At 39.5% G+C, this 144179-nt stretch overlaps 2 protein-coding genes across 6 annotated transcripts in view; both read right to left on the bottom strand.

Moving 5' to 3' along the window:
* Positions 1-9572: 9572 nt before the first annotated feature.
* BICC1 (BicC family RNA binding protein 1) lies at positions 9573-112100 on the bottom strand. Of its 4 annotated transcripts, none has more exons than XM_064662408.1 (21): positions 111740-112100; positions 78355-78401; positions 63164-63233; positions 36995-37074; positions 35670-35828; positions 34672-34725; positions 33542-33736; positions 32478-32729; positions 29605-29736; positions 28282-28468; positions 26742-26900; positions 26154-26350; positions 25723-25864; positions 24850-25006; positions 23280-23445; positions 21920-21959; positions 21094-21248; positions 18674-18827; positions 15956-16116; positions 13944-14043; positions 9573-12472 (listed from the first exon to the last, which is right to left on the bottom strand). In XM_064662408.1, the coding sequence occupies exons 1-21, from the start codon at positions 111939-111941 to the stop codon at positions 12342-12344; spliced, it is 2940 nt and encodes a 979-aa protein (XP_064518478.1). In that variant the 5' UTR covers positions 111942-112100; the 3' UTR covers positions 9573-12341. The 4 variants fall into 4 exon arrangements, with proteins under 4 accessions (XP_064518478.1, XP_064518479.1, XP_064518480.1 ...); XM_064662409.1 differs by lacking the exon at positions 111740-112100 and adding an exon at positions 110937-111034; XM_064662410.1 differs by lacking the exon at positions 78355-78401 and having other exon boundaries at positions 111740-111862.
* Positions 112101-136190: 24090 nt separating this feature from the next.
* LOC135417853 (protein NDNF-like) overlaps positions 136191-144179 on the bottom strand; it is an 8081-nt gene continuing 92 nt past the window's right edge. The window contains exons 1-5 of one of the 2 annotated variants that reach the window (XM_064662431.1): positions 143786-144179; positions 143507-143624; positions 141527-141722; positions 139502-139635; positions 136191-138492 (exon numbers count right to left, since the gene is read on the bottom strand). The exon at positions 143786-144179 is cut by the window's right edge and continues 92 nt beyond it. In XM_064662431.1, the coding sequence (XP_064518501.1) occupies positions 137141-138492; positions 139502-139635; positions 141527-141714 (1674 nt within the window). In that variant the 5' untranslated portion in view covers positions 141715-141722; positions 143507-143624; positions 143786-144179 and the 3' untranslated portion in view covers positions 136191-137140. The remainder of the gene's footprint in view (positions 138493-139501; positions 139636-141526; positions 141723-143506; positions 143625-143785) is intronic. The other variant, XM_064662430.1, reaches the window with a different exon arrangement.

A 144179-nucleotide genomic window follows, 5' to 3' on the forward strand; every position in this document is an offset into this window, starting at 1 on the left:
AGCCTTTACTAGTTATAAGGCCTGTAAGCATGTGATGTTTTTATGTAGTCTTGTAAAAGTACATTTTAAATTCTTTAATGTGTGTAGCTATATTGACCTAATGAAGTTCATAATTTCAGCCAGAACGATGCTGTTTTGGGAGGCTCTTACCGGAACAGTTTCCAGACTCTTATGAAATACAGCTGCTTCATGACTCCTGACGAGCCCAGACAGAGCCCCTGACCACCTCAAAGCTTGGGGGCAGATATAAAAGTTCACAATTCACAAGTCACTGTCCTCAGACAAAGCTTCAGCGAGATCTAAGGTGTTGTGCTAACCCACCAAGTGCAATTTCAACATAGCTCAGCTTTACACGCAAAGGAGGAAATATCTTTCACTTTAATGATTAATCAGTGGCACTCTCAGGGAGGTTTCTTTTATTGCTTCTGACCTGAATGTGAGCTGCAACTCTCCTGGTGCTCCTCTTTGCCACCAGGAACTCTTTACCCTGCCATATACCAGTCTAACAGCAGAGTGGGTGTGCACTTCTCATTGCACCACACCAGAGCAACTGTGAAGTCCCTACATTTTAAAGCCCCGAAAATGAACAACCTCATCAACACAAGCCTAAAAAGTTAAGATCTACACATACTAATGTGACCACTGGAACTGCAGTTTCAAGTATCAGTTCTACAGAGATCACCTATAAAGAGGTGGTTAAGTTTTATCATTTTGGATAGGTTGAATGAAAATAGGCTGTAAGAAAACATAATGGGGTCGATAATGCGTGATGTAAAATAAGAACTAACCTAGAAGCTTTCATAAAATTCATTTACTATCAGCTTTGAAAAATCAAAGTTGTAACAGAAAAAAAGTGGCTTCATTTTCTAGCACACTCAGACATTATATTATACACTTCTGATAGCAAGTGCAGGTGACAGCAATTATCTGAATGATGTTCTCAGATACTTAAGTTTGCTTTGTCCCAGAAACAACAGAAAGGTTTTGAAGTTTCCAAATGTTTTACAGCATTTTACAAAATGCAGAAATACCCACCTCTGCATGTGTATGTGTGTGCGTGTGTGCTCAGGTTGGTGGAAAGCCACAATTCAGATATTTTGACTTGGAAAAAGCCATAAAACGTCTAAAGCAAGGAAAACCTCAAAACATCATTAGGAGTTTTGCTACATATTTGTGGTGCCTCTCTTGGCATTTGTCTCTCTTCCCCCCGCCCTGCCAACCCCGGCTCACCCGGCACAGCCCGGCTTTCGAAGCACTGAACGCTGGAAAAGCAGCGCCCTCACGACTTGCCAATCTCTCCATCTGCTGTCACAGCAGGGGTGTTGGGAAAGCTCTGCTTGTATGTCACACTGCATGTTGCTGGAAATTTCTGCCATCTGCTATTGCCTTTCCCTCCCGTGCCTCACAAAAATATCAGTGACTCTAAACAGAAAGCAATTCCTTGATCAGATGTTTTAAAGGGTTGTCAATTTGAATCATGACTCTTTTGATTACCCTTGTATTCACACAAACATAACAAATCAGCACAGATGGAGGGATAAAGATGCAAGGTTAGATTTATACAGCCAGTGAATAACTAAATATGTTGAACAGCCTACCCCAAATGTATTTCCTACAAAAACATTTTTTTGAACTATGATTTGGATGACTTTTGACCTGTGTGAATAACACATGATTCTCTCCCAAAGCCAAGCCCTAAATTCATCACACAACTTATCACGCTGGAATGCAATATAAAACCACACAGGATCATACACAAAAGCACAGTCTCTGCCCGGGCAGCACCCAGAGCTGGAGACTGAGCAGGCAGCAGTGCAGAGGACCCTCATCAGGGTGCTCTTTGATTTAATGTGTATTTACACCCACACCTGACAAACCAAGCCCTGAATGAGGCCAGATACGCAATTCAAAATATGCCAGGCTACAGAAAGCATTTGAAAACAAGGACAATCAAACTAAAATGTGCTCTACAGTCCTTCTGTGGTCGAAACACAGGGAAATACTCAGCTCTGAGGCCAAACACTAAGGGCTTTTAGGATGACCCAGCACACAGACAACGTATCACTGCCAGGGACAGCAGCCCCAAACCTCTGATATGAAGCATCTTATCACGTATACAACAGACAGCAAAGACAGCCACACTGCCTGGTGACACACAACTTTACAATCAGCTTGTTTCTCCTACACAGTTTCACGAGAGGACTTACCTTTGTGTGTGCTCATCCTGCACGGCTCATCCTGCCCTGCCTCATCCTTCTGCTCCGCAGGGCCAGCGCTCTCCTTGTGGGGTGAGTCAGGCAGGAGCTCATGGCAATGGAAGCAGCTGCTCCACACCCTGCTCACAACCTCAAACCACTGGGCTGAGGAGCCCCATCCTGCCCAGGGAAGGAAATACTTTGGGGGAAGCTCGTCACCACCAATGGTCCCCACCTGGACCCAGCAGCAGCTTGTCACCGCCTGGAGAGCTCTCCAGTAGCCCGTCCATGTGCACCAAGGCCGTGACTCCCACACGGCAGCTGGGACACCCTTACCTGAGCGTGTCAAACCGGCCGCAGCTCCCTGGCCTGCAGGCGCCGAGCCGAGGGACAGAGATGGCCCCAGGTGCTGTCCCTCTTCGGCTGGAGGTGACACCGTGACCGGGGCAGTGTCTCCGGTGCCTGAGCTGCCCCGGGGCCGCTCCCGAACGCCCCTCAGATGGCCCAAAGCAGGATTCAGGGCAGCACCAGGTCCCTGGGGCAGCAGCGGCGCTGAGGGGTCTCTGTGAGGGGACCCGGGGCTGCCTCACGTGGGGCACGGCTGGTTCCAGCAGGTTCCGGCTGGTTCCAGCAGGTTCCGGCTGGTTCCGGCCGCCCCCCTGAGCCCCTCAGGTGATGCCCTGGCGGGAAAACCCTGCCTGGACACCAGGAGTGAAGAGAAAGGAGGAGTGGCTGAGGGGGCAGAAAGAGGTGACAACGGGGTTAATTTGCCTTTTTTTCTCATCACCCAAACCTATTTTAATTGCCAATTAATTAAATGGATTTTTGCCGAGCGCAGTCCGTTTCTCCTGTGCCGTACGGCGATGGCCCTGTCCATCGCCACCCACCAGCTCTGTCACCCGATGTCCCCCTGCCCTGCTGAGGTGGGGCGCTGACATCTGGCCACAGCTGGCCCATGGCAGCTTGGCCACTTCGTACCGATCACAGCCATAAACCCTGTGCAGTGTCCTGGGAGACACCCAGCCTGGGACTGGGACACGGACACGTAACGTGGGAGCCCTGAAATGGGGGAGTAGTGAGAGGGAAGGTGAACCAGCCCATGGGAAGGGTTACAGGGATCCCCAAACCTCCAGTAAAAGATGTGTGGAGCCTAATCTAGCTAATCCGCAGCGACAGAAATCAAACCAGGACTTGATCACAACCTGAGATGCTTAGTAAGACACTTGGTGAGATACTTGGGGAAATCTGAGGTATGATGCCATTTAATTTATATGGTGAATATTAAGAAATGGCTTGAGACCAATTCTGACTTTATCTACATTTAAAGTAAGGTTAGACTTTTTGCCTAGAAGGGAAACTACCCATTCAGCGCCCTGCTGAAAATTGGCAAATCACTGAATATGGAGAGTGAGGATTTCTGTTGTCATTAATTGAAAACTTTCCAACACTTTCTTAATATTGGTACGAACCCATATTTATAAAAAAGAGGCTCAGTACTTAATAGATATTGAAAACACTGATGGAACGTTATGTCTCTTTTCATAACAGTGACTTGGTGATATTTCTTAAAAAGTGCACTGCACAGCTTGTTTTCTCCCCTAATCATTACCACCTCAGCTAATAAGAAATAGCAAAGCAAAGGTTTGCAATATTTTCTGTTCCTTAAAGACCTGTTGCAGCAACTCTTTCTGAAGTCAAATATGGAGACTTTCATCCACAGTTTTCCTAATGGTTGTTCATGTTATTCTTTGACCATCCAACTCCTCACCTTTGACCATCCAGCTCTTCACTTTGTTTGTAACATGGCAATATTATACCTCCAAATAATAAAAAATCATGCTGGTTCAGTTCTTCATTAGGATGTTACATAATCAAAGTTGTGAATGCTGCAAAAGGAAAATAAACCATTAGGAAAGCATTTGCCACTATTGGGTTCAGTTATGGGTCCCTGTGGAGTAAAATTCACTTTTATGCAGACTTGGGTAGCTGCCAGGAGATAAACCCTAACATTTTTTTGGACAGATTTGGGACAGTCCACTTCATTTACCAGGAACTGAAAGAAGTCTACTTGCACAAAAGCAGCATAGCAAGAGACAGCTTTTATGGGAAAAGGAAGACTTGAAAATTTATGCTATTTTGGAGTTCTGTGTTTTCATGCTTGAGCATGAAACGTGAGTATAATTGGTTCCCTTGAGTACACAAATTGAGAGCCTGTTCACCTTGGAGCACAGGCTTCTCATTTTTAAGTAGGTGAACATGTAGCAACTAAACATTTCATACAACATACTACTAGGTCTAGAAGCCTGGAGAACTTGTTTTCAAAAGATCACAGCATGCACAGAGGAAGGAAGTATTGCTCTACCAGGGATTTCTTTTCTGTGCTTAAACATAGAACAATTTCACTAGATTCAAGCAAAAGGAAAAGTTGATCCGGTGAAGAGTTAGAGGACAAGTAAGAGAGCTTTCCAAGTCTTTTTGATATTTCTGCACACCTCCCATGTTGAATAGCACGTGAAAACACACTAGAATGTTTATCAGAAAGTGATTTACCTTCAGGAACCATAAAAACTTGATTTGTCTTCTGCCAAATTTTGTGAGCTTGGAAAATCTCAATTAGATAAAAAAATGCTTTAAGATGAAACACTGACTTATTTCATTTTGGGAAGGGAGGTGGAAGGGACAAAGTCTCTGTGATTCTTTGTCATAACATTTTGGGGTTTTATGTATACACACAAATTCTGAAAGGTCTATAAAATGTCACTTAAACCCAAAACAGACCAAGGATACAAAATATGCCATTTCTAATATAGCTTTGAACAGACAGTGCATCTTCATGTAGTATTTGATTTAATGCCTATTTTATCACAGATGATATAATCACAAAAACCTGAACACTTGAAAGCAATTTGACAAACAGAACCAGATGTAAAACATCTTGAAGTTAACAAATTCATCACAAAGATTAAGGAGGACTTGAAAATAGTGGGTTTCAGAAGTTTCCAGCAGACCAGCACATCTGTTCAGTCCAGAAATGCTCTCATACTTCCTGATGCGTTTACACAGTGAGAAGACACACTAGGAACTAGATGAGAAGCAATTTTGTTCCTGGCGTTTCATTACCTTGTTTCTGCAGCAGCTCCAGGGCACAGAATAACCACACATTAACATGCAACCAAAGTACATGGATGCAGTGACCTCAGCAGAAATATGACAGGCAGTTGGGAAGCAAGGAAGAAATGTGCTGTTGTGCTCCAATAACTAATGGTAAAGAATCCCTCTGTCTATGACTCATTATGTATTTATTACAGGTTATGGGAAGTGCCCTGTAGAATCACTTTGCATAATCATTTTTAAACTGTAATGAGAACACCATGCAAAAGGATGTTCCTTTCTATGAATGTTTAAAAAAAATGAACCAAAGAAGCAAATGAACATTTCCTTTACTTGATCTTCATGAACAACCACCCATCTGAAGAAATTATACCCTCATCTACACTGGCTTTGTAATAACAGTGTAATTGTGCTTACAAATTTAATTCCTCACACTCTCCAAGGATGACCATTAGCATCTGTGCCCTCATTGCCATAGTTTTTAAGTCCAACACAAAAAGCAAAGAAAACACTAGCCTGCCTGAAAATTTAAAATGCTTCAAACTTCCCAAAAGTACTTGTTTGAAACTTGACTGCTTGTCAGAAGTGAGCAGAAACTGGAGCCAAGCATGGGAGAGCCAAGATCTAGGAGAGGTGAGCAGACACCACCAGCAGCCAGGAAAGGCAGCAGTGCCAGAAGTGTTATTTCCAGTCTTCAGTCATGACTTTTAAATCCCTTCAAAAAAAATCCTTCAAAGCTCTCATCCACTCTAGTGGTTCTGGATACTGTCCATATTAATCACTCCTAGGAAAAGAAGAAAATATTGTGCTTGTGCAAGCAAAAAGCTCATGGAACTGCATGTAAAATTTAAAAGTTAGCCCCTTCTAGCATTTGGAGTCCAAAAGGATAATGGAAAGAAAGCACTGAGTCAACACTGGAGCATCTGCAACCACTTTCAGTGAAGATGGAAGATAAGCAGTGCTCAGGAGGAGCTTTCTTAAGTGACACATGCCTTCAGCATTCCAGCTTGCTGGCTATTGTCACCATTTGGTGCAAGGAAAAACACTGCTGGCACAAAGATAGTTTTAATATAGCTGCACAAAAATATCCCTTGCCCCCCAGGGATTAGTTAGCTAGTTGTCTCCTATCCAGTTTTCAAGCAAGATTCAAATCTGTCAACATTGAGTCTCACCAAATTAGCTTTGTTTGTACTGATTTCTAGGTGCAGGGCTACATAAGGACATCTTGTAGTATCAGAAGAATCAGCATCTTAAAGTACTGAGCTGTCACTGCTAAACATCCAGTGCCCATTCAAGCTATTTCAGAGTAAGGATCTTTCTGGTACCATGCAATAGCAACTTCTCACTGAGGTGAGCTTTGGCATGAAAACACAGGCTTACTCTTGAGAAACCAAACCACTGCTCTGCTGCGTGGTGGGAAAACTCCTGCTGAAAGAAAAGGTTGTGAATATTTTGTTGTATCTGAACTTCAGATCCATTTTAAAGCAAAAGAAAATTATCCTTGGCTTCCATCTTCCTTTTCCCTTAGTACATTCATGTCTAACATATAGTAAGATTCACTGTCTCCTGGAGGTTTCTTATGTTCTCTTCCTCAAAAAAACCTCACATCTTCACTTCTATATTGTATATACACAGCATGAGGTTGCATTTTCCATGGCTGGCTTTAGTTTTGGGAATTATAAGCTAGTGCCATGTGCATTTCAGGCCTCTTCAACTCTTCTGTCCTTCATGGGTGACAAACTGTGATTTTTATCACAGCAATAAAGTGTACCAAGATCCATATCAACCCATGGTCCTAGAGTTATTAAATTTGTGACAACATTATTTCTTACAACATTTACCACAGATTGTTAGAAGTGACAAATTTTTACTTCATTATATAATTGTTTGGGTTTTTTTTCCTCATATTATGCTTTGCTTTTTCCATCTGTTAGTTTCCATGAAGTTGCAACACAGTTTTGGCACAAACTTGGTAATTTCCATCACAATGTATTCATCTTTCTTCATATTTTCATCAACATCTGGAATCGTTCTGCATTTCTCAGTAGAGAAAATATTCCCCAAATCTTACTCCTTAGAAGAATGGGGAAACTTGACACTAAATGATGCTTTGACTAATGCAAAACCATTTCTACATCTCCATAACCAAGTATCTTCATTTCCCAACATAATTTACATTTATTCTGATTCAGTTCAGTGTCAAAAGGATTTCACAGCATACTTCTTGTAGTTATAGCTCCAGGTATTCTAAAGGGTACTGGGAATAACAAAAGAATATACTGCAAATATACTTAAAGGTAATTCCAAGAATTTCAGAGAATATTTTCTGGACAATTTAAAAAAAAAACCAAAACAAACCAAAACCAATCCCAAACTTAAAAGTTTGTGACTTATTTTTCTTTCAAGGCTGAAAACTTGCTTTTTGGTTTTGCTCATGTTCATTTTGCTATTAAACCTTACTACAATAAGTAGTTTGCTAACATTTGCTAACATTACTGCAATTTCTTCAGAGGAAAAAAAGTCATCTCAACTAACCATTAGCTCCTCCTAATAGCCACGTCAATATTCAAAATTGGTAAATAGGTCTGTTCTACTACTTTATTTTTATTTATAAAGTTTGCTTTGTTGATTCATGAAAGCATGTAAAACATTAACATTCTAAACACTATAAAAAATTACATCTGTACATCTGTAGCAAAGGAAACAAAAGATAAAACTCAAGTTTTCCTTAATACAATATATCATCTGCAAAAAGCCTCTTATAATTATCTGGATTCTTGTAATTTCTGCTCCAGATAGTGTCTTAATCCAAAAGAAAAAGAAAGGAATTTTATAACAAATCCACAAGTTTATTGTGTGCTCTTCAGGTTACAAGATATTCCTCACTCACAACTACCCCTAATTCAAAATGAGACCTCTTATCTTCAGCCATTCTAAAACACCTTCCCTTAGCTTCTTGCATGTCCTGACAGCTCTCCACTTTCAGAGAAGCTGTAAAAATATTGCAGCCATATATACACCAATCCTGTATATTGAAAATTTTTCTACAAGTTCTCTAGTTTTTGCATCTTCTCGAATCCTAGAAAAACTTCGCAGCAACTCCAAATAAAAGCCAAACCTTCCTTTTGCTCAAATGCCTGTGACACAAAGGAAGCCTGTTTTTCAAGGATAAAAGGTAACATCAGCAGTGTCCAGACTTGTCTGCAATCAAATTCTTCTAAGCTTACTTCACAGTACAAGCACAAATTTCTGAATGCCCCTGCCTATCACCTTTCCTGACCAGCTTACAACAGTACTCATAACCCTTTTGTAACTGTGTTTTCCAGGCTTGCAAAAAAATAAGTCTCCTCCAGCAAGTGTTTGATTGGATTGGGGTCAAACAGTAAAGAGAGATGCCTCAGTTTTAATCTTTACATAGTTTGGAGACTCCATTTGCAAGCCCCCCTGCCTCTCTACATTTCCACTGAGTTTATGCCAGTGCCTGGTAAATCTGCACTCAGCCCCACATCCTTCAGAGTTGGCCTCTGTGGAAGAGTTTGTTTTTCTGTTTCCTTCCCAGACTTGTTCCCACACCTGCAATTCTCAGTAGCTGTTCAGAATAACTCACAGATTTTTGCAAGGTCAGTGAGCTGGGAACGCTGCCACCGAAGTGGAGAGGGGTGTGTTTAAAACAGTTAACTAAGAAACCACGGGAGGCTGGAATGACAAAATGCCTGGATGCACTCAGTGAGGTGAGCAATCCTGAACCTGCACCACTGCCTGTGGAGCAAAGAGACAAGACTGATGATGTACCTTGTGTACACATGAACTCAGTGGGAAAGCTGTGCCTCTCACTAGAGGCTGACTGCTCATATCCCAGCATGCCAAAGAAAGAATTCCCTTTTTATTTTTCCCTGCTTCCGTACTGGAAGTGACACTACCATGAAAGAACATGTAGAACTGCCCTGCTAACCTGACCAAAACATAGTCATTCAAATGGGAAGACCAAAGAAAGAATAGAACTTACGTAAGCCAAACCAATAAAGCCTGATATGAATTGAACCTGAGGTAATTTAACTCCTCTATATTAATTATTAATGACAGGTATTTCAACAAAGCACTCATTTAAAAGCCAGACACTGTATATGACAAAAAGAACTGTAATACACGAAGCATTAGCATGTGAAAGAAACATGTTGCAATTATGTCAAATACTGCTTTTTATATTTTATTAACAAGCAAGCATCCCTGGAACTGGGTCTATATAAAAAATACTTCACAAACCAATCAGAATACAAGGGTGTTATATAAATTTATTTTATGCAACACTGATTAGTTTTGAAAATTCCCATTTTTAATGTCTTAATTTCAACTTTTATTTTAAAAAAAAATCACTAAAAGGACACAACCCACAAAAATACAATCTGTATCTGCTCTATATTTACAGATAACTGGTCACTATTAAGGCACAGATTTAAAACTAACATTTTATGTAGCAAGTCAAATATTTGTGCATAATATAACACAATACGGTACACTGTACGGTTATATTCCCTTTGTGGAATCAAAATAAGTGAGAAATTTTTTTACTTCCAGTGTGTTCTTTTTTTTGTGTGTGTGTGTGAAGCCCTACTGAAAAATATTGTTGTTCAAGGGAAATTCTTCACTTTGGTGTAGATGACATAAGCACTGCTCAGCAAAAGACCACATCAACTTAATACTGTAATAAAATGAGTTTCTGAGTATAGTACCATCTGGATACATAGCAAGTACTTACAAAAGACTAGAGTGTAAAAGCTTTCTGATGCTTTTAAGTTTAGGCAAAATAAGCAAGAAGGGGTTGCAGAAAATTCTGTACCAAGTGCAGCTGAATATTTATTTAATTAAAAATATTTTATAAAATAACATGGCTGAATACAATTTGATTTGCAAACACTGGTCTTGCGAGTGCAAGCATAGAAATGACAGCTTATCTGTAAGCACACAAGTAGCCCCTGTGAATGGAACTACCTACATGCTTAGAAGTAAGCACAAGTGTAAATAGTTTTAGAATGAGAAGTCGTGGCTTCTGAGAGGGTTTCCATGAAGTTGCTCTTGCCCATGTGACACACAAGTACCTCTCAGATATGTGGATATTGACTCTTGGCATTGAGCACAGTGACTGGTGTGAGCAACTGTGTACCAGACACAGCTTTATCCAGTCAGATCTGTAGTACCACTGTAAAACCAGGCAAAGATGCTACTGGACCTAGAGGGGAAGTCACCCAGTTATACACCATTAAGTAGATATGGTTGAAACGATTACTGAGCAGCAATTTCTAGCTAACCACAAGAAGACTTTATATTATTGCTTGATCATCTATGCCCTCAAGTAACAAGTCTCTTTAAATTCCCTTTGTGTGTGCAAATTTCTCGTTATGTCATTTTGCATTCTCACCTTAAAAGAAAGAATTATCCATGGAAAGTGTCAGAACTCTTTCTCACCCATTTTTGCATAAAACCCAACTACTGTAAATGTTATTCTAATGCCTTCTGTTAAGAGCACTTGACAGTGGTTTATGTCCATCTCAAAAGGCTTGTACACTGAACATAAATAGTACATTACAGTAGAGGTAATTCACAATATTTCTCATGGGAATGCTTTTCAATTAATGCTTGGAAACTACGTATTGCATTGCAAAAAGAGGCACTTTATGAATTCCTTCATTATATCTGAACCCTTCATAAACCCATAACACAACATCTGTCAAGACAGAGGAATAACATTGCCAAATCATTCGGACTTTCACAGTATAAGAATGCAAAAGTTAGCTCTAGCCACTTATAACATGGACTCTTTCCGTTGAACATAACTTGTTTCAGAAATAGTTCATCTCCGGAGTTTGAAACACTTCTGCAGCTGACAATTACAAATCTGGATCGAACAAAACAGATGCTATTACACCTACTTTATGTAGGTCACTTAATTGCTGCATGCATAGTCATGTAAGTAATATGTGTCATTTATTAAATGGCAACAGTGCTGTCTTGTCAAATTAGATTAGTTGTCTGTTGAATCAAACTGACAGCCTGGAGCTCTAGTTTGATGAATGCCTTTCATTCTCTACCATAAATCTGCAGTAGATCAGTTTAATCTGTTACGTATTGTAGGTGTATAGAATCTAAAAATAAAAGTCTGATATAAATAAGTGTCCTTTAGTGGCAGGGTACTAAAAATAGCCCTTTGCTTTGAGACAACCATTAAAAACACTTTTAGCATAACAGGCAGCAGTTAAATATGTTGACTGCAAAGGGTTAATATTGCAAGGTCCATTTTGGTCTTTCATTGCATCTGTTACAGTGAGTATTATTGCAGGCAGCATTACACTGCTTCATAAGAGCATAATAGGACTGGTCCACTACCAAGTGACTTGATTTTGGAACAATCTCTTCAGATAACTACCCGGGAGACAGAGAGAGGAAAAAAAAAAATCTGCATAAGAACCGGATTCTAGTACCATTATAGTGAGATGTGACTTAATGCAGGAACACCTGAACAAATTTGATTAGTGCCAATATAAAAATTGATATGGAAATGAAAGAGAGAAATAAATTTCCACAGGACAAGAAATCAGAACATGTAAAGTGCAGAAAGACCTCAATAATTATTTTAAGCAGTACCAGAAAAATCCATCTTGATAAAACCAAATCTATGCTCTCTGGCATCCCAGCTCTTCATTCTTCCTTCATTCAACAAAGTAAAAAATTCAGTGCATACATTATAGTTATAGGTAATAAAATACTAAACAAAGAACCCTATATTATTATTATTGCAAATTCTGTCCAATCTACATGAGTAAAACGTAACCCACATTTGGTGTTTCGAAAGAGAACAGACAAAATGTGTTTTCTCTGTTGATTTTTTTGTTTTTTTTTGGCACAGTACTGTGCAGACAAACACGCTTTGGTCCTTGACGCCCAAACTCCCAAAGTGCAGAGGGTGGTGTGCAGTGAAGGCTGTCCACAGGATTGCCATGTCCATCTTTACAGCTGACTTTTTAGAGCCACAACGTCCTGCTACCAGCGGCCGCTGACACTGGCAATGTCCGAGTGATACTGGCGCGGCAGTCTCCCACTGGCTCCACCTTCCAGGAACGAGGCACGGATGTTTGACGGATCAAAGAGCTTTCTTCGGTTTTTATTCAGTTCTGTAAAGGTCAAACATGCGCAGAAATCTCTCATCAGAAATTAAATTTTAATATTTTGAGCCGAATGCAACGCAAAGCTTCTGTTTAAACAAGCAAAGTATTTTAGATGGAACACTATGAACTGAAGGTATCTGTGAGGTACTTATTCAGTTCAACAGTTCAACAGGATAATCAGTGTCAGGTTAAGGCTCAGAGGCTGCCTAGGACACAGGCATCTATTTGGTGCAATTCTTATTTGGCACCGGTACAGTGTGAAGTAGATAATTTTTTGCAATATTGATTTAGAACCAGTTGACAGAGCTGAAACACTTTAAAAACTTTGTTAGAATACTCAAAGACTGCAATCTTCCCAGAAGTATCTGCTGCAGCACAACCGTGCCATGTAAACTGAGATGACAGAAAAGCTTATCTTGATCATTTCTTAATGCACAATTCTTTAAAGACAAAACTGAAGCAATATTTTAATTAGGACTTTCAGAAAAAAACCAGATGATCACCTCTCATTCCAACATGCACACTAATCTTGTATTAGCAAAAGCTCATCCAAAATACTTTTTTCCCCACTTTTCTATTCTTGTAACCAAACTTCATGACAGATAGAAATCACTGAAATATTACACAGATATTCACGACTGCTACTAAGTACATTGCATTTTTGCCCTTTTTACTGCACCATTTTAAATTAATAAAACATTCACTAATGGCATCAGTAGAAGAGATGAAATTGGGAGGAAAATAATGTAGTGTTACAATGAAGCATCTGAAAGAAACTCTTCCTCTGATACAGATTCATTGCCTAGTCAAGGAGGATAGCACTCCTATGTAATAAGAAACCTCATGCTATTTATCACAATTAGAAAAATCTAGTTAAGCTTTATATACTACAGCATATTTTAAGAAATTATATTTGGCCTTCTTTCTGCATGTAGGATCAAGACAACCTATTAATTAAAATGGGTTAGAAAAATTCCAAGTAAGAGTTACATGTTTCTCTCAAACCCATGCATTTGTGGCATAAAAAACTGCCAAAAAGCCAAAGCCAAAAACTCAAAGCCCCTCAAAAGCAGGCAGTTTTTCCCAGCAGGATGATTGCCCTGCTAATCAATAAAGTGGAGGACAGGGAGCTAAAAGTTGTGACTGGTAGGTAGTGCCATTCAGACCCTGTAGTGCTTGTAATCCCAGAGCTTCTTGGACCCACGATTTTGGAGCATCCAAAAAACTTCACAATCTGCAGTGAAACAAACTTTCACCAAGCTCCAACTGTACAGGACTGTTGCAACTGAGCTGCTATTTGGTAACAGCAAAGCCTGGTTTTAAGCACCTCAGGTGAGGGGCAAGCTGTTATGACCTCTGTGGACTAGTGTCTTAGTCCTTCCAAGCTCCTTTGCCAACTATAAGCACACGACTCGAGTGAGAAGAATACAAACAAACAATGCTTAAAATCAACCAAATGATACTTTGTGTTATTTACCTGAGATTGCAAGCAGCATTTTTCTTCTGGCACCAAAAGTGGTAATTCCTAACTCTTTCAGATCTTGATCAGTAAGAGTAAGGAATGTCTGCAGATCAATCTAGAGTAAAAAGAAATGGGAAAATTAGGCAAAACAAGTTTTTACACAAAAGTATTAATTAATAAATGTGGTTCAGAATAGCTTAATTTTTTTTTCCCTACTGCTTTGTACAGGTACTCTATTCCTACTCAGCCAACCTATTCCTCACATGGAAACAGCAATTATGGCTTTTCAATGGCTTCTTCACACAGCTGCTCAATTTGCTACATTTCTGACAGAGAAGGAGAAACTGAAAAGTAAGCAGTTTTAGAAAAATCACAGAAGATCAATTAGTCTTATTTATTTGCAAATCTTGAGATTTTGAGTATTTACCAAAACCACTACAACATGCTTGGGAACAGTGTATATGCCAGGTATCTATGTCTGTAGATACAGTAGGTGCTTCAGATTATACCAGGTTAGCACAGGAGGATTGCTCAACTCCTGGTGACACATTTGAGTTCAAGCATCGAGCATTCAACAGTGTGTGCAACAATGGATGTTTGTGGTATTTCTTCTCCCAATGCAATTCACAGAAACAGTGGAAAATTGTTTAGTTTTCACCCTGGTCAAACTACTTGGCTCGTCTCGCACCTCATCAGCAGCTCTTGAGATAAGAAAAATCACAACAAAAAACCAGCTGTGAAGCAAAAACCACCCTTAGTATCAGAAACCAATCCAGCTCTCTCTCCTTTTTAGGAGAGTGGCTAAAATAACAGGAAAGGATTAAGAGACTGGATAATATGGGTATTATGGAACATTCAGAGGAACATACAGAGGAGATAAACCTGAAGGCTGTACATAGAATTGAGGTACAGCTGGATTTACTAATTCAGAGTGGGGATTGACCCCACATGACTTAAGCAGCATGATTAGAGAGAGACAATGAATGAAGGCACGAAATGCAGCAGATGCAGCTGTCCCCAGGCTGAGCCAGCAGCACTGCACTTCAGGGCACTCAGAGTGCACGTACAGGAGTGACTTAGGGCACAGGAGTACAAGTTTGCCTCCTGTCTACCCTTCTAACAGTGCAGTACACACTTGAATGCATCCTTGGTGTGTGCAGACATGATGTGTGCTGCTGAAGACATAAAGTGGACATATGGGTCCATAATACATGAAGGTGCCAAATCCAGCTGTGGTCCTTCCCCTGTACCACATGGGATACTGACAAAACCCACACGGACACCTCCACCCTAGTACACCCAATTCCAGCAGTGTGGCACATACAACTTCCCATTTACAGCTACAGTGCTTTTGGGACAAGCTCAGGAGCTCCATGCCTGTAAGTCTTGCAGCTGGGCCCCACTGTACTTTTGTGACACAGTCAAATCTGGCAGCAGAATATACTACCTGCAAATAACCAAGTGGACTCTACCTGTACAGCACTCTACGGATAAGGAATACTTGGAATAAAAGATTAGCTGGTGTGGAGGTGGAAATCTCACACAGTTGACTGACCATATCTCCCTGTTGGGAATGGATCAAAGGAAGTCAACTGGCACACAGGGGAAGAGGCAGGAGATGGATATATATGACCCCAGCATCGGCTGAGACAAGATGTTACTAACAAATGTTACTAACTAAAAAAGATTGGATTTCCACAACCTACACATAAAACAGACTGAAACCTATGACATTCTAGTCAGCATCCTAGTTTACAAGTAGGAGCCAAGGTTTAAACTTCCTTGAATGACAAGAATCCAATCCTACTTTGATTCTTTGTTAAGTATAAATCAAAGGTGCAGGACAACATAGTACTCATGTCCAGGCTCGCTATCTGGAACCTGCAAGGTGTATGGAACACTTGGAAAGAACAGCCCATGAAAATCTTGCCACAAAGTGAGAGTTCCCAGTGGCTTTGGTCAAGAGATAGAACTGCTGCTGGAACAAATCCAACTAACACAAAGATGTCTTTCAAAGGAACACTGACCTCTTGCTGTTGGAATACGTCCGTGTATTTGCCCAAGCCAAGCTTACTGAAGAGCTCAGGCAGGTCAGATCCCTTAAACAAACTGTTCAGGTTACAGCCATTGCTTCCTGTCAGCGAGGAAATGCAGTCCATGTAATTGCTGCTACTGAGATAGTGCTCAGCTGAAAGGGAAGAAGTGCATTTTTTAGACACTTCACAGAAGGGCACACTTTTCTATCAGCTAGATCATTAAAATTACAAAATACTTAAATCTTTATTTTTCAGAAAAGAAAAGAAAGCTTCTCAGTGGTCTAAGAGAACGAACACCATAAAGCAATTTTTTTTGTTCATTAAGTTCCAATGTTTGTTTTCTGTAGAAAGACATTTGGGTAAACATTTTAAACGATAAAATCACATTATGGGAACTGGATCACATTATGTATCACATGGATACAAGCCAGAAAGTCATGGAAAGAGCTGCAAGACCCCACGGCTTTTCCTCCTCTTAAGCCCTCTCCTCCTTTCCCCAATGACTATTTTGGAAAACATCATTGCACACAAATGCAACCAACACTTTTTGGTCTGGATGGGGAAAAAACCACACTGGAGCTATTCTTGATAAAAGGAATATGATGTGGCCATTATTTTACTACAATACAGACAAAAATATGAATGCCATAGTTTATAAAATACTAAAACTGGAAATCCACTCCCTACACAACTTTAAATTACATTCCCAAAAGATAATAGCTTTGAAAAGTTTCCACAATGAGTTTCTTAAAAAAACCCAGAAACCTGGTTTGGCAGTGAATCCCTTTCCTGCATGTGTGCATACTGATAGTATAGAATCACATAGTTCCTAATTATTTTTCCTCATGCTGTGTAAGAACAGGATAGCTCCCATGCTATCAAGCATATGTGTAAGTGGAGCCACTGGGATTGCTCCCTCCCTCCCTACTGACACGGGAAGAATAACAGTGAAAGCATAAGCAGCTTGTGGCAGGTAAAGGGTATTTTCCCAGGTAAGCAAAATCAAGATTTCCCCAGAGACTTCTGCTATGGCCTTCACTACAGAATGGCAATTGGATGTGAAAATCGCCATTTTTCACCACCAGCTGTGCTAAATTTCTTATTTTTCTGGGCACAAACTAGTTAGAAGCATTTGGGATTGGATTTATGGAGCTTGGAGAATTTCTGTCTAACTCAGCTCCATTTTGGAAAAGAATTTTAAAATACAGTAGACTGTTCGATGTTGAAAATGTGAGTGTTAGCTTTGACAAGTGAAGCAATAACTAAATTGAGTTTTTAGACTTTAAAAGGTGATGCCTTGATTTCTTCACTATCAGAGAAAAGTAACACTGAAAATACCCAAACAGAAATTCACGATCCTCCTTCTTACTGCAGTCAGGAAGCATTATCTTAAAAATAAAGAAGAAATTCAACACAACTGTGCAATTGTGTCGATGAAGTCATACATTTTAGTCCTCCAGCACCTATACATTAAGGTAACTACACTTGTCCAGCCAACTCATAGATGTTTCTTTTATCCTTCCTCTACACCTTCCATTCTCTGGGAAAGCTGCAGCTGCTGTAGAACAATTTCCTCCACTTCCGGTGTATTTTCTGTATTTGAAGATATCCTTTCCTAGAATTTCCAAATTTTATTATCTGTGTACTTGGAATTTAATCTGGGATTTAGGTTTTTAAAAGAAAAATGCAACAAAAGAGAGTAAAATCAGCCACAGTACTTATTTCCTCATAATGCAGATCAGTAGTATGGACTAGTATTTTCTACCTCCACTTGTCTTTCTTTCAAAAAAGCATCTATTAAGTTACTTAAAAAATGAAATGAAGTTTCCAAGTGTTGAACTAAAATACAATATTTTAATTTGTAAATTTCAAATATTGTTTAAAAAGTAATTACCAGAGGTACAGCCTGTATCCATGGAAACCAGTGCTTAAATTCACGTGCTCAGCCATGCCCAAAACACAGACAGGCTTCTTTTCACAGAATGGCCTGGGTTGGAAGGGGCCTTAAAGCTCATCTCATTCCAATGCCTCTGCCATGGGCAGGGACACCTTCCACTAGACCAGGTTGCTCCAAGCCCTGTCCAACCTGGTCTTGGACACTTCCAGGGATGGGGCAGCCACAGCTTCTCTGGGCAACCTGTGCCAGGGCCTCCCCACCCTCACAGCAATGGATTTTTTTCATAATATCCAATCTAAATCTACTCTTTCAGTTTGAAGTCATTCCCCCTTGTCCTGTCACTACATGCTCTTGTAAATTTGATTCCCATGAAGAGAATCATGCTTTAAAATTCAATATTAGCACAGATTATGACTCCTTCAGTGAGCAAGTAGCCCAATAAAGACCTGGCTGTTGTTGCATTGGTAACATAGCAGAACAATGGCAGTCTAGAAATAAGCTTTTATAAAGATCTGGTTTCAGAACACCTTGAAAAACCGTTTCCATGACAGCAAAGAGCTTTCCAGCAAGAATGTCTGGCATTTATAAAATTTCCTTAAGTTTGCCTTTTGAACCATTATTCGTATATCATGTTACACTACCTTGCATATGCTTTGACATTGCAAATTGTAAAAAAAAAAAACCAAACCCAAAGCTGTCAGGTGTCAGTAATTTAAATCCCTAGTGATGTCAGGATACATTTATATTAAAATAAATATTAATTGATATCATTATGATTTTTTTTAAAATCAGGTATTAAAGAGTTTATTAACCTGATTTGTTTTGTTTCCGTTTAGGGCTGCCAATTGAGGAGACAAAATCATGAGCAGTGGGTCCCAGCCCATTACGGTCTCTCCAGTTATCAGATTCACTGCCACTTCCCAGGTGCTCCCGACTGCTGGACCGGGACAGAGACATCGATGAACCCTGCAAATCACAGAAGGAAAATTTGGGCAGAAAACAGAGGTTTCATTGTGACTCAGATGTTTTCTTTGAAACAGCTCAGTTCTAAAAAAAAATAAAAAAATGCTTGCAAACATTCTTTTGGCAGTTGATCAATAGTCAAATAATTGCAAACTGGACACGAAAACAGCAGGTGTGCTTAAAACATACACAGTTTACAGTTTTGAAGCAGGAGTTATTTAAAGACCATGATTCAAAATAAATTGCTCGGTATTTCCAAGTTTGTTTCCAAAACATTCCATGGTATCAAATTCCCACACAAATTCTAGACAAAGCAGTCTATTGACTACATCCCTTCACAGGGAAGAGTACATAACAGAACATTTATCTGAAGATAAGTGCCTAAAGTACACAATACTACAAGAATTCTGCAATGGCCTGTGAATTTGCAGTTTTGTTTGTAGGAAGTTTTTTGTTTGTTTTTGTTTGTTTGTTTTTAATAGATTTCATATTCCTGTAAAATACTACTCATGATCTCTCATCGCTGTGGGTGAGAATGTTCCAAAATAAGGTAACAGTATTCGGTGGGGACATACACAAAAGAGACTGACATTGATACTACACACTTACATGAGCCAAAAAATTGTGGAAATGAACAATTTCATTCTATACACTTACACCAAATTGCAATTGAAAAATATCACTTAGGACACAGCAATCTTTTATACTATTCAGTAAAATTGACAGCACTGAAGAAACAAGGCAAAAGCTCCTTATCATTGGTAAAAATTAGGAAGGTGTGAGCTAGAGTTAGTATGGCTACAGAAAAGAAGGAAGGTAAGGATTGACTTCAATTCTTACAGAAGAGCAAGAAGAGACAGGGCCTCTACCTTACATGAGATCATAATGATGTCTAAGAGTTGTCAAGTTAAAAAAAGATGTCATCCAATGTTTCTGGAAAACTGAATGCACAGTAAAATACCACAGCAAAGATGAAATATGTTTGGTGAGCTTATTTTACAAATTAACTTCCCAGGCATTAGACCGTGATACCAAAACTTCATCTTCTCAAAGGCTTCAGCACATGACTCTCAAAGGTGCACATGCATTGGAAGTGTGGTGGCACAGTCTCCAATACAAATGGTGTTGAAAACTGCTAAGCAGAGGAGGATACTACAAGGAATCCAAGATTTTCAGCTCCCCAGATGTTTCCACAATAGCTCATCCCAAACAATGGTAACTGGAGTCCTGACATGGTATCGCTTCACTGCAGAGAGCTGCCGTGGTCTGTGGTCTGCTCATGGGCAGATTCCAAGTGACTGAGACACAGTGTTCTTGGTTGGAATGACAGACCCACTTAGAGACTTTAGACATCATGGTCTGTGGAAAAAACCCACCACAGTTCAACCAAAAAATAAAATAAATAACCAGAAATTCTGGCTGTACCTTTTCTCTCCCCTAGCTCCTACTGCATTATGTGTATCCAAGCAGAATGACTCAAAAAGTTGCCATGTCAGCTGGAGAACACCACAGCACATTATCATGGCTGAATATTTCTTTTGCATCAAAAGCTAGGTATACTCGAGAGAAAAGCTGCATAAACATACCATTTACATGTTATATAAGTAGGACTGAAAAAGGTGTGTAATATGGAAGTTGGGAAAGATTCCAGCAAGGAAACACACTAAAAATCAACTTCAGAATGCCTTTGGAAAGAAAAGAACAAATTCCCTGCAAGATTCCCATGCTGGGACTCTGAAGAGGCTTGCTGGACTCTGGCTGCCTTCTGCCTGGGAACTTTCTGGGTCCACTGAACAGTGTAAATCGAGAAAGCTGTTATAGTTCTACAGCTCTGTCAACGTAAGATGAGCTGCAGACATTTCTTGTTCTGATGTTCTGCTCCACCATGCAGTGATTCACATTATATAGTTTATCTGCTATGTATACACTGTTTTCATTAGGTTACCAAATTTCTGCTGCTTGTCTGCAACAACTGAGATATTTGGCCCCATAAGTTAAGTTTCTTTAAACAAATATATTTTAAGCAGACTTCTATGCTCTGTGACTTCTATAAGATCTACAAAACAGATATAACTGTGTGTGTTGGGCTGAATGTATTCCATATGCCTTAATATTTATGTAAGAAGCATTTTTCACCATAAAATATATTCAGAACATTAAAAATCTTATCTGCAAGACCTCTTTTTACAGAAGTTATAGACATTTCTCAAGAGAAATAACTGTATCACTTACTAAAAGTAAACTTCCCTTACAATATACTTTTTTATACCTCATATGTAGTTGTCATGGATGGCTTGTACGATACATGATTTGCTCTTCTTAGTTCCTTGATAGTTTCTGCAGGCATGGATTTAGAGAACCCCAAACCACTCCATGTATTTGTTGGAGTTCTCACTTCTGTTACAACTGGCTTCTTTAACATAGCTGAAAAAATACAGAGACAAATCAGTAAATCTCAGCCTTCGTTGAGGTACTGGGAGGATAATCCTGCAGTCATGAATGGTAACAACTGCAGCTCAAACAGTAAACTCCAAACACCTCCACTTGCTACACAGCTTGAATCCTGCCCTTCCTTAAGGCAATTTACTCTGTCAGAAGATAGTTAAGCCCCACAGGGCTGCATGGAGGCCAAAAGAATCATATCTGTTTCAAAAAGAGGAGCTTCTGGTTTTCTTTTGGTGTGTTTTTTTTTTTTTTTTTTTTTAACAAGGTCAAAGATATAGTTAAGTCCCTTATCAATTTTGTAACTTAATTAATCCCTGAAGTAAGCAGCCATTTAGCCAATATGACAAACATCTCAAAGTTTAATTTGCATCCAAATAAAGTCAAGTATTACGGTTATGAGCACCCTGAAGACAATATGGATCATTTGCATATGGATATACTTACATATTCCATCTGCAAGCTGTTCTGTTCATATTGTATTTTATGCTATGTTGGTATTAAAAATCTTTTGGAACATAGAACTAATAGACAAGTGTTTTGCTACCAGTTTCAGATTTGATTAAAAATCAATTCACAAAACTGAAACTTCAGAAAAATCATTTCATCCATGTACTAACAAACTTTTCAGAAGTCACTGTTTGTGCACGTACCTTTGGTTGCTAGCAGTTTCTTCTGTTCATAGTCAAATGCCTAAAAATTAAACATGCAGAAGATAGCTTAATTGCCATTCTAGCTAAATGTCACTCCAGTACTCCTCTCTTTGTGAAAACAAAGGTTTTTAGAGTGGCCAGTGAATATATCTAGGAGAAACCTGAAGTACTGCACAATAATTTGATGAAAGTCCAATTAGAGCCTTAGTTACTTAAAGTGTTCACAGAAACAAAGATTTTAAATAACTATCCAATATCCATTTGAGTGAGGGTCTAGCAATATTTACAAACTGCTTAGGCAGACTTTTTCTTTAATTTGTTTTTAATAAGACATTTTTTCAAGCATAGTTTCTCTTCCTTAACCATCTGTACTCAGCATTTAAAACATTACCCAACAGTACCAAAAAGATAAAATATATCTTAGCAAATCTAGGCATCATGGTTATTTTTAATAATCTTTCAAGTTTAGTTCTCCTCCACACACACATCTTGTGAAAGGGAAAGAACTTAAGTGTTGAGAGAATTTTAAAAAACCTTGTATCTGTACTACCTATGACAATGGAAGATGTGAAGTTTAAATACCCCGTATCAAACAAGCTACAATTGATTGAATTACAAGTTGGCAAGCCTAAACACATAAAACTACAGTATTAGCCTGAAGTGTTACATTCTCTACTAAAAATATTTAGGGGAATAACTAAGGAAAAGAGCTGCAAAACACTAACCTTCATCTTGTTCCACTACTCCTCACAGTCTGGTTATGCCCACACTGATAGATCTATACTGAAAACTACCCCGTTACTTCTGCCTTACAAAGTAGCCAAAGGGGGCTCCCTCCCTCCTTGGAGAGATTTGCAATAACATTTATAGTAGTAGGCTGTAGTTTAGCAGATAGGAACAGTACAAGAGAAAAGAAAAAGGAGTATATGTACAGATTCACATTTCTATTAGCAAAACCATTGTAATTAAGCTCCATATATAAAACCTGAAGCTATAAAAAAAATTGTGTTGACACTGCTTATGGAAAGTTGTAAAACGTCTCCTGCAGATGTAATTCTCTCAAAGCAACAATATAAGATTTCTAAAAGGCAAATGATGCTTATGTAGACTAATATAGTCACCCAATTTTTCTGTACCTAAATTTTTCTTATTCAACAGAAGCACAAGAGCTTTTCTGTTTCCAAGAATTTTCGCTGACAGCCCACTCTTTGCTCAAAGGAGTTAATGACTTGGCTGTGAATGCTTTTACTGAAATGCTAATGACAATTCAGTCTCCAGTCGCCTGTGCATTCCGTGGTAACTTCACTCAGCGATTATCAAGGTTTTAAGCTGGAATTGGCTGTGCTCAGGGAGAACGTACCTGCATATTGACATAGGAGGGCTGCGGGGCCAGACGTGCTCGCTCAGAGTTCTGCTGGGCGGCCGCTGCTCGCTCTGCTGCCCGTTCACTGCCAGGAGCCTTCTTATCAGCCACGGGGCCCTCGGAGGCACTTAACTCCGCGTCTGAGAGCAGCCTCTCTGCAGTGCTGCGGGGGCAAAGGCACTGTTAACTCACTGATCTTTTTACAAGCAGTGAACATGCAATGCAGTTTTGGTAATCGAGCTTTACCCTGAGAAGTGTGGCAGTAAAATTCAAGACATGTCAGTATACAAACATCTTTTAGCAATATTTCCAAAAGTTTCAGCTCTCCTGTACCTATTTGTTGGTGAAAGCAAGCATGTATTGCTCCTTCCTATATTACCAATTCTGAGCTGTCTGGTATCTGGAATTATTGAATGCCTTGCTCAGGCCAGCAGTTCTAACAGGTAGTTATAGGGTAGTTCTAATACATAGATCCTACCTATGTTACCTGTTAGATCCTAACAGGTAGTTGTTGGATAGAGATTGCATAACAAGGGACTAAGAAACTTAACATAGGTCCGACTTGCTTTTAAAGTTTCAATACCTGCAGTCCTACATGCCTTTAAGAATTGCAGTCCTACATGCCTGCCTTACCTCCTAATGCAATCTACTTTTTTTTCTTAAAAAAATCAGCCACATTTCAGGCTACTCTAGAACAGTGATGTCTTACTCAAAGCAAAGTGATCATGTCGTAGAAGCTGTAAACTACTACCCCGAAAATATGCCCTAGGGACACTGTGAGCATTGTGTCCTCGACAAAAAGAACAAGGCATACAAACAACTGACTGACATACAAACAAGTGAATCTGGTTAGCAGGAATTCTTGGATTTCTAAACTAAGAGAGCAGAGTTAATGAAATACGTATCATAGCTTTAACAGTGTAAATAAATGAAGCAAAAGAAAATATGCGTCTCAAAAGAGTGGTGATAAACAGTTCCCAAAGAAATTGTGAAAACACAAGTACATGAGACAAAAACATTGCATGAAGAACAAAACCTGTGTTGCCAAGACATATTATGACTCAAAAGAGCCTTTCCCACTGCTGTCTCATTAAAAAAAAAAACAAACAACAACCCAAGCAAACACTGAAACAAGTGTTTGAGAACATGCTCTTATGCCCTGAATACTGCTTTTCTAAGAAGCAAACAGCCTCAGGTACACACAAAAGGAAAAAGTTGTCAGTTAGGAGCTATTCTCAAAGCACTCAATAAAAAAGGAAAGTGCAAAAAAATATATCCTTTAGAAACAGGTAATGCAAGTTCCTCTGACAAAAGTCCCTATTCTTTTGTGAGAGAAGAAAGACATTTATTCTTTTTTAACAAAAAATACTTACGATGTACAAAAAGTTTGCAGTTATCAGACAAACTGGGGGCTATAATAACTTCTGATGTGATTAAAAATCCAAGCCAAATTAAATCAGTTCTTTGAGTATCTTACAAGTGAACCACTCCTTCCATGTATAAAAACATATTAAGTAATTTTGTATTGCGAAAGTCCCATTAATCTGTATTTATACACTCAACTTACTGTAAGTGAGAGTTTTTGGTGCCTTGCAGTAACTCAACCGTTTGCCTCTTGGCACAGGCCTGCTTCGAAGAGCTCATCATCTGCTTCAGATCGCTGGTATTTGCTGAATGGGAAGGACTTCTTGGCATGCCCACTTCTACAAAAGCATCATTGCAACCTACAAGATCAATAAAAAGAATAGTTAAACAACAACAACCTTTTATGCTCTAGTGAACTTACTGAAGGAATGACAACTATGGGACAAAATCTGCTCTTCCTCCTCACAGAACTGTTCTGGTCTTCTTGGTTAAGGTTAAGAAGTCAGGTATGTAAGTTCAAATGCACAGAAAAGGTGTTAGCATTCACATATATAGTAGACACACTAAGCATTCTCTTTTTTAAGATACTTATTTTAAGTAAAATTGATTAGTATTAAATGTGAAGACTGACAATTAGAAGTGACTAAGCATTCCGAACAAATCTGTGTGTTCTACACAATTTTCTGCAATAATGTTCTCAAAGGCATTAATTGTTTCCCTTTGTTAAAAAGCAAAAATAAAACATCATTTCAAACCACGAGAGATTGTTTTAAGCAAGGGAGTTAAGCTGCTGCAAAAAGAAAACTAAAATCCTTGTGGGTTATTTCCCTCTGTTCTTAGGGAATGTGTGAAATGTAACAACTGCATTAGGTTATTTAAGGTGTATCAACAGCACATCTCACTTACTACTTCTATTTACTTTCTTGGACAACGAATCTGGGAGATCCAGGATTGTTTTCCTGTAATGTGGTTGCAAAACCAATGCACAGGGAATACCTTTATGCTTTTGTTTCATAAACTGCACACAGACTGTGCAAACACTGCCAGATAAAGGAATGCAACATCAAAATCTTACCTTCTTCACTGTTTGACTTGGCAGCTCCTTGTTCTGAGGCACCATGAGTACTTGTTTGTCTCACCGGGTCACTGTGGTTCGCGCTCAACACGTTTTCCCCCAGCGATGTGGCAGACAGTGCAGCATACTTGATATTTGAGGCCTGAAACGATTGTCAAAAACCCCTAAAGTCACTTGTATGCTTAAGGAAATACTGAAGCAATTTCCCTTTTCTATCTGTGCAGGAGAAAAAGAAACCCATCGCCGGTACAGGAGAACAATACGTCTGAATGTTCTATTTGTCAGTCTTTTCAGTCATATTTGAAAACGCTGCTGTTATATTTATAAACTGAAAAGCTTTAAGAACTACTAACATGGATAGCTTTCTCTTTCAGCTTTCCTTAGCAGAGGTCTATTACAAAGAGATCTGGTTCTCCAGAGACACCACCTACCTTCACATGACCATTTAAAGAAGGGGAGCCTTTTTTACTCTCCGATTGCATGCCGTTAACGTGGACTTCGACAGGAGTCAAGCCTGGTGGTGGAGATGGAGTGTTTTGACTATAATTAGGCACTCCAGACAACAGAATACTAGTTAAGGTTGCTTGGGCAGTAGATGGTATCATTAGGTGTGGAATAGCAGAAAAACCTGGAACGAAATTTGGTTATGTTCTGATTAAGTTTCTCATTTAATTTTCTCAGGCATTATACTACTTTATACAAATGTTTATGTAGCTGTGATACATTACTAAAAGGTTTCCATTAGAATTACATGCAAAAAAAAATTGCTTTATCTACCCAATACTGGATAGGTTAACTTAGTTGTTTTTTATAAAACAGATGAAAACATCGCATGGGACTGCACGCCATAAGTTTATATTAAGTTATAACTTTAATTTTGCATATTTATTCATCCATCCATGTTAAGATAAATGTAGGAATTAAGGTTCCAAAGAATGAAATATTCTGGACTCATCAATTGTCACTCTGATGACTTAGTGTTGCACAGATCATGTAATTCACATTAAACTTGCACCAACCTGTGGTGTTTGTGTTAGCAAGAGATGTTGCCCATAACGTGGGACTAGGAGTGCCTGAACTTGGACTCTGCAAGGGGCTCACAGAGCTGTTAAGGGCATTCAAAAGAGAGTTTGGAGCAGTTGAGGTGTTGACTGACAGGGCTGTTGGACCTAAAAGGCCTGAAAAAAATTATGCAAGTGAATATTTTGATAAGACCTGCAGAAAATGATTTTTCAGAAGTACCAACTGAAAACAAACAAACACCCACTAAATTGCACCAGCACATGTTTCACAAACTAATTTTAACAATAACCCTGCTGTTCATTTGGTGCACAGAGCACACTAAGAATGCCTGTTCTTGAACTTGGAATCATATATCCAAGAAGAATTGCAGCATCTTCTATGTCCTTTTACTGGACCCTAACTCCTGTCATAACAGTCTGCACCAGCTGCTTCTCAGCCCCACCATCCCTTTGTATCCTCTCTACTGCTTCTGATGGTTTGCTTCAAAGCAGCATCACACAAGAAAGCAACTGTACTACACCACCTTACTTTCATTTCAGACAATAACCCTTTCCTCAGAAGCTCCTATGAATGAATCACCACTTCTGCACTAAGGACTATTCGATTCCTTTTTGCATCTTCAATGCTGACTGCAAACCACCCCCCAAATGCATTGCTTACTGCCAAAGCATTCCCTCAAACCAGCTCTTCATGTTAGAAGATTTATAAATTCAGCAATATACACTAAAAAGGTAAAAACCCCATGACAGGAACAGTCACAAAAGCAGCAGTAACACCCACTGTCAAAGGGCACAAACACTTGTCCCTGTGTGACCCCAGGGCAGCCGTGACATGGAACCACACAGCACTCCTGGGTGGCAGGTCACAAGGGAGCACAGTGGTGACACGAGAACTCAGTTTCACGAACCAGTGTCAAGGTTTGTCACAAAATTCTTCTGGGACTGCTTGGCTTTCTGATACAAAGCTTGAAAATAAAACAGTAATTCCAGCCTGGACTATGATCTGCTTCTATAAAATTACATTAAGACAGGAAGCTTACACATTTCTGTCCTGAATTACATACCAATAAGCAAGGTCTAAACTAGAAGCTCGTGTATCCCTCCATTACAGTGAAATACAGCCAGAACTGAAGTGTGCTGTTAGCTGTGTTAAATTCCATGTACTGGTGACAGGCTTCAGCACCTACACAAATTCAGGGCAGCTTGAGACATCACATTGCCAAAGACATGGTAAAAGCCACATCCTACCTCACCTGTATTTCCCTCCCTTTCACTTTCAGCTGAGTGGTTTGAGTACTTCTAGAGATTTTTTTTTCCTGCAGGGATGAGTCACACACCTGATTACGAAAGCCTTGGAGGAAGTTTTATAACAACAATCCCTTGAAAGGTCAGATGCTGTTGGAATTCTCTAATGCCTTAACACGACTTCTTATGCAAAACACACATCTGGTCCCTTTTTCTAGTACAAATGAATTAAGTTTCAAACAAATAGATATCTATTAAAAACATAAAAATATAAATATAAAAAAATGCATACCGAGCCCAGTGAGTCCAAGTCCTGCTGAGGACAAAATATCCAAACCAGGACAAGACAGACCAACAGGGCATGAGACAGTAGAGGGACTTGATGCTATGGTGACTCCACTACTTTCAAGTCCCAAGAGACATTTCCGTGCCTCGTACATATTTAAGGCATTTCGTTCAACGCTTTTTACAATCACAGACTGTAGGGGAGGAAAACAACAACGAAAAACAACAGAAAAGGAAAATAAGTGAGTAATGCAGTTTCATAAGGTGGATCTGCAACACAGGTAACTCTTAATACTTCTCCATGGCCATCAATAACAGCCCTGTGAGACAGCATGAGCTAACATTACCAGCTACTCAAATCCAGTGGCCTTGACAGTGAGTTTAGGGATTTCATGTGCACTTGCAATGAGAATGATGGAAGACCTCCCTGTCTTAAGAAAATTAATTATTACTGTACCTTGGTGCTATTTAGCACACCAAATGTTAAGTGCCCCAAGACCTAGATAAGTGAATCAATAATTAAAATCTTATCTTCTCTTTTACCTGCGGTCTATACCTTGAAGTGGACAAGAAAAGTTGTTCATATTAAATTCAGCTATTCAATTCTTAGCTGTCTGAGAATAAAGTAATAGATACCTGGAAAATTATATTGCAAAAAAACCCCATTGTTTCTTGTACATGCTCTACAGGGTGTTTCTTTGTATTGATTTTATATATCCCTACACAGGGAAGCTTACCTACTGACACAGTGGAATGATCACTTGGTATTTCAAGGTTTTGCCTGCTATGGCATTATATACAACCACACAGACAACTGCAGAGTCCTTTACCCATAGACACTGGAATATTTTACAATGAACACCTCTTTTTTAGAAGTATTTTGTATTTCTGCTTTTCGTGACTCTTTCCAATATCTTGCATGTAACAGCAACATTTCTTCTAGTCACAATATTATTTTTATTTTTGTTTAGTTCTGATTGCTAAAGAACACTGTGACTGTGTAGGGAAGCTGCAATTTTAGACGAATTTCTTTACAAAACAGTCAAGAGAAGTTCTAGTCAGATACAATTTGTCTCCTCATAATTCATTTCCTTTATCAGTATATTCCATGCAAAAGCTAACTTCTGTATTACCAAACATTTAATGAAAGTCAAATTACCATAAAGTAGAGCTGCTGGATCACTTAAACTGGTATTTCAAGCACAAAATATATATGCCTTTTACAAGTTTATGATCCATTAAGTTAGAGAGGAAGAGCACACATGTCAACTTATCAGCTCTATAAAGTTGCCACGACAGCCTAAAAGGGATATATTAGCTTTGCACAAACCTTGCTTGGTTGCTTTGGCTTAGGTTTAATGCTTATGAAGACGTCTAACTGCTCCATTAGCTGTGTTATAAACTGGGGCTCTACTTCAATTTCTTCCTTCATATCAAACATGAGCACAAGAGGAAGGCAACCCTGAAAAGAAAGGCACAAAAAATTACCAACACTTATAACTGACCCTTTTCCCATGCAAATGTTAGCAATAAACTGAAATATAGTCATTGTAACGTTTACACATCATGATACCAGAAGTTCAGGGGGAAAAAAAAGCAAGTATGAAATTTTAAGGAGAGCCGTTTCCTTGTATGCAAGAACACAGGTGTATTTTTCTGCCCTGGGAGTCTGAACAGTTTGTTACTTTAAGGGTGAACTGGTTTGTTAAATATTTGGCATTCCAATCAGCACATATGCACCCTGATTAGTTATTTATACAGACTTAGAGGTGTCCAGGGAATTCAAATTCAGAAACCACTACTACTTATTAAATTAGAAAAAAGTCCTGTCAGGAATTGATAGGAGGCCTCACACTGAAATGTCTCATTCTAAAAAGCTTCTCTGTAAATCACCAATGCCTAAGTCTTAGCTTTTACCTTTCTCTTCCCCTGTCCCAGATCAGCTGGATAAATATTTTCTAGTGATGTGGATGACATCTGTAACACACTTCCAGTACTAAAACCTTATGGAGTTAAAAAAAAAAAAAAATCCCTAAAAAAGGCCCAGACCAATGAAACAACGAAAAACTGAATTGTCACAGGATATCTAGAAATTATCAGATTGCTACTTCTCATAAAATCACAAAAACAGAGGGTAAAAAGTCAGTAAAAAGCAAATCCTACTTCTGGTGAATTTAGGTTCACAATAAATAGTATCACATGTGTCAGGGAAAAATCCACAGTAAGATGCAGTCAAGGAAATGGTCTTAATGAATCAGTTTCCTGCTTTGGCTTCAGAATGAAAAGCAGCAAATTGGTGTATTTAGTCTGCAGATCACTTGTTCAATATAATTTAATATTAAATAGCATTTCTCTATAGCTGCCCAATACTACCAAAACCTCAATTAAAGCAATTTTGACTTCAGGAAAATTAAAGCAAGGCATCCTAAATATTTTGACCACAGGAAGACTGACAAGCACAGCTTAACACCACAATATGAACTTGTCTGAAAAGAATAATTATAGATATAGTCTATCTAAAAACACTAAAGTCAATAATCAAGGATTTAACAGTAACAGAACTGCTGGGAGCATTTCATACTTGGGTTTTCAAAATATTATTGTAAAAAAAGTTGCAGAAAATAATACCAGAAGATCTCGCCAAAAGCCTGCTGAAGGAAAATGCAACTCAAGGCTAACAAGAAAAACACAAACCCCAAAACTTACAGGTTGAAAAGTCAGGTTTTATAAGCATATTAAAAGGCTCTTTTTTCCCCCTACCACTTGATTATTGTATGTTTAGAGCATATGCATGAAGATGATGGGAAGAAAAGAAACAAATGTTCTTTGACAGGAACTGGATTAAAAAAAACTAAGTTGTCAATGCTGTCTGTATTTAAATAAGGTACAGTCCTCATTATTATACGAAAAACTAACAGAAAGCAAGTCTCAATATTTTTTGATGACAAAAACACAGCTGAAACCAAAGCCTTTGGGGTGAGAGGAAGAAAGAGAACAAGAACATTTTAAACAAGAGTTGTTTTATCTACAAAACTGGAAACAGTTTCAGGACATGTGAGGTCTGTGAGTTCAAAGGGAGACCAAGTTTCCTGGTCTGTACAGTTCTTAAAGGGTGATGCAGTGGATGTGATGAGGGATATTAAGTTGTACTGATGTGTTTGGAATGAAATAAAACTTCAGTATTAAAAAAAAAAAAAAGCCCTCACATAATTCCAAGTTTTTAGAGAAAATATGTACTTTGATATTCATGTGATAGTTTGGTTGCATTTCCTTCTACTTCATGAACCATCAGAAAAGCACTACATAAACCTCACCAAAGAAATACGTAGAATAAGGTTATCTCTTGGCATTTACAGACAATAATATTCTAGAACACAATAATCTGAATATAACTGCATTAAACAGAAAGGCAACATATTTTTATTTTCTAATATAGAGCAAGGCACAGTGCATTGTAACACACATGGGGACTCCTGGAATTAAAAGGTACCATGGTTTAATCTCTTACCAGCTTTGCATTGGATTTGAGTCCAGGGCTCCCATGTTTTGTCCATAAATATTCACATATATAAAAAAATGTACATAAATTAGCACTAAAAAATGCCTAAAGGCTCCTGTGAGGTTTAAAGACCAATATAACAAAAATCTCTACAAATAATATTCATCACCAGAGCTATTTTTATAAAAGGCCTCATAGAACTGTGGCTATAATACTATAAAAAAATGTAAGTCTGCAGAATGAGTAATTATTTCCTATGGTTTCCCAATTGCATTGAAAACTTGCCTACGTGGGAACTAAGAAATTCCAGACATTTCCTCTCAAAAGAAACCTACTTACCTGACAAACACAGAAAAGGCAGGTTGGCAAAACAAAACACAACCCATCATCCAACACCAACAGAACACTCAAAAAATCTGCCTCTACTCAGAAGCATATCGTTATCATAAATTTAAATTGCTTATGATGCATTTATATTACCAAGGTCATTTTTCAAATCATGTTACCAGAGATTACAAATATTTTAGATAACTGCAAACACTGACAAAAATAGAGCACTCAACTGAATCAGCTTTTTGCAGTGTGAGTAGCAATCCTCCCTCTCTAAGGCTAACTTACAACTTGAGCCATAAACACGTGCCAAATGAGCATATTTTCTATAATCTGGCAGCTTTTTTGTGCAAGTCTCGCTGAAAAGTATTTACCATGAGATATTGCCTGGCAAGACAGACAGCCTCAATTGTGCCCTGGAGGTAGACAGTGGATTTCTTCTGTGGGTTACTGGGGTCAGGGAAGTGGATCTGAGCACCAGTCCTCTGCATGATATGTTTGATGTTGCTGCCATTCCGACCCATCATAAAGAGATGATGCTGTGCTGCAATGTCCAGCTGTGTGCTCACAGGGATTGCAGAGGCCAGGCTCCCAGCCAGGTGTTCCAAGAGCATGGCTGTTCCTTCCTGAGGTGGGGGGAAATGAAGGAAACTGGTGAAATAATGCTCACAGGCTCAGAGTGCTTCCTTACTTGTCATGCACTTGTCAGGCAAGGTAAACAAAATACTGTTCGTTTTAAAACCACGATTGATTTGTTAAGGGTAATAAATGGACTAAACTCTACCCACTAACTCCCATTTGATGACCAAGTGCAGCATTTCACTGCTTCTGAAAAAGGCAGTAAGACAATGTCGCATGGTTTGGTCTCAACAGACCTGTGGCCACACATGGCAATAAGAAAGTTGACAGAGATTTATTTGGGTAAGATTACATGCAAAATTTGTCTTTCAGTTTTGGCCTAAGATGTTCCTACTGGCTTGAGGAACACCCATCTGGGACCATATCAATCTCTCACACTGCCAGTTCTTCACAAGAACACTCTATTTTATTAAGATAAACAGGCTCATGGCAGTTCCTTTCCTTGACTGTCAAATTCACATCTCCCAGTGCTGGTTTCGCAAGATCAGTTTTATTGACTGTTCAGGCAACTTTCAAGGTTATATATTTGAGTGTATGTTGAGAAGAGCTGAGCATGAAGAATTTAAGATGGGAGGTGTGTTCCCTGGTTTTTGTTTGGGGTTTCTTCAAATTAAAAGATGAGTAAGATCAGTACAGATTCCAGCATTGCTGGAAACCTGAACAGCGTGCAAGAGATGAAAGCCAGACTAAAAGCTTATCATAAACAACGCTAAATCCTAAACTTAAAACTACTTTCTGTGCATTTTTAAACCAATACACTTCTTAGGTATCTACATTATGAACTAAGAAGACACATTACCTTCACAGCACTAGTGTTATTTTGTGACCCTCTGACAATGACTGTAGCACCATACATTCGAGAGCGTTGTTTAAAGGAAACTGAAATATTATATGTCTGACATATATGCTGAATTGTCGGAGAATTAGGATCTGGGATGGGTTGAAGAATTCCAGCAATAGGCAATTCAAACATGAGTACCAATGGAAGCAGCTCCTACAACAACATTGAAGACCAAATATTGAAAACCAAAATCATACTCATTAAAACTATATCAACTTTATTCCTCAATCATGTGTTGGTCAGTGATGATTAAACTGCCATAATATATCCCCTGCCTGGAGTTCATTGATAAAAATATATCATCAGTTGCAAAATGGCACCAATTTTTCCAGGGACACTAGAGTGGGGTTTTCTTGCATAGCCTTTGTTGGTTTTTGTTTGTTTGGGTTTTTTAATTCAAAATAGCAGAAGCATTTGCAATTACATAACAACAAGAAAGCCAAGCAGATTCCCTTACTTATCTATGCAGATCTACAAACAGGTCAATATTTGTAAAACTTGCTAGAGAAGTCTCCTTTCTGTCATGGATTAACATGATTTTTAAGACCAAGGTTGTGTAAGAGACAAATCTCACTAAACAACTGCAAGGGACTGTTCATAATTTATTCAACTTATAATTATCCATGCCAAAACACACAAAACTAGAAGGAAAGGATAGAAAATTGCCATGAGTGGAAAATGGCTGAATTCCACCAAATTATTTACATAAATTACACATGAAAATGGTTAAAATTTAAGAGGCAGCAATTGCCTTTCCTAAGTCATAGTTTGACATTGGATGCTCAAGCTTCTACAGGCCATCTGTGGTGGGTAAGTTAAGATGTAATTTTCAACACAGTGTGTAATAATTTACATCTTGTTTATCCTGTAGACTTTGTGTTCAAGACCCACCTGCTAGTTAAAAATCTCGCCAGAAGGTGATCACTTTTAGAACACCCTTTGCATATTACTCACATGGATACTCACATTTGTTCCTACGTTTCTGCTGTCATAAGACAGAGCCAGACAACCCTAGGGTCCTCAAATCTATACTTTTTTTCCCTTTCAGGTGTTTTTCAAGGGAACACTATTCTAAAATAGACTATTACCCGAATTCTAACTCTTGCAGACTCCACTCCAGCTGGCTGTCCAGCAATAGACACCTGGAAGAGCAAGGAGAGAGAAAACATTGCGTCACATTTTCAACTGAGGCTTTGGAAAAGTTATTCAGTTATCAGTATTCCCCTTACAAAAAGAAATCTAAAAATAAATAAAAAAAATAATCACTTATTTCAAACCTGGTGACACCAGTGTTCTCTAAACACTAGCTGAAAACTATAACCAGGTTTTTAAAAAAATGATCTATGCATGTTATAGCATCTTACATTACATAGGTTTAAGCAACTAGGAAAAAAAATGGATACATCAAACAATACAGTGGTTTGGGTCAAGTAGTGGAATTACTACTGTATACGTGTGCTCAGTGCTAATTTTCAACAACAGGAGGTTTTCTTGAATGTTTTGAAATGACTGTATTTTGCTCAGGATGCACAAGAGGGAATTTTAAGTACAGTGATGAGGGACTTGAAAGTAAACATTTCAGCAATATTTGCACTAGAAATGATGTACAATTCAGGTTCAATGACTTAATCTAATGAAGTTGAACTCTTACAATAGGACATTCACTTTTGGTAGCTCGCCAGAAAATTTAGTTTTCAACCAAGTTACACCATAAGCAAAAAGTACCAAAAAATTAATCAATATGCTGAATAAGTCAGGTGTTGAATGAGAAAAAAAAAAACCAGATCTTTTCATACTGCTTCTCTACCATTCACACCAAGTTGTTGACTTCTGTAAGCACAAAGTAATTTCCGCTTAGAAAAATTAAAGTGATTCATGAGCCATTGCAAATTGTTTCAATCTGTTTCTAAAGATTTGCTCACTTAGGAAGCCCTGTGCTTTCCACAGAGTGTAAATACCAAAAATCTATTTCCCTGAACAGGAATTCACTATCCCCAAAAAACCCAAATTGACGAAAGAAGATTAGAAATGTTTCATACTCTCAGGAAATACAATACAAATGAGCTCAGTATTAAACAATACTTACTTGGTTGCTTTTCTCTGCTTGGTTGTTCCTATTTGAGTCTGGAAAATGGATATGACATCCTGTTTCCTCCATCACCTTTTTAATATTATTGCCACCTTTACCTATCACATGAGAATGTTCTGTATGTGAAACATCCATCTTCAAGGTTACCCGATTGCTCTGGAAATCAAGCACCCACGATTAGACCTGTTCACAGCAGAACCTGAGTTTTTAAGAGCAATGTAACTTACAATTTTGAATCTCATTCTTGATTTCCAAAGTACTTTTGCCATGCCTTAGCTTCTACTCAGGGACATTTTTCATGTGGATCATAGTCGGATGCTAAACTTGCCACATTTTCTTCCCAGTGAGGAAAGAACATGGAAATAAATACCCCAAAAAATGCATCTTCAAAAAATGTCTAAGGATTTTAAAATGCACCCAAGTTTTTATCAACTGTGACTTAAATGTCCTTTTGCAGTCCATTCTAATTTCTCTTAATTCTGTGTCCTTTCAGTTGCAGTCACACACCCCTGTCTGATCTGACAGGATCACATGATGAAGACTCTGCAAATCAAAGCCATGGGACAAAGCAAGTGTTTTTCCTTCCTGTAACAAACAAATTTTCCTGGTACAGGAATTTTTGAAATACACAAACACTGCCTACAGCTGTTCTTAAAAGCTATATTATTAAAAGTCCATAATAATATTAATAGTTGTTCAAAAAATAGTGCTTGTCACTGGAGTGTTCCTTTTGTTAATGTGTTCAGAGGATCAGAAAGTCACCATACAACTACACAGGAGCCATACCTAATGCCCCAAAAGACTTGCTACTGCAAGAAAATAAGATCTGATGATCATAAAGAGACCCCTGGCCAAGATCTAGATGTTTTAGATATTTTGGTCCTAATGTTTCAGAGTGTAAGAATACAGTAACCATTAGAAATAAAACTGCATGAACGCACCTAAAATTGAATTTCAAACAGAAACAAAATTCTAGGTTCTCTGAAGTGGTTGCATAACCTACTGTTTGCAGTGAAGCCGTATTTCAGATTGTACAGTAAAAAAACCCAATCCAGTGAACAAACCATGTATGCTTTTAGCCATATGGCTGGCAATATTATTTCTATATACTTCAGATATGGAAAAGCTGCTTTAAGCAAGTAGTTTCTTGCAGAATGTTTAAATATGTGGGTATACACCAATATCAACATCTGTAGGACATATATTGGAGACTTTGCTTCAAAGTGCCCTTAAATATGTTCCCTTTTCAATGTGCCTATTAAAGAGATCAATGTCACCACAAAATTAGGGGTTAAGGTGTCATTCTAAATAAGTTTTCTTACTTTTGTGTCCAAGACAGACATGATTTTCTCTTTTGCTTCTTTAACGTTTTCCTTTTTTCCAGAAACTTTGATATGGGGATCTATAAAAGAAATAAAAACTTTTAAGAAAAATACAGTAAAATCTATCAAAAAATTTCCTCCCTGCCTAAATAAATCTGAACCCATTATTTACGGTTCAGTGATAAAACTGCACCACCAACATTTGGGATTCAGCTAAAAAACAAGTGTCTTGTTCCATCCCTTCAGCCCCACAATTAGGATTACCAGATGAATTTATTAAACATGATAACCAAATGAAAATTAATAGAAATCAAATGCCAAATGTACATCACAGTATCATAAATATTGTCTGCAGTACAACTATATAGCTAAGCCATTGTGTCTTCTCAAACAAATAGCAACAGCTTTTTTGGCAGCCTTTCTCAAGCTTAACACAGATAATGTCTAAGGAAAGCCCCACCAAATTCAAACCCTCCCATCACTTCATTATATTTAATTAGTCTCTAGAACTATCCTTTGCAGTTTTAACCTGGCACTAGAAGGTGCCTCCACCCGAAGTTTTCTGATTGCAGTTATCAAATCAAATTTAAATGACAATTTAATAAATGAAATCTCTGAAGTGTCAAGTACATAAATTAAGATTTGTTACTAAGCTATATTCCCAGGAGGAACTCCAGCTGATGGCAAGTTTTGGCCAGGGAGATCTAAAATATTGATTCTGTAACCCACTTGGTTTACATGGTGATTTTCAGACCACTGCCCTTAAACAGCAGGTTTTGGGCTGAGCTATCAGGAACAGTTCTGCATCCTGGAATATACCTGGTTGGAAAGTACAGACCTGACTTTGAAACTAAATCAAGTATCAATTATGTAAAAAAGTGTGAAAATTCCACATAAGCCAGTTTAGCAGCACCATCTGGTGTCCAGAAGCATAAAGTGCCACAATGTACAATTACTGTCAAAACATGAAATGAAGGTTCAATCAAAAAAAAACAAACAAAAATTGCTCAACTACCACCCACCTTTCTAATTATTAGAAACAAGGACATAAAATTGCAGGTGATGCCTCTTTCCCCTGTTCTTGAGTCCTCTGTCCTTTTGCAATCTAACAGGAGGTTTTCTCCTGAGATGCAATGGACTATTCTCAGAAAAAAATAATTCTCAACCCTCTTCTGACTCATGAATTAATCTAATGTATTATGCAGGCAGACACATGCATCTTAGGGAATTTGAAAGTAAATACATACTCAATGGCAGGAGAAAACATAGCTGTAGTACAACAACTCTGCTCTTCCCATCATCTCAATAATTGAAATCACTTCCCTACTGAAGAAATGCCAAATAATACAGCTCTAGATTGTAAACCTGTTCTATTGAATTGAAAGTTGAAACTGTTTAAGCTTTGCCTGGATACTCTTTACATTCCAACAATAAAAAAAAAGCCTCTAGTCTTCACCACTGGGAAGTTCTGAGCACATTCAGCCAGGGATGGAGAAACACTGAAGGAACACAGGATTCACTGCCAAGTTTCGTGAAAGTCAGGAAAAATGCAGCATTTTGAGTTCTGAGAAACATATTTTATTTTTAAAAATGGAAAAACTGTAGTCACAAAAACATGGTGCGCACACAGAAACTACAGAAGCTTCAAAAATCTGCTGCTTCAGCCTTTTCAAACAGTGGAGCAAAGTAAAACAAAAACCCAACAAAATAGTCCTAAAGGCAAATTTTCTTTTCTTTTTTTTTTTTTAAGTTGACAGTAAGCCATGTGGTTCTAATGTGTTTAAGCTGTGAATGATATTTGAAGTGGATGTCACAGTCAGAAATTCCCAGAAGCAGATCCTGGCACACTGTGTGTGCTCCAAGTGCTCTTTAGATGCAACTAGGAAAAAGAAAAGACCAGACCACCACCCCCTTGGAACTGATTTTCACATACTTGCAACCATTATATTTTAATGCACATTTGGTTATAAATATGAAAAATATCTGAAATCAAGCCTGGCATCCTATTAGTACCAAAGAACATTACAACCATTCCGTAATACTATCTGTTTAGCCATGGGTGAAAATACATTTTAAAATATCTATTTTTTATTTTCCACCTCAGTTGGACACCTCTTTTCTGTTGATACTGACAACTTCAGAAAAAAATAATCCCGTATTTCTACACTTATTCTTTGTTCCTTTCAGATGAAAAAAAGCTCAATTACTCCCTTTAAAAATAAAACCAAAGAACCACCCACAAGGCAAAAAAGCATCCACTGATGCCAGTGACAATTCTAAAATATGCTACCAGATCTTTCAAAATTGGTCTTAAGTACCCTCTCCTTACATGACTTCTCAATGACACAGTGGTTGGTAATGGATATGAAGTAGCTCAGTTTTAAGTTAAAGAAATTCTTCCTTTGAGACTTGTTCATTCTTTCCTTCAGGGAAATACAATTTAGATACAACTTCATCATTGGATTTTGCCTGAGAAGAGTTACTTGTAACTAAAAGATTTTTCAAGCCTTTGAACTGGCTTTGCAGGAGTTGAAAGTACATTGAAAATATGTATGATCTGCAGGAAAACCCACAGGTACCCAAATAGCACTAAATCAACAAACAGATCAGTTCAGGAATTGATTAAAAATTTAGAGAGACAATTAGATCATATAACCTGATTTTCTGAGTATTAAAGAAACTAAATTTCTTAATATACCTGTGGAATCAATTAGCTTGTTTGGTTTGCAGTTGCTCTGAAAAATGTGGAAAACTCTAATGGTTTATCAGTTTCAGCCTCCTGGATTTGTGCCTGATCTCTGACATTTAGGTTCACTGGTTCCCATTCTACCCTTCCCCCCCCCCCCCCCAAGATCAAAGAACCCAGTTTTCAAGAGTGTCTTCCAACGAAGGTCCATCTATGCCAATCAGATCACCTATCATTATGCAACTCTTTTAATAAACACAACCCTAAACACTTTCTTTTGACTAAGAATTATGAAAAATAAGCTAGAGAAGCTGCCTATTTTTTTTTTTTTCAGGCCAAGTTTTTTATTTTCAAAGAAAAGGACTTTGTCTTTCTGTTTGTAAACACTACAGCACAGGCAGATTTACCAAGAGATAAGCAAAAGGAAAGGTTCTCCCAAACTTCTTGCAGTGCAGCCCAGTGCAGATCACGCTGCATTTGACCTCAAATGTCTTACAGAAAACCAGTCCCTAATGGAACCTGCATTCACCTTCCATTTCAGCTTTCTACTTCATCTGAACCCTTCTAGGGAAAAGTTCGAAACCAGAGAGTATCTGAAGATTGTTGTCAGGATTTCTAAGTAGGAATGAAATGACCGTGTAAGGTCTTTGTGCATCAATACAAAGGAATAGTTAAAACAGTTGACTTTAGCTTTCCAAATGTTTTCTGAAGCTGTTGCCACCAGTAAGGAGCTAAATAGATTAAGAAGGGTTCTAGACAATTTATTATTACTTGTCACCACAAACTTGAGGTGTTTAGTACTTCCATTTGACAAGTGACATCTGTCTGCTACTGTATTTACAGTAGGCAGGTCTGAACATAAAAAATATTTCCCTGCCACCTATTTCCCAGATACAACTGTCAATTCCATGGATTAAGTTGCATTTAATTTAGAAAAAAAAATGCTACCTCATCTTAGTACTAAGACAAAAATGTTTGTCGGATAAAGCTCTACATTTAGTATTTGAAATACCTACAGGGCGTGACAGCAGCAACACACTGTCCAAGTCCCAAAAATTATAAATGGCACTCTCAAAAGCCTGAAGAGGATTGTCAGGTGTAAAAGTATAACAGGTATGATGCTTGTCTAGTACTGACAGTACAGATAAACATAAACTCACCCTCCAGTCAGTATCTACACTGATCCAAGTGGCCACAGCACTTGCACACAGCCCCAGCTGGGATGAAATCACCCACTGAACAAGGACAACCAATTCCCACGGAACTGGCTCTTGCTGTGACTGGGGCCACAAGAATGCCACTTGTGTCTAGGTGACATTCTCCATCCCTGAGGAACACAGGGTTTGATACCTATTTTTACTGGGGGGGGAAAAAAAAATCCACCCCCTTTTTTTAAGCTTCTGAATAAACTGGAAGTATGCTTTATATAAGCCTAGAGATAGAGCAAAAAATCGGTGCCTACCTGGACTAAAGAAATGAGACGCCAAAGTTCTGCAAAATATTTGTAAACACAGAACTCTGGGCTCTAATGCTTTAAATACAAGTATAGTATCAGACACTGGAAGAGATTTTGGCTCCTAAGAAACAACATTATTACTGTCTTGCAAAGTCTTAAAAATTGTATAGTAATTTATCTTCTCAATTTCAAAGGGCAATATATTTTTCCTTAAAAAAGGAAAAGAAAACATTAACTTTAAGAAATTCCCCCGCCCCTTCTCCAGAATAAAGAAATATTTACATAGAATAGAAAGCTAAAGTTACACAACAGAAAATGATGGAAATTCTTCTCAACAGCCTTCATTTTGCCAGACTCCTGCCTTCAAGTGGTCTTTTATTGCTCCTATCCTCAAATTCCTCACTCCACACTTTGGCAGGGTTTCCCCTCTTCAGTCTCTTTGTCCAAGGCTATACCAGCAAGCCTCCAGCTTTCTTGCTACTATTGTGTGCAAAGCTCCAGTAAACAAAATAAAAACCCCTCCAAGCAAAAACATGTTTGTACCAGTGCAAATGCATCTACACTAACTTTTGCCAGGCGAGAAGGATTTCAAATAATTAAGCCATTTAACTGTGTAGGGCCCTCCTGCAATTCAGACATTACATTTAATGTCTGGAGGAGCTCTTCAGACCACAGCTATGCATCCAGCTTGTTTACAGGATGAACAGCCTTTACTTAAGTCACAAATACCACCACTCTAAAAATAGCCAGACAACTGGGCAACACCAGGGCAGATGACAATCATTCTTAATAAGTGGCTGATTAGGATCTGAATAGCCCAAGAGTATTACTGAACTTGAGCCATTCAAACAAAAACAAAGAGACCCAGCATTTTTAACGGACAAGTTAGGAAAATATCGACCCCAAAACTACCAGCAAAAACACATTAAGCTATATGAGAAGTTAAAATAAAAAGAGAAAGTAGAGTGAACGCATGGAAGATGGTAGTTTCTCATCTGAAAGGGCAAGTACATTAATCACCCTACAACAAGAAGATGAAACATAGGCCTATAAAACAAGTGAGTTAAGCAAAAAGGTCAAGGTCAAGTAAGGCTTCCTGTTAATATGGGGGAAAAGGGTAATTGAATTGAAACAATTTATTTAAAGCTTTTAAATAAATTAGGAAATATTGTGTGTACACGTTGCAGAAGTAGATATTCACTGACCCAACTAGATGGATCGGTAATAGCCAAGACAGACTTAATACAGGCTCAAAGTATTGCCATGGAGAAGAAACACTAAGGCTAAAAGCATTCAGCAAATGCTCACGAGTACATGCAAAGTAACTTGATAGAACAATAAAGTAAATTCATCACTTGGGCACTTGTTGCTGTTGGCTTATCAGTTTAAAAGAACTCTCACCCTCTCTCCAATGCCCCTCAGTGCACTTACTTCATCTCCTAGGATCTAAACCACAGAAGAAAAAAGGTACTCATGTATTAAGGCAGAACACAATGAATCATTTCCTACTGCAGGCTGCTGAGTATCCTCAGATATCACTCAAAAACATGGTTTTGTTTTTTTTTCATTTGGGATTGTCTTTTTTTTTTAGTTGAAATTAGACTTCAGCATCATCGTGTCTGAACGAGATTTCAACTGGTGAACTTGGGCACAATCAAAAGCCGACCCAAAGCATCATGGAACTGAACATGGGCTGCAAGCAATTAATAGTGTCTTCAGAGCAGACAAATCCTGAGGCTCTGGGCATTCTAGGGGATCTGTTTGTTGTGGACAAACAACTGATTATGAAACGTCCCTGGGAAGAGCTGCTGCCTATATGTGCACACACACTTGAAAGACTCTTTGTCTTCTCAGAACTTTTTGACTCTTAACTTTCCCACTTACTGGCATCGAACTCCAAACCATCTTTAGAAGAATTTCTGCTCAACTCAGAACATGAGAAGGAGGCTGAGAAAAAGCAAATACTTGTTGCACTGCTCCTGCCACAGCTCCAGGGAAAGCAGTATACACACAACCCCTTTAGACCTTTTACAGTTTGGTTGCTGTTCTTCAATCACCCGAGAAGCATTAACTAGGAGAGCATTGCTTTTCAACCCTGCCCTGCAACAACTGTGTGATGTGAAGCCTACAATCCCTCTCTCCCTCCTCTCCACCATTTATAGCATTGCACTTAAAACACACATTTACATACACAGGCAGACATACACAGATATTCACAATGCAGAGACTGAGTAAAGACACTGACCTTACCCACACAGAAACACGAAGAAATGCTGTGCAACCTCTGGCAGAGCAGAGCAAAGAACCTTGTTTCTCAAAGATTTCAGTGCAGCTCAAAAGAAAACTTCAAAATCTGCAACGGGCTACTTCACATAAAATGGCTCCTTAAAGTGAAATATGTTTGATGTACCATCACAAATGAAATGAGATGCACTTGTACATTAAATCAGAGCTGAAGCCCGCATTTGGGTCTCTTAGTGGCTTTGAAACAGCCCAGCAGAACACTGAAAATTCATCTTCAGAATGCCCAGAATTAAGCGAAAATTAGCCAGAAACATCAGATAAGCTTTAAAAAACAGATTACCTGCACCTATGTTTGGAGAAATAAACTACTGATGACTGGATTTCGGGACCAGTGACAGAAGTTGAAAAGACTTCTCTTAAAGCATAAGCAAAGAGGTAAGACAAGGAAGAGGTAACAGATCTTATGGCAATTTACAGTAACACATCACAGAAAAGTGACCAGATTTGAAGGGGAAGGCCAAGGTGGAGAAGAAGAAAACCTGAAAAGAAGAGATAAGAATGAATTAATTGTAGTCACCCAGAGACCCCATTTGAGTTACACAATTTCAGTTTCTTACCACCACAATTAGCTTAAATTCCTTATTTTATTTTTCTTAAAAAGGCATTAGGGACATTTTGTAAATGCAGTTAGCCACCAAAAGGCAGACACCATGCTGCAATTCTGTTGCTTCTTGGGCAGTTGCTCTCCAGCCTTTAGCCTAAGCAGCCACCCAAAAAAGCAAGGCAATCTCTCAGCAGGACACAAAGTCTTTTATATCTTGTTTTCTTCAGCATGGAACCAATGAATTCACACTTCATTACTTAAATGTCTGTTGCTATTGTATCTCAAAGCACAGACACAGAATCACAATCCCTGGGAAAGAAAATAAGAAATAAAGGGAAGAAAATAGCTATAGTATTATAAGATAAACTTGAGAGACGACATAAACAACCCACAACATTCCTATCAAAAATAACAACATTGTATCTTCACTGCACACAAACTCATACTCAGGGTTACCATTTTGATGCATAAGCCATGAGATAATTTTAGTTTCTTACACCAACACTCTCAAAAAAGTCATTGTGACTGTGTTTTGCTAAATAAAACCCAGCACCTGACTTGTGAGCATAAATGGACACCTCGGGCTCAACCTTGTTTGCAGTGCTCCCACTTCCAAAGCCAACTACACTCCCTTTGCACCTTCCTGCTCCCTGATTGCTGGACCTTTTAATGTCTTATTGCTCCAACTGACTGCACTGTGTGAGCTGATTTTGATAGAGCCACTGGGAAGCATCAATTCTGGGGCTGGGCCAGGAGGATGCAGCGAGTCTGTAGTGAAGACTAATGCACTACACACACCTGGGTGAACAGGACAAACAGAACTGTCCTCTTGAGAACAGGGTGAAATGAAATGTTATCAGAAATATAGAAACAGCTGGTTCTCAACAGGACATCAGACATCTGGTGACTAAAGACAGAGACAGCTAATATAATATTTTTGGTCATCACAAATGCTTTATTACTTTCTCTGCTTTAATATCACACTGTGAAATGAATTTCCCCAGAAAAGTTCTCTCCTGGATTATTATGCTTTCAGGGATTGTTTCAACCATACTCCTGATGAACAGGTAGGGATTTACGTTTGTGTGTTTTGTTACTTCTAAATAAACAGAAAAATTAAAAGTCCAATAAAGAAGCACCTGAACAGTCTTCTTGAGAGTCAACCAAGTGGCAACAGCTACACAAAGTACATGACAACCATTCATATTTCAAGTCACAGCAAGGCATTATCAGATCATGCACTGTGAGCTCTAACAGAACTTTTATTACTCATCTCGAGGACATGATTGACTGTACTTACTTTTTCTTACTTTATAATAAAAGCAAGACCTGTGTATGTAGAAAGGTCTTATTGCTCATAAATCCTAGTGACCAAGTATCTGCACCTGGGGGGTGCCAGGGCACAGAGATGTGACAGACAGGCATGACAAGGACTCACAGCAGCACAATTCAGTAAAACCCTAGTTTTACTGACAATTCAGTAAAACCCTAGTCTAACACTCCACAGTAATATTGATTTAATGGCTTACTAGGCTCTTATGAAGGGAATTCTAATACAGGCAGATCATATTCACTACCTATTTTTAATCTCCACGTACCAGATAAAAATTAGATTGCTTACAACAGGTAGGTACTAACGAAGAATATCCCCCTTAGCTCTTTTTGTGAAGTTGTAAGAGGGCAGTCATTTTCACTGAGATATAAAGGTCATTGTCACATACATTCCATCTCTACATTTTGGGCTTGAAATGTGAAATATCAATATGTATTTAAAGTTACAATAATATTAAGTGTATGAAATTTGACTTGAAAATTGCTATGTTTGTTATCAACTAGTTTCTGCCATTCATTGAACAAGATTATTTCTTTTATTATTTTTTAAAAGCACAAGGTGAATAATTTTTTACAGCCAGTATGGGCAATGTACTAGCTTTCCCCATACATCACTGCTGTGCAGGCTGTAGTCTCCAGGAAGAAAAAAAGCAAACAGGCAGATAGAGGAACTAGTGTTTCTATCTTCCTTCTAAACCCACTTGTGATGCACCTAATCAACAAAAAGACTGGCCCTTTGGTGACAACTATTTCTAACTATTAAAACCTTCTAGATGGTTTTATACAAACAATTTCTTAAGTGAATACTGAATCACACATTTTAAGCATGTAATAATTCACCATTTCTTGGCAATATTCATATGACACTGTAACAGTTGTATATCTGACATGAAAAAGGTTATTCTTATTCACAGATATTAAACTGTTTTCTCCAGCAAGACTCACAGATTGCAGCTGACCTGGGAAGAGAACCTTCAACTCCTAAAGGACAGTGACCTACTCAGAAAGCTTTGCTTTTGTTTTTAGGGAAGGGTTCATAGCAAGTAAACAACTCTGCCCACACTGTTTCCCTGCAAGGGTAATTTCTTTGTGATATGCTGACAAAAGAAAGAAACAAACACAAAACCACCAAACACCTTAAAGATGTCCAGTGTTGCCTTTTAAATCAGGAAATCATTCCTGAGCTGTTCTCAGATGAATTTTCTCTGCATCACTTCTGTCCATCACTCTCTCCACAGTATTAGAGCAAGAGCAAAACTCCCCTCTGGGAAATGAATCACCTGCAGAGCTTCTCTGTGAGGTGAGTTTCAGCAATCATTCTGAAAAATTGCTTTTCGTGTCCCAAAAATTGAGTTTAAATAGAAAGATGAGAATCAGAGTAAAACACTATCTCACTCTCCAGTTTGCATATAAATGCAGTGCAGAGCTGATTGCAAGGTATCTGCTAATGGCTAGAAGCTCCTAAAAATCCAAACCAATACATCGACTAATTGCAGTTTTCGCTGAATGATTGTGACAAATTTGTACTCTCAAGTACAATTACAGCAATAAGAGTTTATATTACTGCATTCCAGAGCTTGAAATTTCAGTTTTTATTGCAGTTACTGCCAAGCACTCTGACTGGATGTTAAGCCCCTTGATAATTCCCTTCATATTACAACTGTGTTTGTATTTTGCCTCTCCCTTATCTGCCCAAGTATAAGCAAACTGCTGTTCTTCACAGAAAGCACAGCAAGTCCTGATTAAACACAGAAAAGCTCAAAAATCTTGTTCATACACTTCCTACAGAAATGAACCAAGTTCAAATCACTCTTTCATAAGTGTACTTAGAAGTACAATGCACATCTGGTGGCTCCTGTGCTACTCAGAATTCGTTTCCTTAAAATATTCACCAGTGTCACCATAAATGTATTTTATCTTCCCCTGAGACAATACAAATTAATGATTTTACAGTTCCCTGCAGAAACAGCACTCATGGCTACAGTGGGCTCACACACACCCCGGAGCACAGAAAAATTGACAAGGCAACAACAAACAAGATAAAAGGCTCAGGCAAATGTGACTTTAAAAGCTTTCTTGGTTGTCACCTACACTGCACGCAAAGGGGGAGAATTAATGGATGGGTCTGGTTTCTGAAGTGGCTCGTGTAAATAACTCCAGTAAATGAAGGATTTGCTGCCAGCTGCTGGCACAAGGGCTGCTGTGGATCTGTGCGTGTCTAACTGCTCAGATCCAAGGGATTCAACACCAACTCCTGTGGCCAAGTTTCAAATGCCCTGGGATGGTCTCTTCTGTCCATTTATTTATTGCAAAACAGGGAGGAGTCATCTCTGCCTGGGTCAGCTGCTCCAGAAACAAAAGAAATAAGCGAACTTGGGATCTGAACACAACGGTTCTTTAATTTTTAAAGTACACAATTATAGGGTTTGGGGGAATTTTTCTTCAGAACATAAGAGACAGTACACATTGACAGTTTCTCATTTACAGAGAAAGTTAATAAAAAACAGATGGAGCTCATAATACAGCAACTGCAATACATGCTGTAATTAATCTGGCATTCCAAACAATAAACACAATGTCAGCAAGAGACTCACTTTAAATATAAGTCAATTATGGATTGATTGCCTCAGTAACACATTACAGAAAATATTTACCATTTACAAACTTGTGTTAGGGTAAGCAATCATTAAACTGCAACAGGTAGTCTGTAGGTTAATTAGGAAGCTTAGCAGTGAGTACCTAAGGTGACTACATAGAGAACTATTAAAACTACAAAGATTCTTTCCCCCAATATATTCACAAGCCAAACATCCTAAACACAAAAAACAGCAGAATTTTTCCAGCTTTGCATCTCACCCTAAGGGGAGCAGCCACTCAGCAAAGACTGGATAATTTGTGTGCATGCATTTCTGGTGCCAAAATAAGCCAATATTGTCACTCATGGCAAGTTATAAAAAAAACTAGACTAGAAGGTACAAACCTGGGTCCCCTGCCATCCACTGGCAAAACTGGCTGGGACACCACAGCATTCACCTCTTGCCTTTAAACACCCAGGCACTGCTAATGGGAGAGTACTGGTTCTGAAATAATACAACTACACATGGTTGAGTTTGTGGCAGGAACTTAAACCAAAAAAAAAAAAAAAAAGCTAAAATATTCTGCAGAGTCTCACCTGTGAGGAATGTGCACCCACACACACACACTCTGCCCCAGCACTGACTCACCCCCCAGCTCTTGCCCACAGATGAGAACAGAACAGCAAAGGACACCACTTGCAGACACAGATAAAGGAACTGCAATTTGGGCACTCAAATCTAAGTTACCAGATGTTCATTTTCAGCTGCTGCTGATGTTGGCAATGAGTGGGGTTAAAGTTTTGTTTACGAAAATAACAAAAGAGAAAGAAGCAGAAAATATGCAAAAAATATCCCTGTCTGCCATTGTAGATTGGGGGAAAAGAAAAAAAAAAAGGAAAGAGTGAGTTTCTTAAAATGTCTTCCTTTGGACTGATATACTACTTACACAGCTAAGTAATAATCTTTAATATAATGAGTCAGCTGATTAAAAGCATAACCAATTTTGTCATAAGCTTTTTTATCTTTGTCTGGCATTTTACCGATAATTCATGCTACAAGTGGCCTTCTCTATAGTAATTTTTTGGTTTATTTTTTCTTCCAAACCCCTCACTCTGGAATCAACTCCATCTTTACTTACAGAATCCAAAAGTCTGCTCCTCTCCCTAGTGCACCCATGTGCACCACTGTGGCTTTTCTAAAGGGATTTCTTCTTGCAGCATCCCTCAGTAAGCATCTGAATTGGGATCAGTTCTTTTTTTAAGAAGTCTCAGAAGTGAAGGACTAAGCTATTACAGGTGATCATTTAAGGCACCTTTGTGGCAGGATCTAGTACATTAGAGCACTGTTGATAACTATTTAATCTGTCCTGAAAAATCTCCACTAGTAGGGACTCCAAAGCCTATGCAACTTACTGCAATAATTATCTTTGTCCTTCAAGAGGAATCTCTAAGACAAATGTTTGTGTTTAATCCTGACCTAAATAGACACTGATAGCAATCACCTTTTTCCTACACTCACATAGCCTTTTTGCTAGCTTATATATAACATTACATTTTTTTTAAACTCTTCCCAATTTGTGTTTTCAAGTATCTCCTTTGCTTTCCCCTGGATTGTCTCCAAACTGAGAATCAGCATGGGTAACTGCTATGATTTCACAGATGAAACCCCAGCAGTACTAAGTTGCACAAGATAGATATTTCTATATATTATTTACAACCCAGTTTGCTTTATTCTCTATCGATACAGCATCACACTCCAGTGCCTGTTTCCTCTGTTGTACACCACGAAGTTTAAACCCCTTGAATACTGTGTACCTGAGGTTTCTTCTCCAAGCAGCCTGTATTGAGTTGCCATTACTGAGTTGTTACTCATTTTCCATCGTTCCTTCAATTTGTTTTGAGCGTAAATTGTGTTCTGTCAACTCGATGCCACTTACAAATTTTATAAATACCTACTTTCCCATGAATTAACATTCAATGAAAAAGCTGCACAGTATGGGACAGAGCCTGAGAACATCACAGAATGATTTAGGCTGGAAGGAACCTTACAGATCATCTGGTTTCAACCCCCTGCCATGGGCAGGGACACCTTGCACTACTCAGGTTGTTCAAAGTCCCATCCAGCCTGGTCTTGAACATTTCCAGGGATGGGGCATCTACTGCTCCTCTGGGCAACCCAATATCTAACAGAAACAAAGATGCCACATTTCAATCATTCTAAGGATAGAAAGTCACTGGACTTATTCTTAAGTTTCAGACAAATCTCCAGCAAGCAGAAAACAAACCAACAAATACTGCACCCAAGCAGCTACTTTCTGTGGGTACTTTCCACTCACAAAGAGCAAACACTCCTTCTGACTGCTCAGATTTCTTTGAAGTGACCCAATGCACATCTGCAAGCAAGTCAATTCACCTCTGGAATCCTCCACATGGCAGTACCCAGAGGCAGAAGAGCTAACATGAGCTTAGCTGCTCACTGCACTCACTGCGAGAGAAACGGGAGAGGAGAACTATACACGGGAATGCATTTTGCACATGTCTGGCTTCACAGAAACACAAATTTCCTCCTAGAAATCCCAGGGAGAGCTATTGGGCATTCGAGTATTTTAAGCAAGTTCCACAAAACATTTCCGTGGAGCCCAACATTTTCTGAGCTTAGTTTCTTGGCTATTGCTCTCCTCCAGTGTTGCAAAATCAGTGAGTTTACATTATTTGGCATTGCACTGGACACAAATCCAATAAGCTGGATGAAAGTTGCACTCAATATTAATCCTTTTTATTGCTGTTTTGGTTTACTTGCACACATTCTGATTCTGTTTTGTGATTTTTTTAGTAGAAATTGCCAATATCCTCAAATCCCATGGCCAAGAAACTAATGTTTTTACATTCCCAATATTTTAAATCATACTTATGTTTTGATACAAGAAAAAAGACATCTGTTAAATGTCTAACAAATTGCAATCGCAGTCATCAAAAATTGCATCTTTATGGAAGCTGCACAAAGACATTAGGTGAGAAAAGTGACATGTTAGGTATTTAATCACTGCTCTAGGACAGGAATGGACATGCACATCAATACAGCAGTGTTTACCAGCTTTCACCCAGGATATTCATCAAGGAAGAATCTTGTGTGTAACTTCCAAGACTAGGATACATATCTGAAGTTCATGAACGCCTATGAGCCCAGGGCTGGAATCCTCCTCTCCACTTTTTATTGGACACATTTTCACCCGGTCCTGCTTGTGACATCTTCCTCTTTTCACCTCTTATTTGTCTTCCCACTGTCTTCACACCATCTTTGTCATTAACTCCTTATTCTAATCCTTCGAAATCCTCATTTCTTTAAGACTCCCACTCTAATCTCATGTTTCCTGCCACTCCTTTGCTGAACCAGATCTACCTCTTTCCAACTGCCTTCACTTTGTTCACAGCCTCTCATTTCCTTTCTGTGTCTCTCACTTCCCCCATTTCACTTCATTTCCAACTTTTTCCTTTCCCACAGCTTTCCTCCCATTAAAAAGAGCTCGTTTGCCTTTTCCTTTGACAGGAGTTAATACAGGGAGTACACATTTGCCAACAGTCCTTGGTTGATGAACACTGCCAGATGGTGTTGGTCTCACCAGTTAAACTAAACCAATCCCACAGCTCCAGTGCTGCCACACAGCCACAACTACCAGTTATCAACAAACATTTGCCATAAAATAACATTTTCTAAGTGCTAGAAATCTGGGGGAAAAAAAAAAAAAAAGTCACTGGAACACTAGTTATGCCCTAGATTTTGTTCTTTTTAGATCTGACCTGCTTTACAGGAAGTGTTGGTCTTGCCAAACAATCGAGGAATGAAATGACTAGCACAGTTCATACAAAGTTAAGTTTGTAGAGATGAAAAGTTTAAATTATAGCTATTTTTTCAGATATTCCCCTTCTACTGCTACTCCAAAATATCATATGATTCAAATTATAGTTTCCAGAGGAAGTAATTAAAGATACTAGAACTTCTATCAATGATGGTTTTGTATGTTTGCACTCGATCTTTGGCACAGACTCAATCTATATTTAGACTACAAAGCATAAAGAATGTTTGAAACCAAAGCAACTACAACCCCCCCCCCCCCGAATTTCATTTATAATGTGAGATTGGCAGAGATAGGATAACACTCACATAACACTGCAATTCTAGACAGTTTATAGGATTTGCACAGGTTTGGAGAGAGGAATGCACCAGGTGAGACACTGTCTCTCTTTGGGTGAGAGTGGTCTTTGGAAGGCACCTACAGAAACACTGCATCAAGAAACTCTAAAAACGCTACAATTTTTTTTGTCAGTTACAGAATATCACACATTAGGTATTATTCCTTCAAGGTATTGTTCTCCCCAGTAATATCTGTGGGCATATGAATTTTTTTCCCCTCCAAGCTGTGACAAGACCCCGAAGTAGATTTCTGCTGCACATCTGAGTTTCTCTGAGCTTTTGAAAGCTGGAGTGTTCTGGCCTCCTCCACTCAAGCCATTTTAGTTGCAAATCAAAACAAAAATTTAAGTGATTTTTACTAACCTAACACATCAGCTCCATTCCCTGACCAATGCTTAATGTGTAACTGATGTGTTTAAATTGGCAAACTCAGTTTTTCGTGTCAGTGCCATATGTTTGCATGCAATAACATTAGATTGGAATCAAGGACTTCTCAACATCCCTTGAAACCTTCAAACCACTGTGATTTAAACACATAGAAACAGAAGTACATTATATTTAAAGAATGGTGAAACATGACACTTGATCTTTCTCAACACTTCTCCAAATAAACCCAGGAAAAAGTACACGGTGATAAACAAAACAACAAAAAGGTACTATGGACATTTGAAACCAGGAGTTCACCTTCTCTTATGGAGAATACTAAAGAGGATGAACAATCCCTTCTCTAAAGAAAAAAAAAAGGAGAACTACCAGCTAACAAGCAGATAACACACAGCATTACAAGCAGATGACTCCAGCCAGAGCTGTGCTCTAAAGCCTGACAGACTGAGATAATTTCTGTGTCAGTTAAGGATTTGACCAGTATCTTCCATATTCTGATAATTGCCAGTGAGGATAATGCAGGATATTACGAATTTTCACCATCTTATTTCCTTTGAAAACGCATATTTGATTTACCACAGCCCAAGATCAAGTCAGATAAACCAGTTTTAAGCAATTCAGAGGACACAAATTAGAATCCATCATAATTAGAGAAATAAAATAATCAAGCAAGTACTTCATCTTTAAACAACTTTGCAAACAAAGCTATTCTGTATTACAGATTATTTAACTATTCAATTTTGTTTCACCTACATTGCATGATTTAAAAAAAAAAAAAGGTATATAAGATGTCCCATTTATCAAGTTAATGAATTTTTACCTATGGGAAAATGCAAAATAGCAATACTTTTGCTGTAGAAAGGTCAAGCACAAAAATAAATTTAATGCCATTGTAAGGAACACAAAAAACTCAGAGTTTACTAGATCTTGTACCAGATCTGACTGAAATTTTATTTTATGAAGAAACTGCAGAGATAATTTCTTATCTTCCCATCCCCCAAATCCTGTCAGCATTTTCAAGAAACATTACAGAGCACCATTTATCTCCTGGCACGAGTAACTTTCAATCCCATTGCAGAAACACACGCGCGATTCAGCTACTTCTAAGATATGACCAAAATCCTTTTTAAAAAATCTACTTATATACACAGTTATCAGCTGGACAATTGCATAACAGGGTGAATCTTTTTTCCTGGTCTCAGTGAGGTCAAATAACAGCTGCAAAGGAATTTTGCTGCCCACAGAAAGAGCTGACACAGAATACCCAAACCAATGGTTCTGTTGTCATGGGCGCCAACAAGGAAAAGGCATCTAAATGCCAAGATTTTTGAGAAAACCTTTACTGAGCTGGTACGAAGTCAGACCTACAAGTTTATACCTTGGGAACCAAAACCAAACAGCTTTAGGAAAAGTTCTGCTGACAAAAGAGCCCTGGCCTCAATAGACCAGGGGCCCCAAATGTCCCCTGTCTGTGGGCTGGCCATGAGGGCACGCCAGGCTGGAGGGCTGGGCTGCCTAGCAGGTAGCTATGGAGGCAGAGGCACAGACCCTAGGCACGCAGCAAGGCAAGGGAGATAAGACCACAACTGTGCTGTTTACCAGCTCTGAAAACAGTTCTGTCTTCCCTGATTTTGTTTCTCACAAAAGCAGTTACTACCCTTGCCTCCCCGCGTGCTTGGAAAATGCACAAAGTGCACCTTAATGGTTGCTCACAACTTATGGGATAAAGTTGTCCTAGGGGTATGTGATCAAAAACTACTGTGTCTACTGCTGTTACAAGAGGTTGCCTCAAACTGATGCACTAGGACCCTGTTTCCACTTAGAGATTGGGAAAGACACATGAAGTGACTTCAAAGGCTCGTCTTTCTGCTGCCCTCTGTGCAGGCAGGTGAAGAGCTCCTCTCCTGAGGGAACAGGTGCCCACAGCAGAGGCTTCAAATCATCACCTCCACTCACCTTACTGAATCAGTTAACTCACAGGGCACTATTTCCTCACCTGGAAAGGTGGGGATCCACACCAATGAGGGAAGGTACCCAACAGCCCCATGAGAGCCTGAACCCATCCTTGGATCAGCAGCAGCAATGGAACTGCTGGCACAGTCCCAGCTGGTGTACAGTACATTGCTTTCTGGGCAATTGGAGCCTACATTTCCCTTGATCTGCACACTGAAATCACTGCTGAGAGTAAACAAATTAAAATCTGATCATGAACCAGTACAGAAGTTACCTCTGTTTGTAAGTGCTTAAGCATCGAGGCACTTCAGAACACACTTTTCTGCATCACTCTGCATCCTTAGTTAAAGACCACATTACAGGCTGTGGTTGTTCAGGAAAGGACATCACTCCATAGGTTTTGGTTCCTATCAAGAGTCAGGGTTCAGCCTTGCAGGACAGTTGGCACAATTTGCAATAACATCTTAGTGGAAGAGAAGCTCAAGTTCATACAAAAAATTCCACGAACCACTGCAGGTCTCCAAGGACCTGATTAATTTTCCCCACCATCTTTTTTTTAATTGGAGCTTCAGGCTCTAAGCCAATTAAGTGGCTATTCATAGCACTGAATTTAAAGGTAGGGAAAAATTAGTTGATACATCCCACATTCACTCTCTTCCATTCTATCAGTTTGTTTTGGTTTTATGGTGGTTTTTTTTTTTTTCTAATTATTGTTACTTAAAACATCACACAGAGATGAAAGTAGGTCAAGAGCAGGAGTTGACCAAAACTACAAAAAACTACCATTACATGTTTTATTAACAAGCCTGAACTGTTTGATAGTTCTGTGATGCTCTGTGATGTTCTCAGGTGGGGTTGACAGCATTTAAGACTTATGTGCAAAATAAAACTCAGTGCATTACTGCATTTACAGAAACACAAACTATCCATTCCTTTTACAGTAATTTATGGTAAAGGGTATTTTTCTTTAAGATTGATAAATCAGCGACACAGATAAGTACTGGGAAGCATAACAAGCAATTCCAGCACACAAAGCTCTGTTTTGCATTATTCACCACATTATTTTTATGCAGTTTTAGAGGTTATATATGGCTATGAATGAAGAGATTGCAATTTTATAAGTGAGTGAAACTATAAGAGGACTTGCAAAACAAATATTTTTATCACATGATTTACATGGGCGTACTTGTTACAAAAGTAGCAGAATTCACTTTTATATTCAAAGACTTAAGATCCTATCAGGTGTAATAAGAAAAAGTAGCCTTTGTAAGCAAATGTTTCCATGCAACTTCAACCATCTCTGAAAAATATACAACCTTTAACTTCTTTGGAAAACAAACACAGCATTAATTAATTATCCTTGCTGAGCTTGAATTCAGTAATTCAAATACAAAAGCTGATATTATACTCCCTCATTTGCACAAACAGCACACATAGCCAGGTTAACCTGACAGGATCAACTCAAGTTTAACACAGAACCAAAATAGGTTTGATTTTCTTATCTGGTCATTTTTAAAAACATTTTATACATGAATTAAAAAAACCCCACCAAAACAAAAAACGTAACAACAACAACACCCCCACAAAAAACCACAACACCTTCTCCCCCCCCAAACAAATAAAGGCCATAAACCCAAGCAATTTCTTTTTCATTCACTTCTATTAACACTTTCAGAAATGGTTTTATGATATTGTACCATTATTGATAATGTAACCATTACTGAAAGCAACACTCAGGGACAGAGTTTATTATAGAAGAACTCTTGCTGTTTGAATCAGTGGGTTTGCATATCCCTGTACTGGGTTCTGGGTTGTAGGGATGTTGTGGGGTTTATTTGCCTTTTTTTGCAGTGAGTTTTTGGTTTCTTGAGGCAGATTTTTTTTCTGATCTAGAAATCCAAACTAACAAGAAACTACACCTCTATGGCTACAATCAAAATGAGAAGGCAAAGATCTTGGAGCTCAGCAAGGATAGTTAATAGATGCTGTGTTGCCAAAAACTGCAGTTTTTTCCACAGTAGAGCTAGTTCTAAATTACTTTTTAACAAAATTAAAATCAGACATAATATATATGCATTGTGAAAAAGGGAAAAAAAGCTAATCTCTTGAGCCCAGCATAATGAAGTCATTTAAGGAAAACAGAGAACTAAAAAGCTGTGTTACAGCTGCAACTATATTAAGCAGGGATAATATGTATATGTAAAGACTCAGAAAATAAAAACACTGAAGATTTTAAAAATAAAGCAATCCTAACAGTCATTATTCTATAGAGAATCAATAGAATCATTATGCTTGGAAAAGACCTCCAAGATCATCCAGTCCAACCTTTGACTGAACACCGCCTTGTGAACTAAACCACAGCACCAAGTGCCACATTTACGTGTTTTCTGAACAATTCCAAGGATGGGACTTCCCTGTTCCAAGGCTTAACCACCCTTTCAGTGAAGATATGAACACACACACATATACAGCATAGCATTTTCTATTTAGGAGTTATCCACAACAAAGAAGCAGCAAATGGCCTAAACTATCACGCAATTTTTAGTGACTTTTATTCTTGTTTGACTAAACTCAGACTTGGCCAATTTCTTGGGGAACATTTCAGGTTATATAACTGCACTTTGCAAACATGCCAGCCTCTGAAGTACACCAAGCCACCTGGTACTTAGAAGAAAATTAAGTATGTAACTAACTTAAAGTTTAGTAGCACAGACCAAAGCCCGTTGAGCTTTTCAGCAATCCCAGACATAATTGAAAGCAGACAAATCTATTCATTTCTTTAAGCTTTGCATTTATTACAAAACATCATCAATGCAATGAGACAGAATCTCCTGAAGCAAGAGTCCAAAACCACTTTATGCCACACAGGCACTTTTATTCTACTCAAAGTTTCTCAACTGCTGCCTCATTGAGTCCATTGCTTTGCTTAGGGGTGTTTTGGTTTGGTGAGGTTTAGGGTTGTGGGTTTTTGTTGGCTGGTTTTTTTTTTGGGGGGGGGGGGAGGGGGAATCTAGAGCCCTCCAGACAAACCAGAAGAGGTTACAGCACACAACTGTTTAAAGCTCACACAACTCCTACAAAATAATGCTGTGCAAGATTATTAATTCTTCCATTATCACTGATATTTTATAATAAAATATTGGGTTTGAACATTGAGCATTGACAAAGTCATACTTGCATCCATTAATATACTGAAGCAAACAATTTGAGGTGTTACCCACAGGCTTTTTTGCACCGTGTTTCACTGATATTTCAGTGTGGGAGAAGCAGTCTCTCCTTTGCACAAATGTGGGAGTTAGACCAGCTCCAATACCAAGAGCAATGCTGCATAACAGGGATGCACTTATGTTTTAAGAAATGATGTAATCTCTCCATGGGACACGTGTGTAAGTGATGAAGTGCCTGCACAGGGGACACTAAGCTGGCGAGCACAACACTGAACTGCTCATATGGTAACCCACTGTATATCTTACTGTAAGAGATTTAGCACTGAAAACAGTCTGCACTCTTTTCAAAAAAACGATTGTGCTGATAAACTGAATTGGGAAAACTAAGTATGTCTGAAGAGAGAAAAAATACACTCTCTGAAAAGCATAAAATCAGATTTGAGATTTATCAGAAAACCTGTGGCAAAAGAGGAAATAAGCTGGCACTGTATTTGCACACTTTCATAAGGCTGCACAGCCTGACACTGCAGTTCTTTCTTCTCTCCCTCCCTATTTCATCTGAAGATATGAGCTTCAGCTTTTATTACAATACCAGGAAACAACTGAAAGTTGATTTAGAGGTCTGAAGCAACAAACATTTTAGCTTACTCTAAGGCAGTAACTTGCATCCAAGTTTGGCCTTGAGTTCATCATGCACTGACATTTCTATTTTAACAAAAATAAAAAAATCAGCCTCTAGCTTTTATCATAATGCTCAAAGTGCTAAACGACACTCCAATAAATGGGAGTGATATTTTACTAATTTGGCTGAAGTCTCTCTGTAGAGTTAATTGCCTCAAATGTGGTATTACAGCTGCTAACTGCATTGTGCATATTACCTTTGCAGTTTAAGATGCAAAGAATAAAATAGTGGAATCTGTTTGCAAGATAAGTTGCAAAAGGCAAAACTTACAGAAAAAGTGTGAAACTAAATTGCCAGGCAATGAATGTCAGCAGTGCCCAGTTCTAATTATTGCTGCCTTCTTTCCAATGTCTTTAGTACCACTGTGTTTCCTCCTGCTATTCTCCTTGGATATAAATTTCACATGCTATGCACTTGACTTGAGTTTGAGATTTGCTAATGAAAAATAGCAGGTAGTTAATGCTTTGACAACAGAAACAAGTTTAAATTTTAAAAAGATATTAAAAAATGATGAAAGAATGAGTAAAAGGAAAAATCAGGTGAGGAAAAAGTAAAAGACACCAAACATGGACTAGATTTTCACTAACCAACTAAAAACGCATGATTAACAAGAGGAAAAACAAAAACAAAGAAAAAGCAATATAAACCCCCAAAAAACCAGAAATGGCAAATGAAAGGTGAAATAAAATAAGAGCAGCTCAAAAGAGAAGGAAAAGAAATAAGTTGCTAACTTCAAGAGATGACATCAATAAAGAGCTGGAGACTAATCTGAAGAAAATAGAAGAGGAGTGAAAATATGGGAAAAACAGTAAATGAAAAAGAGCATGAGAAGTCCTTTTTAAAAGCAAATGGTGAAAGAAACCCCAGAGTTATCCCTGCTCTGTAAGTTCAATTTACTTTGCGTTTGCCTTTACAGCTTTAACTTCTCAGAATATCTCTCCCTGCTCCAACTCCCTGAACGACTTCCTGCCTAGAGCAACTAAGTTTTCAGGAGCTGATGTGATTCTTATGCTGGGACACATGGATTTAAAAATAAAATGTAGTCAGGAATATGAGTGAAATATGAACTCTCATTTACCCATTTCCTAAAGAACACCTTAAATTACCATCAAAGGCACCGCTGGTGAGTAATAAGATGTTCACCTGCTCCCAGTGCATTCAGCATTACAGGTCCATACAGACATGTGGGGAAACAGGCTGAGGATACAGTGAGGGTGGAGGCAAATGCACAAGGAACTCTCCCTCTCCAAAAATAAAAAATTATCCACGCTTAGTTTTAAGCCAACCTGGTCCCCCCATGTGGCAATATAAGCACTAGTGACAGCACAGCAGAAAGGGCTGGACAAGAAGAACAGGACAGGTCAGTATACTGGGAATGGAGAGGGGGGAAAAAAAAACCACATTAGCTTATGTCTGTCTGGAAAGTGTTTGTGGAACTACAGCATCTGACCATTTAGGATTTGGCAATCTACTGATACTTTTATACCACTGAATAAATCTTTAAAAGACAATTAACAGCATTCCTAAGGGACAGTAACTATAACAGAGTGAAAAGGTCTGTTGAGAGCAGAAGTTACTGTCTCAGTTTGATCTTTAACTCATTTCACTACAGAAGACCTCAAACCTCCAGAACAGGAGGTTTTGGTACACCCTGAACTCCACAGCTCCAGTGCAAAGCAGAGCAAAACGTGCCAGTGCCCATTCTTTCATTACTGATGGACAGGAATCACTCATAAAAAGCTTTAAATTGTTCACTTCCCTCTCTAAATCCTAATGTTATGGGATTTCTTTGTCAACCTGAACAAATGGTTTGCTTTAAGATGCTACTGGAAGATTTATATCTGCTTGTGTTTTGTAAACATTTATTTCAAAATACTTTAACCCTCCTCACCCCTCATCACTGGAGCAAGACTGTAGCATATGGTGTTCATTAAAACCAGGAAATTCCTGTTTGGCTCTTACGAAACTGTTGAGAGTAGATAATTGTTTGTTGGTTTATTTTTAAATTCTATCTTTGCAAAGTCCTATTTCAGAAATTTCACATTAAACGATAAATTTTAATTGGCAAAATTTTAAATTTTGTATTTGTTAAATCCAGACACTAGTCTTTTGCAAGTAAAAAAAAAAAATCAGAAAATATTTATCAAGTGTAAATTAATGAATTACCACTATGATACTTAATATATTGCATTTTGCAATCATCAATTTAAAAGTTGTAATCCATAATTAAACAAAGAAACAAAACAATTTGACAACTTACAGGTCATCTACTCTTAGTGCTCCAGCTTCATCATAGCATTTTTTTTTCTACAAGATCACAAAAGGATTCTGGGTCTTTTGCAGAACTTTATATCCTTGCTGAACCTTACACCTTGTCTGCAATTTCAATACCTTTGTGTTTCCATTCAAAAGAAAACATGTAGTCTGTCCTTATTGATTTGTCATCAGTGGTGTCAAATGAAAAAAAAAACTGTCAACAGCAGTGAGAAGAGCAACACATTAAGCCCCGAGTGTTTCATGACAGACTGAACAATATCACAGAAACAAAAGCAAAACTAGATGTGTTTTCCTCATTATTGTTTTTCCCCTATACTGGGAGGAGAGCTGTGAATGACCAAAGGCCACAACACACACACACACCCCCAGAAAGTGAAGCTGCAAAACTGTATGAAAAATCTGCTATCACTTGATTATGACAGAGGACAGCACTTGGCTGGGGTACGAGGCTGTCCATCCATCCCTGCAAGCTTCTCCCTTGCTGGATGACTCAGGCACTCAGCTCCCAGCCCAAGGGACAGGGAAAAAGCATGTTCCGAGTTCAAGTCCCTGGAGGGGACAAATAACAGCCAGTTATTTGCTGCAGACTCTCCTCTCAATCACAAAATGCCATTAAGTGAAGCTAGAGTATGTTAAACACTTGGAATATTTTCCCCTACATAAACAGCTGCTGTAGCTGCAAATGGAAAGTTACAGAATTGCAAACAATTGGTACCAAGTGTTAACAGAACATATAAACTACATTTTATTTCACAAGAAATAGAAACCTTTAGGTTAAGGGGTTCTTTGTGCACACACTGTAATTTATTATCTTAGGTGTATATACACACAATTTAGCAGACCAGAGATAGCCAGAGAGTACAAGCCTTAACTCTGGAGCCACCCTGAAATCCATAGGCATTTGAAACACCTTTTTTAATAGTAGAGCATATTGCTAAACTGTGTAGTTTGCAGCCCATCATTATCTGAAGTTTCTTTTGGCATAAAGACTTTCCAGGATAATCATTCCCACTGAGATACACTCAGTATTGCCCAGCTGTATTATGTGTTCCCTTCCTTCAATTTTCAGTTTTATTATCAGCTCATAACTCGTAGCTCTTTTATTTCCCTTGGTATCCAAATTCATTCCATATACTGAGAGAGCTTCACCACATTATCTTCTACTTGAGATCACTAATAAATTCACAAATTAATCTACTTAAAAAGCTGCATCTCAAAGTACCAATAAAAAAAACCATAGACAGACACCTCTCTTACCCCTCTTTTCATGGCCTTTCATCCACCTTTCATCTTCAGAAGTAGGCTCACTTAAATTTAGGGAAAAAAAAGGTGCAGGTACTGCTTTACTTCTTCTTTTCTCCCCTCAAAAGAAAAACAAACTCTCATGCCTCTGTTCCCTGGGGAGCTTTAGCTGTGCATCAATTCACAGCACCTCAGGCAGAGTGTGCAGAACACCACAGGCAGAACACAGGTTTGCACTGACTACAAATGTTACTTCCACACATTAATGCATACATAACATCTTCATTTTTTCCAGTCTGAATTCCTTCCCCATTTTCCCTGCTTTAGTGAGATTTTTTTCCATGCAAGTGGGGGAAAGAGAATTAAATCAATTTGGACTTTAATACCATGTGGCAAAGTACATCAGAGACTGAATCTCACTTTACACCATAAAAATGTTATTAATCCTGCACCTTTCTAAGGGATCATTTTTCTTCCCATAAGACCTTCATTTACAAAGGTTATTAGCCCACGTCTCCACCTACACACTCTTAATATAAGGTACAGAGAAATCATTTGATCTCCACTTTCTTGGGTTTTAATGTGTATCATCCTGAACAGAAATACAGCCAATGGTAAAAATCACCCCCAATTTCATTTTTTCATGGAGAAGAGAAATGAAGCATTCCTTTCATTCAGTCACAGCTATGATTCCCTAAGAACAGAACAAGGCAGCTCATTTCCAAAGGAGATGTCCCAGACTGTGTATTTAGTTCACACCAACAGGCTGGACTTCCAAAAGAAGCATGGTTTAAAACACATAATACTGGTCATTCCTTAGAAACAGCTCCAACTCAGGTTTCCTAAAGAAACCAAAAAAGCATGCAGGCTGTCTCTGCCAGGGACACAATGAGTATTTAATGTTCTGCTGGGCTTGACCAACACACATCTCTGTACTCCACAGCAACAAACAAAAAACCCCACAGAACACCCGCTAATTTGCAACGTTACCAGAAAGACTGACTTTAGCTGCTGTAAAATAAGGAAGCTGCTCCAATTAGATGCAGAATCATACAGCAGAAAGCTGCATAATTCTATTTTAATTCTTTTATTTTTATAATTCTATATTTAGCACATGCTAAATACACTAAATACAACAGTATTGATAATAAGGTACTCGTAGAACTGCAAACTCCTTAGAATGGGTTTGTATATCAAATACCTACATAAAGCCAAGATAACATCAACATGAAATTTCTATGAAAAACAGACTGAAATGAAAATATTTCAGGTTTCCAGTACTGATAAAAGTGACTCTAAAAATAAATTTCTTTATTCTGTGGTTTTACTACTATAACAACTCCTCCCACCCCATAAAAAGAACAAGATAAAATACCTTTTTTCGATTTTGCTCCAATCTTCAGTTTGGATGGCCAAGCAATCTGTGTATTTGTTTCTTCCATAATCTGTTAAAACAGAAAGCAGTTATGCAAAATTGAGTTTTTATTGTTCTTCTACAAAGTCATAAGTTGCTTTTTAAAAAAAGATCTTCACCATTTTTAAGTTTGTTGGTTATTATTACTTATAAATAGCACAAGCCATTAACTATATTTCTGGTTTCCTTGAGAATTTTTGTCTGTTAATAAACAGGGCTGAGTTCTGATCACTCCAAAGAATTCCAGAGAGCAAACCCAAGATGCTCAGCAGTTTCCATGAAGTTCAAATGAGCACTACTACCTACAGCATCTCCACGTCCATCTCAGAGAGAAATTCAAACCTTTACAATTCAACAAAAAATTTTCTTTAGTTATCTCAACATAGTTTACAAGTAAAGCCTATCAAATTTAAATTGAGTCCTTTGGGCCTCCATAGGTCAAGGTATATCAGTTTGCCTCACCTTTACCCAAAAGCAGTTTTTCATTATAAGCTTACCCAGACTTGACAATTTTTAATACTTAGTTTAGCTGGTCAGAGTAGACATTTGACAGCATTTATCATGACACAGTGTACAACCTTCTGTACATCTCTAACCAGCCAACAGGGAAAAACCCTTCACACACACACACTCTCTCCTACTTTGAGAGCCATGCAGTCATTTGGCTCAGAGTTGACTTATTCTGTTGCTGCCTTGTTTCAGTGAAGTTCACCACCCTATTATGGGCATATTATACTGCAATTTCATTCTGTCAGAGTTACAGTGCTTCACAAACCCTTCTAGTGGTGAGACAAGGAAAGGAACTGCAGGACACCAAAGACTTCACGTACATGAATTGAAATCCAGCTCTAAGAAGCTCTGGGCATGTCTACAGAGACTAAATACCTTCTCTTTTATATTGTGATGTCATCATCAAGCATGGTGAGATCATACCTCTCACCATGAGATAATGAAAACAATTAAAATGTCGAAATAATTAGAAAAAACACTTCCCAGACAAATGCTAATGCATAAAGAAAACAGCTAGAATACCAGTAAATTTTCCACAACAGTAAAACTCAGAACTAAGGCAGGTTTCTCTAACAGTTCAATTCTTATCTTCTACATCCAAACCCCCAGGACATCACAACAACTTCCAGATTAGTACGCCATGTGGAAAAACTGAAAGTGTCAGCCAGACTTCATTATACTATATTTTTGGTTTCAGCAACTATGGGATAATAAGTTACAGCTGAAATAAAACATTTCCAGGAGGGTGAAATTCATCAGCAACATACATATACTTTTCCCAATTTTTCAATCCAGATGTTAAAAAAGCTGTTTCAAAGAATTCACTTGTCTCTGACAGAAGGCTTTGGGCCAGGATTACTCTCAGTTGTGCAACAGGCAACAAAATACACAGAAAATTGGAAGGCATTAGCTAAAAGGAGGAGAGAGATGCTAAAACAAAGAATGGCGCAGGACTGAGTTAAAGAAGATCCAACATAAAAGGAACCACAAGAGAGGAGACAGAAGAGGAATGAATGTCATTCAAGGCAAGTGTTAGATCCCATCAGTCAATAAAGACTTCTATCTTAAAGAAATTAAATCCTCCCCATTTCTGATGCTAAACTAAAATAAAATGAAAGCCCACAACTTCAGAGATGCACATTCTGAGGACATATGAGAGAGATGCATATGAGATCTTCAAAGGAAAAGTAGTCTGACTGGCAGCCACTGAGATTTGGCCATCTAATATCCTTAAGCTCTTTGGAGAAAGCAATGCTAAAAATTACCACATTAGACCAAAAAGGCAACTCAGTCTGGTCACTACAAAGACAAATTTATCTCCTGTTTTAGACAAGCAAAAAAAACCAAAAAAACAAAAAAACCCAAAAACAACCAATCTGGCTGCATTTAAAGTAAGAGCATTTATTGAAGTATCAAAATGCTCAGTGTGTGCTGGCTTTCAGTTCCAAGCTGTAACCTTTATGATAAATCAGGGCTTTAATAGGAACCTTTAAGAACAAATTCAACTATACTGCTTGCTTTTTAAACTATTATCATATTTATTAGGTATTTATTGCAACAGCAGGAGCATCACAAAGCTCTAGATAACAAGGAACTGAGTTTTTACTAGAGCAGTTAAACTTGAAAGTGAAGATCATGTTGAAAACTGCATCAATTTTTGTTCTGTTTTTACCATTCCAACCCAGGCACTTTTAAGTGCCAAGATTTTTTTTTTTTCCCCCTGAAACAAATTTGGAATCATTCCATGAAAACCTCAACTGCATGTTGCAATGGGAACAGCTTCATTAGTGAAAACTTGGTGTTATGCCACATGTCCTGATAACAGCAGTTATCAAATGAACAAGACAACTCACAAGTGCCATAGCTGTAATACATGCATTCCAGTTGTATAACTACTTTAGTTACATAACATGTAAAGAAAATTCAGCCTGGGGATGACTCAGAGTTCATCATCTCTGCAGAACTGCATCTCTGCTCAGGCTTCCCTTATTTTCATATAAAATAAGTGATGGGGTGAGCACTAACCTGTACTTGCTTCACCTTGATGGATCAACTGACCAAAGGGAACAGGCATATTTGGCAGCAAGATTTAATCCCCCTAGTAAATAATCTCAGGCTCCTTCTTAAAATGAGGGAAACCCTAAGAAATTGTCTTTCTACAAGTTCCTTTCCTTCCCTTCCCCCCAGAGAAATTGCAGTGTTTAGGAGCAGAATTACATAAGAATTACACTGTTCTCAGTGAAGAACAAACAGAAGGTGACAAGACACTGGAAGACACCAACAGAACAAGTAAGGCTGTACCCTGACCCTGACAAAACTGGCCCTAGTTGCAAATTATTGGGCCTTCAAGAAAAAAAAAAAAAGTCTAGCTGTGAGGCAGCTGGAAGACAAGCTTTTGGCTTCCTTGTATTCCAGCTTGAATAGTTTATAGTTTAAGCACTTTGGGGAGTTTTTACATTAAGACAGCAAGAAATTATTGTTTCTTATGATGTATTTTTTTAGCTGATTTTGGATGGAAACTGGAATGCCCTGAATGCAAAAAAACAACCAACCAAAACTCCCCCAAAGCCCAAAAGCATTTCAGAATTCAAAGGAAGTATTTTACAGGCAGAAGATGAACAAGAACAACATATCTAACAGACCTTTATTCATTTTAAAAAAGCACATTAAATCTAAGTACTATTGTTTATAGTTACTGTTGGTAAATCAGCTATTTTTGACCTTCCCACCTTTGGGATTTGTGCATCTTAGCCTTTACTGTTGGTAAATCACCTATTTTTGACCTTCCCACCTTTGGGGTTTGTGCATCTTAGCCTTTTCTGCCTCAGTTCTTATTCACAGTGGGGAAAAAAAAAAAGGATCAGACAGCAACCTGCATCTAGTAGTGGGAACCTGCAATTTTTTTCTCAACTTTAGCTCAATAAGCAGCTCATTCCAACTGGAATGACAAAAGGAACCCTCAAAAAGGCAAATGTAACTGGCAAAAAAAAAATAAAATCCAGTTTGTATTTCATCAATGGAAAACCCTTCTCTTTCAGGGGAATTAGCTTGTTCAGTTTAACCTTGCTTGATACAACAGAAGATGCATACACCATTTCAATACACAGAGTACTTGGACAATGAATAAGCATAGATGTTAAAAACCTTATAACCACTTAAATTATATCTTCAGAACAGGTACATGTTTATCTTAATCTGTATGGAAGAATATATATTTATTTTAAATTTACAATAGGGGGTTTTTTAGATACTTTGAATTTTTCATGTAATTAAAAACCCTAGAAAGTAATCAAATTGTATGCCCACTGGTTGTTTTTTATTTCTCTGCCCATGTCTTATTTTTAAGAAGTTTCTTTTCTTCCAAGTTTGCCTACAGTTTCCTCTGTGCAGGTTGAAAACAAACAGAAACACCAGATTTAGAACAACACCATCAATGGCACTAGACATTTACACTTAAACATTTGCAGAGCTGCAGAGGTGCCTTATTTTCTACTGCCAAACAATGGAAATCCTGAGGGAGGACCTAAATTCTGTGCTACTTGGAGTTTTCAGACTCCATTTCCTGTCAGCAAACCCTGCCCATGAGCCTGCTGACAAATGCTGACAGCTGAACATCTTGCATGAACTATTTAGCAGACCAGTTCAGTAAATTATACAAAAGAAAATTAAGCTGAATAACTACAGGTGATCACGTCCACGAAAATAAAAACCATGGTCTCTGGGACAGCATAAAACACAGCAGTGGATGAGAAATAGGGAACTAAGCACTGATTCAACAATTAGCCCTTTTGAAAGGGAACCTACACCTCTGGGGTACTGTAGGCAGGTCTTCCTCCTTCAGCAGGTTAAGTGACAAAGCGAAGAAGAATATAGGGACAAATAATTCCATATTTCTAGATCTTGGTTTTTACTCAGGAACTGCCTCTGTGTGCAGACAAAAAAGTTACCACAGAGCATACAGTCAAGACAGGGCCTAAACTATATTCTGAACTACCTTTAGTCGTGCTTATGCCATTCTCAACCCTGCATTTATGCATCTCACAGAGAGCATTTCTCAATATAAAATCATAATTCTAGCAAGACAAAAAAGGAATGACCAAAGAAGCAGCTATTTTTCCAAACAGCATGAAGTTTAAAATTGAAAAAAGCCTGATGCAATGCTAGTGCAACGGGTCAAAGGAAAAAGCAAAGGGGAGGAGGAATGAATTGGAAATTCATTGAAGAATGAGACAAAATGTAGATGGCTGCGCTACATCAACAGCCCTCCCTCCCCTCAAAAAAACCAAAATTGCAGGGATTGAGCTCTCCATCAGGCAGATATTGGGGAGGGACTAGAAATGCAAGATAGACCCTGGTCATTTATATTTCACGAGCATACCTTGGAGCAGCACCTCTAGAGAATTATTACATACAAATTTCGCTTTTCTCACTAACAAAAGACAAGAAGTATAAAGTACTTGGAGCCATAAACAACCCCCAACAGGTATCCCTAGGGAACAAGTGCTTCCCAGTGTAACTGTGTTCAGTTAAAAATCGCTGCAGTGGAGAAAATCCCATGTGTGAGGGCAGGACAAGGACAGGGAGGGACAGAGAGGATTGGAAAAGTGCTGTTCACATGAGAACAGAAATTCTGTCAGGAGATGTTTGGTCATTTTGTTTTGAAATTCAATCTCCATCAGGTTAAAGAAAACACAGCAATTCTTTAGAGATGACCATAGCTAACTAACTCTGTGTAGGGTAACTTGTACCCAATCAACACTCCATAGCTGCTGAAGGGAAGGTGATGATTGATTTGTTACATCACTGTATCCATCCCCATTGCCCCATCTTGGAAAGCCATTTTTGCCAGATACAAACACTTGTTCCATCAGTTTTATAGGAGACAAAGATGAGAGTTATTGTACAAGACAGCAGGGAAAAAAAAAAATAAACACAGGAATACAAATAGTAAAAAAACCCCAAACCTGTACCATGATAATGGCCTTTCAAAAATGTTTCCATAAACATGGAGTATTAATGGGACAAAAGCCACAAAAAGTGAAGGGCAACTCAACAAGTATTTTTAAATCAAACAGAATAGGAACAGCACAAACTTGCTTGCTGAACACAGCTTTATGAACCATAATAGAAGCTAGGGCTTCTGCGCAAAGAATATGTAGAAGTTTCAAGTTCCAGTTGATCAGCAATTTTAATTTGGACAACAAAAATATTTTTCTGTCTAAGAAGGAAGAGACACAGACAAAAATCAGTTCAACATAAATACAGTCACAGTTTTGATGCAAAATCTACTCGTAATTGACAAGACAAGAGTAACAAGCAAAGGGATTAGTTATCCAATTTACTAACTCTCCTCCAAAAATAAGTGCCTAAATTCATTACTGAAGATTTCACTCATTAAGAATTATTACACGTAAATTAGCATTTCAGAAAATAAAATCATTACATGTTCAATCTAATTTAGTATTAGCCAAATCAATAAGTATGTGATAATTTTCAAATCAGGCCTCAGGATGCCTAATAAGAACACACACACACAAATTTTGCCAGTCTCTGAATACCTGGCTTCAGAGACTTTAAATCTTCATCTTGCATCTTCTGCTGTGAGAGAAGTTGGATTAGCCCCCTCAGTTTGTATGCATTTACAGCTGTGTAAACAAGCTTATTTTTATAGTTTATTTGAACCATGGAATATAATTTGCATGAAAATTAAAGAAAAATATATTTCCATGTGAGCAGGAGAAGACCTGAGCTGAAGAGTCACAGCAGACAAGTAAAATTCTACACAAGCTGATACTTATTTTTTTCTTCTTCCAATGCAGAAGGGGTGATGCAGCAGAACCCGAGAGGATGACTAATCCCTGAGCATGACTTTTGGCAGCAAGAACAGAGCAATGGGTGTAGCTGGAACCAGAAGAAGTTTTATACTTAATGGTTTGTTGTTTGGGGTTTTTTTGGCATTGGGGGGAGGAGAAAGCAAGGGAAGAACAAGGGTGGGAAGGAAGAACAAGACACAAAAAGGAGTTGGGTGAAGTTCCCCAGGAACTGCCAGTGGGAACGCAGCCTCCACAACCAGCGAGGCCAGAGGGAGCCAGGGCACATCAGGGGTACAGCATTAAGGACTACTGGGTTTGGCAGGGAAATATGAGGGATGAAACAAGTTAAAGGAGATGACAAAACTCAGCCCAAAGCTTGGGGCAAATATGTAGCTCTTGTGGAAGCCCGGCCAACATTTTGGATACAGCAATAGATTCACGTTCCAAGCCTTGTTATCCCAACTAGAATTCAATATTTGTCCAAACTAATGCTTTAAAAAGAAGGTATTACTACCACTTTTCTGCAGGTAAGGGTGAGAGGCTGTTCTTGAGCAGGAACAGTGGCAGTGGCCCCCAGACTCCCACACATTCCAGACTACAACACCATCCAGAGTTTGCACTTTGTGCTCCTGTGTGGCAGAAAAACCATCTCCTTTGCAGAGTGGAATCACAGCCAGAATTAAACCATAAAACACAGAAAATTCCTTAATAAAATTGCTCTTAATTTAGATTGTCAGTACTAATAATATACATCTATGTGTAAACTGCTTAAAATACACAACGAAACAACACATAGGGAGGACATGGATCAAGCTCCAGTCATGTGTCTGTACAGAAAGGACCATTACAACAACAGTACCTTCCCAACTGCAAGGGCATGAGTGCACATGTATCCTGTAGGATAGGGGCACATCATTTTCCTAGTTTATATTCCAGCAGCCAGAAACCCCAAACCCATTTTTAGAAAAGTATCTGTGGGTGACGACCACTTGGCCAGTCCTTCTTCCCTAATTTCACCAGTCTTGAAAAATATTTAAACTACTTCAGACACTACCCTATGGAATATGGATAAAGTTCAGTACTGCCATGTTTTTGTTCATGCTTCCACTCCAAGTCATTTGTTTCAGTACTGCAGGAAATTGATCTTCACATGCTCACTTGTCCGTCTTCGTTAAACTGATTTTTATTTCAAGTTTTCACTAAATGCTAAAATAACTTGATCAAAAAAGCATTAAAGTGGTTTTCAATTTTCCAGCTGATCTAGACTGATGTATAAAAAGGGAACAGAAGGCAAACTCGCCTGTTTCCCATTTGCACACTGCTACACAGCTTCATGTCAAGCTAAGCAAAACACCAACATGCTTCCCTCCAGCTTCTCATGACCAACAATTTTGTGGTCTGCATTTACAGACTTTGAGACTTCCACCAAGCAGCAAACAGGCTGTTTGTTGTCAAGGACTATATCCTAGCCCAGACTGACTCAAATTTGCCATCTGCACATGACATTCACAACTATTCCTAAAGACTTCACCAAGAACTAAGGCAAGCATGTGCACGATGAAGAGTTAGCAAAGCTAAAATCAGAGGACAAGGTTGACATCATAGACAACGTATTTATGTATTTATTCATAGTTTTGATTAATGTGTATCAGCTGATAATACTTCAAAAAACTGATGAACAAATTTATGTATAAAAGCAATAAAGGCAGCAGAGTAAAATACATCAGTTTTACAACTCAGACTTCCAGGTTTTACATGAAAGCTCTAAATCCCAAAGGAGGGAATTGTCCTGTGTGGACATGGCTTTGGAATTTATATTGTTTCTTTTCCAGCAAGGGATTTTAAGCCTAGAAGGCATGAGAACACGTGCATGTATGCACACACACACATACACTGCATCTCTTTTTAATCACTTCACCTGAAACAAACTGAGAAGGATCATTCTTAAAACATGGGTCTTCTTAAAGCAAATATTGCAGTATTGTTGCTGCCCAAAACTGCATTAAGTGAACCTTCTGCAACAAAAATATTTACAGAACTTCGTACTTTATTTACAAATACAGCAAATAGGGTTAAGTGAGAACAAAACTATGAATCACATGCCCTTACCTGGCGAGAAACATTATACCCCTTCCTTTCTTTGACCTGAAAGTTTTGTTTACCCTCAATGGAAATATTAGCCAAAGGCCAGGGGTAATACTTTTATTTTAAATAAGTGACTTAAAGTATAGTAAAAAATGTAAAAGGGTTATTCAAGCATGCAAAAAAAATAGCTATAAATGTATCTCTGTGTACAGCACTTATGAATTCTACACAACAGTAGGAAAAAGGGGAAATTCTAAAAAACAAAAACAAAAACAAAAAAAAAAAAAAAAAGAAAAAAGTATTACTTAAAAATGAAGCCCCCACAGAACACAGTTAGAAACACCAAAACGCATCCAGCTCTCCTCTCCAAAAGCAAGGTCAGCAAGTCTCCTCCCTGCAAATCAAACCTAGTGTATATTCTTAAGTTGTATCATTCTCATACTCATCTTCGTCTCCTTTTTCTTCTTTTCTTTTTTCTTTTTTTTTTCCCCTCGAGAGAAAGAGTACAAGCATTTCCGAGGACTGAAATCCCTCCTCTGTTTTAAGGGAGAGTTTAATTCCCAGAATGAAAAGCATTAAACATCTCAATTGAGACTGTGGTGACAAATCACTCCTCCTCTGTTGCTGCACAATGCAAGAGATCTTGCACAAAGTGTTAAGTATAGCAAAAAGTGGCATAAAATTGAACTTCATCAACTAAAACTCTGATTCACTTGGAACTCAAGCTCCAAGCAGTGATATATAAAGAGCCACTCAGCATAACAGTATGGGATCAAAATCTCCACTATTTCTGGCCAGGGAAATTATTCACAGGCAACTTGTCAAGGACGGTTGTTGTTTTAAGACTCCTACCTGCACTGAGCACTCCAAGGATGAGGCCCATCAGAGAACATTTTCATATTACAGGTCAACTCTCAAGATGGTGCCCATTGTATCAGAAGCAGTACAGAAGAAACAAGAAATTAAATGAAATAAAACCCCCTTATAATTACTCCACTGCCTTGACAGAAGACATGATGAATGAGCTTCCCACAAAAATGAAGCCTTCCTACCACTCAGCTCTGCCTGAACTAAGCAAAAAGTTAAGTAAGCATTCTAGATTTACCTTTGTAGAGAAAGTGATCCAACCTAAACAGTCTCCTTCCCACTGGGTGTGGTTTTGCCAAAGGGGAGACAAACTTCTCAATCCCAAAACTTCCTGCAAATGCTGACTGCCACTGACATTCTTGCAGCCCTCTAATCCACGCCACCCTCTCCCAGCAGTCATTTCCTCTTCCCAGGAAGCTAAATGAGAGGAAGCTCCCTATAAATTAGAAGTGCATGCCAGTGTTCCCATCCCAGCCCAGCAAGGCCGGGTGTTTCCAGCCAATTCTGGAAATGTATGGCCTTAATATATCCTTGTCACATGCCATGAGCCAAGCTCTACATCAGGAGGTTATTTTAACACTAATGCACAGACTGATTTCTATCCAGAAAAAGGGGAATGAGTGGAACCAGTTTCCCCAGTTCAAAACTGGTCCTGTGGTTGAAACAGAGACAAGACCCACAATGACAATAAAATCACCCTGGACTCATGTCTCACCAGCAAGATAAATAACACAGGAAGAAACCGATAGCTGAGCGGTTGCCATCAGAAATGGGAATATGGCCTCAGGGAAACTGTAGCTATAAATAGGCAGTTTGAGAAAAGTCATGGATGAAGACACATGGAAAAACCCTTCAGAACTCACTGCTGAACATGGATAATAATTAGCTTGAGACATCTCAGTCTCAGGTCAATGATTAATATTTTTAATGCCTGAAAATGCCCTAAGCCACTCGCATTAGAAGCTCTAGATATGTTTCATGTTCAGAGATTAAAGAGGAAGACTGATAGACTTTCAGCCTGACCTACTGCAAACAGAAAAGTAACTTTTTTCAGCTAAATTTATTTGTATCAGAATATACTGGCTATACTTACAGAAGTATTCACGTATACATCAATACTGTATCAATATAGTCACATATAAGAATTCTACAAAAGTTTTAGGTTTGCCCCAGATCAACACAACATACATTTTTGAAAGACACAAGAGAAAATACAGGATGTTGCAAACCAAGTTTTTTCACAGTCTCAGATAAGCAAACAGGATTTGAGGCAGCTCCTAGAGCTTCCTAAACAAATAAAAGCTAATGCACACTCACTAGTAGCTACAGCATATAGAAGAACTTAACAGAAACACAATTCAAGATGCAGTTAGACATACCTATTTTTCACATCTTCAAATAATTGCAGGGTTTTTTTATCTTTGGTTGGTTGGTTGGGTTTTTTTCATCTTTTACTGTTTCCAAATATCTGTACTGAAAGATCAACTGGTTTTAAAGGATGGTTTCACCACACAGCACTTCCAAAACGGCCTTAGTATCTCTTAAGGTGCTAGTTATTTAAGAAAATTAGAAGCTACAGTTTAAACACAATTCAAGGAAGGATAGGAAGGGAGAAAAAAAACCAAACCAAACCAAAAACCTCCTAATCTTTATACTCCTGAGCTCCCAATAATTAAGAGAAGATATTTTGGTACACACATGTAACATTTGTCCACTTGCAACTTCATATTTCCAAGCATGTTTACATCCCCTTCAGGGAATAATAGAGTCTGCAGTCAAGAGAAGCATGAGCATTTAAACACACCTTTTGCCTAAATTCAGAGATATCTTAAAACCCCCAAGTATCTGCAACTAGGTAAATGCATGCAAACACCATTTCTAATTAATTAAAAAAAAAAGAAACTCAATACATGAAAGGTAAAATAATCTCAAACACTCAGAAATGGTGAACCCCACAGGTTACAGCTGGCTGGTAGGATATTGTCCTTCCCACAAAATCAAGCTCTGCAAATGAACTCCTGAAAGCCAGGAAAGCAAGAGCTGAAGAGCCCCTTCAGGAGCACTCCAGAAGCCCACGACTAACACGTACACACCGAATTATCCTGAGCTGTAGAGCTTAAATCTGACCCAGAGTCAAGCACTTGAGCAGAGCACCAGGTGTGCATCATTTCCAGTCACCACCTTCTGCACATGCAGTCCCACACCAGCCCAAGAACTCCACCCAGACTCTACTGAACCCACAGCCTTCGCCTATCACCCCCCCCTACTGCTGATAGTCCCAGGAGAAAGGCCAAGGTGGGCTCTTGTCCTGAGAAATTTCAGAATGAAAGTTTACCATCAGCACTAAGACTGCCAAGTGTTTAGAGGGAAAAAAACAAAACCTCGATGATGCAGGAGCTAAAAGCAAACCAAAATGATGCATTAAATTCCTCTCTGTCCACACGGCCAATCCTCATCTGTTTTGGATTATGAACTCTTCAGGGCAGAGGCTCACCACCTTCTTACATTTTATATAAGAGTGCCATGCTTATCTATAGTGCTACATAAGTTATATGTTCTTTGGAACCACGTCCTGGCTTTGTCTGGGAAAAAGCATTGCTTGCCTATGAGGTGTGAACCAGATGTTATGGAACTTAATGGAAAAAATCCACCATCAAATGAAAATGGGCTTTGGATCAAGAACAAGTAATAACTTCATATTATGTATTCCTCTCACAGAATAAATTAGAACAACCATTTAGAGAGCAAGGTCCACAAGGATTTTTTACATAAATAGTATGTAACACAACAGCAAACCAATCCATATTTATTTAAGATTACCTGTCACTGAACTGCAGATCCAAGAGCTCTAGAGAGAAAACTATCCCATTATTTACTTATTTCTTGCTAAATTATTAGCAGCTCCCCAGTGGTTTTTGCAAAATCTGGATCAGATGATGTTAGGTTTTCCCACATTTGAAGTAAAACTAAAACTTAGAAATATTAGAAGAAAGTGTGATAAAGTTCTCAGATTTTTTTAAAATGACACTACCAAAAGACATTCATCTACTTTTGACTTCCATTCAGGAGCAGAGGAAGGGGCACTTCATCACACGATAGGGCAGAAATATTAGCTGAATTTGGCCCTTGTAGCCAAGAACTGGGGTTTATTCTGTAACTCCACCAACAACTGCATTAGATGTGTTTGTTTCTGTTAAAATGCTCAGTGAAATAATGCATTTTGACATCTGAATTGTTATTATTAAACTCTGAAAGTTAAAAGTTGATAGGAGCAGTTCACATCCACCGACAGTCTGCTTGATTATGAAAATCCAAAGTAATTCTGCCTTCTCATGTTTAAAGATCAGGAAAAGACTACTTAGCACCAAAGCCTTGTATTAACTTCCTTTAAAAGCCTGAGAGATTCATCAGGGCATACTCTGCATAGGTTAACAGTCCAGGCTGAGTGCCTGACTTCAGAGAGCACAGGAGCAACTTCTGTTCCTCCCAAGGACGAGCTAATTAAGAACTGAGGAGGAGCTAATTAAGAACTGAGGACTGTTCTCCACTGACCAGTCACAGAGCAAGACCAGCAGCCACTTCCAGAGCTATCTGCCAGCAGCCACCACTGTCCCACTCCCCCCAGTCCCAACCTCCTCTCTCCTCCCTCTTGCTCTACGTGTCTTGACACCTTCTCAAACCTTTGCCTCGTTACCTGTCATTTCAACATTCATATGAAAACTCGTTTCACTTCTCACGCCACTTCCACTCAAGAGTTAACTCCAGTGCACTGAGGGTAGTTCATCAGAAAATACCAGATAATAATATTTTTTGCATTATTCATGCAAATTATACCCCCAAGTTCTTGATGTCTCTTGAATGCTGCACTTCTCCCCCCTCCCTGCTCCACTCGAAAGCCTGCCAATAATGTCCTGAAGTCTCATTTTCAAAACTGCTTTAAAAAAAATGTATTTGCTATAGCCTCAAATTCATATCAAGTTTCTGAAAGTATCTTGCTGCCTTAGTTTGCAAGGTGTTTCTAATGCTACAAATCACTCTCTTCCTCACTACACAACCTGAAACACATGAAAAGGTTCTTCATTTTACCTCCGGATACTCTGCCTTATTCATTTCACATGAGAAAGGAAAAAGTTCAGGTCTGATTAAAGGAAATTGCACAGACAGAGACGGTGAGTAAGCTATGAGCAACTGTCCAAAGATTTCTTCCAACAAAAGAAAACTCAAAGAAGATAGTTTCCATCTGGTTTTATTAGCTGTACTATTGTGTATATGTACTTAGAAACCTCAGAAATCTGCACTATCGAGCTGATGAGACTAAGAAGGTGGCCAGTCAAAATGAAGCAGCTTGAACCTATGGCAGCACCCACACCGTGCCTATATAATATCTATGCATAAATATGACAAGATATTAATGCCAAGACAGTCATTGTATTACCAACATGGATAAGTAGTGCACTCTTTTATTCAAATACTTGAAGTTCGGCACATTTTGCTTTCCTGTGGAATTCAGAACAGTATTTTTTGCTATTACACTAGTAACTACATAACTAAGGTACATCATAACTACAGTAAATAACCAGGCAACCATATACACATGTAAAATATAAAACACACTCAATCCCACACAGAGGGAGTTTTTAATCCACAGCTTCAAGCAGTGAGCAGATTTACATAAGTGAGAAAAAACACTGTGGTTAAATGAACAATGTGTAGAAGGAAGCACACTGCTATGGCTTAGCTTTGTTTCAGTGAGAAACCATGCATTTTGATAAAATCCTAAGGAAGAACTACTGACACATTTTCCTCTGGGCACACTAATATTAGACAGTTAAGCACAAGCACCACATTTGGAAAAATAACAATCATTGTCAGTCAAGAGCAACATAAATCTGAAGACTCCTACAAAATTCTTCCTAAAACAAACATTTTGGCAGTATACATACTTCTCCCCAACAGCCTTCATCAAAGCATCTGACAACCACATGAAGGATAAAGTATTCCACATCTAAAGAGACCTTTGGGAAGTACCACTTATAAATATAAGGAAAACATGAAAAGTACAGCAAATTACTTTAACGGACTACGAATCAATACCCTTCAATATAAAGCATCAAAATTTAGTCTTCTCTGTAGTACAGAGAGATAAAACAGCTCATTGTTTTTAATAGCCTACAGTATGCAGATCTTCATGAACAATTGGTTAATAATATTTTGCACACTATTCTTGAAAAAAAAAAAAAAAACCCAAACAGCAACAAACCAATACCATGCTGTTTTGTAGAAGTTATTTCTAAGTCATTACTCTTGACCATGTTTCTCTTTGTAGTTTAGTTGCTGCAGGGCTTCTTTTTTCAGTCCTTCCGTGTCTCTGTCTAACCACAAACTTCATTGAATCACTTTGTGGATTGTGCATTTCTTTCTTAAAAGGTCTTTGCATTTCTCAACCAAATATTTACACTTTCGACAATATCTCAAGAGGTTGCAAGTAAGTTTTTCAATAACAGGATGCAGCATTTATCCACAGACAGAAAAATCTTTAAGACCACCTCACAACATCTTCTGGATTAACCATCTGCTATTAAGCAGAACAAAATTTCAATATATATATTTTAACGTTGTTAGTTATAGAACTGTTAACATTGTTAAATTATTAAGAAATTTTTGTGCATGGATGACAGTAGCATACACCAAAGAACCTATTTCTCATCAATTCCATGCATGGCTGGTGGATAGTAGACACTTTAAATGACAAACGTTTTTCAAAATTTGATTAATAAGTAGAAAGTGCACGGGAAGTCTAATTAGTTGATCTCGTGAATGAGCAATGAGTATAATTTCTCCTCTAGTCAGCTGCTGTCATAGAACTAAAATTCTTACCTTCTGAAAAAAGTCTTCCCCACTTTTCCCTTTGCCCTCTGCAGCAGCTGTAAAACAAAAGCAGGATCTGGTCACTAAATACATAGGAGAAAGTTTACAGGCTTATATATAGAAATTCTCAACGAGTACATGCTATTCTGGGTAATTTTTTTCCCATGCAATAAACATTTGTCAACAACTGACTAAGAACTAGGTCAACCTTTTACAAGTCACTTGCTGAGTCCAAACAGATGTTTGCATTTGCATACTGGAAGTCTAACACACTGATAGATATTTTAGTTGGAAAGTACACATGGTGTAAGTATAACAACTCAGTCACACTACATACTTTGCCATGCAATTCTAACAGTGGGATCAAAAGACAGCTGGGAGGGCACACGACTTAACTATATCAAGATCAAAAACTAGAATCAAAACAAGACAAAAAAATCATATTAAAAAAAACCTCTTTTCCTCTATTGTGCTGTTTTTTATATTGAAGTATAGAGCTACTGCCATTTGGTTTATTGAGACTGAGAAAGTGCCAAAAAATCTAAACACTTCTCAGTGCTGCTCAGTATTGTGCTCACCCCTCAACAGCAGGACAAAACATTGTTGTACATCATGGCTTGGAAGCTCACAGGAAGCTGTTGCAATATTTAGTGATTTCAAGAGCAAGACCTGGGTTAGGGCTTGGATTATCTCCCACATGTATTTAAACCTGTAATTGCAAAGTTAGTTAATGTACATGATTGCACTTAAGACAATACAACAGTTTGCACACAGCTTATGTTGTAGCTTATCTGTGTTGCAACCTGAGACCTAGCAACCAATTCCAAATACAGCAGCTCAAACTGATTGTGCAGAGGATAATTTCCTTTCCCCTGGAGAAAAAGATGTCTCCAAACAGAGTACTGAACTACTGAAGAAGCTTATCATCACCATGATTTTGCTGCATTTCTCATGTACAAACCAAACCTCTAGCTCACCCCACCACTGGCTTCAAAACTAAGTTTACATCCCTTAGTTCTCCCCACTCTTCAATTATACAAGCAACTCCAAACTCTTAAGCTAATGTTAACTCAGCTAACACAATTTAATAACAAATGCAAGCAAGCAGACACAGGCTAGAGGCATCAGATGACTTTTCCTACCCCAGAGGAAAAGCAGTGCCACTACATTTGAAACAGGCTTCTCAAAATATCAATAACAACACTTAAATACCATGGAGGAAGTGCACACTAGGAAGTTTGATCTAGTACAGTTCAGAAGTTCACGTTATTTAACTCAAGTGGAGCCAGAGCAGAGGCAGCAAATGAAGCCTGTCCACAGTCATCTTGCTGCAGAGCAATTCCAGACTCCTCAATTCCACAAGTCTGACAAAATAATGCCCTCTTCTCCTTCAAAACCCTGAAGTGCCTGTATGAGAAAAGCAGTGCATGTTTCAGCAGAACAAGGTTTCCTGGAAGCAGAGAAGACAATCAGGGAAGATTTCAGTTTTTCAGATTTACAAGCTACCAATACGAGCAGAAAAAAAACCAGCTTTCTTGAAGCAGCCACTTCATGGATACATGTTGCTTTATAAGTTTTCCATTAACTCAGGAATAGCCATGAAAAGCTTTTGGGAACCACACCACTTCCAAGTGAAACGGGACCAAGATGCTTTTAATCAGAGGGTACAGGAGATAAACTGGAGATGAGAAGATGACAGATGTGAGGCTGAAGTTGCAGTTTTGGGAATAGACAGATTTTTGTTCCAGCTGCAAATGCATGATTTCTAAACTGAATACAAACAAGAGATGGCTTAGATAATAGCAGTGATGCTCTGCAGGGCATTTAAGTAGAATGCTGACAAAGTGAATTCCAAGCTTTTTATTGTAGGTTTATTTTTAATCTGAATCATCCTGGTGACCTGATTTACAGCTCAGCCCCAACAACAACTGATGGTACAACTGATAGAAGCCAACAAGCACAGACAAACCAAGAAGAGGGAATGCAAACATCCTAAACTGGTTTCATGGAAAAAAACCCCACAACAGTACAGACAGTAGTGAAGCTGGAGCAAATGGCAGTTTAAAAACATCTTTAGTTAATAACCAGTGGGTTTAGTTGTTACATCATGCTATAAAGATACCCTTCGACACATAAGATACTTTCTGATAATCCATTTGTAAGGTCTCATGATACCTGTGAAAAGGCAGGGGAGACTGTTTGGAGGTTTTGGAAAGAGTGAAGTTGAAGGTCTGTGCCTCAAAGCAGTTCTTCACATAAGAGACATATATGCTGCAATATGTTGCCATTTTTTCACTTCATGTCCAAGATGCAGCCTGATTTAATGCATGAAGAGGTATCACTGTGATCATTTTTCGTTTGGCTGTTTTTCTATATTAAGGTGATCCAGTCATTGCCATCTCCATTGTGCACTGAACAAATAAAGTGCTCAGAACTATGTCTTAAATTGAGTTACACTTAGAGCCATATATTTCACTATAAAAGGAAAAAATGTCTAAAATTTGAAGATGAAATACGTGAAGCAATATGTTTCCTTTTAGGTTAGCTATTTTCCAGCTATTGCCTCCTTTTGCCCCCCTTCCTCTTCCTGTAATTCTTTGCACCAACTATATCTATTTACTCTTCCGTTTTGCTTCCTAAAATTTCCTATTTTTCTGAGGAGAAATTACAGTTAAGAAAATTTAAATTTCATCAATAGTTTATGAATTGTGATGCTACCCACAATTACATACATTTCCATCTATGTTTATTCCCAAACTAAGTACCTATATTTAAGAAAGCTTCCAAGAGGTGTGTGAAAAAGCCTTTCTTCCTCTCCAAAATGGGCAAAGGCAGTTCTAGCACTTCTGAAAACAGTAAGAGTAGCCATTTCTTTTATAATTGAGAGGCTAAATAGATTTTGTTCAACAGGACAAAGCCAGCATCTTTTGCAGGGAAATGAGCAAGAGGATCATTCCAGGGTTATGAAATTTATGCAGAAGTCATTAAGAGCACAAACCATTTACAGTGCTCACTGCAAGCAGCTGCAATTTAGTAAGCCATTGAGGTTTACCTCAAATCAGATAAACTGAGATAAAAGCAAACTTTAATTTGTGTTTAGGAAAAAAAAAGTCTGCTAGGTCATCACATCCCAAGATCAACTTCTTTCTAAACAAATATTGAGAGCATTAACCCTGACTCTGAAAATAAACTTTATCTTTGAAATACTAAATTGAGAAGCTCCTGAAATTTACATCTGATGGATGCACTCTGGCAGATTATTTTAGTAATCTTAGTAATTAAATTTTATTATGAAATCAAGCTTTCTTCAAAAACATTAAGTTTCCTAGTTCTGAAACACCCAAGAGAACAAGCCTTTTGTAGGAGTTTGAGGGCACCAGCAGTGCTGTACCTGTGCTGCCACGGAAGGCACAACACAGCCCATCTCAAATTTGAAATAAGCTTTCAGATTTTAATAGACAAAGTTTCACATTTTCTGACTTTTTAAATTAATGATTCTCAAAATTAATGATGTCAAAATACCAGACCAGTAACAAACAACGCTAATGCCCAGTACTTAAGTTATACCATCACTAACCCTAACCCAGGAAATATTATGCCAACAAATACAGCTATCTAATGGCTTGCCAAATTCCACTTCAAATAACTATTAAAAACTGCTTTTCAAGTTTTCTTCCTAGAGATGCAGGTCACTCGAGCCCCACTATCCTCAGCCACTGTGAGAATGCTTAAAGAGGCAGGTCCGAGCAGTTACTCACAGAAGACAAGACAAACTTTAGTTTTATAAGAACACTCTCATCAATCAAAAGGCAAAGCCCTTGCTGCTCTCCTTCATGTGATGGCAGAGCTTCCTGTGCAGCCACCAGGTCTAGCTTCATATTTGGCAGAAAAAATAGCATTTACTGGAAGAGCCCCCCATCTTACTGAGCTGGGAAGGGCAGAGGGGTGGAGGTCTTTGGGGTCCCTCAACTGGCAGCTCTGGGAGCTGAAGGTGCTCAGGCAACCACAAATTCAGAAGCAGTCTTCTCCAGAACCACAGGCTCATCTGCCTGCAGGACCAGGGACCATAAACACGAGGCAAAAAAATCAGAGAAGAGCAGTTAACTTTCTAACAGCTCATTCTACAGCAAAAGCTCTACCAAGTCAATGGAAGTGCTCCCTGAACTCAAACAAATGTGCACAAGGACAACTGCTCAGAGTCTCTAATGAGAAACAGGAAGGTATCAGTGCTCTGACAAGGTTCCCACAGGAGCCCTGGAAAGCCATGCCTGGTTACCTGCCTTAGGAGACCACTCCACCCTTCTGCCAGTGGTCTCTGTCCCCAAACCAGATTTGAGAGAAACCACAGACCAAACATTAATTAACGCAAGTGTACTTGACTTCTGACTGGCAAATTGATTCATTTCTGCCAACCTCTGCAATTCAGGAAATATTGTTTTCTTAGAGACAGTATTTATTTCATGGTATTGAATAATTACTTAACCAACCTTCACAAAAACTGGGATTACTTTTACCCAAAATTGTAACATTGCTTTCAGAAATCCAGATGAAACCTATGTAAATGTGCATAATAAGCATTTTATATTTTAAGCTATACTCTGTTTATTATAATTTCTTCCATACCATGAAATATTTTATATGAGGTTTTTGCTTTTCAAGACATATTGGATTGCTGAGGTTCCATCCAATACAAATATGAAACAGTTGAAACAGGTGTTAACTGTTATGGTACCCATGAAGTACACCATTTGTCTACTTAATCACCAAGTCATAAAAAAGCCCAATTGTAATTTCTTCTAAGTTCACATGGAAAATGAATTTGAACTTTCAGTCCAAATGTTATTTTATAATTTAAAGAACTATTACAATACAGATCATATTTTACATGAACTGAACCCAAAATTCATTTAGAGACTTGACTTAATCAGTGTATTATCATTACTTTGTTGATCCCACACATCAGCTTTGTGTCTTATTTTCCAAACTCCTGTTATGCAAAGCTCAATATAATATTTGTTGGTTATGTTGATTCAGTGTCAAAACTTCCTCCTCTGCGTGTGCATTGAAAGACCACATTTTTAAAAGAGAACAAAAAAAAGGATGCTCTGCTTTTCAGGTCTCAGCTACAATGAAACAAAATCGTTCCTTGCATCAAAATACCCTTTAACAGGACAGATAATGAGATATTATTTTAATTTTAGCAAGAAACTCTAGAATAATATACCTGAAGGTAAGTACTCAATTTACTTTTCCTGTCCACTGAATGAGAAAGAATTCATAACACTTATGTCAACACTGTCCTCATGTTAATTAGGCTTGATCTTTTTCTGAAACTGCCATGGAAACACACCAGCTATGCAACCAGGTTGATTTTTATTTAGTATTAATTTGTAAATTAAATGGACAGTTATTCTTATCAAAAACCTGAGCTCTCTCTTCAAAGTTACCAAGCTGTTATTAGACACAAAGAAACACAACCAAAAACTTCTTTCATCGAAGCAGAAACCACCTGACAAAAAGATTATGTTTTCCTGTGCACGAAGGCAGAGGAAACTATCCCACACATACTCTGAAAGCTTGCTTATATCAAGCCAAGATAAAGAATTCCACCCCCACGACCACAGAGTTAAACCAAATTGCTGAAAATATGCCTTTAGGAATAAAAAGATAGAGCACATATTGTTAAAGAGAAAAAAAAAATCTGACCTTAAATTGAATTTGCTGAAATCCAAACAAAATGATTTTCCATTTTTCTTGTAACTGCAAAGCCAGTCTCACTTCCAGTTTTCAGCTTAGGAACTAAGAAGTCAGACAGCTCAGCTAAAATGAACAGGTCTGGCAAGAGAAGTAACAGGGCCCAAACAAACAAGAAGTCTGCATGAAAAATAGAATTCAAGGCTAATAATTGGCTTTTCAATAAGATTACCTATTCTTTTGACTTTACTACTGATTATAGTAAACTTCCTTAAGTAACCATAACATATAGCAATCTCAGTATTTCAGGGTCTTGTGTGGCTTCATATATATGTCCAAGTTCTTCAGAGACAATGAAAGAAACACAGACATTAAGACTTTCTTAAACTCATACAAAGAGCAACCTTTATGTTTTGAGGATGTTCACCACAGACAGGTCAGAGTCAACTGGAGGGGTCAGGAAAGGGGGCTGAGCAAAGGGAGACCAACTCCAAGATTCTTGAGGAGTTACCAGAACATTCAACAACCAAGAAAAGTGGTAAAACATACCTGTTCACACAGCATGATGACAAACACTAATGAGAAGGCCAGGAGCTACACGGTGTCTGGAATATTACCGAAACTATCAAATGCCTACATATTCTGTGACAAAAAGACTCCTGGGCTGAAGGTGAAAATAAGCATCACCTCTTATTAGAAGTCAGGGAAAAAATTTACAAACAATGCAAACAAAAACATACCCAAGAAATGAACTTACAACGTTTATAAGGGAGTATTTTTGCTCTTCGTAGAGCAGCCAAAGAAGAACTGGAAGAATTTCAGCATGCTTGGTAAACGACAATAGACTGTTTAATATCTGGACATTTTTTGGTGGGTTCCACTCTATCTCCTGTTAGGAGGAACTCAATATCCAACTGCTGAGTTATCCATAGAGAGGCCAGATGTGCTGTAACTTCTGGCAGACAAAACAGTGCTGGGAAAAAAGCAGACTGAGCACAGGATACTTTTACCCTGCTTTTGAAATACCCCCTTGGAAGTCCAGGGTCTCCGGTCTCTTTTTGGGCTACTTTCTAAGCTGGATGAGGTTTTCTTGGTCAAGGCCTAGGTCATTTGAATGTGCTTGTAAGCACAGACAGGTGAGACATCCCTTTTCCTCATCCTGCCCTGAAGGCCAGATTTACTCTACAATACAGAATCATGAGCACTACATTATCAGGCACATTCACTTATTAGAGTATTTACTTTTCAATAGCCTCTTATTCCCCTGCATACTGTATTAAAACTAAATTGTTGATATTAAAAATTAAGATTGTTGGCAAATGATTCAAACCAATTATACAACCAGAACTCATGAAGTTTCACCCATCCATCTTTTGTGATGAATAAAGAGAACAGCAACACAGAGAAAAAGGGAAAACTTAAAATAAACTGGGCTCTCTTTCACTACCTCTGCCTAAGTTGTCAAAAAAGAATGTAAGAAAAAAAAAAACAAACAAAAAGACGTTGATTTTGAAAAAATATTCCTAGAGATTTGCTTGTAGTATTAGCATGAACTGACAGATTTGGTGACTAATAGCATAAGGGGAAAAAAAAAAGAAAAAAGGAAAAAAGAAAAAAACATTGTGTTATCCAGAAGGCTACTTGCCTTGTCCACTCCATCATCAATATTTTTAGAGTTGCATAACTATAAAAGTCTATCTAGAACCAATAATCTAACACATAACAACTGTAAATTTTAGATAACTAACACATTTTTCTACTTTTGCAAAACAAATCTCTCTCTAGGGAAAAAGCTGTCTGCCAAAGTTCTGCATAGAGAAAGTCTGTTTGTTTATTCATTTTTAGAGACAAGTCACAGCTTGAACGCAGGCTGTGAAGCTGGGGTTGCTTTGGGAGCCCCATTTTCCTTGTTAGAAATCCCTCCTTTCAAAGGCACACATGGGTTTAGCTAATCCACACAACCACAGAACAATTATGTGACATGGAGCACAGGCGAGTGCACAGCACAAGATTTAGGATTTTAGCAAACATAATAAAGTGACTGCTTTGCTTCTTGCCAGCTACTCTTGAAAACAAACCCAGGAATACTGAGTAGCTGTCAGCACTGTGTTACCTGATTAAAACTGCTCTGTCAGCTGCCTCAGACTGACACTTGTTCATTACTAAAGCCACAAACACTCCATCTCTATAACTGGGTAAAATATTCCTGGAAGTCTCCCATGTCATCCTTCAGGTGCACTGGAGGCCCTTTGCTGTTTCCCATAGTAGATATGCCAGCCCATGTTCCTACACAAAGTTTTCAACCTCCTGTTCCTCCATCCAAGCTTTTCTCAACTTCTTCAGTTTGAAGCTGGCATTTCTAGAGTCCATTCTCACCTTTCACTGTCAAAACCTTGGTTGAAACCAGAACCTCTTCTCCTTTAGAGTACTTGGTTGCTCAGTCATGAAAAGTGAGAAAAGAGCCTCTTTGGAAGTCACTATTTATCAGCCATACAACCCCTCAAGTTGAAAAATATCTCCAAGATCATATCCTACATCTTTCTTTAAAACGTTCTTCTGAATTCTTGATTTCCATGACCAACAGAGATTAAATCAATGGCTCTGCTTCTGGGATCAGCAGAAGGCTGATTGGAAATTCCTTAACTAATAAAAATTCAATCGAAGTCTAACATGAAAAACAAAACCAAGCAAAGCACAACTTGACTTAGTATTTCCTTGAAAACATAAAGTGTCTCAAACTAACACAAATTTTCCATTTCAGGTTTATAACCACTTTACTGGTACCGTAAAAGGAGAATATCAAGGCCAAAAGTGTACTCAGATGCCACATGGTGGGAAAGGAGATGAGAATTCAAAGAAAGAAAAAAATTGAAGACAGGGCATCCCAATTAGAGGGCCGCTGTTCATAAAAAGTACTGGATATTTTTCTGAAGCCTGAACAACAGTTGGTGCATTACAGTAAGAATTCATCAACTCAAAATCATAACTTTAATTATTTCTTATTTTAGCACCAAGATTTAAATAAATTTTAAAGTTCTAGATGTACCACATAAAGCTAGAGAACCTAGTTGATGTGGGCTAAGGTTTCCTTTTAAAAACAGAGATCTAACTTTTGATAACTTTTCACCAAACAATTCCCATATTATTATCGCCGGATTTTTGATTACAAGCAACATTTTTCTTCCATTTTAATCGATGGATGAACACATCTTTCTCATAACTAAATATTGTAGCCACTGAGTTGAACACCCTATTACTAGTTTCTCTTAAGACAGAAAGAATTTGCATCTCTGCTACCTATAATCACCTTTTTTAAAAAAGTGAAACAAACACTGACAATTACAATGAGACAGTTTTGTTAAGATCCATGGTTTTTAGCATGAGTCCTATTAAGTACACTCATGCACTGTAGCTCACCTCAGTACCTTCCCCAGTTTTGGGAAAAACATCATTGCAAATATATTGGATACAGTATTAAAGAGGGGAGAGATTGAGTCTATGCTTTTCATGTTCATAAAGCATTTTTGCTACCTAAATATATAAGAATAAAGCATCCATGACTTCAACCTTCCTGGCCAAGCTGCTCTCCAGAAAGATGCAAACTGGAATCAGATTGACATCCAAAAATGTCACCTCTACTGAGAAGTTAAAAGGAAAGATGATGTGGTTTAGCTTGTATTACTTTATTCACAGACTTAGTTAATTGTGTCCCTTCCTTCAAACATGACTTTCTGCATTTCAATTTCCCAGGAAACTTAGAAGCCTGTGGCCAAAATGATAGGCTGGCCAGAAACAATTTTCATGTTGTATTAATTTGTTCCAAATCCTCTGCAGTGAGGAACTGACAGCAGCAGCCTGCAGCCAGCCATGAAGTCAGCAAGAGCACTCTCCCTCATTAAACAGAGCTTAGATGTCATCGAATCCCCTGACCCATGATCCAAGGAGTGGTAGTTTTGGAGGAGACAGCTGGAAAAGGGCAGCTCTGGTAGCTGGAGGAAAACCTCACCAATATCCCATACAACCCACTGCTGTTATAAAATATTTCTCATCACAGCAATAGAATTTATGAATATTTATGCCAGCAACCAAGTTTTCCACTAGTGTAGTCTTCCTCTCTGACCCAAGGGAAGAGATCAAAACACTGTGGGAGGGTGCAGCCATCCCAGCCCCACTTTCACCTTGCCTACCTCAGTTGACTCCCCCATCATTATTAGTGCATGAGCTGCCATGCACATCATCTGCTCTAAATCTGGGGGCTGTTGTTCCCTAGGAAGGTGTTTAGTGAGACAAGGATCCAGCTCTGAGGCTCCAGCATTTTGCCCCTTCCCTTCAGTCCAGCACTGTCAACACCCCAAAGGGGACAGGACAGCTCTCCCTGTGCTGTCACACACCTGGAAATCAGCCAGAGCATTCACGTGAGGGTAGGAGAAGTAAGAGATGTTAAGCTTGGCTTGGCATTTTTCTAACAAGCTCTGCAGCAGGACTGCCTTCTTGAGTCAGTGGATGCTGTGAAGGCTCAAAATAAAGCCCTAGAGTGCCTCAGGAGGCAGAACCTCAATTGCTGCCAGTGCCTGACAGATCCAACTCTGCCCCCAGGCCAGAGCACCCGTTTAACAGAACTTGCTGTTTACAGGAGGAAAGAAAATCATAATCTCATAAGTGCCCCAGGGGCTGACAGAGGATACCTGCCAACCACAAAAGCTCTGCTCTCAGCAGGCTGATGGCTGGGGATATTCTTTCCATTTGTTTAGGGTTCAACTTTCAATGCACAACCACTTTTGTTGTCAGGTATATGTGTACAGATACTGTGTGATCCATTACAGGGGAAGGAAGAATGTAGCAAGGCTGTAAAAAAATTAGAAACAAAAGCCCTACAGATTTGGATAAAAATGTACACAATATTTTTCTGATGGCCCTGCTTATTATGAGTCATTCACAGATGTGGAGTTGCAGGAGAGAAGCCAAGACTAAGTCAAAGACAAAGCTTTATACAGGAAACCAGTTTAAGGCTGTTGCAATGCAGGTTACACACTGAGCCACGAGGCCTTTTCCAAGAGTAATGAGACACTGTGTGTATCTGGCCCCATCATGCTGAACAAGATTCTGAAGTACACTCAACAGGGACAAAAAACATTACTGGGAATTAAGAAGCCTCTTCCTTTTGCAAAAGTCAACCAACCCCACACTCTCCATCTTCCTGGATGCAACTGGAATATTTGGATAATGAAACACAAACAGTTCCCTTCTTCTGTCCAAAACCCACTTTCTTTCCATTTCAGTCTTTTTATCAGAATAAAAAAAAACAACAGCCCCAGAGTTTTTAAAGGACACATGTTGCAGACCCTTTTCTAGGCATCTGTGCTCCTGCTTCTGCACATCTACACAGCTGCAAACACCTCATATGAAAACGGCCACACTTGCAAATCCACACACCCAGACTGCTTGGCATCATTTTTTCCTTTAACCCATCATATGATGAAAACAAGTTCTTCTAGCTATCAAAATATATACATAACAAGTAGCAAAGGACAAAAAGTTTAAAAAGCCAAGAAAAAAAAGCATAAGATATTAGCAGATTTAAATAAGTACAGGCAGAAGCACTGGGGCAAGGCACTGAAGCATTCAGCTAATTAAAAAAAAAAAAAAAGGAAGAAAAGAGTAAAAATCACATTTTAACACACAACTCAATTTACAGAAATACATTGCAAATCTCAATTTCTACCTTTCATAGCTTTAAAGACAGAAAAAAATTGTCCCAGTTTAGATTATTCTTAGATATCACCACAGATAATGTTTGAAGGGAACGAGTTCATCTGTTTCAGTCAAGAACAAACACAGTTCTGTGTAAACAACATCCCTGTGGAAGTTGCAAAGCAGATGTGTAAGAGAGAGTGGGATGGATCTCCCCAAAGGGTGGAAGCAGAGGAAATAAACTTATCCTACATCAAGTTTAGAGCTGTGTATCACCACAGCTAAGTGTGTGCCAATTTGTCGCCCCTTTTTCCATACATTATTAGCTAGGCAAGGAATCCAATTATGTATCAGCACAAACCCACAGCAATATAAGTTACTTTGCCAACTGAAGTTTACTCACAACACCAAGATCTTTCTGCTTTTAAAAAGCTAAGGAAATGAAGTAATTGTTTAGGTAAGAAGATCAAAGCACAACAGAAGTCTAGACCCTTCTGGTAAAGGTGAACAAGTTTTATTTTCACAGCTGGTTTTATGTCCATATTTTCAACATCTACATGATTTTTTCTTATGAGCAGTTCCCATATTAAAAAACACAACTGCTATATACAGCTGCCAAAGCATTAAATGATTCCATTTATGTGCACGCATATAAATAAAAACATACGCACTCAGAGCAAATAAAGGACGTCAAGTTGTATAATTAGGGTTTCTAGACACAGTTTACAGTAAGATAAAAGCCTGCACTGGTTTACATTGCAGAAGCCTAGCATCCATACCAGCTCAAACCATGCCACATTAGGAGATGTGGGCTGTCAAGGATAATCTATTAGATTTTACTTTAGAGTTGTGGACTGTTCAGCAGAAAAGAAGACAGGTAGCTTAAGACAAGCAAAAGTATTCTGGTTTCAGAGTGTTAAACAACAACAAATTACAACAATTACATTAATTTTATCTCCTAAGCTAAGTTATTCCATTTGGGAAATCCTACCTGCTTCTTCACTGAGTCAGCACTACAGATATAAACAGTACTGGACTGAGTCATAGTCAATGCATGTATCCAGAAAAACAGTGCTCTGAGTTGGCACTAGGAGAAAGTCTTCTGGACAAAAAGATGCAGCTCCACAAGAAATTCTGCACTAACACTGGCAGCACATCTTTTTATTACCAATCTATTTTCCAAATCAAATAATCTTCTATCAAAAATTCACTGAATGGTATCAGATCATTGAAGTTGGTAAAGTTCAGCTAAACAATAATTACATTCTTTCACCACCTATTTCTAATTCATTTTTCATCAATACTAGGGAAAACCTACAACATCATTTTCTCTACAGTGAATGAAGAGCTGAACGACAGGAAGGTAAATCTTTTTTTCATTGTGGAAAAAACTAACCAGTTGCAAACTACTCAGTTTGCTAAGTACTGTTTCAGAAAACTTAAGTATTCTTGCCAAACCAAGTGTAAGGTGGCATAGAAAAGCAGAATTTCAAGTTACACAAACAAGCAGCAAAGTCACGTATTCATAACCAATTCATTGAGAACTGCTCAGCTGAAGGTGCTATAAATCCACCAGGCTTTCCAGAATGCCTTGGAAACAAATACCTCCTAAAAACGCAGGATGGCTCAGGCATTATGAAGCTGAGCTCATGCTATGTATTACAGAGTCAGCAGAAAGAGACCTTAAGTTAGTCACCTAAGGGTTAAAGACCAAACCAAACTCTGGCAGAATGTACAGGGATATTTATTCAAATACCTCAATGCTATTGAGATTTGTCCCTCAAAGATCCCAAAGCCCTTTCTGAAATTAAACACAGACATGCTGGAAGCACACATCACTAAAACTGCACACGGATGAGAAGTTTTAACTGCCCCGTTCACCTTCAAGTACTGATCTAGGTTGTTAGCCATCTTCACATGGGGACTCCTCCCAAATTTGGGCTGATCTCAGGAAAACAAAATTAGTCAAGGATGTAAATTTTGCAGTACTTAAAATAAAATATATGAGCATGCTATAGGAATAAAGATTATCACCATCTTTATAGCTCAGCCATCAAATCCCATATGTATTTTTGGGCCACGTTTTCATACACAGCAACACGCTCAAGTTAGTTTTTCTTGGTTCCCAAACTATGTATTCTGGCTACGTGGGAGAAGCGTAGAAATGCAAAGCTCCCCCCACCCCAAGGCTCCGAACAAATGGGTCTTTAGAAAGCCAGCTGTATTAACCATTGGATTCCTTGTGATTCCCACCTCCTAGAGACAAGGTCCTGCCTTAAGGGAGCCGAAATGCTCCCGAGGGACTGCATAGTCCCGACACCACCTCTGAACCGCTACACTTGCAGCAGTGAGTGATCTCCATTTGCACTTTTCAGTATTCAGGAAGCAACCCCGCAGAGGGGTGGAACCTCCAGTAGTCGCTTTGACTGCTCAAACCTATCCCGAAACTGCTACGGGGCATCTGACTAACTCTAAATAAACATCACTTAGGAGTGTGTGTACCCAGATGTGAAAGCCGGCCTTTGGGAACCTTTTATTCAAACCCCACCAAACTGAGCGAGGCGTTTAAGGAAGTGGAGAGTTGGAGTTATGTTGCCCACACAAACAGGCCCAAAATATGTTACTCAAGTCCTAAGATTTCCTTTCTTTTCGCACACAAGCAAATCACTGCCTACCCTGTACGATCTCAAAGACCAGTACCTCGCCCCCTGCAAGCTAATTTGTATCTTTATGGACTCAAAGCTATTTCTACAACTGTTGTTTACAAGAAATATATAAGCCAGGAAAACTCTACAAAACTCCATTTACACAACCTTGTGATACAGTGCAGGAAATGCTTAAGCTAAATTAATGACCACAAGCAAACAAGAAAGCATTGTTTAGTGGTTAGACAACCGAGGTTGAGTTACCAACTCATTTATCTAGAAGCCTTGACTATGTCTGGAATTAAGCTCCTCTTTTCCACTTACAAGACTCAGGGAAGTCCTGCTTAGAAGAACTGATACAATACCAAAACCCAGTAAGTTCATGCAAAATAAACTGGAAAGAAAGTCGTAAACTTAAGATATAAAATGTCAAGTGTGGGGAAGCAAAAAATTAAAACAAAGAATGTACAATTTCTGCCAAAATCTAGAAAAACAAACAGTAACAAGTAAGGAACTAATGTTTGGCCCATTTCTGCCTCCAGTTCCTGCGTGGAGGCTTTAGCTGAAGAAATATCATATTTTTGCAAACAAAAACAGGATCAAGTAGCAAGATGTTACTGCAGCTGATTTAATGTAATCCGGTTTTCAGAACTAATTTTTTTTTTTACCATTTTTGCTCAGTATCACTCAATTTGGATCCTTTCCGTAGAAGTTCATGTCAAAGTTTTTTTTTCTTCTGTATTATGTCAGCTATGAACTCTTTTTCAGTATTTACACAGTAATAAAGTTATACACAGAACAAATAAGGAAGTTAGTCCAAACCTGGTCTGTAGCAGAAAGTTAATACCTCATACTGCACATAGAGAAATTATCTCAGATGTGAATGAATATTTCCAATGGCCAATTTTTAAGTGTCTGCTGCTCAGGGCAGGGCACATCTCCTAATAAACGAGGAAATGTTAGCGAGCATCATAGCAAGCATTTAGCATACCCCAACATGGCACTTACCAGCATAAACAGTGCTCCTAAAGTCTATATTTACATTTGCTTTTGTATGCATATTTGCCTCAAGTACCATGGTAAGTGCCTCTTTACTCGGGCAGCATAACACCCTACTCCTCTAAAAATACTCGAAGTCAACCTGCAGTACACCACAAAATCACTGAGCAGATTTTAAGTCACAAGGTAACAAATAAAGATTTTCCACTTTTGTATCCCCAAACACAGAATGAAATTACTACCTATTCATAAAAAGCACTATGGGCTAAACGTTGTGTAACATCTCTCAACATGTTGTACTTGCAAAATATCCCAGTTTTTATAAATCTTGCCCATGTGTTTCATTGCTTACATAAAGCTTTTGCCAAAACACTCACTTTTTAAGTGACAAGGAAATCTTAGTAATCTGGAAGGAATGTCAGCGAACCAAATAGAAAAATCAAGTCTACTATTTGCACTGTTACCTACCAATTTGTGTTCTTTGGAGTAGTCATAATTAACTGACATAATGAATGCACATATCCAGATCTGTTGAAGCTGAGCTGACACAGTACCCTTGTCGATTTTAAGATATATTTTCTAACCGAGGGGCATAATGTCACTCTCAGGACTGAATAGCGAATAAAACCAAAACCACAGCCAGTTTTGGGACAAAAAAATATTAAAAAGTGTTATTCAAGAAGACAAAGATTAGATTGCTATGGCAGCAGATAAGTTACACTGCAAACTACAGGAAACATGCAACGATGTTGATGAAGTTCTTTTAAAATAGACCAAGAAATAACTACTGTAAACCATCAACTCAAGTATCAAGTGAGCCTTGCAAGAGGAAAAATATTATCCAAAATCCATAACCAGGGAACACTAGAAGAGATTACTCTTGAGAATAATTCTAGCTAGAAATCATAAAGATATGTAATAGGAGAAAAAGGACTCCTTTTTTTTTATGGAACCACATTTGCTTCTGTAAAGTACTTAGCTGTGTTTGATTTATATGATGTAAAACACAAGTAAGCATATTCCTATAAGCTATTTTCAATTCATATACGACTAGACTACTTTCAACTTACTTTAAACATATCTAAGTTGATATGTGGGAAAACAAAACCACTGTATGAACACGCAATTTCTAACTCAACAACAGTTTTGTTTCAAGCAGACAAAGGTCTCTGGACTGCCAACCTCCTTAAGGAAATACAGTCCACTTGAGAGCAGGCTAAAGTAGCTCAAAGCCAGCATTCCCAGACATAAATATGAAGGTACTGGGGTCAGGTTTCCATGAAAGAGACAAGTTGCCCATCAATTAAAAGAAAAAGTGACCGTATGTGTGTTTGCAATAGCCACCAAAAGGAACTATTTGAGTGTTTTACGTTCAGCAGAACTAACAATAAACCAAGCCTCGAGCACTCATTTTTGCTGGAGAGTAAAAATATAATGGCACTGTTGCCACTTGACAGTCAAGGGGATCTCAGCTCTGTATTTCAGTGAAAAACAATCACCACCACCACCACTACCCCGGGGCACAGATTGGTCAATACTCCTCATGTGCTTGCATTTGGCTACTGTTTCTCCTAAACACCAGTTAGCAGTTCATTTTAAAAAACAAAAATTAAAAAAATGCAGCAAAGTCGTAATAAGATCCAGTTAAGAAGAAAATTGCTTTAGGTTTTCATTCTCCATCAAAATCTGTATTAAGGGAATAATAAAGGAAAATTATAAGCAGTTAATAACAGCAACAAAACCACCTCATTAAAAAGTATGCATTTATGTACAAGGTGAACACACTAAGTCAGCCTCTCTTTCTGATGATTATTTCAAGCCACATAATTTTTCAACAGCAAATTGCAATTCATACAGCCAAGTATCCCAATCACAGAAACACCTGAAATTTTTCAAGTCCTCCATTACTTCTTCTAGGCTTTATCAAGCCCTAACAAGAGATGTCTTTCACATGTTGGGTGAGATTTACACTGCTGGGAAGTTCTGCAAGTTAAATTGCAAGTTAAAAAAATATAAAACAAACAAAAAAATTATATATAATAAACCCCAAATAACCTCTAATGCTCCTTCCTCTTATAACTTAAGAAAAAAACCTTCCACTGACCAAACTCTTAAATTGTGTTGTTCTCAATATACTGAGTCCTTGACCTCTATTTCAGCCTTTTTATTCACACAGAGGAACTCAGGATGGAAAAAGCCAGGTTAGTATTCCCACAGGTTTGCAAGAACTATGCAAAGCCTGGAGTAATGCTGGATAAAGCCACAAAGCCATCCAGGAGAAAAAATAAAAACAAAGTAAAGCTGAAAACTGAAAATTTATGGTTATGTATATTATCAAAAATTGTCAACCCAACAATTATTTTCCTGAGAGAGGAAGGAGAGGATTATCATGGAGCCCTCGAATCAGAAAATGCCTACTACTAAGGCACAGAAAAGTTACAAAGCCTTTGCTCTTGGTGATCCAAGGATACAAAAAGCTCTGCTGAAAAAAAAAAAAAAATTGTCCACAAAAGATTCCTAACATTCTTCTTCCATTACAATAATATAGACTTCAAGATGTTCCACAACGTGAACTATAGCTTTGTGCAGTGCAACCCAGCCAACAGAAAAAGTGCATTCTCCATGCAGTTAGAACAGATCAGCTTTAAAACTCAGCAGAAAGGGAAACTTGGGGACCTGCTGCTCTGGTTCCTCTGCTGAACGTTTGGAAAGTTCATGTTTGAGGAGTCTTTAAGCAGAGTGAACAGTATCTCACGGCTGCAGAAAACTGCACTTGAAGAGGAGGGTTAATAAAAGTAAGTTGCATTTCTGAGAAGGCTCTGGCAGTGTATCATACTGGAAGCTTCCACTTCCAGACATGAGGTATTTCCACAAGAACTGGCTTTTTGAAATTTTAAAGTTGGCCTCATTTCAGAAATACATTGAGAAAGGATAAGAACGGGTCCCCCCGTCCAGCTCTGCTGTCACACCACAGAAAATGTGCATTTTCAGTTCAGGAAAATCCTCCCTGAAGTGGAAGTGTCCACTTAGAATAAACTACATTATGCCTCATCCAGAAAAATGGCAAACAGAGCCCTACCCACACATGATAAGTATTATGGAAAGCCTTCTACTATTGACTTTATTTAACTGGGTCTTCCTAGAGTTGCAATTAATCCCTAAGAATTTTCCAAGTTCTTCAGTTAGCAGAGACTGTGAGTGATTTTTATGCCAAGACTGTTTTTACAGTTGAAAAAAGTCCACATACTCACAGAAACACAAACCCAAGATTCAAAACATCATCTCCTAATATTGAAATCCAGATATTCTAACAAAAAAAAAAATCATAAATACATGCTCCCTTTATTCCAAAGATAATACTTATTATCAATACAATTTATTCCTGAGCTCAAGGTAGTACAAAAGTATAACTATCAACTGCATACAATTTATTACAATAACACGAGTACAACCCATCAGATGCACCTCCAGTCTTCAAGCTTCACACAGTTCCATTATCTGAGAAAAATCATTTTTTCAACTGACTGTTCTTGAGATAAACCTGACAGTGCTGTGTTTTCTCTTGTGCCAACAATGACTTTATCACATAATTTATGTTTTCAAGCCTCCTCCTTCATGCTGTTTTTTCACCAGTGCTATTTCAACTATTTGAACTGTCCCCTTAAAACAGAATTTGGCTATTGTTTGCTTTTTGTTTGGCACATTACTAAAAACAATGAGGCATTGCACACAATTAGGACTAATTCAGTCGTATGGAGACTAGCAGATTGTTCTGTAAGGACAAGCATGTGAGCTCATATTTTATTCTTTTTCCATAGACACAAAGCTCCCAAAGTTGTCTTGACATAGAGGAAGGGACATTGCAATGGCCAGAATAAAAATCCAGGAAACTCAGTAGACTCTGAAAGTCTCTACATATCTCAACCCTGTATAATAAAAAAAACACACCTAGAATTAACAGAGGTGAAAGTCTGGATGGTGTACTCCATTTCTAGAGTTCATAAGCCATTATTATTAAGACTGCCAAAACCAGCAACATTTCCTGTTTATGTTTTCTTTCTTCTATTTTGATTTTGGTTGAATTTGGGGTTCCTGTTAGCACTCAACTGGCTTTAACCATAAAATACTTTTCAGCTCTGTAAGTTGCTACCCTGAAATCATGAGACTGCTTGGCTACTACGAACCCACAACCTTGGCAAAACCAATTTGCAGGAATTGATACAACTCTTTTCTGTAACTTGATGAAAAATAATCACCAGATTTAAGGTGTCAGAAGAAAAAATTGGTTTTCGGAAAAAAAAGCAAATTGGCTTCTGTCACCTAAGCTATCACAGTGAAATATTTGCCAGCTCTCACTGTGTCTGCATGAACCCACTTGATCATAAATCAGAGAGTTTTCTCCAGAAAAGAAAACTATTCTTACATTGCTAAAGAAACAGCACCAGGAAGGTAGCTCAAGCATCAGCCCCTAAGGTGTTCAGTGTGGGTGTTCAGTCCATTTTCAATCTCTACTTGGCAGTAATTAATCAACTCCTGCCAGAAAAATCAAAAAACAGTCTGTATTTGAGCAAAGGGAGCAGATCTGTGACCCATCTGCAGCAGTACCTGGCATTTACAGAAGCACCAACAAGAGTCCTTCGAGCACAGTAAAAAAAAAATTAAATTAAAAGTTACTTGAATTGCCTGAAAAGGCAATTTTCCTCCTAAGTAGCCTCTTCATCTCTACTTCTCTCCTCAACCATGTTGGAATATTATCCCTTTAAATTCAATTAGGTTTAACTCATAAATTACCTCAAAAGAGAAATTGATGCTGCATTTCTAAACCTGAACTAAAGACTTACAGCTCAGGAGCAGAATGTTTGAGAAGACGACATCACCTGGGAACCACAAGAGAACACAAAGATTTATTTTTTTTTATAAATAGAAGGGAGTACCATGTTTTCACTTGTGCTGATGTTAAACTCCTTTGCAGGATATAAAATTACTTTTACATTATTAAGAACACATTCTTACTCCTTTGATTATTAAAAAGATGTAAGACAAGTTAAATTACAACAAAATGCTGAATACTAAGCACTTTAAAGTGTTTCAGAATAAGAAGCTCCATCTATAAGTTTACCATTAGCTTCACACTACCAGGTAAAACTGATCTACCTTACGAATACGTATAGTCTCCCAATTTATATTTTTAATCATTTGCAAGACATTAAAATGATGAATAAAAGTGCACAATGCCAATAGCTTACAAAGCAAATACTCAGCTGTACTCAAAACTACACTCCCAAAACCTCTAGTGTTATCTAAAAGACTGCAAAATTTATTTTATGGCTGTGGCTTTTCTTTTCAGAGTAGAACAAAGCAAATCCTTGCTGACTGGCTCACGAGCACCAGCTCTTCTGGTTTCCATCTTTTAACACGGAAGTCAACATGCACTGAGGCATCTGAGTTTGCTTTATTGCAGCAAACAAAATGCATTAGAGTCCCAACCATCTTGCCAGTAAAGCAGTAGCTCTTCTGAGACATGCACTGCATCTCCCTCCTCCTCACGCCACATGGAGAGATGGCAAGCCTGGGTAGGTAGGAAAGCATCTACACCAAAGCCTACACTCAGATGTAAGTGTTCACCAACGATCTATTCCATCTGGAGGGGCAGGTTAGGAGAGGAAGGAAAACATTTGAATGTTGACCCAGCCCCTGTGGGTTCCCAACTCCTGTGCCTGCCCCGAGCCTGCTCTCACAGCCCCAAGTCTGTGGAGCAGCTGCAAAAATGCCGAGTGGGCTCCAGTTGATCCTGATCCATCACACTGCTGGAAGGAGGCAGAACAGAGCTGGTGAGTGGTTTCTCCTCCTCTCCTCCCATAAAACAGCACAAACAAAAGAGAGAGCAGCAGAGTGGCTGCACAGAAGCAGCTCCTCTCAGAGCAGCCCGTCTGGCTGCCGTGCGATGTACGGGGAGATCCTTCCTGTTCACATCCAAAGCTACTGGACTCTTATAAACCTCTTAGTCACGTCTCCCTTTGCCTCTTGGGTCCCGAGATTTCCCTCTTAAAAAATATTTCCTATCCGTCTGAAAAACTTGGCCTTGACACCCTCCCAGCGAGTCCCTGCTCTGGCGAACCTGCACGGGCAGTTGTGTAAATCTTTCCTTTAACTCAGCCACTCTTCTCCCACGCCTGGCTCCGTCCTGGGCACGTTTGTGGTTCCTGCCAGACCAAGCCACTACTCCACCTGGAGGACAAACACCCCTTTGACTCACGTGAAAGGAGGCAGCAGGGAAGAGAGACACCAAAAGCACCCTCAGGCAGCAGGGAGCTGCAGCACGAAGCTGACAGCACTTAATTCTTTAACACCTTATTAAAACTAATCTCCGACTCTCTGCCGGCTATTCCCAAGTGGAAGTGCCAACAGAAGCTCTGCAGTGACACAGGAGAGCCACACATTCTTGCACAGATGCAATTGATGTCCTATACAGAAAAAAAGTATATTCATATTTTAATTTTTTATTACATTCTCAACTCATAACACCACTAACCCTCAGCTCTCTACATCAATACAGAAAATATACTTCCAACAGCAAGTACATCAATTAAAAAAAACTTTTCAATTGATCTTTAGCCAAAGTTTGTGTCTTTCAGGTGGAAAACACCTAAAGCTGCACTTAAAATCCAGCAGAATATTCTTCTACACTCACTTTCCCTAAACATTTACAACAACACAGAATATAAAGTTTTGTAAATGTTTAAATATAAACAAAACTTTACAATGAGCCAACCCTACTTTTTTTTTTCCACAGCTTAAACGATTCCTCATGTTTCAAACACTGGAATGACTTTTTTTACTTCTGCCAAGTCTCTGAACAATCTAAAGATGTCACCGAAGACCACTTAAAGGAAAAAACCTGACTGCTGCTAAGCAACCCAGAAAACATCCTTGCTTGTTCAGTTGTTTAGTGCGTTAAAAAATGTCACACATACTGAGGATCCACATTTTCTGCGTTCTAACGGTGGTAACGTCTTCCACACAGAGAAATTCCGCAGAACATGTTCCTATTTCAAAAAGGAATTGCTTATAAAGGACTGAAAAGATTTGATCAGATTTATTCACTGTTTCTGCACATGGAATAGATTAGAAACATATTCTCTCTTATCCGTTATTTTACACACACTCCGGAAGTAAATTTACTAAGGAAAAACAGCCCTTATGTTTGTTTTACTAAAAAAGTAAAGACATACCAAGATTCTTTTCCACTGTATAAAACAGTATTTTAAAAAAATGTATTCCACATCCAGACTCTTTAAATCAATGCTATTTTAACTGCTCCAACGGCATATAAACAGAGGCCATCTAATGTAATTTATTATTCCACCATTCTACAGCACTTCTCACCCATGGATGCACTCACACATTCAGAAGAAGTGAGACCAAGTCTCATATTCCTTGAAGCAGATCAAGATGAAACAAAGTACTTCCATATCACAGCAAGGATGGCATGCAAATGTATCCATTTCAATTACACACGAATACATATGTACATTTTTATTTAAATCTATGTACTACACACAGATATGATTTTAAACACAGATTATTTTAACTACTTTCTTTTCAGCAAGTGGTTAACCTTTCACTCGCCATGGCTCTGTAGCTCTCTGCACAGGAACTACCTTACAACAAAGCTCCTGGTTTAATTACCCTGCAAACAGTTCACTGAATCCCAGCTTACACACCCTCAAGCAACACAAATATCTCACCATAAAGGTCCCAGGGAATATCTTCAGAAGGCATCAATCTACTAAAGCTTCCTTTAACATATAAAGTGTTTCACTGCATCACTTATAATTGACCTAATATTTGTTTTGGAATTGTGGATTTCATTTTTTACCTCTCTCAAGATGCTTAGTCTTAAATTACCAACCTCGTATATTCAACTGCCATAAATTTATTGCAGGCATAGTCTGAACAGAACAGAGCCAATAAAAATAGACATAATCAAAGCCCTTCATTCATACAAAGTAATTGGCAACAGGGAAAAAGACTTAGAGGTTAGTTTTAAACCATTAATTCAGAAAGACAACACAGATTCCCAAAACCAAAGTTTCCTTAAAATAGGAAAAAGCATCACCTACATGTGATACTTTTAGCTCTACCTGGTAGAGCTAAAAAATGTTTACAAACAAAAAAGGAAGAGGTAAAAATATATTTAAAACTTTGGAATATCTAGTAACCTCACCATGAAACTTTAGACTAGCAATACAATCAAAAATTTTAAAGCTTTAAATGGCAAGATAGAACGAGAGACAACAGGCAGAAAATGATGCACAGGAAGTTCCACCTGAACACGAGAAAGAGCTTCTTTACTGTGCAGTGACTGAGCACTGGAACAGATTGCCCAGAGAGGCTGTGGAGTCTCCCTCACTGGAGATATTCAAGAACTTCTGGACACAATCCAGAAGTGTGCTGTGTGCTCTGGGATGACCCTGCTACAGCAGGGAGGTGGGACCAGATGACCTGCTGTGGTCCCTTCCAACCTGACCCATTCTGTGATTGTGTGAGATAACAATAGGGCAGGTAGATCATAAAACAGACCACTCGCTTATGTGCTTATTAAACGAAGAAAAAAATCCCATATGTATATTATATGTTCCAGTAGCCCAAAACAACACTTCAAAAAACCAGGATGAATTGTTAGTATTAACAACTTCTCCCTCCAATTATCTATTAACATGGCTTCTTTCAGGCCAGATTTACTTGGCTCAATAGCAGTTTTCAGATGTGTTATACCATAAACCATTTAGCTACGCTTCATTATAAAAGTGTTGCAAGTTTTCCTCACAAGGAAATATAGCATAATTCCTTTCCAAGACTGAAGTTTAATCAGACAAAGCCCTGATCTGACCTGCTCCACAAGCAACACAATGGTATTTTGGTTTTGTTCTGCTTGTCATCTCATCAGAAGTACAGTCAATCATTCAAGCTTTGACACATACTTTGCACCAAGTGAGAAAATACACAGCTCAATCTTTTTAAGTATGTATTTTGAATATGCATATATGTCACTTGAATGATCTGGAATGACATTTCATTTTTTCTTTCCTTGGCACTCATTTTGATCTACAATTTTTTGCTTTCAAAACCTCTGTAATATTGTAACAGCTAGAGCTGAAACATTCTGTGGCATTATAATTCCTACAAATAAAAGTTATCTCTGCAAGTCAAAAAGCTTTAGAGAAGGACTGAAAGACCTAAAAATGCATCATTCTGCAGCTTCTTAAATAAAGTGTTGGGAAGGTCCACAGGAAAACAAACAAATCAGAAAAACCTTCCTTTGGGATGGGGGGGGGGGAAAAAGTACCTATAAAAGCTACAGTATAACAAACATTCTTCAGTATTCACACACTGCAAGCCTGACAATAACCACATAAGCACAAAGATTGCTGCTTATTTTTCCTAGAAAACAGTTCTTACAGACCTGATTCATATCACATAGTTTTAGTGGAAAATGGAACCAAGCCTCCCAGGCCTGGCCTGCAGGGAAGTTTAGTAAATGGAAAATGGATGGCTCATTCCTCACTTGCATCTACACATGTTCCCAACAGGCAAAAAGCCAGAAGAGGAATGGGGACTCACTATTTTCTTGAGTTAATATTTGAGGAAAAACTTCTCCATAGAAGTTTACCAAGTTTTATATATAAGGAGTATTTTTTATTGCAACCTTTACACACCAGGTAAATCCTGGAATTGCATTGGAACAGGGAATGAGGCTGCCTTATGTCTGGCACCAACTACAGTGACCAGCTCCCTGCCTTTGGGAAAAGGCTTAGCAGTCAAATCAGATGGAGGGAAAATAAAAAAGCAATTTATTTGAGGTCTCAAAGCAGCTCAACAGAGGATATTCCTTGTAGTCCAGTAACATTACTACCAGGCTGCATCTGAGCCCCTCTAGAGAAGGTAACAGCCAAAACATTTAACTCCACACACAGCCATCGCTTATCAGGCACTAATTATGCCTTCAGAAAATCTTCAGCTGATCGTGTGAGTGTCCTGGAAAGCCACCTCCTCAAGTGACCCCAGTGTGCCCCAAAAGCTCAGAGCCTCCAACAGGATGGGTCAAAATCTGATCTTTAAAGTTCTAGGGCATGTTAGCCTGGGCAATTAAAAACAAACAAACAAACAAACAAACAAACAAGCTAAGCAATAAAAAAGGAGCTTTACTGCACAGCATTTATAAACCGTTGATCTCGAGATGCCAAATTCGAGACACAGCTGCTGGCAGCTGGCCATGTGGAAGGCTGTCAGAGTGAGTGGAAATCTCATGCCTTTTACATGCAACATCTATTATTGTCTGTCTTTCTGATCACAAGTGATACATTTATAAAGACATTTTAGAAGCCTTTCACCCCTGAAATGAAAGAACAATCTATCTCCTGTTTGTTAACGCGCACATGTGCAAGAAAGTACCCAGGAAGGGTACTAAGCAACAAGAATTTGTGGTTTACACAACAGAATCCAAGCAATAGAGATAACAGGACTGTGCTCCAATCCAAGCTGCATTACCAAGTCCTGTTTTCACAACTTGCTCCCATGCCATCAGCAAGAAGGCAAAGCTCAGCAGGATGCAGAGTAATCCATAGCTTGGAGTCCATGAACTACACCCCTTGAAGCAGCGAGGCCACCCCAGCCCACAGCCAGCTCCCACTGCTTGGCCACTGAACATCCAGTTACTTTATCCCATTCCCATAAGTGAACCCTGGTGCCTCAGTAAGATCTCAACCAGCAAGTTCATATTAAGCCTTGCTAAGAATCCTTTGATTCCTTTGGTCTCCAAAAGACATGAGTGACCTCAGTTCAGCACTGAACACTGCAGAATCGACAAGTCTCCAAATTTTATGGATTGTCTCCTTTCAGAAAAAAAAGAGGAAAAGTCATAAAATGAAACTTTGCTTCTTGTCTTGTCATTAAGCATCACTGAGAAGAGTCTGGCTCCATCTGCTTATATCCTCTGGCACACACAATTGATGGTCTGCTCCAAGGCAGAGCTCCATGCAATCTTGCCTGTCTCACACAAAAAGGCAACACCTCCTCCTCAGCATCCCAGCCTGTGCATCCCAAGGAGCTTATATCCAATCACTGAATCCCACCACACATCCTCACCTTCAGGGAGATCACAGCCCTGCACTTCCAGCTGTCTGCTACCCATGCTGCCTGCATTGCCCTCAGGGATTTCAGGGATGCACCCACTCAGGTGGGTTTCCCGGTAAAGGTACGGGAGCTTCCCGTGTAACTGTCCTTCAGGCACATGCCTGTCCCGTGCCTTGGTCTCGATTACAGGAGAGCTGCACAGCAGGATAATAACTAGGACAGGGCAGTTGCTACATGCCCATCAACCTCTCTTCACAAAATCTGGTTTGCCACAGAAAAACTAAGCAAAGTTATGCTACCAGGCAATATTATTGTCTGATTTATTCAGACACCTAGTGTTCTCTTATGTATTTGCTTTCAACCCCCATCCATCACACCCATCTTTTCCTGCAGAGACAAGAGTTTTTCCACCCATATCCAAAAACTACCTTTTCACACAAGAAGTTGTTGAATACTCAGATTACTTAGACTGTATAGATAGAGAGATAACACTATCACTCCTGAGCATTCCCTCACAACGTCAATAAGCCTTTAACACGGAAAAAGTTATTTGAAAATTATGTATTCCCATTCCAGTAAAGAGGATATCACTGTAGACATCTTTACATCAATCAGCTATAAAAGTCACCAAAACGTGAAGAGCTACATTGCCCCATGCAATACAGTCACACAGGTCTGAGCACAGAAAGAAAGCCCCATCAAACAAAAACAGATACTGAACAAAAGTTGCAGCTGTGTTCAAAGAATGAATTGCTAAAGACAAAATTATTTTAGGAACTACCACTGATTAATAGGCAGCATCTTAAAGAAGAAATCCTTAAATCAAGAGCTCATCCCTTCAGATAGCTTATTAATTGTGTGTATTTTTTGTAGCTGAACTCCAACTCGTGTCTAGTCATATTAGATTTTAAGCTCAAAGTTCATGAAAGTCACCACAGTAAGGGATACTACTGTAAAGATGTTAAATTGAAAAAAAGCCATTGGTTCTTCAACACAGAAGTTTGAAATTAAAAAAACCCAGCATGTTTCATTGTTTGACAAGGCATAGAAGCAAGAGTCTGAAATAAGTACTCAAAATAGGACATATTTTCCAACGGAGGTAAAGATTACAATATAACCAACAGGAATGTGCAAGCCAGCAATACTTAACTTAGCAGTCCATGCCAAACCATGATAGTCCGTTGTACTACTTAAAAAACACTGAAACTTGAGAAAGTGGTATTATTACAATTGTTAACAATGGAATGCAAGAACATTTTTAAGCTACAAGTCACACAAATTCATTTAATGTATTTATTTTTTGTAGAAATAGACTATTCAGCACTTTAGGGATTTGAAAGCTTGACAAAGAACTTGGAATTTTTTCTCCTGCTAGATGTAAGTTAAAGACCAAATGTAAACGCTATTAGGAAGGTTCCAATTTCCCCACAACTACACCCTTGTATAGGTTATGCTGATACATTGCAGGGAACAAAAAATAACAAAACCACCAAGAGAAATCTCACAACTTAGTAGAAAAAACCCACATTTTCTTCCACTAGGAAAAGAAACTGTGGTTAGGACCTACTAAAATAAAGAGTCTGAGAAGGTATTTCAGTACAAATCTGGTCAAAAACAAGACATAGTTCATAACCCTTGAAGATCCAACAGGGACATGGGAGCTGTAAACAGGACTGTAAATCAACAGCACTCTGAATATTTTTAACTTCAGCTGCAAGCAAGGTACACGAATTATTTGAAAGACAACAGTACATTTAGTTTTATTATATAAATTTCTGTCACCATCACACACACACACAAAACTAAGCCAGAGGAATAGCAGCAACTCCTGCTTAGCCATTTAAACATAAAAACCCAATATAAATTTAACACTGAGCTTGCCCTCCCTACACAGAAGCCATCACAGTCAGGACCATTACAGTGGCCTATTAGGCAGCTAACTTGCTCAAAAGTCATATATCCAGGGTTTAGCCTCTAATAAAACTATTGTTTTTTAACACTCAGCAGAGGCCTGGGTTTCCTAGAATATCTGTCTTCTCTAGTACATTCGAATAAAAGTGTTTTTCTTCCCCCTTCCACTTCCCTCAAACTTTGCCTGTCACACATGGATTTATCGTTCTCTGTAGATGGAACAAACTAGTGGAGAAAACTATGAAAAGTACTGAAGTACACCTTCCAACAGAGTTATGCATTAAGTAGGGAAAATACACTTGTTTAAATACAAGTTTCACCTGATGGCTCAGCAAACAAAAGCTGGTTATCACTCGGGCATCAGAAGCCGGCATTGCACAAGTACAGTCTTAAGATGGGACAATGGCCTCAGGGGTGACCTTTAGGCAAATAAATTAACAATTGATTTCCAGTAGATTTACAGTAAGCTGCACCTAGATTAAACTGTGCAAAAAAAATGATCTAAGTATTTATGTCACTTCCCCCTAAGAAAAAAAAAGGGCTTGTTTTGGTGGAAAATTACTAGTTGAGGTTTTTTTCCCCTAACTCCCCACGACAGGCAAAGAGCACAAGAACTGAGGGACCAGGACAGGGAAGTGCTCACCCAGCGCTGCAATGGCAGGACAGAGAGCTATACAAAGACAGCCCAAAGAGCTGCTTGTACTGACTGCTCTCACTGAATTTGAGTCACACTGCTTTCATCCTTACTGCCTGACAAATAATAAGTGATCCGTTATTATTTATAGAAGTCAAGTCTACATTGTGCAAATTAAGATTGACATGATTCCTATTATTCTGGCCTACTCCATAACTAATGACAGTCAGTACTAAATCCACTGCTGTCTTCCAAGGTGCCCACTTGGTAGCAACACAACCTGCTCTGTGAAACGAGCAAACAGGGTGCTTGTGGTGCTGAGTGCTCTCCAGTTTCCTGGGCAGATAGGTCTGTGCTTTTCTTCATGTTTATCAAGTCAGTCAGGTAAATTCTGAATTACCTCACAAGGGGAAAAGAATCAACCCCAAACAACAGACACAGAACAAAAACCCACAACCCATAAAGTTTCGATCCCTAATATTACCCCACCGAATCCTCAAAATGAAAGATGATGCATAAAAAAAATCCAAAACAGAACAAAGAAAAACAGAATTTTAACAGGCACAGTTTGGTTTTTTTTAATGAAAGAGCCATATATAATATGGTACACACACCGCTGCTAGATTTAGACTCTTATTAAAAACCAGCATGGATCTGGTTTTTTACCAAACTGCTATCGCGTGATAGTGAATTACAAAGTCACAAAGTATTTAAGCATGTGCTGTACACACATCACATAAAAAAACCCCTCCAATGTCTGTTCAAGAACATGACATAGAAAAAGAATTATTTGAAATGCAAAACTGGCATAACACTTTATAACCAAGGACAAGACACACCATGGAAGCGAAAAAGGTGTTGCCTTTTTTTGTTTTTGTTTTTGTTTTTTTTTTTTCAGTGTTCATGGCAAACTTGTCTAAGCCTACTGATTGCTGCAACATTTGCTGTTAGATTATACTTTTTGGGCAGCTTTCCTAAGTTTAGTGTTTTGCATTTTTATAATAATACTCAACTGCTATGGTAACAAGCATTTAAACATGCACTAAGTAAATCATCCCACAATATTAAGTCACCTGAGCATTTACCAGAATTTGTGCAGAGCAGCTATAATTAATTGCACTGCTATGAAATACTATCCTCTGTCACTGCTGGGAAGACCACCTGATCTGTTTTACTAAACTTTGCTTAAAAAAAAAAAAAAGTTACTCTAAAAAGATCTGTTCACCAATAAACTCTGATAAAGACATGCAGCATAAGATAGCTTACACCCCACTATAAAGACTGAGATTTGCTTATGGAACACTATTCCAGACATCTATGTGCAAGTAATAAAACAGTCATACACAGTAGTTGGACACAAGAAAAAAAATCGTTCTTATTTTCAAGGTTCTTACCACAGCTTTTGCCTTTCCTGATATTCCAAACAGAACACCAAATATACTAAAACAATTATTTCAAACTGGAAAAAAAAAAAGTAGCAGAAGCACCCTCGAATCAAGATTTTCTGACACATCCATTCAGATTTGATTTCTTCTTTAGATACAACTGCAGCAAACTTGTTGCATCACCTCTCCTTTGAAAGAGAGCTACCCAGGGTCTCCCTACAGCACTTACTCCACATACTCTGTATCCCACAGGAAGGTGTCCCAGCCCCCCCAAGAGCCATGGAGTCTGCTACGCCCAGGTGAGTCTCCCTGAAATCAGCTTTCTCCATCAGGAAAACATCCACAAACTATCAAGGGCAGAAAAGATGAAAACAAGCACAGCAGAAACACATATAAAATTCAGCAATGCAACCACAAAGTAACAGAAGCACCAAGCTCAACATTGAGCTGCTTAATATCCTTCCTCCCTGATAGTTTTCTGCATTTCATGATTAGCACAGTAAACAACAGATGTTGATGAGCAAAAAAAAACAAGACACCCCGAGCAAGAATGAGAACATTTCCTGATAGGTTTCTTCAACAGATGCTGTTTCAAATTTGGCTTTAAAGACAACTGAACTAAAGACAATGTGTTCTCACCCCTCCATAATATAAGAGAGCTGTGGTGATCACTAGAAGAAATCATAGTTTTTTTTAATCACTTAAAAAGTAACTTTCACAGATGTAAACAGGCTTTCTAGTAGCTGGTAAAGCATCTAATATGAACCCAAGAAGCTGTATTTACACCAGCCTGAATTTAAAAAAAGTAAAAGGCAAAAAAATTGGCTAACTTCTGGAAATAAGAAATCTGGTCATCACTGCTTGGACTACAGACATGTTTCTCTTTCATGATACATTTTTAAGAGCTTCCAGCGAAGGCTCTAGTATTAGAAACCATAGGGAATGCAACCCTACAAATTCCCTAACAAAAATTAGTTTCTGGAGATGGCACACTGCTTCCTTTCCATTGTCCCTTTCCTACAAGGGTGAGTCAAAGTTTCAACTCCCAAAGGATGGACACAAAAAAAAAAAAAAAAAAGAAAGAAAAGAGAACAGGGGGTGGGAGAAGTTAAAAAATACAATCAGGTTTGGCTTGTCATTGGCACCATAACTGACTCTGAATTTCTGGGTACCACTCACAGATCAGGCTTCATGACGTTCTTTCCCTGGCAGCACTACTTTGAGCTTGAAGTATTCTACAAGAAAAGGATAACTAAAACCTATCTGGGAAGAAGTCAAGAGATGAGATAAATACTTGTAAAGTACGGAGAGGAAACTGCAAGAAAGTGATAATGTTTAACAAACAGTTCAGTTTTCTGACAGAAAGAACTACTATGTTTGCCTCATGTTTCCTACTAAGCAGTTTTTCATTACCAATAAGCCAGACAATTTAGGTTTGCACACAAAAACACTTACTACAGAGTCCAAAATAAACTTTCCTTCACAACAAGGATAACTGTCTGATGCAAAAACTCCTCCAACCATCACCTGAAGCACGTGTGTTCTAGACTGGACATACAGCAACCTCTCTCCAAAAAGCAGACAGCAATCTGTTTGCATTTACTTGCTGTGCTCTATCAATCATAGACTTTTTACTACACTCTTATAAAGGTAAAATAAAATTTTTAAAAGGAGCAAAGAAAATCTCACATTTTGACACTGGCTACTGCTGGGTGACACAACCTATAGAGTATTTGGATTCTGCTTGGGAGCTTTGTTTACCCCTGCATGCTTACTACCTCAGGCAGTAGAAGGAAGGACTGTGTGTGGGATGAGATAATGGAAATTTATTCAGCTACTAGAAAAAAAAGTTAAAGCAACCTTCATCTTCTTACAGAACTCTAACTTTTGACCCTTTTCTACCACTTCTTACACAGAAATACCCATGTGGTTTTGGTTTTAAGACACTTTTGATGAGCACATCTTTATAAATAGTTGATGTTGCTCTGTTTCTCCAAATTCCTTTCTCTTTATTGCATTACATAATGAGATTTTTTTCTACTAGTGCTAAAGTATTAGCTGATTAAAGATTAACTTGCCCCCAGGAGAGAGAATCTCAATTAAAAAAATTCCAATCATTGTAGTCACCAAGTCAAACCGCAGCTCTTCAGTGACCAACCCAACTCACCAGCCCCTGTTCCCCAGCTGGCTCCCACAGCCTTTCACCGCTGAAAGGAGGAGGGCAGGTGCCCTGGCAGGGGATGCTCAGGAAGGAGCACCTAAAGCTTCCAGTAAGTGACTGAAATGCCTTTCATGTGTCACGCCAGTGAAATATTTGTCAAGGGTTTATTTGTTTTGGAAATATACATAAATACGTGAGTTACCATGTTAGTGTAACACTAAATGTTTACAAAACAGCAGTTCCAAAGGAAAGTGCACCTTCTCGAAATCACCATCACCTTTCCTTGTTGATCCAAACATACCCTGAGATTTGACACTGCAAGACCTGAAACTCACCTCCGTTCTCACGGGCTCCTGAGGTCAGACAGCAGGGAACACTCCGGGGGAATTACCGCACTTCGCAGCATCCGCAACTGATTCAAACCTATTTATCTGCTCTTTAGCAACAAAACCAGCAACTGCCCACTCTTGTTTTGTCAAAAGTTGCCTACGTAACTTCCACTGAGAGTCAGATAATTCAAAACATACTGGGACAAAATATGCAGCCTCAAGGAAAGAAAAAAATACTTCTAAAAACAAAAAGCCACAAAGCGGAGCCAAGGGCCGAGCCGGTCCTGCGGCAGCGGCGGCCGCTGTCAAGCTCTGCGGAGCCGTCCCCGCTCCTCCGGCCAGGACACCCGGCTCCAACAGGTCTTTTCCCGCTACGCAGCTGTTCCTCGAAAGCCGAGAGCCCGAACCGCCCTGCCCGAGCGGGATGTTACGTTTTTACAGAAGGAATTCGGAGAGACCGGGACGCTCCGACCCGCAGCCCCGGCGGGGCCGGGCAGCGGCACCACCCGCGCCGCCGGCCAGGCCCGGCCCCGAGCGGCGTCCGGACACCCGGGGGGACGGAGCCGCTCGGCTCCGGGGATGGGGGGCCGAGGAGCCGCCTCCTCCTGGCCACGACAGCGCCCGGAGCCGGGACCGGCCCGCGGGGCTCCCGCCGAGCCAGGGCCGCGTCCCGCGCCCGGAGGGGTGACAGGAGGCGGACCCGCCCCGGCGGGGATGGGGGAGGCAGGACACGGCACGGAGGGTGCGGGGCCCCCTCGTGTCCCTCCCGGACTCCCCCGGGGCACCGCCGCCACCGCTCCCCGCCTCACCTTGGAGCATGGCCTCCAGTTTCTTCCTGTCCACCCGGAATCGCTCCTCGCCCCACTCGGGGCTGTGCAGGGCCCGCGGCGGGCCGGCCGAGTCCTCCTCGGAGCCGGGCGCGGGCGAGTCGGCGCTGCGCTCGCTGTTGGAGCCCGGGTCGGAGAGCGGCTGCTGCAGGTACCCGCTCAGCGGGTCGCGCTGCGCGGCCATGGCGCTGCCGGGCGGCCGCCGCCGCTCCGAGCCCCACTCGGCCGCGTCCCCGCGGGTCGCTATCTGCCCCCACAGCCGCGCCGCCGGCTCATCCCAGCCGCCGCCGCCCGCCCGAGCCCCGGCGCCGCCCGCCCCTGCCCCCGGCTCCCCGCCGAGTGTGCGCGGCCCCGGGCCGGCGGCGTCCGCGGCTCGGCGGCGCCCCCAGCCCGCCCGCAGCCCGCACAGCATCCCCACCTCCATTGGGCCGCCGCCCGCCGGGGAGGGGCCGGGGATATCCCCGGGAGGAGGGGGCAGCGCCGCGGCCCCGGAGGAGGGCGGGGAGGGACAGGGGAAGGGAGGGGCAGGGAGGGGAGGGGAGATGCCACCGCCCCCAGCGGCACCGCCCCCGCCCCGGGGTGGCCGGGCCGGGGTCGCGGCTACTGGCGGTCCCCCGCGCCCAGCCCCGCTCCCAGCCCTCGCCCGAGCGAGGGTCAGCAGCGATCGTGCGGAGGACGGGCGGGTGGCGGTGCCGAGTAACACCGAACCCAAAGCCGACCCACGGTGTGGGCAGCGAGGACGAGCGAGCCCGAGCTTTGCCGCAGGTCCCGGAGACGCTGTAGCTGCTGCTGCTCGCACATCCCCTCCCGACGGGGAGGGACCTGGCTCTCGGGTCGCTGCTCGAAGCCTCATGACGGCCAAGTGCCTTGTGCTGCACCGCAAAAGGCTGGGTTAGGCATCCCTCACCTTCCAGCCGACTAACTACATTAGTCCGCACCCAGGAGCCCAGGGCTGTATTTTACACCGGCGCAGTTCATAGCACTTTGCAAACAGATTAAGCCCAGAAACGCGCACTAGTGTAGAGGAAACATCAGCACCAGCTGCCGCACCGGCCTGCGTGCTGTTCCACTGTTCCGGCACCCGGACACTGCCCGGGAGAGCGATCGCTGCCCGAGGGTGACTGCCCGAAGCAGGGAGACGAGGGTGAAGAGTTCACACCTCTTTGGGTCTGTCTGGTGCCAGCCAGCTTGTTCCTCCTGAATCTGAGAAATCCTTTCTGACAAAGGAAGTTACCCTGCCAGTCACACGCTCCCACAAAAGCTTTCTGTTTTGATGGCTGTTTTCCAGTGGAAAAGCAGTCTGCTAGAAGATGATCCTGGAACCCCAACAAGGTATCCCACCCTGAAAGCATCACGCCATACTTACAGTACTGCAGATGCCTGTTGTCTGTCTTCTCCAGAACTTGGGCATCCATGCAGTTATGATGGCCAATACACGTTGCTATACACACCCTGGAAAGCAAGACAAATTACAGCTGGTGTGATGGTGAACTCACCTCACATTTGTCACCACCTTGAAGGACGGTGTTAAAATCCATCAGGGGATATGCTGATACTCCAGGTAGATGGGAGCTGTGTCATGTCCCATTTCAACATGCAGTCATTTTGACACAGGTTCAGAGTTTGGCTTACAGAGTCTTCACATATTTCCCACTTAGTTCCATGACAGTATGAATTCCACAACACCCACGGTTCCATTTCTACTGAACATTGTGTGCACTCAGGGAGGCTTTCTCAGTGGAGACATCTAGAATTTAATTGTAGTATTTAATTCTCTCTGTGGTCTCAAAGCCTTTGTGGATGGTAGCCAGCAGTTTGCAGGCAACATACTGTTCACAAGATCCTCTGATACTTTTCATGACCATGGGAAATAAAATATCTGAAGTCAAAAACACTAGAACAAAATATGAATATATGTCAAGAAAACAGTGCAATCTTCCTTTCTCTCAGTAGTTTGCTTATTGTGACATATCACTTTAGGTGTGTAGGGCAGTCCAGGAAAGAGTGAAAGTCCTTCCCAGTTCCAAAGTTTACAAATATCAACCACCTTTTTTTTTTTTCTTTTCTTTTTTTTTTTTTTTCTGTAAATGGGAAAGTGAACATTGTCCATTATCAAAACAACCTGAAATCCAGTGAAGTGTGCTGCCTCACCCCAGATCAGCACCAGCTGGAGCTGTCTGTCTTCTAGATGCCAGGACCATGAGTCGCACAATCCAAATGTTTGGAAGTTATGAGTGTTGACAGCACCAATTACAGTCCATGACAGCTACAGGTGCTTAGCACCTCCGAGCAAAACAATTATTTATGTATTTTCCACTCATAAACTAGTGAGAGATTCTCAGTGTAGGAGGTCCAGGAGGTCTCTTTCCTTGCGTTTTATCAGTTCCTGTAATATTGCCACAGAAACCTTTTTTCTCATCTATTAGCTATGGTTGAACTCAGCAGCCATTTTTTTTCAGCAGCTATATAAGCAATATAATAAATCAAAGGCTTCTTAAAAAAATAACAATGCCCACAGTTTTGTTTTTATTCGTTGAAAATGACCCTTTCATGGTGTGGTTTTAGCTTAAAAATAAGAAGTAAACTCTTTGATTTCTTATTTACATCCATATAAATGGTTTAAAAAGTTTTGGTGATTAGGTGTTATTAGTGATAGCATATATTCAGTAGAATATTACTTCTGTTGCATAAATGACATTTTATTTATCTAATATATTGCAGGAAAGAATACAATGTCTGTTACTCAGAAAACTTGAACTAAGTAGAAAACCACATTTTTAATGGCTATACAATATAAAATATGGATAAAATTGGGGAAATGGGTAAAAGTTGGCAGATACAAGATCAAATGGCTATAAAGAACAGCAGCTGAAGTTGACTTTGGCATATATAATTTACATTGGCCATTTTTTTGTGGCCAATAGTTTGATCAAAGAAAAGAATAACAGGATCTTTCTCATTTTGGTGCACCATGTCTATTTTCCTATGTTCTCTCCCTCTTTTTTTTATCCTGTCCCTTTTCCTTACCTCACACACACATAATATCTGCAAATCTCAGGAAAAGCATAACTGAATAGGAGAGCATTTTATTCTCTTACTCGGCCTATCTGTGGAGTCTATTGTATCATATTTATTGGGGTGAAAAAAACACTGTCAGGCTAAAGGAGATCCATTGGTTGGTTGATCTGCTGTAAGGAGTCATGTCTCTTTGGGACTGCACGAAGCTCCCAAATAGAGAGCAGTACAGGGTGTCTCCTGTGAAGGATGTGGATCTGCCCTCGGCCCTGGAGACAAGAAGTGACAGTCACCATGCAGAGAGCACCATTAGACCTCTTTGGGGCTGCCTTAGGGCTGCTGCCAACGCTTGGAGCTGGTGGCTGGATGTGTCTGCACTCCCTGAGCCCAAGAGGTAGAATTTACCTATAAATGGAATGGTAGTGCCATGTAATTTATCATTAACACAGCACGGTCTGAATTCCAGAGCTTGCCTTTATTTATTATTCTTGATCTCGAATTTAGCCGCTTCTCAGCACCCTTATGAGCAAAGTGCTCTTCTCTGTAGTTTTCTGAGGTGGGAGCCATGTGCTAAAAGGCCAGTTCAGAAAGCTGCAAGGTGAGAGTGAGGAAAGAGAAGGAGGCACATGGAGTATTTAATCATCTGTTCTATCCAGAAATGCTTTTCTAGGCAAAGTGCTGAATTTGATTTTTGTTATTTGGGAGAGGTTTATTGCTGGTGAAAATTAATGCTGGTGGTGTTTTGAAAGGCTTTATTGCATTCATCTATTTTGCAGAAGAAAGAGCCCATAATATTTTGTCTTTCATGATGTTATGCCATATTCCCCAAGTGAGTCCCATTAACTTAAATTTCTCAGAATAATATAATGTGGCCTACTGTGTACTAAAGTACTGTGCACTTAAGGCCCAGCAGCAAATAAATAAAACATCCTCCATAGCTGTTATAAAAACTTTTCCACCCTTAGAAATTCCCAAGATAATTTCTTTTCCTAACCATAAGAGCAGAGAGATTCTTAAACATCTTTTTAGCTATACTGGCTCATGGAACCATAAAAAAAGACTGAAAGAGATCACAAAAAGTTCATCTAGTTCATCTCCTAACTGTGCTGAGTTCATTCCTCATAGATATTTGTTTATCCGCTCCTTTACAGTGTCTAATTACGAGGTCTCCATGGCCTCTCCAGGAAATTCCCGTGCTTCACTTATGATCAGAAATACTATTTCCCTTTAATAAGTAACTTGAATTATTCTTCCTGCAACTTAACACCATTAGTTCTTGTCCTGTCCACCATGGACACAGTGAATGGATTATTTCTTCTTTCTGTCAAACTTTTATGCTTGTGTATACTTTTATCATGTATTGATCAACCCTTAAGTGTTCTGTTCATTATTCTAGTCACTCCTAAGTCTTTCAGCTCATTCTCAGAGCTCCTGTTTCTCATTGGTCTCCCACAAACTCTTTCCATGGAGTTTCAATCATCAATGAAACACGGAACAGACATGGGCCCAGAATAGAATATCTGTCTATTTTTATACACCCTTCCATTTTCACAGTGAAATAGTCTTAACAACCCTGTGTGGAGATGCTTATTCACCTTTATTATGTCATGGGCTGACAATTTCTGCTATATTTTATGGGAATGTTACAGGAAATAGGGTTTAAAGTTTGCTGGAGTCCTGAAGTATGGCCTCTGCTGCTACTTCCCTGTCTGCAGCCATTCCTGGTCTGCTATAGTAGCACATTAGTCTGATAGGATTTATTCTTGTTATATCTATACTGGCTGTGTATAGATCTTCTTATTTGGTTATCCATTCCAGTCACCTGTCCCAATATGTGTTGTACTTTTTTTTCCCCTCAGGAGATGAAGTTAAATGGACTAGGCTACAATTTATTGTTCCTCTCCTGCCATTTTTACAGACTTGTCACTATATTTGACATTTTTCAGTTTTCTGGTACCTCACCCATCACCAAAGAATTCTAAAGGAAGCCATTAATGGTTTTGAGAATGAGCAGGGAAATAAATACAGCCTTGGTGAACCTGACAGAAAACCACTGGATCTCTGTTTGAAAGTCTGGCTGATCACACACAAGGTGTTAACATTTGGTAACATTCAGTGTGCTGTGTAACCTTATATATACACTCTTATTTACTATAGCCATGCAGTTTTAAACATCTTAATCTCTGGGAGACTTTTCAACAGATGGACTATGTGAACCTTGTCTTTGCTGAAATGTTAGGAGAATTAGAAACAAATGTACGAGGCTCAGAAGTCCAGGAATTTTCACTCTTGGAAGTTGCACTGGCATTTTCTGGCAAGAGTACAGCCTGTCTCTTTTGGCTCTCAGAAGCAAAGTGATAAATTCACATTCTAAACCTAATTAGAAAAGAGTTATAAAGAGAGATTTAAATATTACCAATTATAAAAATATTAATATTGCCTGATTTGTAAGAGGAGTAATTAATAAATAATAACATGAATTAGAATTGAAGATGGCACTATAAAGAACCTAAGAGACTGAAAACAACAATCCTACATTGGCAATATCTTTGTCATGTCAGATAATGTCCTACATTGCTGAAAAAGGAACTGCACCACGTGTCTGTCAATTAGGAAAAGTTGCTTTGTAACCTAAATACTAAATCATGAAATTGATAACCATGTTCCTTCCTTACTAAAGAGCGAGAAAGGCTCTCTCTTCTTTAGAAGCCACTGGAAACTAAAAAAAATTATTCCTGTTCTGAAATGCCCATGTCCCCACTGTAATCTTCACAGATGATTTTCAGGTATTGCTCATTCTTTCCATTTCATTCAAATAAATTTAAAGTGGCAAACAGGAAAAAGTGTCTTTATTGAAGGAGAGGGTATCTGAAATAAATTCTGATGTAAGTTTAGAGCTGAGGTGAGTTAGTATTTCAATTTAAATCAAATATACACTTAAGGAGTTTTCCTCTATATTCCTAAACTAATGGAAATAAAATTACAGATAGGTAAAAGTGCTTTTTGGAGTCAGGTTTTAAATGGATCAACCTTCTTCATTAGAAATATTCTAATTTTTTTTTTAATTTGCTATTATTGGTCCATATAGTGTATATTCTTAGCATCCTGCATAGCTAAAATGCTGCATTCAGCCATGATTAATTTCAAAAATCTCTTCTTCCATTTGTATTAGTGAATAAGATTTACTAAATTATCACAGTAGTGTCTCAACTAAGAAAAAAATCTCCTTTACACTGCACAGGTACCTTCAGTCACTCAAAGCTTTCATGTTGCATGAAATGGCTGGTGTGATTAATGCATTTCCACTTCAGTAGTGAAGGCTATCAGCTGCTGAGATCAACCAATGGGTACCTATCAGAAATTAAACAGAAAAGTGGGATTGGAGGACTTCTTGTTTTGCTTTGTTTCGTACAAGTCTAATACTTGATTTCATTACTATCAAATTGTTTGCACCCTGTGAGTCACTATGCTGTAGAAAGCACCTGTGTATATTTAGCAATTAAAACACACTTGTTTTTGTTTCCCACATCTACTCATCTCTCATCCCTCAGTAACCTCTCCAGCACTGCCAGGGCTCTCAGTGCTAATAGGCTTTAATTTCCCTGATCAGCCCCACCTGGGGCCCCACTTACAGACCCCACCCCCGTGCCCAGGAGCTCTATTTAAGCCTGGCCCTGAGCAGTCACTTCTGGTTTGAGCTGCCCTGAGGTTCAGTCTTCTGTTCTGTCCCTGCCTTGGTTGGATGTTGGGGGTGTGTTGAAGGTAGGTGGTTTCTGTTCCTGTCCTGCTTCTTGTTGTTACTTTATGGGCTCTCTGGATGGTTCTTAATGGTTTGGCATTGACTTATGTGTGAGGCTTTTGGTAGGGTTGCAGAATCACAGAATGGGTGAGGTTGGAAGGGACCACAGTGGGTCATGTTTGTTATCAGCATCTTCCTGATCTATTGAGATAGGGTGGAATTACCTCAGCATGGGTGATGTGCTGTTGTCCCACGTTCCTGGCTTGTCCTGCCCTTGCTACTACCTGGTAGAAACTTCCCTCTTGTTATAGAAATTCCCTTTATCAGCTGACTGTCCTCTGTTTCTGGAAAGGAGCCCAGCTCCAAGTGGGTAGTACTGCAGACTTACACTGTCTAATTGTGACTGAAAGGTTAGGGGTGATGTTAGTGGGGCTATATTGAATTTTAAGTCAGGCTTTACGGAACACAAAACAATAGGGACATGGTATCAGAAAGAAGAACCTTGTGAGCTACAATCTGAATGCCAGACAACTGTTTCTCCAATACCCTTTGCTTTGTGTAGTCACTTATTCCTCTAGTGTCAAACACTGCTATTTCATAACTTTCAATAATTTATTGCCAAAGTAACACTGATGTCTATTTTAAGTAGGTATAAGTAACTGAACAAAATACAAGGAATGAGAAGTCATTTTAAAAAAGGGGATTTTACTTTACTTTTCCTTTAGAAATTTAAGAATTGGTTTTATCCAAGAGAATGTGTTGAGTTGGGCAGATCTGATATTTCTTTGTGCCATAGAAGTACACAGGAAAAAAAATTACTCTTGAGGAGATCTCATCTTAGTTTTTATTCCATTTTCCCCTAACACTTTTAGTAATTTAGATGTTTTTGGTTCCGCACGATATCTGAAGAACTTTCTGTGCTGTTTTCAAAGACACAATAAACATATGACCCTCTGGTAAAGGAAGGAAGATAAAAGGTCCATGAACTTTAACACAGAACTGGCTGTGAGAGGAAGAGTCTTGTCCTCTCCCTATGAGAAGACATGCCAGGTGCTCAGTGAGAGGCATGGGGGCTGTCTCATCATAAGCCCAAGGAAGGTGGTAGTGGAAATAATCTTTCTCTTGCACAATTTGTTTCTGCACTATAGAAACTTGGTTTTGCTATAGTAATTCAGAGCAGGCAGAATATTTAGGAGACCACATTCCTCAATACTTTTTATTCCCCATTTGTCTAGCTGTTAGCTTAAATCCAGCATAATGCATCTCTGAGTGTCAAATATAGTTATGTGTAAAGCAGTAGCTAAGCTGTACAAATTACATTGTAAGGATGTGGGAGAACAGCCATGTTTCCTTTCAGATCTCATACTTGATGAAATGCTGTGTAATTTGATAATTTCAATATCCAATTTAGGAGTGAGAGAGGGGAAGATTTCTTACTTTTTGGAGTGTTGTGTCTACCAAGGGCAAGAAGCTATTTTGTGATTAAATTTTTGGTAAAACTAGTTCACTTTAATGTGCATATTAAACATGGGCCCTGACTGGGAAGAGAGTAGCCTTAGTTTTTCCAATGTGTTTGTGTCTGAGACAAACTCAGCCATGAGTAAATGGGAGAGGAGGAGAAGGATCATCCTGGCTTTGTAACTGCAGCTGGGTCCTGTGATAATGGAAATGTGCACTATTCCCCCTGGTGCCAGTGGGAAGGTTCCTAGAGGCCAGAGTGCCCAATTTATCAGTATATTGGTCTTATACAGATGTAATTTCAGCAGTCATTCTTTTCCTCTTTTGTTACACTTCAGTGAAGCAGACACTTACTGTAGAATGTCATTTGGTATCTTATACTTTTATGAAGTCTTCTGAGGTCCTCTATCAACAAGCACCATTTTAGTAGTGGTAAGAGTCTTGAGCCCAAGTGGTTCGGAGATGATACAAACCACCTTTACCTGGTCTTTTCTGGAAGTATCATCTTGAGCTTTATCTCTCAGGAAACCTGTGTTCTCCATCTGGATCTATTTTTTAAGAATTGGCTGGAGTTCTGTGTGTGTTCTTGTAGTGAAATAGATGAACAGAAGAAATTGTTCACTTTCAGGAGAACAAATATGTCATGTATTGATATTCTTGTTCCTTTTTTGTGTGTGTTTTTCTCTGCCCAAGTCTTAGGAATATATAGAGGACTCCCTGAGCCATCAAAATGCATCAGAGGACTTTATATAATCAGGCATCAAGACTTCTTTCCATTTGTTCCCTCAGTTCAAATGGAGGGATGAAAGAATGGAGTGGGATAGCCATGTTTCTGAACAGGAGAAACAGCCTGTCATCTACAGGGCTTTATCAGAATGGTAACAGAACACAAGCTCAGGACATCAGCAACTGTAAACTTGCATGGCTTCAAAGAATATGCTGACAATTGAACTTGAATGATTTGCATCAGGTGAAAATCTAATTATTTCAACAAAAATACCTTAGATAATTCCACTGTAGCAGAGAAGTGGTTCTAGCACACAGTGGAATTAAAAGCAGAAGTGGAAGAGGAGCATTGGCAGTTCCTACTATCCTAAAGGCTGCAGCCAAACCAGCAAAGATTTAAGGAAATGACTCATAGTACTCAGAAGAAAGAAAAACATCATAGTAATGGGAAGGAAAGCTAGGTTAATGTAACCAAACTGTTGAAGTCAAGTTTACTAGCCCACAGAGGCAGAGACAGGAAGTACTGAAATGACTGAATTACATTCCTAAAACAAGTCTGTAATAGTGTTTTGTCAGGTTAGTGATTGCAAATGGCCAAGAACTTCAGTGGACATGCAGGCATCCATTTTGCTCTTGGACATTTTCACACAGACATGTTACAGTAAATGACTTTGCACATGTAACAGATAAAGATTTGATCCAGAGATCTTAGTGTAATGAATGCTCTTTGGCAACACCAGGAAGCACATTCTTCAGTTTGCCTAATAAATACATAAGTCTCAATATGCAAATGTGCTAATTTTTAAAATGTTACTATTTCTGGGCAAATGTTTTGTATTGCTCTAAACAAAAATATGTCTAAATGCAGTTGTTAGCAAGACTAATTGTGTAGGAATGCTTGCTATTTTACTGCATGAATGGACTACAAAGAGGAAAGCCCGAGATTCCAGGAAGTTCTATGTCAATTTAGAATCATCTGGAAAATAGCGAAGCCATAAGATAGTATTGATTTCCAAACTCAAACAGTTATTTTTAGTGGTGTTTTTCCAGATCAATTGGTGTTGCCCTCAGCACAATCTCCAGTGGCTTAAGATAGCAGGGCTGCCTGATGGATGGCCACTGTTGTTGTTTTTTTTTTTTTTTTAAAAAAGCAGTCAGCTGATAACAGGATGGGGTAGTGGGCACAGTCCTGAGTGGATTTTATTTAGAACATGATCACCTTAAGGGTGGTCACTTACTGCAACATTGCACAGGAGGGTGGGATTTGTGTTGTTGAAGATATTAGAACTTGTTAAGGATGTGAGTAACCTGATCTCATAGGCCCTGCTTTGACCATGGGACTGGGTTTGATGACCTTAATTCAGCCTGTGAGTCTATTTTCTTTTGTGAAACACACTAAAGGTTTTTATTTTTAATTTACATTTCAAACTGTTGTATATTCCCATTCTAGACACTTAGTCCAGAACACAATTTTCTAGTTTATTTATCAGGTTGCTATGTGGAAATTTGCTGAAGGCTTATCTTACTATAATTATGTGCTACATCTGCTGATTGAAGCCATAATGTATTTTTGGCAAATGTGGCCTTTCTTTGTCCTAATAGTTTAAAAAATCAGTTACTAATTATTTGTCCTGATATCATCTTTGATTATTCTTCCAGACTCCCATATTTTTTTGCCTTGGATTTGGTTTTGCACACTGGTATTTTTTTTGTAGCTGGAGCTGCTGCTTTTCTCTTGTTGTTGTTTGATTCCTATAGATGGGGGCAGAGTTAGTTTTGTCATGAAAACACTGTTTATTGCCTAATGAAGGCAGTGACTAGTCTCTCTCCTGAAGCTACATGTTACAGTTGGCTGGTATCAAGTAGTCATCTTTTGTAAGACTGACCACACGAGCCTTGTTTTTTGGTTGTTGTTTTTTTTCTAAACAATTTTTTTGTCAGCAAAAGAGATGGGTATACTGTCTAAAATGCTAAGCTGGAGTCTGTTTAAGTTATTGTCTTTATGGATTTAGTTGGTACAGGTGAATACATTAAATAAAAGATTCTTGGAAACCAATGTAATTAGGCAGTCAACTTAGATTTATTTGCAATTGGAATCAAGCACCTAATTTCTTTGTGCCCCCTGGAAATGTTTTCCCTCCTTTTTACCTTCTCCTATGGTTTAGTCTTTCCGCAAAGCTATGAGCAATATTTGGATGAAAGCAAATTTGCTTTTCAAGTATTGTTTGGAGAAGTAACTGGCTAGGACTACCAGCACAGGTATAAAGTATAAAGGTATACACAGGAGGAATGAATTGCAAGTAACTGTCTAAATGTCTTGTTATATGTACAGCTTGCATATACTCTCTGTGAATGCCATAGTGTTTAAACTGGTGCAGTCACCAGGGCAGTTTGAGATATGCAGGTATGTCTTCTGTAGCAATCTGAGAGGCTTGGATGGCTTCAAGGTATGTGGCTTGCTGCACTCTGTCACAAATGCCAAAGTATACTTTACTTCTCTGGAAGCATAGTGCACTTCTGCATGTGGTTATAATACACAGCTATGCATGGATGAAATGCAAAATAAAAAGTCTTCTTTTTTTTTTTTGTCCTAGTATGTGCACTTTTAAGTGAGATGAATAACTAACTTGACTTGGTTAACCCTAGGGGAAGGCCTTTTAATTATTAACCTAAATAGTTGTGGGAGTTTTGCACATTTTGCTCTAAGAATGTTTTGCATTTTGTACTAAAATAGGCCAAGTGTGTCTTATCTGACTCTGCTGGGATATTTGAGAGACAAATCTTTTGATATGTAGTACGAAACCACTGGCTGAGACCATTGAACTAAATCAATCTGGAGAGGTACAGCAGTGATTTCAACTAACAAGAGCAGTGCCCTTGTACAAAATCATCATGTCTGAGAAGAACCTGGAGTTAAGGAAGAGCATTTTGATTTTGGAGAGTGATGTAAGAAAGCAGGGAGATGAAGGCTTTCATTTAAGATATGTAATATTGCAGTCCAAGGGCTTCTGTAGGGAAGCTGTGTGCTAAATGAAGCTCACCTAACTAATCTGTGCCTGAGCCCATTTTGTGTAACAAACTGAACAGTGCTGGAGTGGTAAAGGGCATACAGGGCTTGGGGTGAGAGAAGATGAAAGATGGATGATCATTATATATGAAAATGATCATTATACACAGAAACACTCCAGAAATACAGTACAACAGACAATCCACCAGTGGATGTACAGTTACTGCAGTGATGCTGAACATTGATGTAGAGGAACAGACTTCCTGAATTCCCTTTGAGAGTGTAGCAATCAGGAGACACCTGCAATATCCTGCCTCCAGGAGGGGAGGGTGAGCAGGATTCAGATCCCTGGGATAGGTGCCCCATGGCACCACAGTATCAATGTTTAGCTAATACCACAAAAAATTGGCACAACTATGCTGCAACAGCTCAAGCTGACCGATTGCACACACATTTCTTGATATTAAGATAGCTAGATGGTTCTAGACAGTATATGAGATTATAAAGAAAGGCCATCATTCACTGTGGTGCTTAAGCCCGGCTTCGTGTGTACAAATAGCCTCATCAAAATCAATAGGCTTAATTATGTGATTGAATTCATGTGTCTACTGAAATGCTGGGAGTCACATACTTCCAACTGAGGCATGTAAAACAATGCACTTCAGGGAGAAATCCCCAAAAGTAACATGAAAAGGAGAAGATAGAAATTTGTGTTTGACTGCTGTTATGTGCAGGCCTGAGAGAGCCCAAGTTTGACAAGGGGAACCTAATGTGCAGCAGGGACTAGTGTTTTGGCAGGTGGATTGTTGCTGACTTAGAAGTGAGTGTTTTGATTTGTGGCACAGTCTTTTGAATGCTTTTTCCACATTTTAGTAGGAAAAAAGGGTATAAGGATACTTAGGAAAACATTCACTACTAATATTTATTCTGGTGGTGAGGAAGCATTGCCAGTTAGATACCATTAACATCCTGGTGAAAATTCATCCTTTTCTGTCATGGAGCTGATAAAACAATAGCTAATCATTGAAAACCTCCATGTGCTCAGACCAGGTTATGTTTCACAAGCAACATTCCTGTGTTTTAGAAATGAGCTGCCATGGCACTGTGATTCCTGAGCTATGAGAAAATGTTTTCTTTGGTTTACAGGTGGGTTAATATTGGAAATGCCTATGAACAGTGCCAGGTATTATTTGCTCTGATAAGGAACAACAGTTTAGTTTTAATCTTGTGTTTGGGAGAAATACATCAGTCATCTACACTTGGAATGCATGGAGATAGCAAATTTCAGAGTGACTTCAAGGTTTTTTGAATCTTCCTACTGTAGCTAAAGAAATTTAGGCAGGTACAAAATGTCATTTTTCACCTCTTGTTTTCTCTCATGATGCATTAATTAGATCAGGTGTTTAGATAAAAAAAAAACCCTGTCTGCTTTTTACACTAGTGTCCCAAGTACTGCTGCTTTGCAGGGCTTTTTGTTCTCCTTTCACCAGTGGCATGATTTCTTTCAGGCTTTTTCCTCAGCAAGTGGCCTGTCAGGGATGTTCCAGTAGGCTTTAGTCAGGCATTACTCTCACCAGAGCAAGGAAGAGGTCTGTCCTGCAGTAAGAGAAATCTGCTCTGGTGAGGGATTGAGCAACGTGACCCAAGAGAACCTGGTCTGAGAAGTGCCTGCGGGGCTGTGGCTGACCAAAAGGCAAACATCTCAGTCACTGGCTTGCCTATGGATAATTGTCTTTTAGTGTGTTTTACTACCACCCATGGCTTAAACCTTGAGCAGTCACAGTTGTTGGAAGCTAAATATGAAGGACCAAAGCAGTAACTTTCAACGTGCTGAATTCAAACATAAATGCAGCACGAAGCGACCTGTGGACCTTTATCTTCCTTGCGAGATGTGTGATTAAAACAAAAATTAACTCAGAAAAATACTTAGTGAAGAATTTGCTGTCATTGACCTGGGTTGACACACTGACCTACTACAGTGGGAATAATCCTTGACAGTTTATACAGCCCTCAAGATGATGGAATAAATTTTGCAGTATGAATATGAAATATTTTTTTAGCCTACGAATGCATTCCTCATGGTTTGTCCTTACATGTTTTATGAGTTCTGGTTCATTGTTCTGAATATATCATTTTTCCATTGCTCTGTCCAGTAGAATGGCTGGAGATTCTTTGGTGAAGGCACAGTATGAAAAGCCATTGTGTCCACAGGGTCTGGGGCTAAGCACTGCCGTGAGTAAGAACCTGAGACCAGACTCAGCTGCTTAGTCAGATGTGTCAGTAATGTGCATGATGTACCAGTGTCCTGACTGTTAATTGTAGCCTCATGTTTGCCCAGCATGACAAAGATGTCGCCTTAAAAAGCAATCTGCAATTAATAATTTAAAAAAAAGGAAAAATTATTTGGTTCATTTTTCTTATGTAGGACGCATGTATTTATTTTCCCCTCTGACAAATGAAAGAAGCTGTTGCAGGAGTTCTCTGTAGTGCTGGAAAGTAAACGTACCTCTAATAGTTTATGGTGGCTTGAAATCAGGGCTGGTAGAATGCCTAAGAATTCCTGCTTCCTGTTGAAAGTACATTCGGCACACTGGGACACATTTGTCTGGATGTGATCTGTAGGCCTACTTTTTTTATTTACACTAAATTTGCAGTGATTCCTGTTATTTCAAACCACATACACCCACACAGCTATGGTTACTTGGAATCTGTCTTGACTGGAATATATCAGGAGTAATTGGGTTGGTATGCCATCTTTTGTTGATAATTGGAAACTCTTGGATCTGACACAAGAAGTTAACAAATTCCCTGTACTTAGCCATATGCTTTAGAAGTTCTTGCAACAGCAATTTTCAAGTCATTTGTCTGGCTGGAATTTGAGAAGAAACATATGGCTACTGCTTATGTCCTGCCTTATTATTCTTAGGAGTATTATTTCATAAACAGAGAAGAGCTCATTAGCTGGTAAATTATTCATAGACCTAGCTGGATTTGTACCAGATATGCACAAGAACTCTTGAAAGGGTTCTTTTTAACAGCCCACATTTGGAATTGTCTGGACAGAGATATATTTTTCTTTTCAGTAAGACAAATAAAACACTACAAAGCCATTCATCTCAGTTAAACCAAACTGTATCTCAATTCCACATTAAATACTTACGTGTGATTAAGAATAAAAAACACTTGCTAATTAAGAAATCATGGATTTAGTTGTAACTTGCCTTCTAATGAGCTGTGTATCACTTGTTGTCAAGTAATTAAAGAGCTCATATGCAGAGTGAAGATGACTATTTTTTAATTTGGTGGTTACATCTGCTTTAAGACTATCCCAGATCGTAGAGGTCCTTCCTGTTCAAATATTCTCTGGTGCCACCTAATGGTAAAAATTCTTCAGTTACTTAAAGTGGGAATAAACAATGGGTGTCCAGAACATTTATTACTGCACTTAAGCCCATCAGGATCAGTCCTGTGGCCTGAATACGCATACAATAAAAAAAAGACTCCTGACTTAAATTGCTTCCAGTCAAAACATTTCACTGTTAAAGGAAAAAGTGCAGTAAACCCTATACTACTTCCTTTAAGTGTTCTAACTGAACTGTTTTTTAGAAGGTTTGGACACAAGCCTGAACCAAACCAACTAGAACTTAAATCAAAGCTGTGTTCTGAAAGTAACCCATAATTTCCCAAAAGGCCAAATGCTGTTCACCCTTTCTCTTGGGAATACAAAATTCAGATAGGGATCCTAGCTTTGTGTTTGTTTTTTTTTTCTTTTTTTTTTTTTTCCCCTTCTGTTCTTGCCACAGTGTTGCAATCTGCTGGTCCTGCCTGACTTCCAGGAAATGGAGAGATGCCTTTCTGAATGTGGGAAATGCAGTATGGATGGGTGGCAGTAATGCCCCTCATTTTGCATCCTTTTCAGAACCTCTGAGTGTGCACAGCTGGTGACACTACAGTGAATCCACCCCACGGGGCGGGAGGTGTGCTGGGGGATGTGTGAAGGAACCCCCCTGCAGCAGGTGAGGGTTTGGTGCAAGGGGAAAGAGTCTGCCACCCCAAACAGAGCCAGAAACCCTACAGAGTCAGGAGAGGTCCTCAGGAGGTGACTGCAAGCCAGTCTCTTTACCTGCCCAAGTAACCCTTAAACACAGAGATCTGGCTCCTTCCTGTCTGAAGGCTATGATTAATTCTTTCAGGTTACCTTCTTAAGATTTGGTCTTTAGACTATTTTTATAATTCCATTTACTTACCTTTAAATTTCCCTTAGCAGTGGGACATGAGCATGCTTACAGTTTTACTATTGGATGTCACTGGGCCTTGCTATGACAATTTACATACTTTCCTTGGAGAGTGGGTGGGGAACTGTTCTGTTGTGTGTGGGGGGAAGGTATCTTCCTGCTTTAAATGAAGTAAAAGTGTATGTGAATATTTTGCTCAAGTCTGTAGAGAAAGAAGCTGTAGTGGGACAATAAGAGATGTGATTCCATGGTTCTTATAAGAAGCTGGTGGGAGGGACAGTGTGGCCAAAGGGATGTTGCATAAGAACTACTTAAATGAACTATTTCACAATCCTCTGGAAAAGAATGTTTGGTATGCTTTGACTGATCAATTCTGCTATCACACATTTCCTGAATACCTGTTAAGAAGGAATTACTAGGGTTGAGGCAAATAAACAGCAATACCCTAGAGACAAGGAACAGTTTTATCCAAATAGCTGAAATATTAGGTTTGCTGCCAATTTCTGAGGCTCAAAAGGCTATTGAATAATGTAATTGTCAGTTATTCTAGTCAGAACTGACTGTGCCCAACACAAAGTGAACTGAAGATTTCCACTCTAATGTCCTGTTTAGAACTAGACTTAGTTTTTTTCATGTTCTGAGTCACCTTTAAATTCCATTGTTGAGTCCTTTCATCAAGAATAACTACCCTTGCAAACAAAAGCCATTTGCATGAGTAGGAGTTGTGATATCACTTACAGAGAAATTTCATTTCAAAGTGAATTATTTCCTCTTTAGTTATAGAATAGTTCTATTTCGGAGTTAGAGTTGACTACTTCTTTATAGGTGAAGTAATTATATTCTATTTCTGGAAGGAAAAAAACCCAAATGAAACACCTTGCTGCTTTCTCCCAGGTGTTCTAGAAAAGCTGAGCATCAGTACATGTGAATGACAAGGGTAATGTAGTCACTGTTAAAGTAACACTTTTTTCCTTTGCATAAATGTGACTAGGAAAGAAAATATTATGGCCCAAATTGTTTGCAGATGTAACTGTTGTGGTTTCACTGAGTTATGGACAGATTTGGAAGGATTTTGTCCCAATAGGAGATAATATGTGCAAAGCACTGCTGATGGTCTGGCCAATTTGTGGGTTCTCAGTCTGAGCTGAGAAACTGGCACTACATGCTTTTGAAAATCTGGCTTTGAGGACTGTACCACATAATAAAGCCAGAGGTTTTGGCCCACTTATGAAACTGACTGCTTGAATAGAAGTATTTTAACTTTTTGTTAGGTCAGCCCAGTGCGTCCTTTGAGTTGTAGATAGAGAAAAGAATCCTTCTCTGTGGGTGGATGTCTGTCCTCAAAGGCACTAATCACCAACTGTAGTGCTTAATATTGGTTCCCTCTTGGGTTGGGATTCTTCTATGTGAAAAAAGCCAAAGAATCCTCCAAGCTAAAACTTTCCACCATGTCCAGTAAGCATCTCGATGCTTCCTCATTGTCACTGTAAGCAAACTGTTCTTTCTTTCATGGTCCCTCATGATCTGCAGCTGACAAGCCACAGTCACGAGTACTGTCAACTCCAAATGCTTAAAAGTCATGAAACTGGCCCCAAGTCATAACATTAAGATACTGTTAAGTCAAGTAGCTCATGCTGATGATCGCTTTCTATGTATCAAGAATGGAAAAAGGAAAGAGGGAATTCACTCTGTGATTATAGGGGCTCAGTGTGTGAAGCATTAGGAGATGAGCCCTTGTTACCAGTGCAGTGAATGGTAATAGTTCTGCTTGTCCTACTCTACTAACCTTATCACAGTGCTGCAAATGTTCTGGAAACACAGTGAGAATGAACAATGCTGGGCATGTTGTAACTCCTGAAATTGTGGGAAACACAGCTCTGACCCATCCACTCTTTTCAGTCTTTGTGATTGTTTTATTGCTGAAGTGTATCAATGTTTATGTTTTATGGCAAGTTTATCCAGTCCCTGCTCATGGTAAACTTCTTCCAAGAAAAGTTCAATTTGAAAGCATAGATTTGTTAAGGAGTCTTATGTGTGTGTGTCTGGGTGAGTATGTGGAGAGAGCTTTAGCTCCCTTCCCTAGCAGTGCCCAGAGCACTGCTAACACATTGTTCGGGGATAACTTGATATCTGCAGCTATCACTGTGCAACATATATTAAGTTATTTGGAGCACAAATCTATTAAAATGAAGATAGTTTCAAAAAGAGGCCTTATAGATTCCTACCTATAAATCTTAATTTACTTAAGGTGATACAATGTTATCAGTTATTTGCAAGGAGAAGTGTTGGATTCAAAAACTTTTCCAACCAGACAGCATATTTTAAACAATCCATTTATTGAATCTTTCTTACCTCACTAGTGAGGCCCAGGAAACCAGACAAGTTGTGAGCTGTGCTCCTCAGCTGTTTGAGAGGTATATCTGTGAAACTCTCCATTGGGACATGTCAGGAAATCTGTTTTTCTGCACTCCTGTACCTGAGAGAAGCTCAAATAGGCAACCTTAAGCTCTCTAGTGATGTCTGTGGCCTTAGGTGAGTCAGATAAGGTCACAGTAGAGATGCATTTAATATCTTTAAAGCCATCTCCTGCCTTCACAAAAAGTGTGGGACCCCACACTGGTACTTTCTATCTTTAAACTCAGTGATTTTCCTCAAAAGTGGTACCACCTCAGCTGTGCTGTGTAGAACCACTTTGAGTGTTGCTAGGCTGATTTTGAACTATGTTTCCCCGAGGAAAGTGGAAAGCAGGACAGCCAGACTTTGACTATTTGCCTCAAGCCCCTGCTTTGGTTTTGTGGTGTTTTTTATGTAGTGGATCTGTTATATGTGAGATCCAGCTCTAACAGCACATTACCTTGACAGTGTGCTGTATGTGGTTATTTTCAGAGGCCTCTAAAGGAGACTCAGATCGAGTATTTCCTTAGGACCATAGGCTTGGGACAGACAACATGCTGAGTTCTCCTATTTGTGTGAGTCAAGCTACAGGAATACTGGGGGCTTAGTGGGCTTATGTGCTGGCAGTGACTGTCAGACAAATTAATCAGCAGTGAAGCTCAGTCAAGAACAATCTTCTTGCTGCTGGGAAGAGAATGAAAAAATTATTGGTATCAGTTACCACTGTGGTGCTGGTGCCTGGAAAATGCTGCAGGAAGAGCCAGGACTGATGTATCCCACTGGCAGCCCTTATCAGGGCTCCTGCAGAGCCCTTCTGAAAATGAAGGTCATTCTGGAGAAGTGTCTGTCCAAGCAAAAAGTCTTCCTGAGTAGGTGACTTGCAAAAATGGGAGCTTGGTGCCAAATGTGGGCCCTTTCTTTCCTTGAAAGCTTCTAACAAACTCAAATTTTACCTCATTACCTTCTGATTCTTCCTGGTTTTCTTCTGCTTTCACCCTGGCACCTCGTGGTCTCTCTTCCTACTGGGTTCTGCTTTCAGAGCAAATTACCATAGGAGTCTGACAAAAACCTTCTGAAACTGAGCTCCTGGGTCACCTTCTCAAAGCGCTTCCTGTGTCACTGATATCAATACCTGCTAAAAAACCCAGCAGCCTCTGGTGCTTACCCCCTGGCAAGGCTGTCCTTGTTCAAATGCTTTTGTAAATCTGAGGTAGAGAGGCAGAATTCCAGAGAACCTTCCTCAGTGCAAAAGCAGCATAGGTCAGGGGATGCAGTTTTCTAGGGATGGCTCTTAGTCCCTGTCTTCCTCTCTCATAGGGGCTACAAGGTCAGTGACCAAATTCCCCAAGGAACAAGTCCCTGTCAAACTGTGCTGTTTCCCATGCCCCAGAGTATACATAGATGGGACATCCAGCTGTGGTAGGGGGTGAATCTCTAAACTGGTGAGACAGGGAAGTAATATTGCAGAGAATCTCCCTCAGGATAAGGGCACTACAGGAGAGGACAGGGACTTGTCATGGGGATCACAACTTGCTGGGCAGTTTGTGCCTGAACTAACACTCCCCACTTTAACTTTGTGAAATCTGTAACTGTCTTCAGCACCACAGTATTTTTCTGTTTTATAGCTGCTTTAGTCCCATCAGTAGTGGCAGTGCTGAACATCTCAGTGGGAGCACTGCTGTTGCAGTCCTTTCAGCAAGTGCCTGCCTTTTATTGTTCCTTGGCTGTCACTTTTTCTGCACTGTAATTTTAAATGAAAACCCCTCAAACTTGGAAGATCTGAAAGGCTAAAAGAAAATAAAATGTAAGCTCCTTGGACTTTCCTTCCATCCATTCTGACTCATAATATTATCAAAAAGATGCTTGACTTGTTAAATCTGCTGAAATATTTGCTCCTGATAAGCCTTATCAAGTCAGCTCTTCCCACTTCTCATCCAGCCTGACAGTGCCCTCTCGTGCCCGCAGACCTGGCGGCAGTGCAGCATTCCATGGGCTGCCTGGGATGCTCGACCAGCTCCCAGCAGCATCCCGGGGATGCTGGAGCGACAGCAGCTCACGCCAGCGGTGGTTGTTAGCCCAGTGTCCTCTGGGCTCATCCTTGAATTACACCGTGTTTCTGTGCGGAAGAATGCAAGGCAGGATCGAGACGTACTTGTTGTTTGCCTCTTCTAGTAAATTTAGCTGCTCTTTACGATGCTGTTGTTTAAATTCCTTGACAGACTTGCCTAGGAAATACCTATTGTTGTGCAAGAGCAGCACATTGCCCTGTTTGTGCTTTGTTATGCTGTTGATTTCTCAACCCAGCGTGTGCAGGAGAGGTAGCACTCATGAGCAGCTGTGCATCTTTTGTTCATCTTCATCCCTAAAGACACCATCTATTTTGTTTTGCCTGGGTGGGTTATTTTGCTGAATGACTACTCAGCTGCCAAGTCATCCATTTTTTCTCTAAATGCCAGAGAGCTTCAGTTGCTCTAAGAGCACCTGAAAGCCTTTGGCATTTTGGGGCCATTGGCTTGGACTTGCTGTCAGTGCTAATATTATTTGGCTTTCAAAATTAGATTTTAAGCCCTGTGCAAAGCCACATGTGTCCAAGATGTTTAACTGCAGTGTTCGTGGTTCCTAAATTCTACCCACGAAACCCAACAGCTAATAATAATGGAGCCCAGAATGAGGGTGCTGGGTGTACATCTAAACCAACATCAGCTCTGCGTCTGAAAGCAAACCATGAGCAGGATTTCCCTCCAGCACCTGGGGCCAAAATAGCAGAACTATCTTAACATGCTGCTTAAGCTAGAAGGGAGTTTTCCAAGCAGGAAAGCATTAGACAGAAATAACCATGCAAAGATACGAAGATGAAACTGGGGGGAAAAAAAAATTCCTTAAAGCTGTGAGTGCATCCCTCAATGTGGGCAGATGGGGAACAATTTCTTAAAAAACTTCCAGATTCACTTTGAAGGGTATTTACATTTGTTAGGAAACTCGAAGTAATAGGGAACAAATGAATAAATGGGCTGTTAAATACAGGAGAGAAAAGGAATGACAAAATAGATTATTCTTGTTGTCAGTTAAATATTAACTCATAAATGTCATCAGTCTTTGAACCCAGTGTCAGAAACCTCTACACTGGTTTTAGGCAGCAGCATCTTTCAAAGTGTATAAATTTAAAAAGCAATTATTACTGTTGTTAGATTATATTTCCAAGTTTGTATCAGTAGCAGTTGTGTGAAACCCTGGAAGGTGATGCTGAAGAGCCTCTCCCTGTACTGCTCTATGGCCAAGAGCCATGCACAATGGCAGACTTTAGCCTGTGCTCTATTATTTCACTGCTTCAGACACCAGCACCTCATTTCACCAGTGCCAGTTTGGATTTGTGAGGCTGAACCCGCAGGGGAAGTGGATGTGTAATGAAACCTGTTTTCTTTTGTCTGCTCTGCTTTTGGTACCCTGATCTCTACTTCCCATGTGGAGAGAGTGGTAGAAATTCTGTAAAAATTGGGAAGAGGTGCATGGCCTTCGATCTTGGCTGTGACAGGATGAGATACATTAGCTGGAAGCACACAAAAAAGCTGGGACCCACTGCTGAACACCAGAAAAAATACTTTGGCCTGATAACAATGTTGACAACTTACATTTAATGATCCACAAGAGCAAAGCATTGCTTTTGAGATGTTCTCCATGAAGAGATCTGTCTGCACTTCTGAGGTGACTCAGACTCAGCAAGGATGGGGGGAGCAGATGGGAAGAGCTGGTGACAGCTTAGGACAGGCTGAACTGAAGGAACTTGAGCAAGGACTGCTGAAAGTGTGAAGACAAGAAAGTAGGTAAATGTGGCTTGGGAAATTTTATGGTCAGGCTGCAATAGGCAAGGACTAGTCAAATGGGAAGAGAAAAAATTTTAAAGATGCCAAACAGCTTTGAAAGAAAAGAACTGCTGAGTGCTGAAGATGGGGAGCTGTGCACTTAAGGAACTGCCTGTGTAGGGGTGGGAAGAGCAGCAATGGTGTAATGCAGCACCTTTGGTTTTGTTGTGGATAAACCTCTCAAACTTCCAGGACAGCAGTCAGCAAAGTGACACCCAACTGAAACCAGTGCACCCAAAGGCTGCCCCATAAGCAGGGTTATGGGTGAATAGATATCAGGTTTATAGCCTGGTGCACACAGGCAGGATCACAGTGGAGAGATTAACAGAGGGGAATATTCCCTGCTGCTCCTGGGGCCTGTATTACAGGGCATGGCTGGCTGCACACATAAGCAAAGTGGGTTGTTACCTGCAGGGCAGGTTGCCTGCTCTGCTTATATTAGAGACAATGAGTCTTGACAGAACAGCATGTTCCTCCCTACATCCAGGCTCTCTCTCTCCTGTGCACAGCGGCATTTGCTGATGGGGTGCCTTCTGTGTGTGTGGGGCAGCTCCTCCTGAGTGAGGGACTGGCATCAACCCTCCCAGCAGCTGCAGTGGTCACTGCTCTGCTTGGGGCACAGCCTGGGCTGCAGGAGCTGTAAGTTTTGGTCTTCAGAGCTTCCCACTGGTCTCTGCCTCAGCCAGTCCTCTGCATGTGACAATGACCAGGGAGAGGTGAAGAGGAGAATCTTCTGGCTCTTTTCAAAGTCCCTCTGAAATATCTGCTGATCTCCAAACCTGAAGTCTTTCCCTCCAGTTCTGATTAATTGTCAGTCAACTTGGTGCTGCACCAAGCCTTTGCTTCTGTGTCACCTTTGACTGCTCAGTTCTCTGCCCTCTGCCAGGCTCTCCTATACCTTCCTCAGACCTCTTGGCTACAGCACAAAACCAAGGTTTTGCTGAGAAGTCCAAAGCCAGTTCTGTTGTAAAAAACCTTCTTCAGTAGAAGCACCAGTATTGGTCAATATACTGATGTATCTTCCTCAGCCAAGTGACGTTTTTGTAGCGTTTGTAGAGGGCTAAAGCAAGGGTTAATGGTCTGATTGAGGGCAGTGGATTAAGAATATATTGTATCTGCAGTTAATCAGATCTTCCTGTTCTTCCTCTATTATTATCATGGTTGTTAGAGTCAGTTGTAGGGCATCTAAGTGAAATTCATCCAGCATATAAATGCCTGAAATGGAGGAGGAAGGCAGAAAACATTGAGACTTCCAAGTGGAGATGACCTCTGATGCCCTCTTAGCTCAGATTATTTTTGGCAGGAGCCAAATGAAGAGGATGCCTGGCTTGGAATGAAGGCAGTGCAGCTGCCAGCCCCTGTAATCAGCCAAAAGGCCCGTGGAGTGTGGACAGGAGGCTGCAGAGCACGTGGCTCCTGCTGTGGCACTGCTCAGTCCAGAGCGGTGCCTGCAGGAATGTAAAGCCTAGCCAAAGCCCAGATATTGCAGCTGCTCCCCTGTGAAGGCCTGAGCCCCTCATCTGGGACTGAAGAGTCTGCTAATGTATGGTGTGTGCTGTGCAGGGTGCACAGGGCTAGAGGGACTTTGGAGCTGGGAACACACAAACCTCTGTGTCTGCACACAGGACTGATTTCAGTCCTTACCAAGGGCCTTCAAACATGCTTGGAGGCAATAATTGCTCAAACTAGAACCTTGATGGCCTTGAATTGCAAGAGAACTTCTGAAATATACAATAATGGAACTAATAATTTATGTGTTTTCTTAGTGTAATTGTAGAAAAAAGAGAATTACTGCAGGCAAGGTTTCTCTGGCAACCTCTGGGAGGTCAGTGGATCTATCATATCCATTCATATGTAAATTCCAGAGCCTGTGTGCAAAATATTTTCTGCTGATAATTGACATTCAACACAAGGGGGTTGAATTTTTTCCAATTTTTTTTTTTTTTACTATCTCATGTCATCTAAGGAAAGTAATCAAAGAAACAAGGCAACTAAGAAGTGTTTGTCAGGATTTTTACTACAAATATTCTTTTCCTCCATGGTATTTAATAGGAAAACCACATTTAGTTTTTCTCAAAGCAATGCATTCATTGAGATAGGCTCATTTAAAGATGTAAAGAATGAATATATTACACTCAGGAGTCACACAGTCATAGACAGGGGCTCGATATCTGAGGTTATAGATAAATCTTCTTTCTGTGGCAAGATTCCTCACTTGCTGCTTTCCTCAATGGGCAGCAGCACAGCAGTGTGTTTGTATACTCTCCCCAGAAAAGCTGGATCCAGAGCTAGTTCCTGGCCTGAATTTTGTGTTTCTGATCAAGCACAGTTTCTCTATAGAAATGAAACCAAGCAAACATGCAGGTAACAGGGGAAGATGTATTTCAGCCTGCTTCACTCGAGGTGTGGAGCTTTACACCAGTTGCACTGCTTCTTTTAATTTCTTGTTGTCTCCATCTCTGTTCAAGCAGGGAGGAAGTTCAGTTTCTCAAGAGCAGCCTGACTTGGGGGGTCTCTCAGTTCCTCATTACCTCAGTGAGTTACAGAAAGTGGGAAAACTCTCTGGGACTTGAAAATAATGTGTGCTTCTTGTGAGGCATTTCCCAGCACTTCTGTATTGGATTTCAGAAGCATTTTAGGTAACCAATCTATTTCTCATAGGTGCCATTAGGGTATTTTATTTCCACGTTACGTGGGTTTGTTTCACAGGTCTGTTTTTGATGTCTGAATGAGATAGGAAAAGAAAAAACCTCACCCTACACAGGCGAGGAGATGTAAAAGTAAGTGTAATGATCTAGACAACTAAGATTTTTTTTTTTCTCTGTAGAATCTCATGGCTTTATATTTTTTCTGTCTCAGCATATTTTAAACTGCACAGGCTATGACATGGATTGGTGTAGATTTTGAGAAGTCTTCATTCACTCACTTCAAAACTTGTCTTTAAAACCTTCAGCATTTTTTTCTGGTCTTCACAACTTTGCTGTGATATCTGACAGGGATGCCAGATGGCCCAAAGAGATAAACATCAAACAAGTAAAGTGTTCCTGCATCCAGCCCTCTGATGGTCTCTGTGGTGACGGCTCGCTGGAGATTCAGATCATAGAAATACTTGCACAGCACTTTCTCTGATTTGTGCCGAGATTCAGGTCCAGAGCACCTGTCTGCACTCTGCAGTTCCCTCCAGACCTGATCTTCCTCAATCCTTCTCTTGTACACGCAGTACTTGCTCTTCTCCTGTGTTCCCAGCCAGGCAATGGTCACAGAGTTGCAGGTTCTCAGTTTACTGAAGGACTTGATTTTTAAGCTCTCTGGAAGAAGTGGGAATAAAGGCTTGTGGAAATGGGGGGACACCTGTACTTTCACAGAAGAGTTAGATTCCTCTGTGGACCTCAGCTGCACCAGATATGTGTCCAGCAGCTTTCCCTTCAAAGAGAAATACTTCAGCCCTGAGATGTTTTCTGATGCCACTGTTTTCCCGTTCCTTGTTATGTGAACCCGTACTTGGCCACGACACAACTGAAAGGAGAACTGCACTTTCTTGTGCCTTGCCTGGTACTGCAGGCTGTAGGATTTCTGCTTTTGCCCATCCAGGACAACCTGAATTACTTTGCCATCTTTCAGCTCGGTCACCTTGGGTTCAGGTTCTTCCAGGGTCCTTGCGAACGTCCCGGTGTAAGCGGCGCTGGCATTTGTGAGGAGGTTGACAACAAAAACATCAAAGTAATACTGGGTGCTGGGGCTGAGGTTGGGCACTGTGTAAGTGTTCTTGGTGCCCATGCAGATCTGCCGGACTTCCCCACTGCTCACTTTGTTGATGATGCTCAGTTCACTGTTGGACAGTATCATCACCTGCTGCGGCTCGAGAAGGTACGGAGAGAGGGACAAAGCCAGTGTAGGTGGCAGCTTCATTCCAGAGGACCTGATTGCTGTCTCAGCAGCACATAAGCTCTTGTAGTTGTGCTTCTCGTTAACTAGGAGACAGTACTGGATGCTTTCTCTATGTTGCAGGACAGAAGGACTGTGTTTCCAGGTCAGAGTCACAGTTGTATGCCCAACTCCAATAACATCTATGCGTGGATCCACTGGAAGCTCGGGATAGAGGTGCCCAGATGTTGTGTCAGTTGTTAGGTACACAGTAATGTGTGTGTCTCGCTCAGTGGATAAGAACTCCAGCATGTAAAGGGCAGAATGAGAAGACATACCCATGTAAGTCTCTACAGAATTTCCCTTGTAGTTAAAAATGGTGGACACCACGCTTGGGGCCTTCTGAGATTTTGAGACCCCCTGTGTATCGTGGTCACCTGCAGGCAAAAAGCAGACTTGTAACTTCTGTTTTAACCAACGTGAAATAAAGCACATCATATAAGTTTTACTGTTCATATGTTAGGGCACATCATATTTTCTTCTTGAAAACAATAATTATAACTAAAAATATGTTTTAGTAAAAGTATGTTACTACTGGCAATTTATTAAAATAAAATTTGAGAAGCTTTTATTTCTGCTGTGCAGCTGTAGAATTATGTTTTCAAAAACACTGTTATTATGAAACCACAGATTGCAAAAGCTTAACTTGTATCATGCCTGATGTCCCTACAATTTTCTTCTTCCATTAGCTGTCCCTTAGGGTACTTCACTTTGAGGAGACTCACTCTTTCTAGAATAGGAGTTTTCTTTTGGATTAGTTTTGTGCCATTGTCTCTTTTGAAGAAGGAAAACATGGGAGTGTAATTTGAACTTGGTCAGGTGTACCTGCTTGACAGGTAAGACATGTTAATGGCAGCTTTCAGATTCTTAGTTTGAAATGTTAATTCAGAAAAGTCATGCAAGGGAAAGGAATTGCCTTTTAGGCTACTGGCAGTATAATGCCCACTGCCATGGTGGATGATAATCCTAGAGGAAGAAATGGATAAATCTTTTCTGCTTTGCTGTGGGGAGCAAATGACTGTCTCAAGTGACCTAAGCCACAGAAAAAGAGCTGAGGCAGCAGGGCCAAGTTTGGCCCAGTACAAAGAGCTTATGGAGTTGATCTGTGTGCAGCCTCAAAGACCTACAGCTGTTCCCAAATATTAACCTTAGATGTAGACTTTTTTTCACATATAATCCTTAATTTACTTGAATTGAGGGCAAAATCTGATGGGTTCCCATGTTTCATCCATGGAAACAGGGTGAGCCCACAGCAATTTGCAGGAGAGGGAAGTGTGAGATGTTTAGGCTTGTGGGGAATTTCCTGTGACACAATTCCCTGTGAGTAACTTATACTTTCTTTGCCTCTGCTTTGACAGGTCTTACTTTGTGTGCTGAAGGTCTTACCTTGTGTTTCTTTTCCTGGCAAACTTGCTGAAGCCTTGTGCACAAGTATGCTCCATTCGATGGGAACATCACAGGGGGTCACAGTTATTGTGAAAGGTGAAAGGACTCTGCTTTCTTCCAAAACAAAGTAGTACCTGTAAATGTGGATTAGAAAGAGAGGGAAAGTGTCAGGCAGTTCAAGTTTGCACGAGACTCCTTGTAATCAGCTGTTCTGATGTGGTATTGAAATGACTGTTGCTCTGTGAGGTGCATCCACACAAAGGGATGTGAATGCCTGAAATCTCCAGCTGTGGGAGGAGTATGTGCTGTGGGTTTTCTTTTTTTTCCCCTAATGATTAATATTTGCCAAAAGCTTTGTTCATGTACCTTAGGCAATATTTTTCCCTCTGAATTTTAGCACACTTGAGGTGAATATCATATCTTAGTCCTGAGCTGGTTATTTTGGATGATGGATACAGTTTAGCTTGAACTGCCTTCTAGATAACCACCTGTTACCTAACTCTGGGGAATTTGGTACACTTATCCCCAGGGTTTCCTGAATGGAGTTTAGTGAAGGCTCTTAGACCCTATCCTCCCTCATGTGTGCTTGCATATCTAGGTCTTCCTGGGTGTCAGAGGAAGTAGATGTAACAGAGTGGTTTTAGCCAGTCCTGATCAGTTTTAGATGTAAATGGCAGTTTCCTCCAGGCCAGTTCTACCTTAATTGCCTTTGTGTCAAAGGCTGCTGTGCATGAGCAGTACAAAGTGACATCAGTGTCTTTGGTTAGCTTTGATTCCTGCCTAAAAAAAGCTCAACCTCCTGTCTCACTCTGTTTGTTTCTGTTGGTTTTGTACAGACTGTGTATGGCCACAGAACTGTTTGGACTTGGGTCACTCACTCTGCACTTAAATGAAGGCAATTCAAGGGGTTTCTTTCTCTATTAGTAAGACAAGCCTAGTCATTATGGATAGATCATGTAAGCCTAGAGGTCTGGCTTACTTTCAGGATATGGCTACTGGGCCACATTCTTGCATCTTTTACTCTAAGCCAAAACTTGCCATCTCTTGGCTTTCTTTTTGGATGACTGGGGTTCATAAGAACCTTACCTGATCCTGCTAAACTTGAGGGGTTTTGCCTCATAATTGCAGTTGTAATATGCCCCAAGAGCATAGAAAAATTCCCTTGTCTCTCAGATTTCAATACTCCTTTTCCTTTAACAGGGAGAGCTCCTTGCTCTTGTGAGCATCATCACATTATATAACATATTGCCATGTTCCAGTTTCTGTCTGTGCAATTCATGTGAAGACTGAACCATCTGGGCTCACCCTCTGCTCCATGACCACTTGGGTCTATGTCAAAATCTGTATGTGTTGGTCACTGCCCAGAGTAGAGTCTGATTAAACCCCTTCAAATGTTCTCTTCCCAAACAAGCAGATTGATCTTTGCTACCCAAAATATACAGCACCAGTTGTAATATCCAGATCACCCACATATCCAGGTATGGCAGAAAACTTTGCAGATATTTTGGGGAAGCAAAGAATTTGTGGAATTTCCACATCCAAAGTGCTTTTGGTCTTACCAACAAAACCACTTCCAAGCATGCAGGACACTGGCAGAAGTTTCTCTGAGATGATGTCTGTGCGGATGTTCTGTTGATTTTGGGGATAGTTAATTTGCTAGGTAAAATTGTATTTTACCACGAATGTAGGACAGCTGATGTCTCTGCAGTCCTGAAGCCAGGCTGTTTGTGGCACAACTGTTTGCTGCTGGAGCCCACCCACTGTGTGTCAGTTGTGCTGCTGCTCTGACAAACACCACAGAAAGCTGCCTGAGATGTGTACATGAACCTAAATGTCATCTCAGAGGCTCATTCCAGATTCTGGGCAATGGAATGACACTTGAGCAATGGGCCTTTTTCCGTAAATTCAGTGTGCACTGGAACAGCTCTGCAGGTGCATAGAGGTTTTTGGCTCGTGCTGGTAGTGTGCAACTACCAGTGCCACAGGGAAGTCTTTGAGAACAGGAGTGGCTGATTTTGCTCTTACCTTTTGGGTATATCCTTCATCAGGTGAACTGTAGTTTCCTTACCATCAGCAAGTATCAAGGAGTGGTAGAAATTGAAGAGATCAGTCCTGAAGCTCTGTTGGGAACTGGTGGTAGGTGCTTTTATGGAATGGCACAAGCAAGCTGCCATGAGAACATGGAGAGGCAGATAAAACCTGAGCCAGGACATCTTCAGTACTGCAAAGTGAGATGACAAAAGTGAATAGAAACTGCTGTCATGGGGGAGAAAATAGTCAGTGACACTTTCTGTGCCTTTACCGGTATTTATCATAATCACAGCAAGTCGGGCATTCATAGAGTGCCAGTCTGCATTTTGCTAAATTGCTTAAAGTTCACACAGAAATATTCCTCAGAGGATTTCTCTGTAAAGATTTAGTGGCAGAAGCTGCTATGAAGTCTTTTGTTATAGAAAATATGGTCAATGTAGCACAGGTACAGTATCACAAGACAGTTATAAAAAAATCTTTTACTGCTGAAAGAATGAGTGGAGAATTACATCAGAAATATTCTTTTGTAGTTTATAGTGTTCATTTCCTAAATTTCAGGGCTGAGCTGTTTGTAATGGAGCTGTCACTTTCAAACTCACAGGAGGTCACTATATCCCAAACACTGCTGCTGCTGGTTGGTCAGAGATCATTGAATTTTTATTTCTCTATGTGTAGAGAAGAGGATCAGCAAGACTTATTAAGAGTTGTATAAGATACTTCTAGATGAAAGGTGGAGAATCCTGGGTAAGAATCCCTAAACTGACACTTAGGAGATTCTAAGCACTTTGTGTATCTCATTTGGAGGAAGGCTTTATTACTGTAGGGCAGTAATCTTGTTCTTAGATTTTTGTATTTCCCGTCATTTTCATACCTGCATCACTTGCAGCCTATCTCAGCATTTGCTGCTCACAGAAACAACTATATTGTACTCACTCTGATGAGAGATTTTTAAAAAATCCGGTGTGTCCCTGTTCCCAGGAGGCTTTATTACCAGCTTGGCATCTATGAGAGAAGAGTACACAACCAGTCCCCAGAATCATCAGCAAATGCTGACATTATTTCTGATGTTATTTAAAAGGTTGTGTACAGTGTCCAGAGCCACACAGACAGGGCACTCCGGTTAGGACAAGGCATTTGACAGTACACTACTATGTGAGGTTACTGATTATGCTTAGAACTCTTTTGTCTGCCACATCCAGTTTCACAAAAAGAAAAGTATGGAAGTGGAAAGGGCACAGACCTTTAACACAGGTGCCAGCTGTAGCTCAGGGATTTGGAAAGCAGAGGGAGCTCTGTGAGCAAGATCCCTTTTTTTGAGGGAAAAGTAGCTTATTGCATCTTCCAAGCAGCAAAGAGTAAATATCCTGGTTAAATATGATTATTGGCTAATGATAGAAAAGAACATAAAAGACAAAGGCTCAGGTCTTTGTAATTTTTACTTGTTTCTGAAATCAGCCCTTTCCTCATGGTGGCTGCAAATGTGCAGAACATCTCAGGCAGTCAAATCTGTAGTTCAACAGACCCGCTGTCCATTGCAATTAAAGTGACTTTATAAAAGGACCTGTTCCTTTTTAATGCCATTTCAAATATGCATATTTAAACATACTATTGAATACATCTGTAGGTTCTTATGTACAAAATCTGTGATTCCCAAAGTAAAGCACATCTTTAGTATCAGTGAGATTATTATGGAAATTATCACTGCCAGATCATCTGAATGTCCCTCTCAACATCCAAATAAAGTTGATATATTCTCTGCCTGTTTTTAATATTTTTAGCACCTGGTTGAGGGCAGGATAAAACCCTCATCTGAACAAGCTGAAAGAATAGTTAAGATTTCTATATCAATTCCATTTTTAATGTTCTTATAACAGAGCTTTCCTTATGACTCTGAGTCACTTTGCCACTTTGTTGTTCTTGTAGTTTAATAATAGCTTACAGATTTAAAATATAACCCCAAATATTTTGTTTTACCTTTGACAGTGGAATCTGAGTTGCTCTGCCCCTTCGGAGAGGATTAAAAAAAAGTCTTTCTGCTGTTTAAATGACAGGATCTTGCAAACCACACTGATACCACAGCAGCTCAGCTTTTCTCCTCCAGGAAAACAAACAAACCAAGTGATCAACAAACCTATAATCAGCTTATCCCAAAGAGAACATCATCCTAAAGACTGTGGTAATTTTCACCCAATTACACAAACAATATATTCTCAGACTCTTGGAAATATGTCACACAAAAAATACTGTGCTTACCTATTGTGTTCTTGGCCAGATGATCCACAGACCACTTGCCCTCTCTGCCGAAAAAGCACAAAATAAAACGACATAGACTTTTCAGATCTCTGTAGGCACATGAAAATCAAAACTGTGCAACCAGTTTAAGAGGACAGAACTGATTTTTCCATATGGCTCCTCAGCAGGCATAGCAACTAAAATACTTGCAGTCTTTCAAGAAAAGTACAAAAAAAAAGGGGGGGGGGGAGAACTCCCAAACAACAACAACAAGAAAACCACCAGAAATTTGGTATTTTCTTAAGTTGGGTGTTTTCAAAGGCTGTTTTAAACTTGCATAATTTTAAAATCTTCAGAGTGGTGATTGTTGCTCCTTCAGTTCTAGAGTTCCTGCTGGAGGGCTGCGCAGCAGTTC

This window comes from Pseudopipra pipra, chromosome 8, assembly GCF_036250125.1.
Source record: "Pseudopipra pipra isolate bDixPip1 chromosome 8, bDixPip1.hap1, whole genome shotgun sequence".
Lineage (NCBI taxonomy): Eukaryota > Metazoa > Chordata > Aves > Passeriformes > Pipridae > Pseudopipra > Pseudopipra pipra.

Coding starts and splice junctions, on each gene's coding strand:
- BICC1 (XM_064662408.1), bottom strand. CDS start 111,941: ATGGCCGCGCAGCGCGACCCGCTGAGCGGGTACCTGCAGCAGCCGCTC. Junction 63,234..78,354: donor GGGAAGACTTTTTTCAGAAG/GTAAGAATTTTA, acceptor CTGTTTTAACAG/ATTATGGAAGAAACAAATAC. Junction 32,730..33,541: donor ATAACACTAGTGCTGTGAAG/GTAATGTGTCTT, acceptor CCCCCACCTCAG/GAAGGAACAGCCATGCTCTT.